Here is a 144,179-nt window from a genome sequence, read left to right as displayed (position 1 = left end):
TATGCTTCTGTGGCATTCTCAAATGCCCCTGTGTACCATTAATTGCAATTGTGTGTCTTGAAGGACATCAAGAGAGATTCCCAAAAGGGAAGGGGGGAAGGCCGGGAGTTTGGCCTAGTGGTAGAGTGCTTGCCTAGCATGCACGAAGACCCGGGTTCGATTCCTCAGTACCACATACATAGAAAAAAGCCGGAAGTGGTGCTGAGGCTCAAGTAGTAGAACTCTAGCCTTGAGAAAGTCCAAGAACAGTGCTCAGGCCCTGAGCTTAAGCCCAAGACTGGCAAAAAAAAAAAAAAAAAAAAAAAAAAAAAAAGGAAGGAGGAAAACAAGATGATTGGGAGGTGGGTGGGAGGAGAGAAAGGGGGACAAAAACATGAGAAGGGGTATCAATGTGTGAGAAATAATGCACCTACTACCTGGCAAATGTAACTGTAACCCCTCTATATATTACCCCTACAATAAAAAATAAAACTAAAAAAGAGATTCCCAAAGGTATAAAGAATTATACAGGAAATTAAAGGATGCTTTCACTTATTCAGATTATTAAGAATTTGTTATATTTTATGAAACCCTCGGGACAAAGTTATTTTTAATTAATTTGACTGAGATGAAGGGGAATTTGAGGGAAGTATTGGTCTTGGACTGGAAGAAACAGTCAAAACACTGTGGATAGGATTATCTTTCTGAGAAAAAATCAGGGCTCATGTGACCCCGCTGCTGGATGGGTAAAGGTCCTGAGGTGCCTAGGTGGCTGAGGGCCGAAATCCAGGCCTGCTTCGGCTGGAGGAAAGGGTTAGACTCATGAAAAAGCAAACTGGGGAGGCAATTCATTTCCTATAACACTCGTTTTTAGTGTGTGTTATCTATAGCATCATAGACACTATATATCTATAGATATTGATAGATATCAATAGTGCTATATCGTATTATCTATAGTACTACAATGGTTAAATGTAACTAACTATAATCTGTTCCTAAATTACAAAGATTTTTATGAAGATGATGTCTATCAAATACACTCAACAGTATCTCCGGCACTGAGAGCAAATAAACGAGCTAGGATCCCCATCAGACTTACTGTGATCTTTCCATCTCATCCTAAGGTCCCTTTCCTCCACTTCCTTCCCATTTCCCCTGTCATCTTCCAATAGATCAGCCACATATTGTTTAATATGTTTCTTTCAGTCCTGCTAGTGCATAAGCTTCAGGAAAGCAGGCATTTCTGTTACTACGATATCCCCAACATCTAGGAGAGCATTTGGCATGTCATTAAACTTCAGTCAATAGGTGTTGGATGGAGTTGCACGGAAAGTCAATGTATGCTCTCAGCAAGGATATGCACTTACCCCATTTCTATTGGGGAGATGAGTAAAACCAACAGCAATGACTCCCCCTTTTCACATTGCTGTATATCAACTACAGAAACTAAGACTTGATATCTCTCCACCCCTTCCCTTTCCTTCCTTCTTTTTTTCATTTTTCTTTTTCTTTTAGATCACCCAAGAAGAGGGAAAGAAACAAGATGAGTATGTATTTTGGAGGCTTTAGGGACATGGATGAGAGTCACTGAATAAAGCTAAATGCCCTGTCAAGTCAAGTCCTGCCACGGCCACATGGAGCATACCCTACCAACCAAACCCACAATGACTGGGGTCAATGAATGGCAAGCTACAAAAGCTGTGTTTGTGTCTTAAGTCTCTTTGCTGAGGCTTGCTACTGCCTTGGGGAAGTAACTATTTACTTTTCATATCAGGCTTTTTTTTTTTTTAAGTTTTCAGGTTTCACTCAAAAGCAAAGCAATTTGTACTAGTTAATTCTTTTTGAAGCAGTCTGTTGAAAGAAATTGCCTGGGGATAGGGTGCTCATATTCCATTAAGAAGGGGTTTATTGGTTACGACAGTCTCAGAAAGCCTACTCTAGGCTGATTCATTCATTCAACAAATATTTATGGAACTTTTTTTCCCCAATGTATGCGGCCTCACTGGGGAGTTAAAGGTGTAGTCCTTTCAGTGGCATCTTATAAAGCTTAACTTCTAGTTGAGGAAATGACATAGATGCCCAAGAAGTTAAAGAGTCAACAATGCAAAATGTGCCTCCAAGGCTCTTGTGCTTAAGTCCTCAACAGGTGTTGCAGTGTCAGCTCCCAAATGCCCAGGTGCCAGTCTGAAGAGTTTCATTAGCTCAGACAGTCATCATAATGGGACCAGAGTGTACCTTCTAAAGCGAAGTGAATTGCATTGATAGCACTGACTATTAGGTTTCTATTGTTATGGTAAAGGTGATATACAAAGAGATTTCAGTAGCATGTCAGGTAAGGAGAATATTTCTTTCGGAACAAGGTCACCTCTTCCCTCATTTTCTCCCAGTTTTTTTTTTCCCTCTCCGCTCCACCACCCATTGCATAGTTCAGTTTCACCACTGTGTCTAATGAGTATCACTGCTGCATTTATTCACCCTTATCCTTCCATTTCTGAGCTCTGCTTTACCCTTCCCAAACAGAGAAACTTACATACAAGACAAAAGGTACAGAAATCTAAAACAGCAGCAAGGAGAAGAAAAGCAAAATAACCCCCCAAACCCTCTTGTTTCCTTTGCTTGGAGTTCATTTCCAGAAGCATCATTTTATATGACCACAGCTTTGAGTCTTTGTGATCCTGTCGGAAGAATAGCCTCCTTTGGTTATACTGTGTGCCTGTCTCTTGACCATTCTTTTTGATTGTGGCTTTTATGCTGTTTATGGTAAAATGTGTTTCTTTAATAAAATACCTGGTGGCATGAGGGTACTTTCTTTGTTTACTTGTTTTGAAGACAGTACCTTGTTCTATAGCCCACGATGGCCTAGAACTCACAATGTAGCCCACAGTACTCACAAATTGGAGAACTTTCTGCCTCCACATCACACATGCTAGGATTACAGGTGGGAAGCGACATGCCTGGTCCACCTCAACCTTTTGTAAAGTCCTTATTTGTCAAAGTGCAAAAGTGAACCTCCTGTAGTAGACTTGAGCATTCATTTTAAATACTTACTGGTTTATTTAAAGTCCACCAAAGTAGAACCTGCTGCTGCTGCTGCTGCCAGTAGGATGACAAGCAGGAGGGCTTTGCTGCACAGGTGAGGTGGATGAGGTGGGATTTTTTTTCAAGATTAGACCATGGGCCACTATGTATCCAGCTTAGATCTCACCTGAGCCACACACCTTTGTGTGGTTGAATTTCCACACACGGTGGGTGGATGGGTATGAAGAAGGCAACAGACATGGCGAATAGGAATGGCCTGCTTAGGGGTCCGTGGTTAGGGTGTGGATACGTGGCTACCTTGGCAAACAAGGTTTGATAGTGAAACTGGACAAATCACAGAGAATATGATAGAATTTCCAGGCTAGGTGTAGGTGGGAGAAATAGGCAGCTCTTTAATGGGTAGGTTTAAAGCAGGAATTGGCACAACCCAGCAGTATTTTTTTCACAGGTTGCTCTTGGCGTAAGCTATGAGCTTTGGGAAGAACGCTTTCTCACTGCAGGGTGGTCAACTGTCACAAAGATTGGGGTGGGGGGGGGTCCGGGGAAGGGAGGCAGAAGGACAGAGGGACTCTATACTTTCTGCTCAGCTTTGCTATGAGCACAGGACCTCAAGCTTGCTAGGTAGACGCTCTACCTCTTAACCCATTCTCCTTGCAATGCTTGCTTTTGTTATTTTGGGGACAGGTTCTCACGTTTCCCCTTGGGCCAGCTTGGATTATGATCCTCCTGTTTACACTTCTTAGCCAGGGTAAGGGATGTGCACCAGCTGTTGCTTGAGATGGCCTCTCAACAACTTTGGTTTTACCTAGGGTTGTGTTGAATCTCACTTCTCCTGACTTCGGCCTCTCATAGCAGGGATTACTGCTGTGAGCTGCTCTGCTGACTATAAAAAAGAAAAAGAAAAAGAAAAACTGATTCATCTGGCAGCTGGGTACAAAATGGAGAGGGATGAGAGAAATAAGCTACAACTATAAGGTTAATTACACTTGGGAGGGTTCTGTCAATGAAGAAAAGGATCCTGGAGCTTGTGATTTTTTTCAGCTAAGGGACAAATCCATCTCTCAAAAAAGAGAGCAAGTCTAAAATCAAGGAACTCAGCCAAGAAGCAATTGCAAACTCTCAGACCCAAGATGAGAAGAACCTGGAACCAAGTATCAGCAAAGAAAATAGCCATCAGAAGACAACAAAGAAAATAGCCATCAGAAGATGAGTCTGGGCACTGAGAGGAAGGAAATCCCTTGGTATTTGATGATTAATGGGAGGGGAGGGGAGAGAGGGCAGGGACCGTGGAGATGACCCGAGTTTGGCCATCTGGGTGGTAATTACACTATTGCCAGAAATAGAGAACTCAAGACAACTAATTTCAGGGAAGGAGCAGTGGACAGGCTTGCCTTTGGGCCGCTGGCCACACCCCTTCAAGCGGGTGTCAGTCCTGTGGTCTGCATTTCCCCAGAGCCAGGCACAGTGCAGGTCTGCCCCTACATCCTGATGGGTGTGAGTGGGTTTTCAAACCAGAATACTGATTCCGAAGAGTGCAGCATCCTCCGTAGAGGATGTTTTCACTCCTGGGACATTGTCGATTCCATTTTCCTATTGGCCCTCAGACATCTGAGCCCCAAGAGCCTAGAATAAAGACAGGATGCAGCCGTGGCTGCTCACCTTTTCCGGGAGTGGCCCAGAGGATGTTTACAGGAAAGATTCCTTTCTGCTCTTTGACTTGTAGGTCATTCCGACTAGAAATAGGAACCCCAATGCAAAAGTTCTAGGAGGTCAACTCAGATACAAAGAGAAGATAAAAGTCGAGTGGAACTTCCCAAGAGACAACGGCACTAAACTGGAAGGCCATGAGGAGACTGCCTGACATAGAATCACACCTTTGCTCCTCTCTTTCTCTCCCTTTGCCTTCCCTCCTCCTTCCTAAACTGCCTTCTAACTACTAAGCAAAAAAAAACTAAATGGGGGTTGGGACCCCCAAAATAAAAAGGCTTTATAATAAATGTCTTCCTAGAATCATAGGTTATTTTCAAAGACCAGCCACTATCATCGTTTCTATTACAGTTACCTCCAGTGAAATGATAGTATTTACCAAGCCCATACCTAATTGGGCATGCCCTGGTGCTGGGTTGGGCTGGCCCCAGGGTTCAGAGAAGTTGAAGAGTGGGGCTCAAAGGCCCCGGTGCAAATCCTTGAGTTTCTTTCCTCCTAGGGTAGCCAAGGCCAATGACTGGGTTTCTTCATGACAGGCAAAGGTCAGGGCCACCACTGTGGGCTCAGGGACACAGCATGGGAAGGGACCTGCAGAGTATGTAGAAAGGCAGTAAGTACAAGGCAGATCCAAGTTTTGTGTGACCTGGAGGCTGTGCATTTTTATAAGTCCTCTTTAATTAAAAAACATAACCTTACTTTTGAGCCTGGATTAGGCTTAATAGTAGAGTGCTTGCCTAGCATGCGCAAAGACCCGGGTTTGGTTCCTCACTACCACATACAGAGAAAGATCTGGAAGTGGTGCTGGGACAACACTGTGGTAGAGCTCTAGCCTTGAGAAAGCTCAAGGGCAGTGGTCAGGCCCTGAGTTCAAGTCAGGACTGGCAAAATAATAATAATAATAATGATAATAATCTTATGTCAGTTGTTATCTTTGTGCCCAACATGGGGCTTGAACTTAGGCCCTGAGCTTTTCCACTTAAGGCTGGCTCTCTACCACTTGAACCATAGCTCTACTTGCAGTATTTTGTAGGCTAATTAGAGATAAGAGTCTATGAACTTTCCTGTCTTGGAGTAGGGGAGAGAGGGAGAGAAGGAGAGGGAAAGGGAGTTTCGAATTGCTATCTTCAGATCTCAGCCTCCTGAGTAGCTAGAATTACATTGCAAGCCACTGGCTCCCAGATTACATTTGTAAATTTTATGTGAACCCTGTAAACTCATTGCTAAGACCCTTCTTAGGCTCTGAGAAATTTGTTAAAGTGAAAGGTTTTAAACCTTAAAAGTTCATCAGTTCCAAGGTAAACCCATCTCTAAATGAATGATCAACATAAGATTACCTTTTGTTTTTATTTATTGGAAAATGTGTATGGTACCCTTACCATGTGCCAGGCAGTGAGTTCTCAGCTAGGTGTGAATATGGTTCACATCTGGAAATTCTGTGCCCTAGCTAAAGAAAAGGTCATTAACCACCAAAGCAAGCTAAACTCCTTATCTAAAGAATGTGGTTTGATTTGATTAAACATCCCAAAGAGAATAAGCAGAATTCTTTCATAGAAACACTGTGCTAGTTGGACCTATGAGCAATTAGTGGATATTCTTTTATTTGATTTTTAATTTTACAAAATTACACATAACATAAAATCCTCTATCTCAGCCATTTCAAGAGAGCAGTTCAGGGATATCAAATACGTTAGCATTGTTGTGCACACATCCTGGCCATCTTTGAAATTCTGACTTCCATCTCCCTCTCTCCAACTCCTAGCCACCACTCTTCTGCTTCCTGTCATTCTGGTTTTGACTGCTTATGAGTAATCACATATTCTAAGAGTACGTATAGCTTAGATTTGTAAGATAGATACAAAGCGAAATTTAGATGTCACTTATATATGTGAAGCATACAGTGTTTCCCCTATGCTTGGTTTATTCCACTAGTATATGATGTCTTCAAGGTTAATTCATGAAGTAGCATATACCGTAGTGTTCTTCCTGTCTAAAGCTGAATAGTATTCCGTTGCCTATTCCACATTTGCTTATCCATCCATACACACTGGCATAGAAAAAATGATATGAATCTGGGAAGCTTTGAACTAAGATTTTGGACACTGGGGTACTAAGCCCAGCACTTTGGTCAGTGTTCGCTAACTAGGTGGAACTGGGGCAAATTCTTTTACTTTGCTGTGTCCTGAATGGTTGGGAGAAGTATTTCTTTTCTAGAGTGGCTAGTTCAGCCCCAATGCAAAGTGATAGAAGTCCCCTGTCCCAGGACACCTTTTAACCACGGGCAAACTCATTTGGCTGGACCTCTACCCTTCAGGGATTCCACAGACTGAACATCCAGGTAAAAAAAAAAAAAAGCACTAAATTAAATGGAATAAAGCTGTTTATCTTCTTCTTCCTCCTCTTCCCCCAAAATATTAAAAGGGAGTTCAATAGCTGAGTCAGACTAGGACAAAATTCCAAGTGTGTAATTTTTAACAGGCTTTTGGGGAAAGGGTGGATTTCAGATTCAGTTAAAAAGGCACCACCTATAAATGATCTGCTTAGGGATGTTTTCATGTTAACCATTAGACAAGAGCTGTTAAAAAATCTCAGCTGAGGTACTTAAAATATTTCCTCCTTTCAATAAACTGGCTTGGCTTCTTATGGAAACTACCATAAACAGGTAGAATTATTTTTTTTTTCTCTTTCAAAGCGTATGTAGCTATGTCTGGGAAAGCAAATCCCAGAACAGTAGATACCAATAAAAAAAATTAAACTAAAGTAGTTCCTCATCTAACCTGCAGCCAAAAGGAACGCTCAGCCTATCATATGTTGAAACGTCCCCCTCTCTTGCCTATAAATATGCTGACATATCTGTTTGGACCCCTATCTGAGACTTCCTTTCTGTTCCAGCTACCATGAGCAAACAGTCAGGGCTGGTGTGAATGAAGTCGATGAAGATCTGAAGACCATTCTAAAATCGAAATGGAATATAAATGGAGCCCCCATTGATGGTTGACCCGGAAGCATTTCCACTCAATTCCACAGGTTATCAGCTTTTTAGATTCTTTGGAGATGGGAAGTTACCATGTATTTCTGGGGTGACTGGGTCTTGACAGGACCAGAAAAGCAAGAAACTGAGCAAGTACATAGAAATAAAAAGACAAGCAAACCCCCTTATTTATTATTCTTATTCTTTCCCATTACATAATGATTTAGTGGCATTTTTCTCATAATCTATATAGTCTCTATTTATAGATTAGGTAGTATTTTATAAAATCTTTGTACATTCATCATTTGAATTTGTATATTCAGATAACATAATAAATAGGGCCTTATTATCCCCATTTTCAAAATGCAGGAACCCAAGTCCAGAGAAGTTAAAAATCACATCTCTTGGCTGGGAATGTGGCTGAGTGGTAGAGTGCTTGCTTAGCATGCATGAGGCCTTGGGTTCAATTGCTCCGTACCCCATAATCAAAAATTAAATAAAAATTAGTGAAATCTTTAAAAAAAATCAAGTCTCTAGGTGAAAACCTGGTAAGAGGCTCAGACCAAGATCTTTTGAACCAAAAGCTAGACTCTTCACCAAATGCCAAAGAAAATGTGATTTGTGCTTTAAGAAGTCCTTCTAGCATTTTTTGATTAGTAAATCTTTCTCAGACTACTGATACCATCTAAGGATAATGATTAACAAGAGTTTTAGAGGGGGTGACAAGAGAGTAGGAGGACCAAACAGCATTGGGCAACACTTGGACTGTTTAAAAAACAAACATCAGCAAGAGGAAAAGAGACTGACCCAGAGTCCAAGTGGTGGTTAAAGGCCAAGGCAGAAGCCCCAGGCAGCTCTATGCTGAGCTCCTGAGCCAAGGTCAGTAAGAGAGGAAGCTGTACCTTTAGAGGCAATAATTGAGAATAATCCTGAGTTGGTGTTTATGGAGCTAATGAGGACCTCTGATGACCTCTAGGGATCAATGGTTTAGGTAATCCAAAAACTTATACAATAGCCTTGACACATCTTCCAGATGTTTACTGCCTATCTCCTTCCACAACACTGCAGAATGGGGCTCCATTCTTCACGGAGATAGGTGTAGCCATAGTCTGCGGCTGAAACCCTTGGAAAGGAAATGCTTCTGTGAGATCCAATGAAATGAGTGTTAAAGAACAGAAGCATGGCTGTGTGTGAACGTAAGACTGATCAATAATCGATAAGAAACAGAGGCTCCATGGTAATAATTAGTACATCTAGAATTCTCCTAGCAGAAAACCACAACAGCTCAAAAGCTATGTACATATGGCCATATAGGATGAGACCAAGAGAAATGAACTTCAGGATATGGAAACAAGAGGTTATCTTTGTGATTGTTGTTCTTAATGTATTATGTGAAGCTATTTCTTTTTTCTTTTTTCCCCTTATGGTTTAGCTCATGTTGCTACTGTATCTGACTTTAGTACTATATATATGTTTGTTTATTTGAAAAAGGGAAGGTAAAAGTAAAACAAGAGGAATGGGAGGGTTAGGGGAGAGACAGTGGGAGAAAAATATGGGAAGGGATATCAATGTTCAAGAAATAGTGTACCTACTACCTGATGGATGTAACTGTAACCCTTCTATACATCACCCTGACAATAATATAACTTAAAAAAAGATGACTTAAGGGTTTCAAAATAAAAGGTCAATAAAGTCACTACTTACAAATTAGGAAGATGGAACCAAGTAGTGTGGTTCATACCCATATTCCTAGCCTGAAATATGAGCATCACAGTTTGAAGCCAGTCTGGGTAGGACAGTCCATGAGACTTTTATCTCCCAATAACAGCCAAAAAGGTGGAAGTGGAGCTGTGGTTCAAATGGTAGAGAGCCAAATGTTAAGCAGAAAAAGTAAAGAAACAGTACCAAACAGCAAAATAGATGAAGAAAAGGAGGAGGAGGAGGAGGAGGAGGGGGAAGAGGAGGAGGAGAAGGGAAGAATCAGCCTGATACAATGATAGTAAGTCAATAAGTCAAGTAAGTGAAATTCAAAACTAGCCACTGGATTTCACAGTGGCCCATGGGAAGTCAGACTTGACTTGTGTTTTCTTTTGTGGGGCTGTAGATCAAATCCAAGGCCTTATATATACAAATGGACTTTGAAATTTTAAAGGGTTTGTACTGGAAGGAAAGATCACAGTCTTGAATATCTGGGGGAAAAAAAAAACCATTACAGTACTGGAGTCTTTTTATGGCTAATCCTAAAAAGATTAAATATCTTTAGTGATCCTACATGAAAAATGTTCAAGTGTATTTTATAAACAACTTGGTTGCTTTCCAGTGAGCATGCTCTGGCACATTGCTTGGAAAGGGTGGCACCTGGAGAACCACATGACTACATTTCACTGGTATAGGTGGGGATGGCCATAATCTGGTTGAGTTCACCATCCCTCCTTCTCCTGCTCTCTTCAGTGTTTCCCTCCTGCTACTCGTCTTGAGCTCTTTGTCAAAAGGCACCCTGTGTCTTTTTAAAAATAAATTATTTTTATGCTGGAGGGTTCTGAGGCTTGAACTCAGAATCTAAGGCACTATGCCTTAGCTTTTTCCACTCAAGGCTAGCACTCTACCACTTGAGTCATGACTACATTTTTGGATTTTTGCTGGCTCATTGTAGGTAAGACTCGCATAGACTTCTGCTGGAGCTGGCTTCAAACGTTAAGCCTTAGATCTCAGCCTCCTGAGCTGCTGGGATTACAGGCGTGAACCACCACTACACATCCCTGTGAACCACCAGTGCACAACCCTTGTGTAATTTTCCTGATAAAGGCTCTGTCATCCCTCCTCAGGTAGTTGTGTTTTGTACCTTTTGAGCTTCCTGTGTATATTTACCTAATTAAACTGCAAGGATGGGAAGGGTATTTATCTGTGGGGCTTTTTGTCTTTTACTAAATTCTCCTGTAGTTACTGCCCTATTCCTTTGTACTGATTCATTGCATCATCATCAACAACAACAAAATCACCTATGAATGGTGTGGGGGGACTGGAAAAAGCACAGATGTGTTTGGAACAGCTGTGTGCGTTATGGGAGAGCACTGATAAGCGAGGAAGAGCGTTTTCCAGCACACAAGCCTGGACATCAAAGCCCTTTGCAAATATTTGGATAAGAGGCAGCTGTGCTATAACAAAGCAGGCACTGGTCTCTCCTCACAGGACCTTTGTGGAGTCCTGATTCTCTTTTTCTCTAGCTTTTATGACCCTGGTCAAGTTACTTCTTGAGCCTCAGTTTCCTCACCTACCAATATTGTGACAATAAAATAGGGCTGCCTGGAAGGTAAAACAAAAGTTGGGATGTTTTGCAGAATACTCCTCTGAAAGAAAGTGCTTAACCCCACTTAACCCCCAAACTCAGACTCCCCCGCCTCCATTTGGGATTGTGGAGGAGAGAAACTGGCAAAGAAAGTAAGTTGCTGTGGGCAGGTGAAAACTTGATCCCACACAAGGGTGTTCTGAGGATCCTTAAATGAAATGTGTCAGAACTTCCCAGCCAGGGCCCAGTTTATCTGCAGGTTGCCCTTCCCAAAGATCAGGGGTGATTCACATGCAGTAATGTCTCCCTCTCTTCAGGGGTGAGAATATGAGTGTCAAGTGGACACAACAGTAGCCCCCCTGGAGAAGGGGGGGAGGTAGAGGGCGGTTGAGGCAATGCACATCATGTGACATGTGAGCTGGCTCAATATGGCTTCCCGCAGCAGGAGCTGCAGTGAGAAAGACTGGAAATGGTACACAGGAGTCATCCTCACCCAAAAACAAAGAAAAAGGATGCCATGCCTCAGCTTGGGTATTTATAGCCTATATGTTTTGTGTGAAGAGAGTAGACCTTAGATTAGTTTGTTCTTCATTTTTTTTTAAATTATTTTTTGAAGTAACTGTACAAAGCGACTTCACTTCCACAAGTGGGCATTAGTTTTTAATCCTATTTTTCTAGACACTATGTGTTTCTGTAGCATGAAGAAATGTAATCCCCAAAAGCCCTACCTGGCTTTTTTTTTTCTGTACCAAATTATAATTAGAGACAGTATGACTTAATTGCAAGAGATCTAGACTGAGCTATGCATAGATTTACCCTTATGACCATCTTCTTTAACTCTGCTTCCTGATTAAAGGAGAGCATAATAAGCTACCAGGCAATTTGAAACATCAATAGACTATTAGGTTTCATGGAAATTTCAGTTCTTCAATTTTCTCCTTGAGGAAGCTACTTAATGTCTACAGTGCAGCAGGGGTGGGGCAGTGGTAAATTGCTAGCATGACTATAGCTGTCTTGCTAATGCTATCTTTTCCTTCTCAACTTTCTAGTGTTGTTTGGGGTTGGGTGGGAAACTGTCCAAATAATATATATATATATATATATATATATATATATATATATATATATATATATATATGGGGGGGGTATTGGCTAGTCCTGGGACTTGAACTCAGGGCCTGAGCACTGTCCTTGGGCTTTCTCAAGACTAGGCCTCTACCAGCCACAGCACACTTTCCAGATTTTTTTTCTATGTATGTGGTTCCAAGGAATCAAACCCGGATCTTCATGCATGCTAGGCAGGCACTCTACCACTAGGCCAAACTCCTGGCCCACCATTTGGATATTAAGTATGGATGACTCACATCCATTTTCCCCGGGATTCTAATCATCAAACTTAATTTGAGTTGTCAAGTCAAATTAATAAACCTGGGGCACACATGGGTGCCAGGCCCTGTGTAATCCATTAAAGGTACAAAGATACCTGAAGAGGAATTACACCATGAGTCATATCAGGTCTTGAGTACCACTTAACAACTACAGCTATTATACGAAGTCGAAGCCTTGGTGTCAGTACTTGCCAGGAACTGACTAGAAAAAGAGTCATGGTTTAAGATTGCTTTGTAAGGCCTCCCCCACTACAAAAATCACAACCACTCCCTTGTATTTCCATTTAGTACTTTTATAATTTTGTTTTATTTTCAACATAGAACATTTATCTTCAACATAGAACTTTTTACTGTAATTTTCTGCATATGTAAGAAGCAGAACTATAAATTTAGTTCGTTCCAAATGGATAGTTGATTTTTTCCAATACTATGCATAAAATTTTCTCTTTCCCCACTGTTTTGTTGTTTGTTTGTTTGTTTGTTTGTTTGTTTGTTTGTTTGTTTTGCCAGTTCTGGGGCTTGAAGTCAGGGTCTGGGCACTGGTCCCTGAGCCTTTTTTATTCAAGGCTAGTGCTCTACCACTTGAGTCACAGTGCCACTTCCCACCTTTTCTTTAGAGTAGTGTCTCACTGACTTTCCTGCCTGCGCAGGCTTGAGACTGTGATCCTAAGATTTCAGCCTTCTGAGTAGCTAAGATTACAGGAGGGAACCATTGGTACCTGGTTTCCTTCCCAACTGTTTGACTGCAATCTTTATCATATTTTATTCTTTTTTTTTTTTTTTTTTGCCAGTCCTGGGCTTGAGCTCAGGGTCTGAGCACTGTCCTTGGACTTTCTCAAGGCTAGAGCTCTACCACTTGAGCCTCAGCACCACTTCCGGCTTTTTTCTATGTATGTGGTACCAAGGAATTGAACCCGGGTCTTCATGCATGCTAGGCAAGCACTTTAACCACTAGGCCAAACTCCCGGCCCCTCATATTTTATTCTTATAGCTAGTCTCTGATCTGTGCCATGATATAGTGCCCATCTTACATTTTTCCATATTAAGTAATGACACTAGCTTTATCATTTGTTTGATAATAAGAAAGTCAGTGCTTACCCTTGTTGTTCTTGTTTTATTCATGTGCTTGGATACTCTTATGTAGTCACCTTCCTAGATTATATTTATAACTTTATTTTCCATTATGACTTGCTTATGTCGACTGTGTGTGATATTACCCAAGCTCATGTATTTAGATTGAGATAAAGGGCAAGTGCTGGTGGCTCACGCCTGTAATCCTAACTACTCAGGAGGCTGAGATCTGAGGATTGAGGTTCAAAGCCAGTCCAGGAATGAAAGTCCGTGAGACCCTCATCTCCAGTTAACCCCCAGAAAACCGGAAGTGGCTCTGTGGTTCAAGTAGTAGAAGCGCTATCCTTGAGCTGAAGAGTTCAGGGAAAGTGCCCAGGCCCCGAGTTCAACTGCCACGACTGACCAAAAAAAAATGTTTTTAAATTTAAAAATATCTATGACATACAAACCCTCAGCCTAATTTTAATTAGGTTCTAAAATCTAAGTGCCCGTGATTGTATATAGAGATTCTCTTCTTGAATACTTGCTTGTTAAATACGTCATTTGAAATATGATATAACAAATCAACGTTAATAAATTCTTTAATAAAAAATTTTTAAAAATTAAAAAATAGAATGATATAAAGAAGAGATCAGATATTTGAAGAGAGTAAAAGTACACAGCTGTTGAGAGAGAAAAGCTAGATTATGAGGTTGTTCTGCAGCACGAAGGCTACAGCTAGTTTTTTATTTTGTTTGGGGTACTAAAGTTTGAATTCAGGGCCTCGTGATTGTTAGGCAGATGCACTTCTACTGAATTATTCCTCTAGTCTTTTTTTTGCACGGGTTTTTGTGAGATAGGGTTTCACCTTTTGCCTGAGCATGCAATAGGATGTTGATCTTCTTCTTCCTCTTCTTCTCCTCCTCCTCCTTCTTCTTCTTCTCCTTCTCCTTCTCCTTCTCCTTCTCCTTCTCATTCAGCAGTACTTGGGATGTCACATACCATCACATGATGCTTCTTCCATTGAGATGGAGTCTCAGAGACTTTTATACTTGAGCTGGCCTGGAACCATGATCCTCCTGATTTCAGCCTCTTGCTAAGTTAGGAAGACGGGCAATGGGTCACTGCACTTAGCGAGTAGTTAAGGGGTCCTCTAACTGTTTTGCCTGGGCTCATCTCAATCATGATCCTCCTGACTTCTGCCTTCAAAGTGGCTATGATTATGGGAGTGAGCTCTGTGCCTGGCTTGGGGTGATTCTCTTTTTCAGTGCTCAGATGTTCAGAAGTAGACCCAAAGAACGCTTTAGCTGAACTCATACTCTGACAGAGCTGGTAAAACAAGCTAACAAAGTAAGAGAGGTACAAACAAAATGAAGATACCTTTGTCTTCCTTTTACTTTAGTCAGAATATTTTACTTTAGTCAGAATAATTACCACTCTTATCAAATAAGATGTGAGGAATGAAACTTTGTATTTTATTGTTCTTTTTTTTTTTTTTTTTTTGCCAGTCCTGGGCTTGAGCTCAGGGCCTGAGCACTGTCCTTGGGCTTTCTCAAGGCTAGAGCTCTACCACTTGAGCCTCAGCACCACTTCCAGCTTTTTTCTATGTATGTGGTACCAAGGAATCGAACCCGGGTCTTCATGCATGCTAGGCAAGCACTCCACTAGGCCAAACTCCCAGCCCTCTTGTTCTTTTAAACATCTTCAAGTGAAGTAGTAACTTGTAGGCAAGAAAACTTAATTACAACTGCCCTTTCTATTGTGTAAGTTTATCATACACATAATACTCATAACAGATACTTTTCTTGTGACAGAAGTGCTCTATTTGGTGCAAAGCCCTGGTTTTCTTTTGCAGGTTCCCCCCCTGGATTCTCTTTCTTTGGACCTCAGCCTTCTCCATCGCATTCTCAGGAGATTTAGGAAATGTTGGGGCATTTCCATTTGGCAGTTGAGATATTTGTTGGAGCATGGGAAAATTCAAAGATTATTTTTAGGTTATGACCTCTAAATATTTCTTGGCAGGTCCAATGCACAGTTTATTTCTCAACTTGTAAAGACACCGTAACATCAGCCTTCGTAGAGAGGAGGAAATAGCTGCCGTCTTTAATGAAACGTAATCTGAAATCAAATTATGAGTTAGGAAATTGAAGAACTATAATCCAGGTGAAACCTAACAGCCTATTAATGTTTCACATTGCTTGCTGGTTTGCTATGCTTTCTTCTGCTTAGGCAAGTATGATTAAAGAAGTAGGAAAAAGATGTTCTAGAGGGAGAATCCCCGGGTCATTTAAGCCAAACTCTTTTTGTTCCTACTCCGGGTATCCAGGCTGCAACAGCACAGATCTCTGTCAATCCTGTGTAATAATCGAAGGTTTGCTTTTCTCTGGAGCTTTCCAGACTCCTCCTGCTGCCTGGTTCCCTCATGATTCCCTGATTGCAGGGAAAAGACGCAGAGAATCTGAGCAATCCCCTTGATAGTCAGGGAAAGGTAAAACACAGGATGCCCTGCACATGGGGTGTGAACTGATCTGGCCCAGCGGTTGTGCGCTTTGTTCCCATCAACATTCAGAGCATGCTCAGTACTCCCTTCAGCCCTGAGAAGCTGGACCCATCTTGTTCTAAATAAGTCATTTTTTCCTATCTAGATTCACTGATCCAGTGTGTGATTAGGTGGGCTATCTGTTTTCTGAGAGATTCCAGCAACTATACATTCAGGCTCTGAGTTCAAGCCCCCAAACCAACACACACACACACACACACACACACACACACACACTCACACACACACACCATCTATGTATTTTTGGCACATACCATCAATGAAAACAGTCATCTGGTATAATGGTATATTCCTATAGTCTCAGTTCTCTAAAGGTAGAGTCAGGAATATCAAGCGTTCCAATCTAGTAATCTTGTCTCACAAAATCAAAGACAAGGGATGTATTCTGAGATAGTAAAAATACTGACCTAGCATGTACCAGGTCCTGGGTTTGAATGCCAGCACCACAAAGATGAAGACAATTCATATCTCAGATTCTGACTCTTCATGATTCCATACACTCTCTTGTTCTTCATCAAACCATGAATCCCATCAATTTTATCTAAAAAAAAAAAATCCTCTCCTTTTTTTCATCCACCTAACCATTGGCTTGCCAAGTTCTTAGCTCAAATCTTCTCATCTGATCCCTTTAAAAGTCTTTAGTAGGCTTAAAAAGCATGTTTAAACGTCTTTAAGAAATGTACATCTAGTTAGGTGCTAGAGGCTTTTGCCTGTATTCCTAGCTTTTCAGGAAGCTGAGAATTGCAGTTCAAAGCCAGCCAGGTCAGCCCAGCATTACGTATGTGGTTAAATATTAGCCTAGAGCATAAAAACCAAGTGAAAGTGGGAGGCCCTGAGTTCTAGACCCAATAATAGCACCATAGATGTGTGTGTGTGTGTGTGTGTGTGTGTGTGTGTGTGTGTGTGTGCGCACATGCGCACATCTGCTTACAGTGCCCCCCTGCATAAGGGTTTTTTGATGCTCATTATCCCAAATCATTCATCTGCATTCCTCTATCTTCTAGTCATTCCCTGTGCTTCCGCCTGGTTTTCTCTACTCTCCCATTGACACTTTGTGCTCCTACCACATAGACATCTGTACCTCTAATGTTTTCCTTCCACCTGGAGGTAAAATTCAAAGTATCTTCTATAGATCCTTTCCATGATCCACAGAAGGACAATGTCAATAGCATGGAGAATTGGGTCAGGCAAAGTAGCTCACAGTAACCCCAGCTACTCAGAGACCAGAAGGACCTCTGTGAAGGTCCAGCTTGGGAAAAAAATAAATCAAGACTCTCCTCTCAACAAAATAAGCCAGTGTGGTGATGCCTAGATGTCATTTCAACTACACAGAAGGCGTATAGAGGGGGATCACAGGGTAAGGTTAGCCTTGGTTAAAAAGATAAGGAAAACGAACATAAAGCAAAAAGGAGTGGTGGTGCAGCTCAAGTGGTAGAGTTCACTCCAGAACCACCAAACAGAAAAAAAAAGAGAGAGAGAAAATCTCTTATGGATGTGGTTACCACTGCTACCTAAGGAGAGAATGAAGTGTTTGTACAGGAGACACTGTTTGGAAAACCTGAAGTGACCCTTCATATTTTTAAAGATAGCCTTGAATATCTTCAACTCTGGTTGCTCCATAAATACTTTGTTTCTGTCTCTCAGAACCAATTCAGAAAGAGATATGCACCTTTCACACAGGCTCACCCACAGATCAAGTTTTTAGTCAACCTCAATCTTGCCATTTCCATGTTGACTAGAAAGTATTAGGTACTGAACCAACCTGAAAATATGAAGAAAAGTTCCAGTGTCTTCTCTAACAAGCAAGAAAAAGCACAGCACAATTACGTGAACTAGCCATAATCATATTTCCTACATTAGCATCATGAAGTACTTGCTGGCAAGTCACTGCTTAGTGCAAAACACTAAACTTGTCTTGAGGGAAACCTGAAGATGAATAAAAACAAGCCCTTCCTTCATGAACCTGAGTTAGATGTGCAGGGGGGTAAAACATGAACGGAGTGACACTTACCAAAGTGGCACCTATGTGTTGCTATCACATAATACATTCCATCACAATGAAGAGGAGGAAATGAGCTTGTGTCCCTACTGGTGGTGAGGCTGAATGGAAGAACTGAGACTCAATTGAGTTTCACCTTTGGTTCCTTAGGACAACCAGCATAACCCTGGACATAGAAAACACACAGCAAATGCATCACTCAGTGGCAGGACATTTGTGTAGATGAACAAAGCCTTGAATTTAATCTCCAGTACGGGAAGGAAGGAAGAAGAGAAAGGAAAGAAAGAAGGAAGGAAGGGAGGGAGGGAGAAGGAGGAAGGGAGGGAGAGAGGGAGGAAGGGAGGGAGGGAGGGAGGGAGGGAGGGAGGGAGGGAGAAAGGAAGGAAGGAAGGAAGGAAGGAAGGAAGGAAGGAAGGAAGGAAGGAAGGAAGGAAGGAAGGAAGGAAGGAAGGGAGGGAGGGAGAAGATAAAAAGAGAGACAGGGAGGGAGTAGGGGGAGGGAAATGGGGACAAAAACACTAGAAGGGGTATCAATGTGTGAGAAATAATGCACCTAGTACCTGATGAATATAACTGTAACCCCTTTATACCTTACCCTGGCAATAAAAGGGAGAGAGAGAGAGAGAGAGAGAGAGAGAGAGAGAGAGAGAGAGAGAGAGAGAGAGAGAGAGAGAGAGAGGGAGAGAGAGAGGTACGGAAGGAAGGAAGGAAGGAAGGAAGGAAGGAAGGAAGGAAGGAAGGAAGGAAGGAAGGAAGGAAGGAAGGAAGGAAGGAAGAAAGAAAGGGAAAAAAGATAAAAGGTAGGAAAAGGGAGAGGAGGGGAGGGGGAAGGAGGGAAGAAAGGTGAAAGGAAGAGCATAGACAAAAACTGGGGGGTAGCCCAGTGGTAGACTACTTATGGAGCATGGTAAGAGGCCCTGGGTTTTATTCCAGTATAATACAATAAATAAACAGATAAAACAAATAAATAATAAAAGGAAGAAAACAAAAATCAGGCTACAGCAGGGCCTTGACAATGAGATGAAGCTGGAAGTACAGTTGATGTCAGCCTGCCACAAAGAACAGCAGAATCTGGGTGAAGTAGCACATGGCTATTATTCTTGCACTTGAGATGTAGAAATAAGAGAACCTTGAGTCTGAGGCCAGCCTTCACTCATGGTGAGTTCTAGGCCACTTTGGGCTTCACAATAAGACCTTGTCTCTAAAACCAAAACAAGAAAAAAAGCAAGTAAAGAAAAGAAGTCTAGCAGGAAGAAGCATCTTAGAGAAGACACAGATCTTCTCAAGTTTTTGCTAAGCAGAAACTTAACATTAAACAGCATTTAAAAATCTTAGACAGTAGTCCAGCGGTGGAGCACGTTACAAGTCTGAAGCCCCTCATCCAAATCCCAGTACCGACGATAATATTAGGCAGTGCTAGCAAGCATCAGACGGGGAAGTACTTTGATACAATAGAAAATAATAGTGCCTTGGGGACCCAGTACTGACTGAGTCTGACTCTGCCACTTTTTAGTTGAGCTGGTTACTTAATGTCCAAGTTTGCATTTCATCAGCTGTAAACCCAGAGATATTAAAGTCTAATGCTTAGGGCCATTCTAAGATAATTCTTCATGTTTATGACCATTTACTATGTGTTCATAGACACTAAGTACTAGAAGCCTGGTGTCTCATTTAACCTCTGCATCAGTGTTTTACCTTTCTCTATTATCTTTATAAAGTGTTATAAAAAAGGGTTTCGACTCAACATGTCAATTTATGAATGCATTGTGTCTGGGTCAGTGTCATTCTTCTATCACTTTTTCTCCATCCCCTCAAGGTTCCTACTTGTAATTTCATTTATGTACATTGAGTATTAGGACTGTATTTGCCCACCAGTCTTCTCTCCATTTGACTTCACCTTAAGGTCCCCTGCTTCCTGATATTCATTTTGTTAAAGCTATCAGCTAATTGTTGAAGGGACTCATATCATGGGACTCCTTCCTGTGCATACCATGCTTTAGTCAGGTGGATTGTAGATATATGGATGTGGTCCTATAAATGTTTGCATGTGCGCTTCTATTTTAGAGATTTAACTTCCACACATGAGAGAAAACATGCAGCCTTTGTCTCTCTTTAATTTGACTTAATTCACTCCACATGAATTTTTTCCAGGTCTGTTCATTTCCCTACAAATGATATATTCTTCCTAATAGATGAATGAAACTCCATTGTATACATCTATACCACAGTCTCTTGATCCATCCGTGGTTAGAGTTCAGTTGGCCTATTTCTATAACTTGTCTATAGTGAATAGTGCAGCAGCAAACATGGTTGTGTAAGTGTCTTTACTGTCTCCTCTTTGGGATATGTAAAGAGCACATAACTGGATTACAGGATTTGTCTGTTTTTCGGGGGTTTTTTTGAGGTAAAGAATCTCCATGCTGCTATCCACAGTGGTTGCACTATTTGTGCATTCCCACCAGAAGTGTAATAGGGTTTCTCCCTCCCCTACACACCCTCATCCTCACCAGATCAACATCTCTAGCAATAAAGAAAACACAGATCAAAATGACATTGAGATTCTATCACATTCCAGTTAAAATGGCCATTAAGAATGCTGTAAAAAAAAGAAACCAGGTGCCAGTGGCCATGCCTGTAATCCTAGCTACACAAGAGCTGACATCTGAGAACTGAGATTTGAAACCCATTGACTCTTATCTCCAATTAATCACCAAAAAGCTGAGCTGCAACTGTGGCTCAAAGTGGTAGAGCATTGTCCTTGAGCAAAATGAGATCAGGGACAGTGACCAAGTCCTGAGTTCAAGCCTTACAACCAACAAAACCCAAACCAAAACAAAGAAAGAATGCTACAAAAATAAGTTAGGTGTTTTTTAAAAAAAAAAATTGTTTTAATCATTTGTAGGTCTTGAACTCAGGGCCTAATCACTGTCCCTGAACTCATTTGCTAAAGGATAGCACTCAGTCCCTTTCAGCCACAGCTCCACTTCCAGTTTTTTTAGGGTTAATTGTAGATTAGAGTCTCACAGACTTTCCTGCCTGGGCCGGATTTGAACCATGATCCTGGCTTTGAACCGTGATCCTCAGATCTCAGCCTCCTGAGTAGCTAGGATTGCAGGGGTGAGCCATTGGTGCCCATCTAGGAATTTTTGTTGTTGTTTTGTGGTAAAAATATACAGAGCATATTCTAGCAACTTTCAGTATATGTCAGAAGTTTCTAGTACTTTTTTTTTTTTTTTGCCAGTCTGGTGCTTGAACTCAGGGCCTAAACATTATCCTTGGACTTTCTCAAGGCTACAGCTCTACCGCTTGAGCCACAGCACCACTTCCAGCTTTTTCTATGTATGTGGTACCAAGGAATCGAGCGCGGGCCTTCATGCATGCTAGGCAAGCACTCTACCATAGGCCAAACTCCCGGCCCTGTCCACTACTTTCACACTGTAGTACAACTACCAGTGTCACCTATTTCCAGTATTTTTATTATCTTCCAAAATTGAAACTCAGTACCCTAGGACAGAAACTTCTATTCTTTCCATTCCTACCCAGCCAGCCACTATTTTACTCGGCCTCTGTGAATTTGACCACAGCAGGTACTTTACATAAATAGATTCATACTACTGTGCACACATCATATATATTTTTCTGTGACCGTGTTCTTTGATTTAGCCCGTCTTAAGGCTCAATATTGAATGTCTTCTATCACCGTTTTATCATGAGAAATCGGACTTACAAACGGTAACATGTCCAGAATAACATAGCTACTTAGAGACATGCTAGGATTTGGAAGTAATCTGATTCCAGAGCACATTCTCATCCCCCACCTGGGACAGGCTAAGGACCTCTGCACCTGGAACAGGGAGACTATTTCAGGAAGGCATTCCATTTGTTTTAGTTATTTAGCGCCATCATTTTCCATCTGATCTTGAAACAAAATTGCCCTTTCCTATCATCTCCTTATCCTCTCCCTCCTGCTCCTCCTCTTCCTTTCTGGAGCTTGGGGATTGAGCTTAGTGCACCTTGAACATACTCCCATGTGCTTCACCACTGAGCTACACTCCAGCCCCTCGTTCCTCCTTTTATTGAGGTACTCTTTCTGTAATGGGTACCACTCCTCACTTAAAGGTAACAAGGGTAAATGTGTTATTCCAGCCAGACCAATAAAAGCCTTGAGTCCCACCTACGCCTAACAGTGACTGGCTGGGAATGGGCACATGTGGGTGTGGCCAGATCCTCCCTGTGCCTTGAGGAAGGTGAAGTCCCTTCCAAAAACAGTGGGAGAAATGGAGTCCTGAGCAACATCTCAACAATCTCTGTAGCTAACTGACCCCCATCAACTTCCCAGAAATACGTATTTCTGGGAATAAATGTATTTCTGGCTTTTCCGCCTATGCTAATTGAAGCAGAGTGTCTGAAATTTGTAGTAGGATGAAACCTGACGAATGTACCCGATCATGTGGTCCTCCTGGGAATGAAAAGGAAGAAACGAGCAAGAAGTATTGTGAGATTAAACTATAGGGAGCAAGGAAGAGGGAAACATCAAGAGTTCTGAGCTTGGGGATTGCTGGAAATAACCATAATAGCAGTACTATTATGCTATGACGGAAAAGGCCATGGAAGTTGCTATTTTTGGATAGAGTTGGAAGAGAAGGTATCTGAGACTCACAGACACCCCAAGGGCTAGTTAGCTTTTATAGGTAAAATGGACAACGTGACATATCTACTAAGCACTTCCCCTCTTTCAGAATTTCAAATTTTTGAAATGTCCAAGGTCTGATTGGGATAAGGTATTTGGACTCTGGCCTGTATCCCCTAGTGCCACTCAGTATGAGTTCCTCCGAATGTAGTTTATTCATTAATCTGCTCACTGATTAACACACACCTGGTGAGTGCTTACCCAAAGTCATGCGACACGTCAGGAGACAGTGGTGGAAAGGCCAGCACAGTTTCCAGTCTTCAGGGAGCTTGTAATGGAGTGGAGAAAACAGAAAGAGGATGGACGGTCATCCAAGGAAACGCAATAAGACAAGGCTTTAAGGCTGATAAGGAACATGGAAAAAGTTCTCTGTAGGAGGTATACAAAGGGGTAGAGGTGAGGTGGGAGATGGAAGGATGAAGAATAGCTTTTGGTGGGAGGTAACGTTGAAATGAAGGTCAGGCCAAGTGAGAGGTCAGCTCTGAAATGAGACAAAAAGGTGGAAACCAGAGACGCTGGTCTTAGCCAACAAGTGATTCACCATCAGGAATGTGGGAACAGAGGCTTCAAACTGACTGCTTTCTTTGAAGTGGAACTTCAGAAGCCCCTTAGAGGAGGAAGTGGTAAATAACCTAAGAAGTCTAGTCTGTTCCCTAGTCACCTCCCAGTGACTGTGCAGTCATTCGTTCATTCAGTCATTCACTCACTCACCCACTGAAGAAATAGGTACAATGGAATACTCATAAGCGAGGGGAAGGGTCATTGGGCTAAAAGATGGGGATTAGGCTGAGACAAGTGACGTAGACCTATAATCCCAGTCCTGAGATTATACCAGTGCAGGAGGACCTGGCAAACTGAAGGTAGGCTGGGCTACATAGTGACATTCTGTTTCAAAAAAAAAATAAAGGGCCAGGTGCTAGCAGGTGCAAGTAGCTGTAATCCCAGCTACTTGGGGATGCTAAGATCAGAGGATTGCTAATCTGAAGCTAGGGCAGTCAGCAAAGTCTCTTATCTCCAATTAACCAATAAAAAGCCAGAAGTGGAGCTGTGACTCAAATAGTAGAGGATTAAGTTCAAGCAAAAAAGCTTAAGTACAGTGCCCACGCCCTGAGTTCAAGCCTCATGACCGATGCAATAAACAAACAAATAAATAAATGGTGGATCTAGGGGAAGGAAGACATACTCCAGCCTATCTCTTAGCAGGAAGCCAGACACACAAGTGGCCATTCCTTTACCAGCTTGAAGATTTACCTCAGGCTTTCCCTTGGGGACTGTCAGACACATACTTTTAATTTTAGCCCTTACCCTTAGCAAATTTCTACACTTAAGAAAACACACCCACACACACACACCCACACTGAGAGAGAGAGGGGGAGGAGGGAGGGAGGGAGGAAGGGAGGGAGGGAGAGAGAGAGAGAAAGAGAGAGAGAGAGAGAGAGAGAGAGAGAGAGAGAGAGAGAGAGAGAGAGAGAGAGAGAGAGAGAGCGCCAAATCTCCTTCACCAGCAGACGCAAAGGTCCCATCCCTACAGAAAGCCAGGCAGAATGGCAGCCTCACACCAACTGCCCAGTCCCTCCAGATAAACATAAGGAAAGGTCATCCAAACACAGGAAGCCAGCTGTCCCCTTTCCTTTTCCTTTACCCCCTCCCCTTCCTCCTCTGGCTGCCTTGTCCCCAGAGGGTGGACCCAGCCTTTCCCAAAGTTTATTCTGAGAACGCTAGCTCCCACAGTGGAACGTGCAGCAGACATGGGAATATAACAGCCTGGCCAGGGGGAAAACCAAAAATATAAACTGCCTTATTTAATAGATTTCTGCCCCTTTCTGTAAAATTGGGGCAGAAATATTCACCAGACTGCTTCTAAATTAGCTCCATTTAAGTTAGCTCTTACTGAAAGGGGGTCTTTGGAAGCTGATTGCATTCGAGTAGCAAGTAGTTTAAGCACAAGAAAGTTTATTAATTTTTTCCCATTAGGTGCCATTGGCTTGATGCATTAAACAAATGCAATCAATAATAGGATAACAGAGTCCAGGAAGCTTTGTATCCTAAAACACTGACATGGAGTTTGACAAGAATACAGATAACATTAAAATTATTAGAAAAAAATTAGAAGGCTAAATTTTCTTTAAATTCATTATCAGAACTTTGTGAATGACCAAGAATTGTGAATCCACACGTTAGCTCTTACTGAGCTAAGAAAATCTGCCCTCACCAAGTTGACTTTTACTGTGCACTTAGGATTGGGTGAAAGAAAGGCCCATTACAGGCTTGTTGTGTAGCTGAGCTATCAAAACCCAGCATTTGTGGTGAAATGTTCAGTGTTAACTTCAAAACACACTCTGTGTTTGGAAGCAAGGCATATGGTGACCTTTCTTATTAGCTGCTGCTACAACAGAGAAGTGTTCCAGCAATATCCGGGCTTCCTTCCTGCCTGGGACCTCCGCCCAACACAACTGAAAACACCACGTTAGCCTGTGGACTGACTGAGATGCAGCAACCTTGTGCTTATGGTTTACTGTTACTTTCTAAGGTTTTTAATGTTTTCTTTTCAAAAATGTGGCATTATGAGTTGGGTTTGCAAAACTAGCTATGTAAAACCATATGTGAGCAAACTTCTCATGTACATTTATTCTATTTCTCAGCTGTTTTATGACAAATAGTATTATATGTTTGGGTTTTTTTATTGTTGGGATAATGTATAGAGGGGTTACAGTTACAGTCCCCAGGTAATAGGCGCATTACTTTCCACACATTGATACCCCTTCTCATGTTTTTGTCCCTGTTTCCCTCCCCCAACCCCCTCCTAATCATCTTGTTTTCCCCCTTTCCTTCCCTATCTCAAACAAACAAATAAATGTATATCAAATATACCAGGTAACAAAGTCAGATACAGTAACCACATGAAATTAACCATTAGGGCAAAAAAGAGAAGAGAAATAACAGTCCATTAAGAACAACAGTAACACAAGATAAAACTCTTGTTCCATATCCTAGCATTCATTTCCTTTAGTCTCACCCTATATGACCTATCTACATAGGTTTTGAGCTATTGTAATCCTTTAATTTATTTTGTTAGTTTCTTTTTGGAAACAACCTTTCTAGGACTTGAACCTGCTATTCTCCTCCCTCCACCTTCTAAGTGCTGGAATTATATGCATCTGTCACTACACCAGGCCACTTCATAAGCTGCTGCCCATAAAGACAGAGATATTTGTCTCTGGATATTCTTTGGTAAATGTTACAATGAATATATTGGTAAAAACAGTCCAAAATAAAAACAATTTGTAAGAATTATGCCTAGCTTGTGTTGTCTGAAATACTATTAACACAAATCCAAAGAAATAATGTCTGCATGACAGAGAACTATTTTCGTAAAAATAATCCTTATGGGGGCCGGGAGTTTGGCCTAGTGGTAGAGTGCTTGTCTAGCATGCACAAAGACCCAGGTTCCATTCCTTGGTGCCAATACATAACAAAAAGCCAGAAATGGTGCTGTGGCTTAAGTGGTAGAGCTCTAGCCTTGAGAAAACCCAAGGACAGTGCTCAGGCCCTGAGCTTGAGCCCAGGACTGGCAAAAAAAATAATAATAATCTTTATGTTTATCATATTATAAATTAGGTAATATAAGTGAAAAATGACCATGCTGATTTTTCCATAGAACAATAAATAATGAGAATTTAGCCACTAACTAAACACAGGATGCTTTATAGAAACATCATAAACACTTAGTGCAGCTATAAATAATGTAAGACATTTATAATTTCTACAATGGGCATGATTTCATAATAAGAAAAATAAAAATGATTTTACTCTATACTTGTGCAGCATAAAGCTTCTTAAGGCCTGGGAGTATGCTACAGTGGCAGAATGTTTGTCTTGTATGAACAAGCCTTGCCTTTGAAAAGTAGCCTGAGTTAAAAAGAACAATTTTAAGCTGGGCACCTGTAATCCTAGCTACTCAGGAGGCTGAGATCTGAAGATCGCAGTTCAAAGCCAGCCCCGGCACTAAAGAACATGAGACTCTTATCTCCAGTTAACCACTAGAAAACCAGAAGTGGCGCTGTGGCTCAAGGAGTAGGGCTTGAGCTGAAGAGCTCAAGGACATACCCAGGCTGAGAGTTCAAGCCCTCATGACCCACAAAAACAATAATAATAATAAAGTATCATTTGCCTTTCTTAACTTTTTTCTTTCTTTTTGGTACCCATCCTGGGCCTAGGTGCTTTTTTGCTCAAGGCTGGTGCTCTGCTCTGAGCCACAGTTCCATTTCTGTCTTTATTTATTTATTTATTTTGTAGTTAAGTGGAAATGAGTCTCACAGACTTTCCTGCCCTGTCTGATTTCAGATCTCAGCTTCCTGAGTATCTAGGATTACAGGTGTGAGCCACCAGAACTTTTGCCACCATCAGAAATAAATTCTTAATTTCTAAATACAATTAAATTTTCAGTGTTTGTTTTGGTCTATCAAAAAAATATCACTGTTGTTCATTTCCTTGTTAAAACTTTGGCCTTGCCTTCCAGGGTAAAAGTATGTCCTGTCCTTAAATGTTGATATTTCTCTAGGGTTCTATCCTTTTTCCTCTTCTCATCATCCTCTTTCTTGCTTGTTGGGGTGCTGGAGATGAAACCAGGGTCAAACATGACAGATAAAGGACTTTGGCAAGGAGCAGCCTCCAGCCCTCCCTTCTACTTTAAACTCTTGTCATTTAGCTCCTAGTCAATTAATATGAGAGGCGCTGTGCACCAATGCGCCTAAGTCTTAGGAGCAAAGTTCTGAATCAGGACACCTCCTTACTGAGCCTTTTTTCACTTCTGAGGTACTGTTCCACCGCTAGCTCTTTGGTGGCTTATTTTTTTTTTAATCATCTTTTTTTTTTTTTTTTGGCCAGTCCTGGGCTTGAGCTCAGGGCCTGAGCACTGTCCTTGGACTTTCTCAAGGCTAGAGCTCTACCACTTGAGCCTCAGCACCATTTCTAGCTTTTTTCTATGTAAGTGGTACCGAGGAATCGAACCTGGGTCTTTGTGCATGCTAGGCAAGCACTCTACCACTAGGCCAGACTCCCGGCCCATCTTTGGTGGCTTACTTCAGATAAAAGTTGCATGTATTTTTCTACCCGGGCTGACTTCAAACCATGATTCTTAGATCTTAGTCTTCTGAGTAGCTAGGATTTTAGGCATGCCACCAGCATCCAGAAATTGCTGAGTCTTTTGATGGTAGGATGCCCAAAGTTCACCATTCAGGATATTCCAAATCAAATCTCACAACCTACTCCTTCACTGAACAGCTCCATCTTGCACTTTTCTAGCCACTGAAACTCAACTTTGAAAAAACATCTTTGACTTCTAATAAAATAATTCTTGCTCATTTATTTGATTACCAAACCCTTGATTCTATTTCTTTCTCAGTAATTCTGAAATGTATTTGCATGTTCTACTTTTCTTTTGACTTTATTGTTTCTTCCTGACTTCCTTTGCTTCCTTCATTTTCCCTCTCTCCTTCCTTCCCTACCTCCTTTCATTCCTTTCTTTTCCTCCTTCTTGACTTTCTCTCCTTTTCTTTTCTTCCTTCTTCCTTACCTATCTCCCTTTTTCTCTTCCTTCCTTTTCCTTCCTTCCTTCCTCCCTCCCTCCCTCTTTCTTTCTTTCTTTCTTGCTTGCTTGCTTGCTTGCTTTTTCTTTCTTTCTTTCTGACAGGATCTCACTTTGTAACCCAGGCTGGCTCCAAACTTATGATGCTCATATCTCAGCTTCCCTAGTGCTGAGACTGTAGGCTTGCATTACCGTGCCCAGCTCTGATTTCATGATTTCTTCCTTCAAAGAAGGCTGTTGTAACCCCCATCTAACCAATCTCTATGACTCCAATCTACCCATCTGCCATACCACTAGCAGAAAGAAAGAAACTTGATGCTACTTACCTTCTCTATAAGGCTCTGTAGTCTTGACAGTAGAATCCAGACACATCAGCAGCAGCATATAGAATATAATACAAAACAGTACAGTACAAATACTTCTAAATAGTATAAACTGATTTGGTTGCAAGAAACAAAACCCATCTCTGATAGATTTATTAGAATTTTTTTTTTTAGAGAAACTAATGGAACTGGAAGTATCCAAGTGCTAGTGTTGAATTGTGAAGTATGGGGAGAAGTGTGAACTCGGCTTCTCTGAAGGAGACCTCAGCAAGGTTGGCCTCCGGTGTTGCACCGCCCACTGTCAGTGATGGGGTTATCTCATGTGACTTAAACAGCCCCCAGGACCAGCGTGTCTCACTTCAAAATTTTGGTTGGTCCAGCTGGAACAAGTCACCTGATCTCTAGATTCATGGTGGGGGCACATGGCCCAGATATGACCATAAGAAGCTTCCTGTCCACCGCCCCCCTCCAGGAATGGGGCACTATCACAGCAGAGAGTTTCTGTGAACTCACAGTCTACTTCTGAAGTATCCTCTGCCAGGACCCAGTGGTCATACTTGTAATCCCAACTACTCAGGAGGTTCAGATCTGAGGATGACAAAGAGACAAAGAAAGTCCTGGCAGGAAAGTCCATGAGACACTTATCTCCAATTAACAGAAAAAGCCAAAAGTGGAGCTGTGACTCAAGTGGTAGAGGACTAGCCTTGCACAAGGCTCAGGATCTGCCAAAAAAAAAAAAAAAAAGTATACCCCATGCTCCTCTATACTCTGTCCTTCCTACTTTTCCAGTCATTTCTCAAACTGTTTATTTTTAGCCACTCTGTGTGTGTGTGTGTGTGTGTGTGTGTGTGTGTGTGTGTGTGTGTGTGTGTTACGGACTAAATATCTGTGTCCTCTCCAAATTCACGTTGAAGACCTCACTTCAGTGTGACTGAACACTCAGATGAAGCTTTCAGGAGGTAATTACAGATAAAGGGGGTCATAAAGTGGTGGACTGTAGTCCACGTTGGTAGTCAACGTAAGTGGAGAATATTCTCTTTCTTTCTCCCTTTCCTTCTCCCTCTGCTTCTCCCACCCCTTTCCCATCTCTTGGGGAAGCTCTCTCCCTCCCACCTTCCCGCCCCTCTTCCCCTCTCAGTCTCTCTCTGTATCTCTCTGACTCTCTCTCTGGAAACCACCAGAACCCTGACATCCCAATATGGGACTCCCAGTCTTCAAAACTGGGAAGAAGAAACACATCTCTGATTTTGGTTACCCACCTCTGTGGTTTTCTGTTCTGGCCAGCATGCTACTTGCTGCTCTCCTTCCCCGGAACAAGTCTGGCTTTCATACTCTCTTTGAGATCTCGCCTCTTCACCAGCTGCTTATTGAAGTTGAATATTTTCTCCTCTCCACCAGCATCTACCAATGTTTATTCATCTATCAGGCACTACCTTCCTCCAGGAAGGCTTTCTTGACTCTCCTAGGCTAATCCCAACTTCTTCATCTCCGTATTCACAGCTTCCTGAACTTTAAGTTTATCACAGAGGTTATTATGCTATGTAACATATCTGACTCTCTTCCTAGTTTATGAGATCTCTAATGTTAAGGGCAATATATCTATAACTTATGTCTGTAAAGGAGATTATAGCAGGCGGCTCATTACTGATATTCAACGTTTATGTGTGGAATGAATGACTGAAACTCAAGGTTGCCCCGTTCCACACTGAGTCCACTGCAATAAAACACTCTCCCAGCCCTATGTTCATTGTCTCATGACAGCTGACTATGAAAGATTGGCCCTTACTCATGAAATTAGAAACAGCTGCAAGACAATTATTTCATGTTTTATTTTGTGTCACCCCTGACACTTCCCTCTATATGTTGTCTTAGGAAGACAATAGTTTTGTTGTTGTTGCTGCTGTGAAAGAAATAAGTATGGTTGGCATAAAGCTAATATACTCTAAGCCTTCATTAACAGATGTACAGTGTAAAAAAAAGAGTGTTTGTATTTCCCAAAAACTCTTATGTGGATCAAGTGACATCTGAAATATTATGTTCACTTCTGGGCAACGGTCATGCATTCCTTGCTTCAACTCATGTTTACATGGTGCCAAACTCTGTGCCAAGCACCTTTACTCCACGCCAAAGGCTTGGAAATGAAAAGCACAAGCGCGAGCCCTAGTTTCTACTTACTTCTGTGCATCAATCAGGATAGGCTAGGTTTTGTGCTGAAACAAATGATCTCAAAATGCACAAGATTTCCACATCCTAGTTTTGTTTCTCTTTCAGGCCACATGTTTATTGTGGATTGAATGTCGGCTCTTCTCCACACGGTCTAAACCCAGGGCCTCTCCATCTATAACACGGCTGGTTTCGTGGCTGAGAAAAGGCATAGCTAATCATCAAATAGCTTTCAAAGCTCTGGCTACAAACAGCACGCATGGTTTCTTCTCCCATTTCATATGATGATGTCTGAATTCACAGAAAGGAGGAACAAATAAGGGTGAACCGCAAATCGCCTACATGACCTAACCTGTTTAAGTCCCCATTTATCATCTCTCAAAAGACACTAGCAAGATTAAACATCAAAGGATGAGAGAAGTGTGTAAAGCAAGGTACATGATAATGCATATACACTATAGTGTTGGTGAGGAGGGGCACTGTTTCACTTCAATCCCAGTAAACCTGAGACATCTTGATGGCTAGCATAAGAAGTTACTTTCACTGGAGCTGCATGAGCACTGGAGTAAAGTGTCTTCGTTCGTTCTTCTTTTGGATTTTGCTTTGGAGACCCACTAACTGGAATATGTTTCTAGTACTGTCTTGCTGTGTTGTTGGTTTTTTGTTTTTGTTTTTTATTTTTCATGTTTGTCTTTCCCATACTTTGCCAGACTCTTAGAAATCTATGAAGAAATAGGTTGGATTCTTTTTTAAAGACCTCTTATTATTTTATATTCAAGATCTGTTTTCCAAACAAGATTGCAAGCAACTGATGAAAGACCATGTCTCATGCTTTTTCAGATGACAAGCAACAACCATGAATCCCCATCCCAATCATCTTTTCAGTGCTGATAAGAAAGTTCGGGAGAATCAGAGCTTTACATTATCATTTCACCATATTCAGAGTTCCTAAGCTCATGGTCAATATTTCAGAAATACTTATTTTTAAATTCATCTCACTTATCTATTAAGTTTACATACCTTTCTCCACTCCCCAAATGATATGAGAAAAAAAGAGCATGACTTTGTTAAGTCCAGAATTACACGAAATTTGGTAACATTACTTTTTGGTCAACCCACATAAAACTAAGTGGAGTAATAGTCTGCTATATTTTCATTACTTTTCTAGTATGACTAAAAGAAATTCTATCTACAGAGAGAGTTGAATGTTTTTTTCATGTTCTCACTTATTCTGGTTCTTTTAAATATTTAATAAAGATATGGATTATCCAATGACTTAAAAATACATATGCAATAGAAGCTATTACCACAGTAAGACTCTAAATACATTATGCATCTTCCAATTGAACCTCTAAAGAAACCCTTTGAAGTGAGAGGCAGGACTGACATTTGAGTCACATGGTAGCACTTTTCCAGACTTCCCTAAGCCACTCAGCCCTGTGGCCATTTGTGCAACCTGGTAATCTACTCTCAGCCCAGCAACTTGTGTATAGTATGTGATTATGTAGCATTTTAAAGATAGAAAGGATGATACCCAGGCTGCTATTCAAATTAATGGTCACTTACTAGTTGCAAAAACAAGAGAGCTTGCCATGTTTTCAACCTCATTAAGACATCCACAATAACAATTATACAGGAGTGACGACAGGTTTTATAATGTTTTTATGCATTTTTTTCTTAAGCTTAAAAAAAGATGCTGAGTGTAGGTCTGTGTCTTTGTTAAACATTTAAATTTGATTTTTTTAAAATAAAATTCTAAATACTAGGACTGAAACTATCAAGGGAGAGATTGGGTATTCCCATTCCTTCTTATTCACACAGGGAAAAACACTGATTTGAACTAGACTTGAGTGAATTAGACATACTGTGATTAACTAGCCAGATCTAATTTAATTTAGGTTTGCTCAAATCTAAATCTTAATTTGTGTGTGCGTGTGTGTGTGTGTGTGTGTGTGTGTGTGTGTGTGTGTGCCAGTCCTGGGGCTTGAACACAAGGCCTGGGCATTTTTTCTGAGCTCAAGGCTAGCACTCCATCGCTTCAGCCACAACACCATTTCCGGCTTTTTCTATTTATGTGATACTGAGGAATCAAACCCAGGACTTTAAGCATGCCAGGTAAGCACTCTACCACTAATCCACATTCCCAGCCCCATGTAGCCCTAACTTTTGCCCAGAGACAAGCCACACAGAAAGGGAAATCATGTCAATCAGTTTACATGTGGCCTTCACTGTGTTTGTTGTTGTTGTTGGCAGTCGTGGGTGGGGCTTAGGACCTTGGGGCTATTCCAGAGCTTTTTTGCTCAAGGCTATTTCACAGCTACATTTCCAGTTTTTTGGTGATTAATTGGAAATAAAGGTCTCACAGACTTTCCTGCCTGGGTTGGTTTTGAACCATGATCTTCAGATCTCAGCCTCCTAAGTAGCCAGGATTACAGGTCTGAGCCACCAGTGCCTGATTTACACTTGGCCATTTTTTAAGAGACTAAGTTCTGGTCTCAGCCTAGATCTCTGGATCAGACTTTTGGCATGGCTGGACCCTGGAATCTGTGTGTTGAAAACTCCCTAGCTGATTCTGATCATCTGCCAACTTCAGGAACTACTGAGAGGATTGCACGATTGTGGGAGACTTTGATCTCTGGCCCTGGCAAAAGGGCAGAACTTGGCTTGGCCTCTGGACAATTAGAGACATGTGGTCAGAACTTCTGCTCTCTCCCTACTGCCTGCAACTACCTCTCTACTCACACATACTCCAGACTATCATTGTCCCTGCAGATAGGACCCCATGCAAGTCCCCACATGGCTGCAGGTCACCCTAAAGACAGTCCTAAACACCACATCCCAGGGTGGAGAAACACGGCCCTCTTCCATAATGCTGCCAAAATCTTTGCACTTATCACTCAGAATTAACTTTCACCCGCTCCAGCTGTTTACACTATATAGGATCTGTCTAACTCTCTGTGTAGCCGGCCCCGAGTTGATTTTATCCAGAGCCCTTTTTACTTGAGTGCTTGTAAGCAGTACCTGTCGGAGGAGCTCCTTTCAAAGAAAAAGCCTTAGTGCACATTATTCAAATTCTACAGTCCCCAGTGATAATGCTATTATGTGTGATTGCAATTCTCAAAATTCTTTTACAGCTTCTCCTCCATCACTGGAGTGCTTTGATAATGTGCTTGTGTTTTGGTGATGTTCAACCACGAGGCCCTGTAACTCATCTCACTGACGGTGTTGATCTCAGGGTTAACTTTAAGTGCCGGGTTGTACCCAGAAAAAAGCAGCCTCCAGCACACCTCCTGCCTCAGGCCTGCCCAGTGAGATATGATAACACAAGGCCCTAATTCCTTCCCTATCATGCTGTCATGTTGTGTAATTTTCTCAAATTACACATTCTTGCTTCAAAAGAAGAGTTTCGGTGTACATACACATAAATCTATGAGAATGTTTTACAAATGCATTTGTGTGGATGCACGTTCAGCCATTATATCCTATTTGCTATATCCATTCTATATAATTACATTATATATTATATCCATTTCTACAGCTAATAATGCTCATAATAGAACATCTGTCACCTGTAGAGACATAATTAGCCTTTGTTTTATTAACTCTGTTTTATGAAATCTCTACTGAGATTTAAACTCAGGGCTTCATACTTACTAATCAGGTGCTCTACTACTTGACTCATACCCCAGCTTTTTACATTTTTTTTTTAGGATGTCACATTATCACTGAGCTGGTCTGGATCATGATCCTCCTATTTTTGTTTCCTGGGTACCTGGATGACAGTGTCATACCACTATGATTTCATTGGTTGAGATGGGATCTCAGTAACTTTTTGCCAAGGCCTGATTTTGACCTTGAACCCTCCTAACCTCCACCTCCTAAATAGCTAGGATTACAAGTGTTAAGTCACTTCCCGACTTATATCTGGCCCCTGAAAGAGTTAAAGTGGTTCTGTGTCACTGAAATTATGATTCATTTTTGAGAAGACTGATAGCAGGACTGGCATGGCAGAATGGAATGGAAGAGAGCAGTCTTTTCCCTCTGTCTTGCTCTTACTTCATCGCTAAGGTAATTGACAAATCTCATTCTACCATGTCAGTGGAGATAAGAGTCTCACAGGCTTTCCTGCCCAAGCTGGCTTCTAACTACATTCCTCAGATCTCAGCCGCCTGAGTAGCTAGGATTACAGGTGTGAGCACGGTACCCAGCGCAGCACTCCTTTTGTGCTTCCCTGTGTCATGTGGGATGGGAAGACACAGCACCACTCTTGATGATTAGTTGAAATGGAGTCTTGCAAATTCTCTTTGCCCCAGAAGGCCTCATACCATCAAAATATCCTGCCTTCCAATAGTTAGGATTATAGGTTTGAACTTCCATGCCCCATGACTCTAGGGCAAAATATTTCTGTGTTTTTTTCTCTTTTAGTGAATATGCATGTCATTTTAAAAAATCATATTTATGATTTGTAAGTGTATAACTATGTGGCATTACATTTCTGTACTTTTTTTTCTTTCTTTCTATTGAATGAATGAATGAATGAATGAGTTTCAGTCAAAGGCAAGGAACTGTGAAAGTTCCAGGGTAACTCAATGAATGGTGGGTATAGTCAGGGCTTTGGAACTCTATTAGGGAAAGTCAGGGCTCCTAAGAGCAATTCTCCCCCAATTCCATCAGAATGGCTATCAGGAAAGAGTCTGAGGGAAACTCTCCATCTTCCAAGAGGCCCTTCCAAGCTGTGCAGTGGGGATAGTGCAGCAGTGCAACCCAAGAATTAAGACAGACATTTAGAGCAAAGAAGAGAATCAGCAAATACACTTATTGAAGGGATCACAGAACAATGAAACAATGGTGTGTGCTCACTGGATGGATGAGGACTAAAGGCCTTCTCAAGTCAGTCTCTGTGGCCACAGACATGGAAAAGATGCAGGCACTGTTTTAGAGGAACTCAATGCTTTTGAAAGTTGGTGATCTGGAACTATCTGAAAGGTCCTGTAATAGAGGTTAAATGCAATGCAACACAGGGAAAGAAGACATTAGTACCACCTCCATGTGGGTTAAGGAAAATCTCACAGAGATGACATTTAATTGTAGGCTTTGAAGTCAAAGTCAATCAGAAAAGTCAGAGAAAAGGGCTTGGACATTCCAAGCTGAGGGTGCAACTCAGACAAAGGGCATGAAATAGCGCAGCCAGTTAAGCATTGCCTCATACTTGAAGCAGCTGCCCACTAATCTGTGCAGAAATACCCAAACGATTGGAGAAGCATCTGGAGCTGCCTTACAGCTGTTTGCTGGCAACCACTGAGAAAGACAAACCTGGCCAAAATAATCAGAGAAGCTAGAAAGTGGGATACTGTTGTCCTTTACTCATAACAAATATTAAAGGGATTAAATAGCAATTTATCAGTCACTTGTTGATCCCTCAAATTTAATATGATTGCTAACTTTTTCTTTTATGCATCAGAAGTTAGTATTTCTCCCAAAGGTTCCTGAACACATTTGTGCGTGTGTATCCAATAAACTTGAATACAGTTCTCTTCCCTTTACTTTCCCCATGGTCAAACCAAATAGACAAGTAGCCCTAATGCTTAGGGCCTTTGCTTATATCAACTGACAGCTGAGTTGGTACAAAATTCACCCTTTCAGACTGGCAAACTTACTTAGTAATTAAAGTTGGGGCTTTTATATGGCTTTAAATATTTTAATATGAATAGGCCCTGAGGGTCCTCAGTACAGTTTGGTTTCATAAATTTAATAACCAATTCAGATTTCTAGAAGGTTAATTTTTTAGTGGGTGTCAGAATGTCTCTCAGGACATTTCTTCCCTAATTATGGTGAGAAACATGCATGCATGCATATATACAAGGTATGGATTTTAATCTTTGATTTGTTGGGCATGGTCTTAGCTATGTAACTTTGGGGGAAAGTTAAATTGTCTCTGAGATGAATTTTTCTTCTCTGTAAAAGAAAAGGTTTGGACATTGTTTTCAAATATTCTTTGGGGATTCATCTTTAATTCATTCAATAGTTTAATGTCTCACCCTTTTAAGAGGCAGAGGTGCTGGGTGACATGTAATCCTCCCTTCTCAGGAGGCTGAGATCTGAGGCTCGAGGTTCAAAGCCTGCCCGGGAACCAAAGTCCTTCAGACTCTTATCGCCAATTAATTGTTAGAAAACAGGAAGTGGGCATGTGGCCCAATGGGTAGGGCAGTAACCTTGAACTCTTCAGCTCAGCGCCCAGGCCCAGAGTTCAAGCCCCACGACCGACAGAAAAAAAAAGGCAAAGATTTCTAACCTGTCCGTGTGTGTGTGTATGTGTGTGTGTGTGTGTGTGTGTGTGTGTACACATGCACATGTGTGAGCACACATTTGAGCGCACATATGCTTAAATGAATCTCACAACCTGGTGACTTTGTGCAAGCAGCAGAATTATGACTGGGAGTGTCTTCATCCCAATTTTATTGACTGGCTGATGTACAGATGGCTTGTAGAGATGGTGGAGTTACCAAGATGTATTTCTTACCCCATTGCAGAGAAGAATAAATCTCATCAATCTATCTCTCTGCAGTAAGGAATTTAGGGCAAAACAAATCAGTTATCTGTCCCTTTCTCTTACTTTCTCCTACCCATGCCAGACCAGTTCCATTAGGGGAAATTAACTAGGATAGGGTAGCAGGAAAATATTACAGAGAAAAGGAAAGGGGTGGGGGAAGGAAAGATCAACTGCTTTATTTGCTATTGAATGGTCTTTCTTTCTATACAGATTTGGGGGAATATAATCCCTTATTTTTGCCTATATTAATACCAGGACAAGTTTTTTTTTAAAATCATAATAAAATACTGAAGCTGACCCACCTACTGCATATAAAAATATTAGTATTTAAGATGTAACACATTGAAAATGTTAGTCAAGTGGACCTTTGCCCCCCCAACCTGTCTTTCTTCCTTTCTTTTTTTTTAGAGGAGCATGATCTGAGGAAGAAAGCAAAGTTGAAACTGTCTCATTCAATACAGCCAAATGTTGATTATCCGAATCCATGACAAATCTGCCTTTCAGTGTCTTTGTGACATCTTTCCCTCCCTCTGCATATTCAACTCATCTTTGAGAATGAGAAGTTGGCCCACCTTTCCCATTTCCTTGGAGCTAGATCTTTCCAGAATGGCAACATTATCTGAATTCTCACAATTTTAGTAACATCTGCATTCACATGCTAGAAGAAAAACACATTCCAAACTAAGAAGAAAAAGCACCCTGTCCTCCAAAGCCAGGGTACTAATGGGCAACATTCTTTCTGTGATTGAAAGCATGCCTGGTCTCATGTTCAGTATTTGTAAAAGCCTCAGCAACACATGGGGTCATAGCTATGGTAGTTAAACCCACTGGCCAGGTAATTCTAAGACATCAGTATTTATCATTGGTGATAGGTTAAGTTGATTGATCCTTCATAACACTTAGGAACTGGGTGACAAGTAATACCAAAAAGAAATGTAACAAAATATAGTATGAAAATAATTTTCCTTTCTTTCTGTCTCTTTTCTTTCTTCCCTTCTTCTTTGTCCCTTCTCTTTCTTTCTTCTTTCTTTTCTTTCTTTCCTCATACCATAGACAATAACTTCAGGACTTTGTGCATGCTAAGTTATCATTCCATCATTGAGCTTTACTCACCTCTATTTCCAACTAGAACTATAGTGACATTGGAAAATTGGATTTGGGGATTTCTAATAGCCCAATTCTTTTAAAGTCTAAAAATCAATTCTTATAAACAATTATAGCTTAATATGAACAGTTGATACCTTTATAAATATATTCCTAACAGATCATCTTATTCACACCTACACAATGTAAGATGGGGCCCTACCCTGAATTGTGAAAGGACAAACACAATAGCTCGAAATCCTAAGAGGGTTTCCAAAACTCTTTATTTTAGGCTTAAAATTCTCCTGCTGATCTTGTGGCTCTCCTACCCAAATGATCTGATTTGGGATGGGACAGAAGCTGAAAAATCTAGGTCTTTTTTTTTTTTTTCTGGTCCTGGGGCTTGAACTCAGGGCGTGAGCACTGTCCTTGGACTTTTCAAGGCTAGAGTTTTACCACTTAAGGCACAGCACCACTTCTGGCTTTTTCTATGTATGTGGTACTGAGGAATCGAACCCAAGGCTTTGCGCATGCTAGGCAAGCACTCTACCACTAGGCCAAACTCCTAGCCCAAATCCAGGTCTTTAGAATACTAAAGAACCCAAATCCTGCTGGATACCAGTGGCACACACCTATAATCCTGGCTGTTCAGGAGGCTGAGATCTTAGGCTAGAGGTTAGAAGCATGTCTGGACAGGGAGGTCTGGGAGAATCCTAGCTTCAATTAACTATCAGAAAACCAGCAGTGGCGCTGAAGTTCAAAGTGGTAGAACACTACCCTTGAGTGAAAAAGCTCAGGACAGCACTCAGGCCCTGAGTTAAAGCCCCATGACAATCACCAACAACAAAAGAATGCAGAATCCACTAACAGACTTAATTTTCAAAGTAGATTCAGGCACTAGGAGACTTTCTGTCACTTGACCATCTAATTTTTTTTTCCTTATTTCCCTCTAGAATTGCCTTTCTCATATATTCTTTCTCTGTTTTTCCTTTTCTCCCTTCCTTCCCTCCCCCCCTCCTTCCTTTCTTTCTTTCTTTCTTTCTTTCTTTCTTTCTTTCTTTCTTTCCTTCTTTCTTTCTTTCTTTCCTTCTTTCTTTTTTGCCAGTCCTGGGGCTTGAATTCAGGTCCTGGGCACAGTCCCTGAACTTCTTTTGTTCAAGACCAGTACTCTACCACTTGAGCCACAGTACCACTTATAGTTTTTTCTGTTTATATGGTACTGAGGAATCAAACACAGAGCTTCATGCATGCTAGGCAAGCACTCTAACAGTAAGCCACATTCCCAGCCCCCTCTGCCTTTTTCTTTTCTTGCTTATAAACATTTTTATATGGCACTTGGTGGCCTTACTGTTAAGCATTGTAAACACAAGCAAGGGATAAAAAATAAATACATAAAAATTTAAAAAGTCAAACTGTGCTTACTGTGAACTTGGCAGCGGGAAGAATCTTGTAATTTGCAAGGCTTCATTTTATATACAGGTACTAACCTTTTGCTCCATAAAATATGCCTGAAGTAAGCATGCAGAAGTGATGTATTCAAGATTCACATTTTTGTTCCGTTACTTAGAGAGGAGCTCTCAATGCTTCTTCTGCATATTAGGGCAACAATGTTAACTCCCACACAACAACATATCAAACAAACCAGTGACTTTATATGGCAGAGATGGAAAGGTAGGAACCATGGTAAACGTCCCTAAAACTGGTTAGATTTTTTTTTTTTTGCTCCTTGCTTCTTGGAAAGATGTTTGTAAATGTAGTCATGGAAATAAATACAGAATAGCTGGCTGGAAAAGTTAAAAGGAAATTTAGAAATCCTCTGACCAGCTGTTTCTAAACATGGTATGTGGAGATTCTCAGACAAATATTTTCTTTCCTTTTCTTTCTTTTTTTCTTTTTCTTGTCAGTTGTGTATCTTGAACTTGAGGTCAGGGCACTGTCCCTGAGCTTTTGTGCTCAAGGCTAATACTCTACCACTGAGCCACAGCTCCACTTCCGGTTTTCTGGTGGCTAATTGGAGATAAGAGTCTCAGGATCTTTCCTGCTTGAGCTGACTCTGAACTACAATCCTCAGATCTTAGCCTCCTGAGTAGCTAGGATTACAGGTATGAGCCACCAGCACCCAGCAAACAAATACTTTCAATCACTAGGAATGGGGTCATAGCATTGTAGCTACAATAAGTAGCTAACAGACTGCCAGGCTCCCAAACCACTCAAAGACCATGTCACACTTGTCCCCTTCTAGGACCAGCCATTCTTTGGATAAATAGAAAGCAACTAAAAATGAATTCCTTGGTTTCTTTTATTATTATTGCTATTTTATTATTGTGGTATATAGGTATTATAGGTGGTATATAGTATGGTTATAGTTCACCATGCCTTCTTATAGAAGGCCAGGATCAAGGCAAATTCAGAAGAACTAAAATCCTTAAAAATAAACCAGTACCGGGGGTGAGGGCTCACACCTGTAATTCTAGCTACTCAGGAAGCTGAGATCTGAGGATTGAGGTTCAAAGCCAGCCCAGGCATTAAAGTCCACGAGACTCTTATCTCCAGTTAACCACCAGAAAACCAGAAGTGGCACTGGGGTAGAAGCCTTGAGCTGAAGATCTCAGGGACAGCACCTAGGCCCAGAGTTCAAGCCCCATGGCCGACCAAAAAAAAAATCCAAAGTCATTACAGTGGTATGTGGTGACCACCTTCTTTCTGCATCACACACAGGACAGAGGGTACGGTACCCCATGAGGAGACAGCAGGGGTGACTGCTCAGGAAACCATAAATCCCATCATAAGAACCCTGCCATCATGATTTCATTCAGTCCTAATTACTTCCCAAAGACCTCTATTCCAAATGGCATTAACACTTTATTATTTATTTATTTATGTATTTATGTATGTATGTATGTATTTATTTATTTATGCCAGTTGTGGAGCCTGAATTTGGGTCCTGGGTGCTGTCCTTGAGCTCTTTCTGATCAAACCTAGCACTCTATCACATAGAGCCACAGCACCACTTTTGCTTTTCTGGTGGTTAAATGGAGATGAGTCTCATATGACTTTCCTGCCCAGGCTGGGTTTGAACCTAGATCCTCAGATCTCAGCCTCCTGAGTTAGCTAGGCTTACAGGAATGAGCCACCAGTGCCCAGCTTAACATATTGACTTTTGAGATGCAGATTCAAACCATAGCACCCCCTGATTGCCCCGGCCAGGTTAATTGTCCTTCGTCTACCTTCTCTTGGTTCCCAGTCACACACTCTTTCTACAGCACTGTCACAACGTATGAAAACAATAATTTTCTCTTTTTTTGTCTTTGCCAACAGAAAACTTCATTAGAGTTTCTGTTTCCATATTTTCAACATCCTAACAATCAATAACCATTCAGCGACTACTCAGTGAAATAAGTTTTATAGCTGAATTCATTTTTAGCCAGCTGAAATTTTCTCTGTACCATCCCAAATACATTTATTTTGAAAACTGACCTATCTGTTTCTTTATGAGAAATGATCATCACAGTGGTATTCACAGTGGCCAGTGGGCCAACTTTTGCCAAGTGGAACATGGGCAAGCCCATGTATTTGGATTGTCATTTATGGATGCTTTCTTAATACGAAAGAAGACTTAGTAGTTTCAATGAAAAGACATAGGCTGTATGGCCCACAAAACTGGAAGTTCTTAGACCTGGTCCTTTACAGAAGAGGTTGTCAACTCCTGCTCTATCATCCTATCATCCAGCCCTGATGGCCATAGAGCAATTACTTAGTCTGTCAACATCCATTTCCGCATCTCAACACTGGAATCATGACATCCTATCTTATAGAAAGGAAGTTCTTATTTGAAATACATGGGATAATCTTTGTACATCTGCATATTCTTTTTTGTACATCTGCATATTCTTGTTAGTATACCTCAGATGTTATTTTTATACCTTTTTTTTATGACAAAGGTCTTCTACCTCAACAAAGTAGCTGCAAACTCATCCATCTGCCTCAGTGCTGGGATTACAGGCATATGCTAAAATGCCTGGCCTATTTTTGTAACCTTAAAAAAAGTATCAATATCCTTAATGTCTTCATTATGCTAGTTCTCATTTGCTTTTTAACTAGCACAAATTCAGATCATTGCTTAGTACTATTGAATGCATTGACATTTGAAAGAACTTTGGGTTCAATCATTTTTTGATGCTCAAACTCACCAACTCAGAAGTAGGACTAAGAAATTCTTTAATTCTACTTAAAAATACAAGCATTGACTTTTCTGGATCCTTTATGGACACATTTTTTTGGATCCTTTTCTGGATCCTTTATGAACACGCTTATTTTTCATAAGCTTTAATTATAATAGACAGAGGTGGGGCTCAAATCCACATACCCTTATCCTCTAATTTGGAAACTATCTTGCACATTATTCTACTGCTTCTAAAATCAAACATTGATAGCAGTTCTATTAAATTCCTTTGAAAAAGTAGGAGAAGTCAACGGAAAAGAACATTTAAAATGTCAAGATCTTTTGTACCAAGAAAAGTTTAAATGATCAAATGAGACCAACCAAGAATCTACATGACATCTTATACTGAACTTGGAACTCTTGGCATTAGACAACACATTGATCACTGTCATTAAAATAAATTGCTCAAGTCCTTTCACGGGAAAGATATGTTGATTATAGTTCATACAAAGGAGGATAGCATTCTGACTCATCTAATTTTATTTATTAGCTTCTCTTTCTGATCTTGGAGCTTAAATGGAATTTCAGGTTTCCCGTTAGTTATTCAAGATTTCCAGTCTTGGCATGGACTTTCAGGCTTACGGGAACTTTCACTAATAGAAAACTCCTACTTTGATTCCTTTAAGTACTCATCTACTTATCTGAGGAGTTTACCCTACTAGGGAACCAGATGCAGCTGCCCACAGACACAGGAATTTAGAGTTTTGTCAGTGGATAAATCCATCTTCTAAAAGTTAGATGGCAGCCTGAAATTGTATATTTGGGATACTTGCATGTTGAATCTATCTGATTTAAGCAATTTATAGTAGAATTTTACTGTCACCTTTAAGGAATAAGCTCATTCGGATCCATGCCAATTCTGTCCCTACAAGCAGTAGCCAAGAAAGAATAAGACCTGTATGAATTTTATTGGGGATAGGACCAAGAAGAGTAGGGTTAAAGGGCAGAAAATGCCTGTTTTCCTATGCTCCAGACATATGAAGACCACTGTGCCATATGTGAAAGGATAGGAAGAATTTCAGAACCTCACTGTAACTCTGTAGAAATTTCAGCCAGCTCAAGGCAGAGAGAGCATCAGAGCTAAGGCTACCAGGGGAATTTCATGTTAGGCATAAATGGCACAGCTTTAGTACCACTGGAGAGTCTGTGGTTTTGGAGTGAACACTTGTATATAGCCCAAGATATAGGGTTGGCTAACTCCTTTGCCCCTTGGGGCTGGCTCTCTTTGTCCTTTCCTCTCTTCCCCTTTTCTTCCTCTCCCTTCCCCTCCCCCTCTTCCATTTCCTCCCCTCCTTCCTCCCCCTTATGCTGTTGTCCTCCTCTCCCCCTCCCCCTTCCCCTGCCCTTTTCCTCCCCCACCTCCCCTTCCTCCTCTTCCTCTTCTTTCTTCTGTCTCTGTCTCTCCTTTCTGTCTCTGCTAGGAATCAAACCTAAGATCCGGCGCATGTTAAGCAAATGCTCTATCACCACTGAACTATGCCTCCAACATCTAACTTGCTCTCTCAAAAGAAGATCTAAGCAATCCACCTCATCACATTCCATTTTCCCTCCATCCATTTTCCCACACAAGTTCAAGGAGCAGCCCCACCACACTTCCCAAAGAGAAACTTATAAAATAAAAATCTTAAAAGGAGGTTAGAAGGACAGACTATAGTCTCATCAGTGTAATTGTTCATAGAACCAAACTGGTACTCATTCTCTTGTTTATAGATCCTTTCTAAAACCCCGTCTGAATTGTGATGTTTGTGGCTCTCCTGGTGATTTCATCCAACTCCTCCTCCATGAAGGTTCTGAGCCATTGGCCTTCATCCACTTCCCATGTCAAGATTGACAGAGTAAGGGGCCTGGAAGAGGTGCCCAAGTGGCTCACCCACGTTTATCTTTGTTCTCATTGTGTAATAGCAACCTTATCTCTTGCTGAAAAGGATTAATTGCTACTGCAAGGATAACTGATTCTACTTCTGTCCTGCTGGTCTCTGTCCATAATAGGGTTAAAGTGTACAAATGGGAGCTGAACCTCCTAATGTAATGGGGCTTCTTCCTCTGTGCTTTGACAAAGGAAAACTTGTGGGCACCAAGACTTCCACCCCTACAGAGTCCAGTATTCTACAAATGGAAATAATGATAAGTGAGACTACTTCTGTCTCTTCTCTTTGTATTTTTTTCCCCAGAGAGGGTACAGTCTCATAAAGCGGTCTCTAAAAACATACCGTATCTCAAAAGATGGTACTCCATCTTATAGCATTTTGCTACCAAATACATACTTTAGTTGCATCTTCGATAGGCCACTCCCACAAGGCCCTCTATATGCCACAGATGTATGGATGTGAAATGAGAGAAAGATGCTAGTCTAACTGTGGAGATCTGAACTATGGTCCCATCTATTTAATGGCCTTCCAGTCCTACATGGGCTAAGTCAGGGATACATCATTTCCTAGACATATCATTAATCAATGGCTGCTAAATCTGCGTGGCTTCACCATATGGTATGTCCAAAATAACCCAACTCATAATGAGTAGTTCTGGGCATCTGGCATCCTATGTCACATACGCAGACTATTGGGGCTCAGCTACATATCTGGGACTATTTATCAAAAGGTGAATAATTTTTAACTGCAAACACTGTAACAATGCTACACAGCTCCACTGGCCTGCTTTATGATTCTTCTACTCTGACTTATCATAGATTCTACTTTCCTACCACCAACACCTCCACAAACATAAGTCTGGCGAATTTATGATTCAAGTACCTGGGCTTCTTGTAATGGACATGCTATAGAATTTTTCTGCCCCTGGTCCCATGCAAGGATGACAGGCAGTCTTCTCTGATTCTAGTTGCATTTCTCTCTGAAGAATGTGTTGCTTCTAGAACTGAAAAGGGTTCTTAGGCTACATGCCTCCCAATAAGAGAATGTGCCTTTTCTATCTTTTTGTCTGTCCTCTTGATTTTCTCCAACTTTCCCGAATGTTGCTCTTTGAGGGACTAAGAAAATAAATCCCATCTGGACTCTGTAGATTCCCATTAAATTTGGTCTCAGTCAGAGCTCTAATTATAAACTCACCTATCTAACGTTTACTTGTCTCACCAGTTCATTAGGGTATAGTCTTCGAGAACGATAACTTGGTCAGTTTTGGACCCTGCCTATATCCTTCACACTTCACACAGTACCCAGTACATAGTAGGTGCTCAATAATTAAATAAACCTCTATACGTTATGATTTTAATTTACCTTACTTTATGAGTAGGTTGTTCTATAAACTGAATCTTTCTTGCCACTATTGTTATTATAACAATGAGAGCAATGACAATAATAATATATTTTGCTCCCTCGGTCCCTGGTCACTAGCAATTGCTAACTCAGAGGAGATGAAAATCTTGGTCTAATCCTGAGAACCCGATTGTCCAGGAATGAACTTGGTAGTGGACTGGATTGCTTAGGCTCCCTGAATACGTGCTAACCTCTTGAATTCCTTTAGTATCCTGTTGCAAGCTATAACAGGCACTTATACTACATTATAATTGTTCTTTATTACATGTCCACTTCCCCTAGATTAGATTCCTTAAAGGAAGGAACTTTGTCCTTTCATTATATATAACCAGGACTTAGCACATCGCCTGACAAAGAATGGGAAATGAATAAGTTAATTTAGTGAGTTTACATTTGTGAGTAAATGAATCACGTCATACTGCCAGGGATAGACAGATCCTGAAGTTCACTCTAAAATGATGACCTGGTGCCAGAAGCATAGCCTAGTGGTAGCGCACTCATCTAGCATGCATGAAGCACTGGGTTCAATTCCTCAGTACCACATACACAGAAAAAGCCAGAGGTGATGCTGTGGCTCAAGTGGCAGAGCTCTAACCTTGAGCAAAATGTGTCCAATGACAGTGCCCAGGCCCCTGAATTCAAGCCCTAGGACTGGCAAAAAAGAAAATAAAATAATGTTCCACAGTCAAGTACCATGGCAAATGATTCTGTCATCTCTCTGGGTTTGAGCCAAGGCTGGACTCGACTCTGGTAGTTTTGAAAACAGAAAAATCTTTTTTTTTTTTCAACTTTCACCCTAGGACATTCATTGCTCTGTGGGATATGTGAGGAAATATTTATTCTTTAGAACCAAACTTTGCCTTAAAATAGTAAAAAGAAAAAGAAAGTTACTCTCTGTTGAGAGTGTAAAGGTTATTGTACCATAGAAAGATAGTATCTTCTTACTTATGCATATTCTATTTAGATGTGTGTGCATATATATCTATGCATATGTATAGTTACTAATTTGACTTAGCAGGAAAATATAAAAATAAAGAAAAGATAACCCAGTAGTTTGTCTATATTTATACCATAAATAACCATTTGATACTTTAAATAGAACTGTCTTAATATGTGAATGCAACCATTCAACTCAATATTTACTCTATTTCCTACATACCTACCGGGGCCCAGGCATTATTCTAGATCTTAGAAATTTTAGAAAGAAGGGCTGGAAGTTTGGCCTAGTGGTAGAATGCTTGCCTAGCATGCATGAAGACCCAGGTTCGATTCCTTGGTACCACATACATAGAAAAAAGCCAGAAATGGTGGTATGGCTATAGTGGTAGAGTTCTAGCCTTTGAGAATGTCCAAGGACAGTGCTCAGGCCCTGAGTTCAAGGCCCAGGACTGGCAAAAAAATTTTAGAAAGAAGACAGAGAGAAAAAGAGAGAGAGGGAGAGGGGAGGGAGGGGTGGGGGGGAGGGAGGAAGAAGGAAGTGACATCTTTGCCAGTGTGAAAACATGCAATAAATGTCAGGGAATTACGTTATATGTTAGATAGTAATTAATGACATGGGGAAATTAATCTGTTGTATATGTTCCAGATTTGTTTGGCATTTGATTCCATTAGCTGATTTATTTTTCTATACTGCCTCTCCACTGCCTTTTATTATTCCATACATGTCTGCAATGAGAGATAAAACACATCAGAATGGAATTTTCACAAGATCAGAAGAGAAATGTCATTAGAGCCAGGCGTGGTGGCTCACGCCTATAATCTTAGCTACTGAAGAGGCTGAGATCTGAGGATCAAGGTTCAAAGCCAGCCTGGGCACAAAAGGATTTGAGACTCTTATCTCCAATTTTCCTCTAGAAAACTGAAAGTGGGGCTTAGCTCAAGGGTAGGGTGGTGGCTTTGAGCTAAAGAGCTCAGGGACAACGCCCAGGCCGAGTTCAAACCTGTGACCCACAAAAAAAAAAAAAAAAGAAATGTCAATAGGATTTAATAATCACATTGTCTTTTACCTACAATTTAACATGGATCATTCAAGGGTTTATGATCATAATCCATATTTAAGGTTTATGACACTGTAGCATTTATAAACCAAAGATATAGCCCACATCTTTTGGGTTTTTTTTTGTTGTTGTTGTTTTGTTTTTTTATGAGGTTTGGGGAAGGTGGATGTTGTAAGGCTTCTTTTGCACCAAGCACTCTACTACTTGAGCCATAGCACCACTTTCAGCTTTTTCTGAATAGTTTATTGGAGATAAGAGTCTCATATATTTTCCTGTTTAGTCTGGCTTTGAACTGCTATCTGCAGATCTCAGCCTCCTGAGTAGTTAGGATTACAGCATGAGCCAGCTGTAAACCACATCTTAATGGAGACTTCACAGGACATTGAATTTGCTAACACACCTATTGGCGGCCTAATATGGTCTACAATGCCTTACTTGGCAAGTAACAGTATTTTTTTTGCCAGTCCTGGGCTTGAGCTCAGGGCCTGAGCACTGTCCTTGGACTTTCTCAAGGCCAGAGCTCTACCACCTGAGCCACAGCACCACTTCCAACTTTGTTCTATATATTTGATACCAAGGAATCAAACCCAGGTCTTCATGCATGCTACGCAAGCACTCTACCATTAGGCCAAACTCCCGGCCCGTAACAGTATTTTTTTGAAGGCTCCTTTGTAGAATTCCAAAAAAAATTGCTAATGTGACAGCTGATCTAATTCTAAATTATGGGAGTCATTATGACATAAGACAGTAGTTGCATAAGTCCAAGATGAACAAAACCTGAGGAAGGCATGATAGCATAGAAGAACGATTCCTGGACTGAAGACAGAAGAGCTGAGCTCTTTTTCTGGTTCTATTAACTCAGGTGACCTTGGCCAAATTACTTCACCTCTGAGTCTTGGGTTTCCTCTGATGCATGATAGCCAAAATTATGAAGCTTCTCAGATGCCAATGTACATTCTAATGACTGGTTGTCTGATGTCTGTGGACAATCAGAAGCTTTGATTTGGAAAGAGGGTTATCATGAAGGGACTGTGACAGTAGCCAAGGTCAGGTGGTGCCTGGATTTTGAGCCTAACTCCACTCCTGCCCTGGATATAATACCAATTCATCTTTCATTCCTGTAGAAGTTTCAGCCCTTTTTCTCATTCCAATTGCCTAAAATATTTCTGTCTCTTGTAATCAAAAGCCGCTTGAGTAGGAAGAACACCATTGGTTTTCCCATCTTCCTGGCTCCTAAAACAGATCAGAAACAAGATAAGTGTGTCTTCCAATTCTCCCTGCATCTGCATGCATGCTTTAATGCCAATCCATAACAGCTGCTAGAAGGAAAGACATCAGAGCCCCATAGACTTTTTGGACTTTGGCTTCCATTTACCAAGAGACATTGCCTCACCTGTTTGTTTTGATACTTCCTCCTATTTCCAATGGTGAAATAGACCTAGTCTTATAAAAACTCCCAAAGAGTAATCAGTCACTGTCACCACTGAAATGGGAGTGGGTAGGTGAGACAATCCAAAGAATATGGAAGGAAAAAGCTACTGACTTTTGGAAAATATTCTAGGCAAACATTGATGGTTTGTGTCATAGAGTTTCCTCAGACCAGAATGGCTGGCCTATTCTCCACATTCCTTCCTGGGACTGTCTCTGGAAGAGGGATGGGTCATAGCTTGGGCAGCCCATATTCAAATATTAGAATTTTCCTTCTCAGAAGAAGACTGAACATGCAGGGATTAAAAATATCCTATCCATTCAGCTTCTGGAGCAAGAGCAACACCAGTGAAGAGACAGAGCATGTAGGAGTGCCAGGTCATGCCTATAGGGCAACTGTGGGTAGAGCTCACAGGGAAGTGAGGCCAAGTCAGAATACCAAGGCAGGAGGAAAGGGCCAGGCTTTGGAACTGGGATATTACATGGTGGAGCAGAGGCAACAGGACAGGTCAATCAAGATGCTGAAGCCAGAGATGGAGCCTAAACAAATGGAAGGCAGAAAGTATCAAATGGAAGTCGGGCTGGGAAGACCTGTCTGTGGAAGAGAATAGGGTTTATTAAAATGAAACTGGCAAACAGCCACCATCCTTCTACTATGTGCACTTAGCACACTCCCTTAATATCCTGAAGCAAGACCTTGAAGTGCCAGTTTCTCATTGGCACATGAAGAGCATGCTGGGAACAGAGAAGAAACTGAGCCCAAGTAAGGAGTCATTGAAGCCAGGAGCAGCAGTTGTGCAGAAATGGCAATCAAAAGTAAAATGGCAATGAGAGAGAAAGACCAAGCAAAGGCATAGCAGCCAGAGCCCCATCTTAGAGACAATGTCAGTGACAACTAAGGTCAAGAAGAGGAGCAAAAGGAATAATGTTGGTGTTCTCTGGAAAGCACCATAGAAGGGGCAGAATGGAGGATTGTGAGACAAAAAGTTAATGATCTAGGGCAGTCTGTCTAATAAGGGGTAGCAAAGATTAAGAGATACCCTAGCACCCATAAATGAGGCAGGCAAAGGAGAGTCAGGGAAACAATACCAGCTCGATTGGATTCTCCGATCAATTGGTTGGATTCTCCAGTGTAAACTCAAAAGAGCAATGAAAACAAAGAGAAGGAGACCACTGACTCATCTGGGGCTATTGGAGGGAAAAAAATCACTTCTCAGGGACATTGAAGGACCTGGCCCTCAGGTTTCAACCTATGAGCCAATTAAATAGACAACAAACCCATCCCCAGATTTCCACTGGTTTAGCAGGGCAAGGTCATTAATATTCTTCCTGGAGAGGGTCTTCTTAGTTTTGGGATTGAAGATGCAGCTTTAGATGCCAGCTGTGAATAGGAAAATGAGATAGGGGTCAGTACAGAGCTTAACAAGACTGGAAGAGAAACCAGCAAGAATTCCTAAGGTTCAGTGGGACTTAGGTAGAGAAATCCAGGGATGCTATCATGAGATGGTATCCTAATGAGATACTGCCAAGATTGTGAATGCTGGCTTGTGATTCTGGAAAGTATTTTGGCATTATATAGGCAAAACCACCAAAATATACTCAGCCCAGACTTCTACTTAACTTCTTAGTTAGATCTAGGTATCTAAACTGAGGAAATAAGAATTGACATAAACTCAGATTTCATACACAAGGAAGCTCATGATTGTGTTATTCATGCCCAAGAAAACTGGAAATAAAGTAAACATTTAGTGGCAAAGGACTAATCTGGCATAGAGAAGAACCTTCCAGAATTACGTTGGCTACACTAAATCATGCTTTCGGAGATTGTTAAGTGTCATGGGAAATGCTTAGTTTGTACAAGGCTAAATGGAAAAATAAAAATGTTAGCTGCAGGATAACTTCAGTTTGGCAATACAATCACATAGATCCACATAGGAAAAAAGACTGAAAGCAAGATTATTGATATTAAAGTATTAATAATCACTGTTAATAATGTTATGATTTGCTTTGGAATTCCCAACAATTTTCTAAGATGAGTAAGCATAATTATAAACAAAAGGCATAGACATAGTGTGAAAAAAACCCAAGAGGAAAAAAGAAAGGAATTCTTTACACCAGAGGGTTCTTCCTCCTTCTGTAATATTTCCTAACTGTTCCTCAAAATTTGGCATGCATACATCATCTGCAAGGCTTTTAATATCTGTAAAGTAAGGTAGTTTCTGATTGTAGGAAAAAAATGAGGTTAAAGTCTTTTATTTCTCAATGATTGGATTCTTTTTTTTAAACTATTTTCTTTAATTCTGTTGAGATACAGCCACTTGTGTACTGTATACATAACACAGTAAAAACAAATGGGACCTGAGCTTGTCATAAGTAAGGGTGTATTACTTAATCATGTTCCATTTTGGAAATGATATTACAATAAGTGTAATCAGTGCTATCATAACCCAGGCATCTTGAATTGTAGCCACTCACCTGAGCTCCTGCAAGCAGGTGACTTGGGGAAGAAGAGGCAGAGAGTTGGAGAAAGCAGGAGTGACTAAGTGTCAGTGTCTAGGAGGTAAATATTCAGCATCACTGGGATGGTAGCCCAAAAGACTAATCTGGTGGAATTTGCCAGTAGCTGAAGATGGTTTCATGGTATTTTAATTAAGTTTCAAGAACAGAAACATGTTGGATGGGATGTAGCTCAGTGGCAGGACTCTTGCCTAGTCTACATGGATGACTTTAATCCCAAGAACCACAGGGGGTGGTGGAGGGGGAAAGAACAGAGCTATGTTTACCTTAGTTAATGAGGGTATAGGCTAAATAAATACCGTCTAGGGATCCTGAGAATGTGTGGAAGTCAGGAAACACTCAAGGCTCTATGCTAGGTTTCATAGAGACAAGCGTATCCTTTGAGATCTGGAAACTGGTCTGGAGCACAGAGCTTGTCCTGTGGGCCCCTTGCCACCAGCGTTGGCTGCCCTGGCTCCACTGCTTTGTAGTTTATGATACCACAGCTGTTCTTGATCTCTTCTTCTACTGTTTCTGCCACCATCAGCCAACTTCCTTTACTGTTTCTTGAGCATAGCCTTTGCTCAATAATCTTGTCTGTCACTTCATGGTTTCTGCTTTCTGTGTGTCATTCCAGCTTCTGTCATTCCTGTCAACTTCTGTCCCTCCTACTCACAGCAGCCACTATCCTCCCTTCCATTGATGCGGTCCACGACAAGAGGTGTTTTATTGGTGTCATTGACGACTCTTCACCTCATTAGCTAGGATTCCCTTGCTATATTATTTCAGTGAACACCGGCAGGCCTGTAGATCAGCTAGCTGCCTTTGAATCCGATATACAAATTTAGTTGAATCATTGGAGATCAGGATGCAGGAGGTCATGACCATCCTTTCTCAGGAGGGGCTGCGAGCATTCCAGGTACTGAAGGAATAAAACATTTTCCTGTCCAGTGCAGAAAATTCTCCTTTGCCTTTTCCTAGTGGCTGATAGCTGCTAACCACTCCAATGTTCATTGGCCTATACTTCATTACTCCAGTTTGTACCTTCATTTTTGCTTTTATGTTCTGCTTCTGGGGCTTAAATTCAGGGTCTGGGTACTGTCCCTGAACTTCTCTGGACTCCTAGGTTAGTGCTCTACCACTTGATCCACAGCGCCACTAGCTTTCTCTGAATGGTTTAAGAGTCTCTCAGACTCTTATTGAAGCCAGACTGGCTTTGAACTGTGATCCTCAGATCTCAGCATCCTGAGCAGCTGGGATTACAGGAGTGAGCTTTTAACATAGACATATTTCCTTTGTGTCTCCCTTTCTTTACTTAAGAAGTCATCAGTCATGTGACTGGGGCCCATGCTAATTCAGGATAATCTCACTTTAGCTAATTATGTCTGCAAAAAAATATAATAACTATTTCTAAATAAAGTCCCATCTTGGGGTTCTGAGTTGACCTCAATTTGGGGGAATGGAATTCAACTCACTACGACATGCTAAATGTTTTCTAGTATCTGGTCAAATTTAAAAATGGGAAAAGAATTTTAGGCCTTTCTTAGTTTCTGTTGAATGAGGTATATTCATTACTTTTCTCTAAGGGGTATAGAGGTCATAGGAAGATTATAAAACCTCAAGTCTTTAGCTGCCTGTCACCAGCACACAGGCCCAAAGATATGCAGGCACAAAGGACACTAAGAAAACGAGCACTACTTTTGACAAACTGAAATTTTGCTTCAAAACCTCCATTTCGACTCCTAAATCACTAGGTCTCAAGTCTAAAGCCCTGCATAAAAGCAAAAGAATATCTTCTTATAGATTATGCATTAAACAAGACTTTGTAATTTTTCTAAGGTGGCAAGAGTTCCAAAAAGGAGTCATTCAAATGAAAAATGCCACCAAGGACAATGGCAAATGATGTGTCTAATTTAGGAGGTAGCAGAAGAGAGGACAAAGATACAGGCTTTGAGTCAACTCTGACATGAGTTTACATTCTAGTTCTGCCATTTATTAGTGGGTGACCTTATTCAGATTAATTACTCTCCTTTAATTGTTTCCTCGTAGAAGAATGAAGCAGTAAAAATTCATGAGGTTATTATTGTCAAGATTAAATGAGATAATCTACATAAAGCCCTTAGTTCAAAGGAAGTACTACCTAGAAACATTACGAAGGCCTGAAAGACTGGCCCACACGACCCACAGCAGTTCTTGTATCTCTTGGACCCTTTTTCTGGGTATCCCTAGAACTTCACAAAGCAGAAGCCCTTTCCATTATGGGAGAACCCTCTCTCATCAGTGCATCAGCTACAAAGGAGCCAAGTTCTCCAAAAACAAAGCAAAACAGAAAAAAATACTCTAGTGGCAGCCAGTTTGTAACATTAAAGGTTAAAAATTGGCAGCGTTCAGCTCACACTCTATCACTTATCACTTCTACTCAGTCTTGACAACTTAAAATATTTGGGAGTCCAACACTGGTGGCTCATGCCTGCAATCCTAACTATTCAGGAGACTGACATCTAAGGTGCACAGTTCAAAGGCAGCCCAGGCAGCAAAATCTGTGAGACTCATACTCCAATAAACTACTCAGAAAAAAACCAAAACAAAACTGGAAGTGGTGCTGTGGCTAAAGTGATAGAGTACTAGCCTTGAGCACTAGATCAGAGACAGGTCCTGAGTTCAAACTTCAGAACTGGAAAGAAAAAAAAAAGCCGGGGGGGAGGGGTGTTATGTGGGGAAGGCGGAACCTGTTGCCTATATTTGAAAACCTGAGAATGTCCTATAAATAACTAAATAACTAAATCCCCAATTTCAGTCATAAAAATAAAAGGAAAACCTGATCATATTAAGCCTAGATTTTTCTAGAAACACAGTAACTGTTTATCCATATTGTACAAACATAGCTTTGAGAGAAAGAAATGCTCTCTCTTATAAACAAATGTTCTCTTGCGGTGCTAGAGCAAATTTGTGTGTGTGTGTGCGCGCGCGCGAGTGTGTGTGTGTGTGTGTGTGTGTGTGTGTGTGTGTGTGTTCAGTTGCCTCACCTGTGACCCCAATGCCCTGGAGCTATGCTTGCCCCATGTAGAGAATTTGACACCCTCAGGTCACCTTTATCTCTAGGGTTTTGAGTTTTCAATTTCTTATTTTATCACTTTTTTTCTTATTTAACCCGATCATACGATTTAACAATTCTTGTTTTTATTCCCAGAATCCAACGATCAAAAGTAAGTTATCAGATCAACACTGGGCTTCATGTGGGTACCAACAAAGGGTTCTGATGGAATTTCCAGTAGTGTAGTACTACCTATTCAATGTCGTCAACAATCTGTCTTCATCCAGTGGCTTATTAGCTAGGCCTTCTCTGCACCTCTAGGGCATGTATCACAACTCAGAGACATGGCAAGATTTTTGGAGGGCCCTCTGAATCATGAAAGGATTGATCTGAGAAGAAGAAAACTCCAGTCTGAAAATTCTTAATTTTTAAGGAATCTCCATCCAATGAATACATTGTGTTCCAAAGCTTTACTTGTGAATCCAGCATAAAGAATCCAAGACACATACCCTTCCCTATTCATGGTAAAAGTAAGATTAAAACAAAATAATAGAATATATAGAGATAAATGCTGTTAAATGTCCTATAGGGCATTAGTTAAATTGGAACTCTGTATTAATGGAGGAGAAACTACTTCTAAGTATTCACTGTAGGAATTCTTAGCAACTGAGGGGCGAATTGAAGAGATTCTGGGGGCATTTACCTCCTCTGTTTTATTGTACATGCAAAATGTTTATTCATGTAATATAGGGTAGATACAGATATATATGTATAATATATTAAATACACTTAGTGTGATATAATGATATAATACGTATTTAAGCTCTTTAGTACCTAAAATATTTGATAAATACAGAACATGTCATGCCTTGATTGAAATGGATTATTTGAACCATTTAGAACACAGTTATCTGATGACTTGGGGTATTATTGGAAAAGCCCTACTTGAGAAGACAAGTAAGCTTGCATTGTGTTTAATATCTGCTGTGAACTTGTGCAACTTTGAGGGAATGACTCATTGTCCTTAAGATATACTTTTTCTAATCAGAGTAAGGACAATAGCAATAATTCATATTTAAGATTGAGATAATGTATGTGGCAGTTCTGCACACCAAGAAGTGCTAAAGAATCAAAGAAAGAAAAAAACAGTAACTTAATTTTACTTAACCTAATATCATGAACTAAACTCTATGGAATTATTATTACTAACTAACTCTGGATACCAATCACACTGCCAGTTGTAGTAGCCTTAAAACTGCTGCACTAATTCTTTCTCATCTGTATCGAAATGAGGAAACCAAAGGAATACCAGCTATGAGCAGAAACTAATCAGCCTTCTCCCACTGAAAATACTTACAGAACACCAGGCTGGTAAACATCCTGCCTTCTGATTTTAATGACAATATTACAATGGATATGCTGCTGTATCCTGGGCCACGCCTCTAAGCAGGAGGTTGACTCACAGTCACTTGTGATCATAAGGAGGAAAAAATGCCCTACATAAAGAGTTGGATAATGGCCCCTTGGAACCATAATTGGTTTTAATATTTCTACAAGTAGCCTTGAATTCAACAAGAATGTAGGAATGTAGTTATAATCAATTCCTAGAATTTAAGATGGCATTGACTTGTATGTAGGGATATCCTAACAAAGTGGTTTTTCAAGGACGGAAACTTTTGAAGGCTTGTTAGTGTGATTGCTTTTTCTGATGCTTCTCCTCTCAAGTTTGTGATGGATAGATGGCTGTCTTATCTAGTTGTCTTCATGGTTAAAAGAAACTATCTCCAAAAACACTTTAGTCGTGCCCTCAGCTACTTAGGGGACAGGACTTCAACAAAGGGATTTTGAAGGGACATAATCTAGCCCATAGTTCTTTGTTAGAGACATCAGTCATGATTTTATCCTCAAGACACTTTCCCTAATCTCTTATTTCTATCTGCTTTACCTCTGCCTTCTTCCCATAGTCTGCCCCAAACTACTTAGTTACTTAAATCTTCATAGCACCTTAAATCCTGGCAAATACATCATTGGTCTTCCCCTTAGCAACTCCATTTTACAGGTGTGTTAGTGTTCAAAACAAGCCTGTGAAAATTCAAAGATGTGTCAAGACTTTGAAACATCTTCAAAGAGTCCTCCTTCTGAGATCCATAGTACCTAGACCTGCATCTTACATAGCTCCTTGTCTGAGTGTCTAATTTACTGAAAGGCATATCTGCCTACTCATTCCCTAGATTCTGGTTTCCTGGTAGGTTTATTTTGTCTTTTTAGACAGTTTTTTTCTGAATGGAGCTTTTCCCCATCTCCCTCTAGGTTCTTAGCCACCCCCCAAGAAGGAAGTTGGTAGACGTGAAGTTGGCCTCCTCTATTTCAGCCCAGTTCTGCTCACCCAGAGAGATGTAAAGCATGTGTCACCCTGCCACTCCATTCAGGCTAATTCCTAAGCATGGCAAGCCAACTTGCTGTTCCCTCCTTTCTCCACCCTAAATATACTAAGCAGATGGTTTCAGTGACATTACATAACTGCTATTTCATCACTTTTTTTTTTTGCATAGTTACATCTCTGACCTCATTTACTGGAGTACTATGTAGCTTCAAGACAAAATTTAATACAATGGTGAGTATCCTAAATGACATGTCAACAACTACTATACATGATTGTGATAACAATCATTATTGTCGTAGGAGTATCAGTGGTAACCAATCGAATTTGTTTTATTTTTGTTTTTGTTTTTGCAGTTTTTAATCCCTCCTCTCTCTCTCTCCCTCCCTCCCTCCCTCCCTCCCTCCCTCCCTCCCTCCCTCTCTCTCTCTCTCTCTCTCTCTCTCTCTCTCTCTCTCTCTCTCTCTCTTTTGCCAGCCCTGGGCTTGAGCTCAGGGCCTGAGCACTGTCCTTGGACTTTCTCAAGGCTAGAGTTCTTCCACTTGAGCTTCAGCACCTCTTCTGGCTTTTTTTTTCCATCTGAGGAATTAAACCCAGGTCTTCGTGCATGCTAGGCAAGCACTTTACCTCTAGGCCAAACTCCCAGCCCAATCCCATCTCTTTTTAAAAGTAATTTATGAGGAGTACATTAAACGGTTTATTCATTAATGTTTAAGACAACAAACTTAGTTTGAAGCAATGGAAGAACAAATGTTCCAGTTGTTTCGTTTCTAAAGCAGCAACTTTTAAACAAAGGCCTCAATACTTTTGAAGGTCTTTCAAGTGAAATATCTAGTGACATTTCTAGACAAAAATATTGTAAGATTATTCACTTCTAGTCCTGTTTTTAACTTGAATTTTCTTTTCTTCTAGTTCAAACCCTACTTTATCGCTATTGGAATAACTTCAGAATAAAATCATTCAAGCCCAGATATCCACATGGTATAATAATAGCTCTTCTGATGCTAGGAGATGTAATGTCATCCTGAATGAATTTAAAAATAGATTTGTAAACCAAATATTTTTCAGCTTTTACAAGCAGTTACTTCCCAATCCTCTGGCAAGAATGCCACAGGCAGCTATCCCAATATAAATCCGTAGTTTAAAAAGGTAAACACTCATTAAAGTCACTAGTGGTAGCATTGTTCTCAGAGGGTTCAGCAATATTTGTTCAGGGGGAAGATAAAGGAGGAAGTTAGTAATGTTTCCACTGAGCTCTTACTCCTTCCAATAGCCAGTCAGCCTTCTCTTAGGAGCAAGGGGTAGTGAGTGTGTGTGTGTGTGTGTGTGTGTGTGTGTGTGTGTGTGTGTGTGTTACACAATGCCCCAAGGTAGCCTTATGCTTCAAGAACAAATCACGCTTTTCATTCGTTACTTGTTAATTTGCACCCCTCCACACACCCTTTTTGTAGAATTTTTTTTCCTGACAACAATAAATCAGATATCTAAAATAATGGGAAGCAATTTGTAGGACAAATTTTATATGTAAACAATATAGCTTAAATATTTACTCATGAAACTAAAAAATGATTCAGATCCATGCTCTGAGCTAATTTCATGGACTTACAGGGATTTTAAAACCTTAATCTATCAGTGTAGAAAGAGTGTTGGTTTTAGTTCTAGTCTAGTTAAGCCAATTGCTAACAATCTATGTTCACTGGGAAAGAGTGGCTAAGTTTTCTTTCCAAAATAAAGGGGGAATGGAGTACCTAAATTCTAACATGCCTCTGATTCTGAAAATTACGAAATTCTTTTAGGACAAGCAGATCTCATTTGATCATCTTACAAGGGTTATGTGAATACGGTAGAATAAAATATACAGGTTAAGCCAGGCTTGGTGGTTCACACCTATAATTCTAGCTACTCAGGAGGCTAAGATCTGAGGATCAAGGTTCAAAGCCAGCCCAGGCACAAAAGAACCTGAGATTCTTATTTCCAATTAAACTCTAGAAAACGGTAAGTGGGGCTTGGCTTGAGGGTAGGGAGGTAGCCTTGAGCTGAAGAGCTTGGGGACAGTACCCAGGCCTAAGGGTAGGGCGGTAGCCTTGGACTGAAGAGCTCAGGGACAGTGCCTAGGCCAAGTTCAAGCACCATGGCCCACAAAAAAAAAAAAAAAAGAAAAAAGAAAGCAAAAAAAAATTTATACGTGTGTGTGTGTGTGTGTGTGTGTGTGTGTGTGTGTGTGTGTTAGGGGTAGTAGTATTTGCCAGTGAGCATTTGGTGGAATAGATGGAAAAGAAACCAACAACTAATCATCTTTACATTTAAAAAAAGAAAAATTAATTCAAGGTTCTGAAGTTAATTTATGTACCTTTTTTTTTTTTTTGTGGGTCATGCAGCCTGAACTCTGGGCCTAGGCGCTGTCCTTGAGCTCTTCAGCTCAAGACTACTGCCCTACCCCTGAGCCTCGGCTCCGTTTCCCATTTTCTAGTGACTAATTGGAGATAAGAGTCTCACGTTCTTTAGTGCCCAGGCCGGCTTTGAACCACAATCCTCAGATCTCAGCCTCCTGAGTAGCCAGGATTACAGGTGTGAACCACCACACCTGGCAATGTTAACAAGTGAATCTTTTTAAATGATACATCTAATAGATGGAAATTATTTAGTTTTAAGTACTTCCTCGATAAATTCGTGGTACTTAGATTGTGGGAACAAAATAGCAAATGAAACAGATTTCTTTTGTAAAATAAAGTTTGCATTCCCACACTTGTGAGGAAATAAACATATACTCAGAGACCTGAATATATAAATTATCTATGTATGTATCTGTATGTGTATTAAACACATAATATATAGATTATAAGTTATCATTTATATGCATAAACTGTATATACACATACATAGAGTAGTATATAAATGGGTATATATGATTACATATTGTATATAATCTAATAGTGACATTAACTCATCAAGGAGTAAAGTTACGTGACTAAAAATTAAAGCAAAGTAAGAAAGATATGGAGCAGATATGTTCCATGAGCTATTTTCTCTTTTATTACTTATGTACTTATTTATTTTCAGGGACCAAATCTAAGGCCTTGCATACACTGGGTATGGATTTTTTATAGTGTGAAAGACATTACTGATATGGACCTCAGACAGGCCAAAAAGGAAGAGGAGAGGAGCTCCTTCCAGAAAGAGGGAACAGCAAAGGCAAGAACTCTGAAGCAAGAAGGAAGTATAGAGCATAAGTAAAGACTGAAAAGTAGAGGTAAAATAAGAGGAGTAACTTCCATTACATACTTCTAAAAGTATAGTTAGGTCTCTCTGTATCTGTCTGTCTGTTTCTGTCTCTTTCTCTTTCTTTGTCTCTCTATCTGTCTCTAAGACCAGGACTCAAACTCAATACCTGACTCTTTCCCTCAACTGAGCCATACCTCCAACCCTAAGTAATACTTCCATATTAATGTCAATTTTTATAAGGTCAGGTGCTAGAGGAATTGCTCAATAAGGAGAGTTTTTGCTGAGCATGTTCAAGGCCCGGGGTTTCCCAGCATTCTCTCCCACCCCTCCCCCCAAACACATTAATTTTTTAAAAAAATTTCAAATTTGTTCTATGCCCTAATTTTATTATTAGGAAGATAAAGATGATACAAGAGCATTTACTGAATGCATAGTACGATGAAAGTGTCTAGCACAGCATAAACCGTGGATAGTTAGCTATCCATGGGCTAACATTATTCACAGCAGATTCAACAATTGCATCTTGAAAATCGCTGTCTATAGATTTTGTTGCACTGCCCATTGATTATTAGGAGATTGTCCTTACCCATGTCATTGGGCCCTTAGGTTACATCACAGTATGGTAGGGTTCAAGTACAGTGCTTCATGTCATACCGGGTATTAGAAGAAAGTTAAAAATAACATTGAAAGCAATACCTTAATCTACTCAAAAAGGTAATACCTTAATCTGCTCATAAAATGAGTATATCTTACCCATACACTCTACGGATTTTGTTCGCTTGATCTTTTGTTTTTGTTAGTTTTATGTCCTCTCTTCATGACAGCACCGACCTCTTGCATGCTTTCAATGTCTTCCACATTTATTTTCCGCATTTGGACTGAATTGATTCCTTGTTTTTCAACTATAACCATCATGGAATCAAGATTCATAACCTGCTTGGTGAGTTTTGTCCACTTTGGAATCTGGCACCTTTGTCCTCAGTGTGGCCTGTTGAGCTTCATGGATCTTTGTAAATGCCCTAGGAGTAAGGTCAAAGGCTTTCCTTTAGGCCTTCCCTGCCTGCCTCTATTATTTTTTCCCTTCTTTCAAGTCTTCAACCATGGTGGAGGAGAAACTGAGGGTTGACTTAAAGTTCCCTCAGTTTATTCGCTGGACTTAAAACAATGCCTGGAGGGCTGGGAGTTTGGCCTAGTGGTAGAGTGCTTGCCTAGCATGTGCGAAGACCCAGTTTTGATTCCTCAGTACCACACACATAGAAAAAAGCCAGAAGTGATGCTGAGGCTCAAATGGTAGAGCTCTAGCCTTGAGAACGTCCAAGGACAGTGCTCAGGCCCTGAGTTCAAGTCCAGGACTGGCAAAAACAAAAACAAAAACAATGCTTGGCCTATTGGAAGTCCTCAGTAAGTATTTGTGGAATGAATTAAGTTAGGATAGGGCCTGGTAGACTGTGTTATACTCTCCTAAACAGGTTGCCACTGAGAGTGTGGTCATGGAACATGTACCTTCATGATTAGCACCTCCACCTCAAAGCATATTATATATGGGACAGAATTTGCTTTAGGCATGAAGTTTTTGTAATCATGGTGTTCATTTCCACTACTTATAACCAAGTTTAGCACAGCTTAAGAAAGAAAACAAAATAAGCAAGCAAGAAAAATGGACCTGAAGGAATTTTTATTCTTCGATCCACTGATCATTCCCTCAACATTCCCCCCAGAAACTACTTAGTAGAGACTCAATCTGTATCAGGCACAAACCTAGGTAATATAATACTATACAACTTCAAATACACTCAATATAAACACTACCAAATAAATATGGCTCATAGACACAAGTGCCAAATGAATAGTATCCAAAATATACACTATCATGTCAAATAGAATGATTTCCAGGAGTGTTCTAGAGATGATTCTGTTTATTGCAGAAGGAATAAAGAACATATCAGAGGCAGATTGGTTATCTGTTAATGTATGGTGTAGTTAAAAATAGCAAAACTAGTTAGGCACTGGTGCCTCAGGCCTGTAATCCTAGCTACTTCATAGGTTGAGATTTGAGGATTGAGGTTTGAAGTCAGCCAGGGCAGAAAAGTCTGTGACAGTTTCAACTTCAATTAACCAGAAAAAGGTCAGACAGAAGTAGAGCTGTAGCTCAAGTGGTAGAGCACCAGTCTTGAGCATAAAAGCTAAGGGAGAGCACAAGATCCTGAGTTCAAGCCTCAGTACTAGCACACAGGCAAAATAACAATACATCAACTCTTAGACGTGTTTTATTACTAACCTCTGATTTCTTGCTTATTCCATATCTTCCAATCTGTGATACTGAACTGCTTTGACCAAGAAACACCTGTTAGTCTTTTTATTTTAAAAAGTTGCCCCATAATAATGACTCAGGAAATGTTCTGAGATACTTCTAGAAAATATGGTGGAGGTATTTTCATAGCTTCTTTGTAAACAGTTACCTCCTGCTAGCAGATTTGAACCTTCATTCTTTGTCACTTAATAATTATACTTATTTTAAAGTGAAAATTAACCCATTTTTCCTTGGGAATGTTTTCAAATACCATAGTCCATTTGCTTAGGGAAGGAGAAAGGAGAACATGACAATGTAGCTTGTATTTTGAAAAAGATTTAAAGAGATGATGCGGTTAAGGAACTTTTCCAAATACCCTGGCCATATATTCTTTTAACGTATTTATTAGCTAATATTCCTGGAATGCCCATTTGGTGTGCTCAAGTGTAACTAATCTGTGAGTGGTCTATTCAAAGCAAACATTGTGTCTTATACGATATGATGTCTATATGTGGATAAACCTTAATTCTGGGTGATCATTTTCCCTCCACCGTAATGATGAGTCCTACCAAGGAGGAACAATGAATGCTAAGAAGCAAGTGGCAAGGTTAGTTTGTGCAGTCATGCGGCCACGCACTGTGCATAATAACTCCGTTTTGAGTAATTTAACTTACTTGTAAAATGACAATTGAAGAAAGAAAGCAAAAGAGTGGGAAAGTTCAAAAGTTAGGCACAAAATGTATTTTCGTTTGGAAAAGTAAACAGGGAGGAGGAAGAAGGCCAATCTAACAATTTGAGAACCCTCTCTGGCAGGGACTCAGCGTCCACTTGAGAAATATACCATTACACAAGGTCAGAGCCCCTGCTAGTTTTCCCTTGGTCGTTCACCTGCTGGGCCGAAGCCACCAGACTAGCCAGGCGACCTTGGGGGGCAGGGTCTGGCTCGCAGCAGGCTACCACCCTGTCCCCGCCTCCCACCAGCTCAGGCCACGCCCCCTTGGATGTGGACCAATGGGCTGGACTCTGGGGGGCGTGGCGCGGCGCGCGGGAGGCGCGGGGCAGGCGGCGCGGGGCGGAGCGCCCGCGGCTGGCGCGGTCGTGGCGGTAGTGGCTGGAGTGGCGGCCGCGGCTCTGCCGGGCGTCCGCGGGTTGTGTGTGGGGGATGGGGGCGGCGAGCTCCGTCCCGCAGAGACGGCGGCGCCGGTGGCGGCTGTGAGAGTTCGGGCGGGCGTCCGCCTCTGGGCGCGGATGGAGCCCCGCGGTGAGTGAGAGGCTGGGGTCGCGGTCCGGGCCGGGATTGGGGGAATGGTCTCCCGAGACCGGGGGTCGCGGTCTGGGATCCCGATTGGAGGCCACTGCGGGGGCGACCTTGGGCTTTCCTGCCCGAGTCTTCGACTGGGGTCGAGCGCGGGACGAGGGGCGTGGACGAACCGGGACGCCCCCTAATTGGCCGGCGGGGACGTTACGGACCCCGGCGCCGACGTTGAGGGCCTCGCGGGGCGGCCCCGTCCGGCTGGGTGCCGGTCGCGTCCGGCCGGCGTCAGGGGCGCCTCGGACCCTTCCCTCCTCGCTTTTCCTGCCGGCCCGGGTCGCACCTCGTCGGCACTGGGATGGGTTATCATTGTCATTCTCACCCGGATTTTCTGACGCGGGGCGGGGAAGGGGAAGGGGAAGCCTTGGGAAGTTTCCAGCCGCGCCGGAGGCTCGAGTGAAGACCGCACACCTCGTAGCCCACGCTTACCTTTTCTTATCTCACCAGGTCCTCCCGGCTCGGGCTGGAGGTGTAAAACACACCCTGGGCCCCCTCCCCCCACTGCCCCCCCTCCCTTCCCGGGTGTCCCCTCTGTCACTCCCTGCGGCTCCTATTCACCTCACCTTCTGCTTCTCTTCCGCCCCCCACCCCCAGCCATCGCCCTAGGGAACGTTGTGTGCTTTGCAAAAAGAATTGATGGACGGGAGAGGTTGCATACTGGGAGAGCGGGGACCTCTTCTCCCTCCCCCCCCCCCCACGCCCTTGTTAAGGTAGTGGTCGCCAGACCCTATCCTGTGATCCAAATCTGGTGTCCTGGAAGAGGGGCTTGCTGGGACCCAAACCTGGCAGCCCACAGGGCTCAACTTGTCAGGACACACATGCCCCAATTGATCATTTTATCTCCAGGGATCTAGAATAGGGTTCTGAGGCACGATTTTTATTTTTATCTTATTTTATTTTATTTTTGTCAGTCCTGGGCTTTGGCTCAGGAACTGAGCACAGTCCCTGGGTTTTCTCAAGGCTAGAGCTCTGCCACTTGAGCCACAGCACCACTTCTGGCTTTTTTCTATGTATGCAGTACGGTGGAATCCAACCCGGCTCTTCGTGCATGCTAGGCAAGCACTCTACCACTAGGCCCAAATCCTGGCCCCTCTTTAACAGCTTTTAATGATGAGTCTTTTTGTTGTTGTTGTTTTTCGGGTTGGGGGGAGGGAGATGTTGGATGTTTTGTATAAGTTTCAGGACCAGTGATAGGGCCTAAGTAGGACCAGCTTTCTTTCCCAGGTGACTTTTTCTTCTTCTCTTATTTGGAGAATTCACGTCATTTATGTATTGAATTTGGGACTAGGGTGTTCCTTCTTTATGAAAAAGTATTTGGAATTGGATGTGAAAGTGACTATTTGAATGAATTTAATCTCAACACCATGGGGGTCTTGGAGAATTAGAATTAGGTCTTTCTCCTCAGTAATTTCTTTAGACAATTTGCCAGAAATGTCTACTTAGTCCTACTTTCTTATATTGTAAGTGCTGCAGGCAAAGAACTCTAGGCAGTTATGCTTCATTAGCTTGACAGTGTAGGTCTGGTCTTGGGGTGGGGTGGGGGAAAACAAAACAAAATAAACCTTAATTGATAAAAACAAGATAGGACCAGGTAAGAAGTGTTTCACTCTTTAAATTGGCAAGCAATAGAACTTGGATATGAAGATATCAATATCCAGTGAATGTTTTGGTGGCTGGTTATTCCCACTCCCCACTAAACTAGAACTCCCATTTAATTATCAGCACCTTCCCTTCCCGGTTGTAAAAGCCCCGAGACCTAAGAATTTGGGCTTTTACAATAACTGCTGTTTGGGACTACATTCAATAATGTTCCTACCCAAAAGTCACTCTCAAAGGATGTTCATTCTTGTGCAATTGGTAGCATTGGGTCAGAAAATTTACCAGGATCCTACTGTGTTACCCAGAGCCCTGCAGAATCTTTCCATCAGTTAGGTAGCAAAAGACAATACCAACTAAATAAGGCCCAAAGCATAATATCATGGGTTTCCTGAGAGAAGTGTGGTGAATACCTTATGGTGAGTACCCTAAGAAGGATGATTATCTTCCATGAAGGAAAGGGAAAGGTTTCTTGGAAGCAGCGTTCTATGTGCACTAGAAGGTAAAAGGATGATTTTAATAGCACAGAAGTTAGAAGGGTTCTGGAACGTAATTGCTATCATCTCATATGCATACCAGGATGTCACTGATCCAGCTGATCTGCAGTGAAGCTTTGAAGCCTATTTGGTTTGCTTGTTCATAATTTCTCACCCCCTGCATGGTGATGAGCCACATATACAGGCACATTCCAGCTACTTACATAAAGACTTACGTGTAAAGAAACAAGGGAACTAAAAAGGCAGATTAGGAGCCGGATCTGGTATGATAAAGACTTCTGTGGCATTTTCATTTTATTCTTTGTCTTTATTACTGTGATAAGCAAATAAGCCACTTGTGTTCAGGCAGCAAATATTGGGTGATACTGCCTCCTTAGATAACACCCGTTCTTCATACAGTGTTTAAGTGTTGTTGAAAAAGCTTTCAGACATCATAGTCTGTCTAAGGAGCGATTACAGCATATTATATATTTTTTTAAATACTAGAGAAAGAAAAAGTTTGAAGGACTATTCAAAAAGAACTTCCCACAATTTTGCTTATCATTTATCTGATTTTTTGAACAGAGTCTGATGTCAGATTTGTGGTTAGTTTGTCACATTTGTTTGTAGCTGGCAGTCTTCCAAAGGACTTTCAGTGTGTAATAGGATTGAGTCAGCCCTGAGCACACATTATATATGTGCTTTGTTGGGTTAAAAAAGAGAGGCTGGATGGAATGATGGGACTAGTAGGGAGAATCTTGTATAGTCCAAAGTAGATCCAACGTATAGACTTTTTTTTTTCCCCCCATCCTAGGGCTTGAACTCAGGGTCTGAGCACTGTTCTTGGGCTTTCTCAAGGTTAGCGCTTTACCACTTGAGCCACAGTACCACTTCCCAATTTTTCTGTATGTGTAGTACGGAGTTATCAAACCCAGGACTTTGTGCGTGCTAGGCAGGCACTCTACCATGAGGCCACACTCCCAGTCGAAGGTGTAGACTCTTGAAAAAACAAAACATTTCAAATACACAGAGTTTAAGCCTCAGTCTCAAAAGAAAGAATCATTTAAAGATTATAAACTCAGTCGTTTCTTTTAATCCTCTAATGGGGATTGAACTTAGGGTCTCTGGCATGCTGGACAAGCATTCCTTATCACTGAGCTACACTCTCAATTCTTTTAAAGTTTTGTTTTAGCTAGATGCCAGTGGCTCACGCCTGTAATCCTAGCTCAGGAGGCTGAAATGTGAAGATCTCAGTTCATACTCAGTCTGGCAGGAAAGTCCTCAAGAATCTTATCTCCCATTAACTACTAAAAAGTTGGAAGTGGAGCTGTGGCTTAAATGTCAAATGCAAAAAGCTCAAGCATAAAAGCTCAGGGACAGTACCCGGATTTGAGTTCAAGCTTCAGGACCAGCACCAAAAAAAAAAAAAGCAAATTTTATTTTGAGGCAGGGTCTTACTGAATTGCCCAAGGTATTCTCAAACTTTTGATCCTTTCAGCTTCCCAAGCTGCTGAGATTATAGTGTGTATCACCATACCCAGCCTGTCTTTCTTATATTCCCGCTCATTCGCCCTTCCATAATACTCTGAAGCACTTCCTAAATATATTCTTTTATCCACAAATACTTCAGGGCATATTATTCCCCAAAACATTGTTTATTAAATATAATACTGGGGCCAGGAGTTTGAGCTAGTAGAAGAGTGCTTGCCTAGAATGCACGAGGACCTGGGTTCAACTTATTGGTACCACATACATAGAAAAAAGCCGGAAGTGGTGCTGAGGCTCAAGTGGTAGAGCTCTAGCCTTGAGAAATCCCAAGGACAGTGTTCAGGCCCTGGGCTCAAGCCCAGGACTGGGGGGAAAAAGTAATATTGTGGGGGGAAGGAAATGGGGACAAAAATATGAGAAGGGGTATCAATGTGTGAGAAGTAATGCACCTACTATCTGGTGAATGTAACTGTAACCTCTCTACATTACCCCAACAATAAAAAATAAATAAAAATAAATAACTATAATAGTAACACCAGTATTTAATCATTGTTATATTGAATTGAGTTTAATATGAATTCATTGTTACATTAATTGAAGAGGTATAGATTAAGCCCATATTCTTCAATTGATATGCTATCCATGCACAGACATATACATGTTAATTTATTGATGTATAATTTATATATAATAAGACAGTTTCTTTTTTTTTTTTTTTTTTTTTTGCCAGTCCTGGGCTTGAGCTCAGGGCCTGAGCACTGTCCTTGGACTTTCTCAAGGCTAGAGCTCTACCACTTGAGCCTCAGCACCACTTCCGGCTTTTTTTTTTCTATGTATGTGGTATCAAGGAATCGAACCCGGGTCTTTGTGCATGCTAGGCAAGCACTTTAACCACTAGGCCAAACTCCCGGCCCCCAAGACAGTTTCTAAGTATTCACTTGGAGTGAGTCTTGATAAATGTATATACCCTTGTTATCAACACAGTCGTAAAACGCAGGATATTTCCATCATTCTAAAACATTCCTTTGTGTTCATCTGCAGTTCTCTCACACCTGTCCGTATCCAATGAGTGATACATTTTTTTATCACTAAAAATGAACTTCACATTCTCTAGAATTTCATAGAAATATTGTTAGAAGTGGGGCATGAAGTCAGGGCCTGAGCACTGGGGTTCTTGTGGTTCCCCCTCAACTCCCCCTCCCCCACCATCCTAGTGCTTAGAATCTTGAGCTTGAGCTCTGTCCCTGAGCTTCTTTTGTTCAAAGCTAGCACTCTCCCATTTGAGCTCAGCACCACTTCTAGCTTTTTTCTGAATACTTTATTGGAGATAAGTGTCTCATGGACTTTTCTGCTTAAGCTGATTTCAAACCACAATCCTTAGCTGTCAACCTCCTGAGTAGCTATGATTACAGGCATGCACCACTGGCACCTGGCTTGCTCAAGGAAGTACAGCTCTACTTGAAGCATTGTACATAAATATCTCATGGACTTTCCTACCCAAGTTCCCTTTGAAACATGATCTTCAGATCTCAGCCTCTTAAATAGCTAGGCTTATAGATGAGAGCCATCTGGCATCTCTCAGACTTTTCTTTTTTTTGAACTCAGGGCCTGAGCACTGTCCTTGGGTTTTCTCAAAGCTAGAGCTCTACCACTTGAGCCACAGCACCACTTCTGGCTTTTTCCTATATATATGGTACCAAGGAATTGAACCACTTAGGAATTCTACCACTAGGCCAAACTCCTGGCCCCTCAGACTTTTTTTTTCTTTAGTGGTTGGTGGTGGGGCTTGAATTCTGGGCCTGGGTACTGTCCCTGAGCTCTTCAGCTCAAGGTTACCACCACCATGTTGAGCCACAGTGCCACTTCTAGTTTTCTGGTGGTTATTTGGAGATAAGAGTCTCACAGACTTGTGGCTAGGCTCACTTTCAACCACAATCCTCAGATCTCAGCTTCATGAGTAGCTAGGATTACGGGCGTGAGACACTAGCACCCGGCTTAGACTTTGAATTAGGATAGTGCTTTTGATATTCATAAATGGTTTCTTTCTTTGTCATGAGTAAGTGATAATCCATGGTAAAATTATACCACTATTGGCTTATCCACTTATGTGTTGATGGATGTTGGATTGTTTCTAGCTTTTAACCATCATTAAAAAATTGTGTGAACAAATTTTGGACTGAATATATATTTTCAGTTCTTTTTGTTATATAAAAGAGCATAATTGCTGGGTTATATGCTAAATATATGTTTAACTGTGTTAGAAATTGCTGTATTGTTTTCCAATGATCTCATCCTTGTTTAGTAACATTACAGCTATAGTTCTATATCTGTGCCAGTCTTAACTGGAATTAAGCCTTGTTGTAATTATTTAGTATCTCATTGTAATTTGTATTTCTCTGATATTAGATAATAATGATGTTGAGCATTATCATTAAGCTAAGCTGTGTAGTTCTTTTTGCAAAGACTCTTATTACTCATTTTCTTGGTTTCTTTGTTTTCCCATTACTAATTTGGACATAAATCCTTTGTCATGTATTTTTTTCCAGTTTATGACTTGCATTTCATATTTTCGCAATGTTTGCTAAGATGTGAAGTTTGAAATTTTATTCAGTTTGCAAACTTTTTTTTTTATAGTTCTGTGTTTTGTATCTGTGTGAGAAATCACTATCTTTTCTTTCAGAAAGAGATACTTTGCTTGCAGGCCTTACTTTCTCAGCTACTAAACTCTTTTATTGTAATTCAAAAGCAGTTTATATAATTCATAATTGTGGCATGTTTCTAAAGTAAAAATTTTAAAAAGTAAACAAACCACCTGTATTTATAAATATATCAGTGGCTTCCTCTGACTTTTTTTTTTTTTTTTTTGCCAGTCCTGGGCTTGAGCCCAGGGACTGAGCACTAACCTTGGGTTTTCTCAAGGGTAGAACCCTACCACTTGAGCCACAGCACCGCTTCCAGGTTTTTTGTTTGTTTGTTTGTTTGTTTGTTTGTTTTATGTATGTGGTACTGAGGAATCGAACCCTGGTCTTTGTGAATGCTAGGCAAGCACTTTGGCACTAGGCCAAACTCCCAGGCCCCCTCCCCCCATAAACTTCTGAACTTTATTCTATTCATCTATGTGTTAATATACTGAGATAGTATATTGTCTGTCTACTCAGTTCTTCAATTTCTTAAAATTGTGTTTCATAGTTTTCAATTTAGGATGTTGCATACATTTTATTAAACTTATCCCCTTCAAATCTTGAGGGGTTTTTTTGGATGACACTAGAATTGATTTTGAAACTTGTTATTGCTTAATTTTTTAGCTTATAGAAATAACATTATAGTCTTACTCATTTAAATTATGTGTTCCTGACCTCTTTTGATCAGAGTTAGTGCTCTACCACTTTGAGGCAGAGCACCACTTCTGTTTTTCTGGTGGTTAATTGGAAAGAAGAGTTTCATAGACTTTTCTGCCTAGAAAGGCTTCAAACCGTGATCCTCAGATCTCAGCCTCCTGAGTAGCTAGGATTATAGGTGTGAGCCACCAATGTCTCATTTGAAGTATTTTATTAGATGGACTAGCTCAGGACTTGTTTTGTTTTGTTTTGGTCGGTCACGGGGCTTGAACTTTGGACCTGGGCCTTGTCCCTGAGTTCTTCAGCTCAAGGCTTGTGCTCTACCACTTTGAGCCACAACACAACTTCAGTTTTCTGGTGGTTAATAAGAGTCTCATGGACTTTTGTGCCCTAGCTGGCTTTCAACTGTAATCCTCAGATCTTACTCTCCTGAGTAGCTAGGATTATAGGCAGGTATGAGCCACCTGTGCCAGCTTAGCTCAGGACTTTTTAGGTACATAAACATGTTCTCTCTCAATAAAGTATTTTCTTATCTCTCAATCTTTTTTAAAAAATCTTAGTCTTTATTGTTAAATATAATGTTAGGGATGGGTTCGGTGGCTCGTGCCTGTAATCCTAGCTACTCAGGAGGCTGAGATCTGAGGATCTCCGTTCAAAGCCATCCTGGGCACAAAAGGACCTGAGACTCTTATTTCCAGTTAACCACTAGAAAACCAGAAGTGGCACCATAGCACCAGGAGTAGGGCTGTACCCTTGAGCTGAAGAGCTCAGGGACATTGCCCAGATCCAGAAGTAGGGCAGTAATCTTGAGCTAAAGAGCTCAGGGACAGCGCTTAAGGACCACCACCACATATATATGTGTGTGTGTGTGTGTGTGTGTGTGTGTGTGTGTGTGTGTGTACATATATATGTATATATATTTAGCTGTAGGCTTGTTATAAATGCCTTTTATACTGTTGAAGAAATTCCTTCTATTCTGACTTTGCTAACTTATGAATGAGAATGAATTGGAGGGGGGGGGTCATGGGGCTTGAACTTGGCCTGGGCGCTGTCCCTGAGCTCTTCAGCTCAAGGCCATCACCCTACCCTTGAGCCAAGCCCCACTTCCCTTTTTCTAGTGGTTAATCAGAGATAAGAGTCTCAGGTCCTTTCGTGCCCAGGCTGGCTTTGAACCTTGATCCTCAGATCTCAGCCTCCTGAGTAGGTAGGATTACAGGCATGAGCCACCACACCTGGCTGAGAATGAAATTTTGTTAAATGCTTTTTCTGCATCTTTTGAGATGGTCCTGTATTCTTTTTCTTCAGTGAATGTTAGCTAAGCTTGCATTCCTAAGACAAATCCTTTTAGCCATACTATTGCATTTGACTTGCTAATAGTATATTGAGGAATTTGTAGTTTTTTATATAGCATTGTTAGTTTTTATACCAGGGTGCTGCTGCCACAGAACAAATTTACAAATTCGTATTCCCTCTGTTTTCCAAGAATTTGTATAGGATTTTTCCCCCTGATTCAGTAGATCTAATTAGTGAAACTCATCTGTATTTACAGTTTTCCTTATGGGGAGTTTTAAATGATAAATTTGACCTTTTGATATGCATAACATTATTTAGATTTTCAGTTTCTTTTATCAAGGTTTTATCTCTTAGTAAATTTTTCCATTTCTTTTGAGTTGTTGAATTTATCAGTATGAAGTATTTCTGCATTCCCTAGAAGCCTTTTATGATTTGTGGAGTCTTTATTGATGTCCTTTCATTCATATCAGTGATTTTTTTGTTTATTTCTTAATCACTCTAGCATTTATCAGTTTTATCTTTTCAAACAACTGGCTTTTGGCCTCATTTATTCTTTTTCTTGCATATGTTCTACATCATTAATTTCTGTTCTTACCACTATTTCCTCTTTTCTACTTACTTCAGGTTAATACGTTCTTTTCTAGGTTCTTAAAGTAGATTCTTAAAGCATTAACTTTTAGCCTTCTTAAAAACAAATTCATCTAAAACAGTGCATCTCTCTTAGTATAATTTGTGCTCTGTACTCTCCACATTTTGAGGTGTGTTTTCATTTTTATTCAATTTAAAATGTTAAAATTTCCCTTATGAAAACTTGGCCCATAAGTTATTTAAAGTATGTTTTGCGATTTTCAAATATTTTGTAGTTCTACAAATATTTTTCTGTTACTGACTTTAAATTTAACTTTAAGTCAGAAAACATATACTATATGATTTCATTCCTCTTAAGTATATTGGGATTTGTTTTATGATCTCACATATGGTCTATTTTAGTGAACATCCTATGTACAGTTGAATGTTTATTTTGCTATTTTAGAGTAGAATTTTTTGTAAGTATATATATTATATAATAGGTCAAATTGGTTGATATCAGCTCTTCCATATTCTTAATTTTCACTTATTCTGTAAAGGCAAATAGAGTTAGTTACTGAAAATTTTAAGTTGTGGATTTGTCTGTTTCTACTAGTATTTCTCTTTTCTTTGTTTGGTTGTGGGGTTTGAACTCAGTCTCTGAGCTTCTCTGCTCAAGGATAGTGCTCTACCACTTTGAGTCACAGCACCACTTCTGCTTTTATGATGGAATTGTTATAGTGTTTTGTTTTGTTTTTGTTGGTTTCGGGGCTTGAACTCAGGGTCTGGATGCTGTCCCTGAGCTTTTTGCTTAAGGCTATTGCTCTTCTACTTTGAGCCACAGCACCAACTCTGGTTTTCTAGTAGTTAATTGGAGATAAGAATCTCAGGGATTTTCCTGCCTGGGTTGGCTATGAATCCTGATCATCAGATCTCATCCTCCTGAGTAGCTAGGTTTATGTACTTGAGCTACTAGCACCCAGTTTAATATATAATCTTTATCTTATTATAGTAAGGCCTCAAATAATAGCTATGGTATTTACATGCAGGGACATTCCTATATATTTTAATTTCATTCCTCATCCTTTAATACCATTATCATACATGTTACTTCTATATATAAGTACTACAACACATTGCTATTACCACAGTTCTTAAAGAAAAATAAAAAGTGTACTTGTTGTACCTCTCTTGAGGCAGATTTTCACTAGGACTAAATTAGATGTATTATAAAGTATGCTGTTCTTGCATCTTCCCCTGGGGGTTCAGAGTCATTCTTCTAGGCCAATAAAAATTCAAAGGTCACAGCCCTTTTGGACACATGGAATTGTTCAGCTACAGTTTTCTTGAAATTCTTTGCCTATAGTTTTGAGAATTTGCCCTACACTATGTACATGTTAGTATTCCCTGTGCAAATTTCTGGAGCTCTTCCTCTTCCTTATCTTTTTGTCTGATCTGTCCTATTATATGCAGCTCCCTCAATCTCCTGAAACTATGACGCCATATCCCCATCTCAGCAAAAGTGCCATACTCTCCTTGGCTTCTCCCTTCCTTTGACATATCTTTTTAAGGGTTTTTAGAGAGGATTTTCTTTTAACTTTTGCAATTTTTTTTTTTGAAGATTCAGGCTAACTGTCCTATAAAATGGCTAATAGTCCAGATTTTGCCTAGTGCATGTTGTGGACAGTTTATCATATCCATCTGCCTTATGACTTATAAAGTGGTAGAGGCTCTAATTATTCTCTGGTTATTGTAGGGTATCTTAACCTTGCACTGCTAGGTCATTTGAGGGTAGGTGCTCCTGTTCAGGTATACTGTTTAGCAGCATCCTTGTCCTCTCCCCACTAGATGTCAGTAGTATCTCCTTCCTCAATCAGGACCACCCAGAATGTCTCCAGAGGCCATCAAATTTTAGGCCCATGTTCTGCCAAGAAAAGGAGTCTGTCTAAGCAACAGAGCCAATTTCAAGACTATGAAGACATTTATCTAGCAAAATTAATGATACAGATAAAGATTATTTTACATCCAATCTGCTACCAGAGACATTTTGAAGAGAACACATGAAGAAAATTTGAAGAACGTGTTGGTTGAGGCTACGGAGTGGCTCACACAAAAGTGCCATGTAAAGAATATGAATTTTCCTTTGAGAAGGACAAAAATAGTAGAGACCACATATTATAAAATGGTTTTTTAAATACATGCAACTTCTTTCCAATTATAAGTTACTTCTGGAAACATTTTTCTGCAACTTGAACATTTTTAAATGTTGGACTTCTGTAAAGACACAAGAATGGTTTTATCTTGGGGAGGCAAACTTTATAGTTCTATTACAAACCAGTAATTTTTAATTTGCTGATAAGTATTTCAGTAATGTATTTTTTATACTTAAAATTTGTGTGGTACAAAATTATTTTAAATAAAATCAGGAGAGGTTAATAAAATAAGCCTTTTAACTTAAAGATGAGTTGCCATTTTGAAGGATGGCAGATAATACTTTTTTTCCCTTTTCTCAGAAGAGTCAAGAGCAGGGGCTGGGAGGTTGGCCTAGTGGTAGATTGCTTGCCTAGCATGCACAAACACCTGGGTTCGATTCCTTGGTATCACATACATAGAAAAAAGCTGGAAGTGGTGCTGAGGCTAAAGTAGTAGAGCTCTAGCCTTGAGAAAGTCTGAGGACAGTGCTCAGACCCTGAGCTCAAGCCCAGGACTGGCAAAAAAAAAAAAAAAAAAAGTCAAGAGCAAGAATGATATTAAGAGACTTAACAAAATTTCCCTTTATAACCCTAGCTATATTTTAATCATCTAATGATTCTTCAAGATCTGTTCTGTGTCAGATTGTATGCAAATCTCTTGTGGAAGGCATTTGAGAGTAGGACCAAACTTTGCTTCCTTCAGCACCTTAAAGGTTGCTCCGTCTTCTACCATTATGGGCCTTCAGAATCTTTTCTATTGGTACACTTTAGTTTTGAGTCATTATTGATTTCATAAGTGCATCATTCTTCAGTGGCACTTGAAGGAATGTTTTTAGGTTAGGTGTCTTTCATATTACTGGTGATTTCAATCTTGGTACAGTTATGATTAAGGCTTTAGTGGGTAAAATTTTAAAAGTTAAGTCTGAAATATAATTATGGAGTTAGGTAATCAGAGAGCTTTCAGTTTTGTCTTTCAAACAACTGGCGGTGGGGGGTGGCTAATTAACTTCATTTCCCTCAGAACTTTTTGCCTGTGTGAAGTGTCCCTTCTCCTTTCTCTAAGGAAGGTCTATCTTTCTCTCTTTTTCTTTATATACCCATATATATGTATAGATAGAGACAGATAGATTAAAGCTGAGAGAAAAACCAAGATGAAATAATATGTATCTAAGTTATTTTCTCCTTCACAGCCTCCCTTATTTCTGTATTCCCTGTCTTCTTTGCTCTACTTTTATTTTTCTCTTTTTACTCTTTCCACAGTTGTCTGTCTCTCTCTTACACCTCTTTCTTTGCTTTGTCCCTCCTCTCTCCTCTCCTCCCTATTCTTCATTTTCTCTCCCCTTGGCAGTGCAGGGATTTGAACTCATGGCCTTAGTTTTGCCAGGCTGGCACTCTACTCTTCAAGCTACTCCACTAATGCAATGGTTTTGGGGGTCCTTGGGTATTTGTGGCACAGATTTCGTGTTCTGTTTGAGGGCTGATAGGATAAATTTGTGAGCCTGAAAAATCGTGTTTGTCTTTTTATGAGCAGCACTTGAAGGGCTGTTTTTCCTGCAATGGTTTAAAATTAAAAGGTGTCCCATTCTCCTGTCTCACTACCCCCTTGTCGCTCTACCACATGTTCACCTCATTTCTAAGTAGTCTCCTCTTTATTTTTACCTGTTGCTTGGTTTGTACACCCCATATTCTTTCCAGTTCTCACACTCTCCTGGGTCGTTTGTCCTGTATGTGGTCCTTTTTCTCTCTGACCCCACACTATGCACCATCAGAATAGGCGTGTTTCCAGATTGTGGCAGCACTAAGATGGACCTCGCGAGTTGCAGTGGGGCACATATGCTTTCCGTCCTTTCTGCTTTCTTTAATTATCCCTACTTACTAGTTTTCTTTGAGGTGGTTTGTTAATGTGGTTGGAGAAAGTAGATAGGCCCAAGCTGTGATACTGCAGGCTCCAGCGGCCAGATAGCCTCCTGGGAGGGTGCTGCCAGAGTGGTGCCACCACCTGGGTGGCCACCTCTTGGGCCACCGAGCTTGAGGAGGACGGGTAAAGGTGTCCCAAAAAACTCTTACTAAAAATACTATTCATTCGGGAAAGCCCGGATTGAGTGTTGGATTGAGACTTCAGGTGACTTTTTCTCCTTCTGGCAGCAGCTAGGGACCACATCTGGCTTGAGTACAGACGACCGTGGATGAGCGGCCCCCACCTGCTTCAAGCCACGCCTCAACGGGCACGAGCCAATGGGATGGGGCGCCAGGGCGGGACTTTCTGGAGGGGCGGGGCACTCGCGGCTGGCGCGGTCGTGGCGGCGGCGGCGGCGGCTCGGCCGGGCGTCCGCCGGCTGTGCGTGGGGGATGGGGGCGGCGAGCTCCGGCCCGCAGAGACGGCGGCGGTGGTCGTAAGAGTTCAGCGGGGGTCCGCTTCTGGACGCAGAATGGAGTCCCGCGGTGAGTTAGGGGTTGAGGCTCGCGCCGGCCGCTGACCCAAACTAGGCTCGCCCGCGGTGGCTGGCGAGCTGCAGTGCAGTGTCGGGGCGGCTCCGGCGCGGGCCCCGAGTGGAGGCGGTCGCGGGCTGGACCGGGGATGAGAGGCTGGTGGGTCTCGGTGAGGGTCCCACCGGGCACAAGGGGCCAAGGGAGAACCCGAAGGGAGAACCCGAGCCGCGGCTGTGTCTCCGCGAAGTGATATCGGAGCACCCGGTCGCTTGCTCGCTAGTGCGGCTTGCAGTCCCCGAGACGTGTCCACAGTTCTTCAACTCATTTTTCACTCGGGGAAACTGAGGACAAGCCTGCCCAGCGCGCAGAGCAGTGCCTGGCCACTGCAGGACGCTGACCACTCCCTGGGCGCCACCCTACCATGGTCCTCACTCCCCCCGGGCGGCCCCGGGGTATTTTAGGGTTCCACCCAGAATTGTTCTCCTCTGGTCTTCAGGGTGTTCCGTTTCAACATTCCTCAGCCCCAGTAGATTGCCCCAGTTAGGCTTTGGACATTTTTGATGGTTTTAGTTTAAAGAAAAATTACGTTATTGGATAAAAACTCAAGGACACTTATTGATGGATGAAGAACCGCACGTCTATTGTATCTTTTTCTCCTTTAGAGAGAATTCCTTTTCTGAGCTAGGAAATTATTTTCAAAACGCGACCCTGGGCGCCCCTTTCCTTCCTCTGGGTGTGGCGGTCAGGGCTCCGTCCTTTTCCCTTGCCCGGTTTAAGCCCAGAATGGGGTAGGGGAGCGTGCTCTTTGGCACTGGAGAGCCCTGGCGGGTCAGAGGCAAGCCCTGCTTGCAGGAATGCTAGACATTTTGGAGCGTGGGAGGCTGGGCAGCTTCCTATTTTTTAAGCAGGCTGCGTCCAAAAGGCACAAGAATGAAGTGTATGTAGTGTATGCCTTGCTTTAAAAATTGTTTGCATATTATTGATAAACTTCTGTTATGTTTCTGTTCTGTTTTTATGGGGAGTGCTTATGAAAAACAGAGACCTTCAGAATTAACTACTGATTTTTTTTCAGTATCTTCAAATAGATTCTTACTGTCAGAAGTTGTGCTGAAATAGCAGATTTCTGAAATATCTAAAATATTTCCTCAAGTAGAAATAGTAAAATGGGAAATATTAAGTTCAGTTCTTTGCAGCAGTTTTATATGTCGAAGAGCTCTACCTAAAATGAAAATCACTCCTATTACAATGTACATCATGGGGTTTTTGTGTATGCAACAGTGGTCATTTAATTGACACGGGATACTCGAGTTTTGAGAAAACCACCTTTTGGGAAACTAGGATGTTTGTATTCACAAATATTTTGCTCAAAAAGCTGTTTGCACAGTTCAAACTTCAATTGGAAGCAGTCTCGTAGGTTTCCATGAAGTTAGTTAAGCTTCAGGGATTGTTTCCGTGTTGTATTTTGGCTGGCAATCCATAGATACAGTGTGAAACTACAGCTTGTTTATTACTTAAATATGTTCAAAAACAGCCTCCCACAATAAAGTAATGTTGGTAATAATGTCTTACAGTCTTCTTGCTAGGTATTGTGCTAAGTACTTTCCATGCACTAGCACTTAATTAAATTGCCAGTTGCAGTCTGTTATTAACTGCATTTCATGTTGCCACTAACTACAAAATGTTCATTTTAGTACATGGGAAAGTAGTATGTATGATCTTGAAAAGTGTGTTAGCATCTAAACTTCCTCATCATCATTAGGAACTTTTGGTTTACATTTGTTATTTAAACATTTTCAATTGTAATGTTTCATTTAAAAGTTTAAGTGTGAAAATAGTAAAAAAAAACTAACCAAATTAGCACATTAATCGTAATGCTTTCTAGAGGTAGAATATAATCCTTTTTAGTGGTATCTGCCCCTGTGTGTGTGTGTGTGTGTGTACGTGTATACCTTGTCTAAAAATGTTCAACCACTTTTTTAAAGTTTTTTTTCAATTTTGGATTACTAATTTGACACAGTTACTTAAGGTAACTGTGTTTTGCTGTCAAAATGATTCCAGTTTTCTGTTATTTTTCTTTAATTTTTATAACTGTCTATAACAATGACAGTCACCGATTGTCTAATTTACTAAATTTAAAAGCTCTCAGAAATAAACAAAAGCATAAATTGCAAAAGTGGTTGCTTGTTAGTCTCATTTTCTTGCCAGTGATTTGTAAAAGAACTGTGTGCACAAAAGCTGTTGAGTTTTGTTTTTGTCAGTGAAAAGCAAGATTTAGACATAAAAATGCTCAAATATTTTTCCCTGGACTCATTTTTAGAAAATACACATATAAGCTTAGAAATTAGTTTAAGTGTAGAAATTATATTCCCTGAGGTAATAACTTGAAATTAACAAAAAGATAATGAATAAAGAAACTTAAAAAGGTTTTATAAATGATTGAGATGTACCATATTTATTTGATCAGGAGTAGAGTAGTAATAAGTGCAACCTTGATTTCAGTTTTTTTAATCTTGTTTTCTTTCATTTAACGTCATATGCTTCTCAGTATTTTAGAGAATTAAAAAAAATTTCCTCTTTAAAATTTGTAGCCAGCTAGGATTATTTTATTTATTGTTTCTGTAAAAATCATTTGTATCTTCTAGGCTTCTAAGTCCACAATTCTGCAGATTCACTCATCCTGCAGAGTTTTGAGAAAGATATCCCTTATATGCTAAGCAATGTGCTATGGTCAAATAAACATGGTTAACAGACAGTCCTTGGCTTGAGTTCCTCCAGGACTAGATAGGAAGACATGAAGCATCTGTCTGAACTCTGCTACATGCAATGATAGAAAGTATAGGATTTATTGACTTTGTAGTATAGAGCAGCTATACTAAGAATCTGCTGTAGTTTGGTGATGGTGGTGAAGAAGGACTGGGAGTCCTATAAAAAAAAGAGATTTCTTTAATGAAATGACCTTTGCACTCAGGGCACAGTAGTAAGTAAACCAAAGAGGAAGAAAGAGTATTTCAAGCAGATAGAACCACATGTAGACAGGACCCTGACTCGGATAGTTTGTCTTTTTTTTTTTTTCCTCAAGCTACAGAGTCAAGTATAAAGTCAAGTTAATGAGTTGCAACTTGCATTTAAGACAGTTAATGAAATAAAAATTTAAAAATCCAAACACATCACAAAAATCCTTAGCCCAGAGTATATTTTAGGAAACATAAATACATTCTTACATACAACAGGAACAGTATTCACATATGTATTGGTGCTGTGGGTAACAGTGACTGTTATAAGAAGGAAAAAGAGGTGTGTGTGTGTGGTAGAAGTGTGGACAGGGAGGACTGTGGTTCCAGATAACAAAGAGGGAGATGGGAAGCAGATCTTATTGTGAGGTCTTTTCACTTATCCTCTGGGAGAGTTTTGAGCAGAACAATGACACGAGGCGATTGAAAAATTCACTCACAGTGTTTGTAATGGAACAAATATTGATGTAGAAAGATCATCTGAAAATTAGTGCAGTAGCTCAGACAAGAAATGGTTGTAATTCACTAATGTAATAGTGAGACAGATAGATATAGAGAACTAATCCGGAAGCGAAAAAAAATCCATGGAGTTGTGTTTGACAAAGATATTATAACTAACAAAATTTTCAAGACAAAATATTTGAAAAATTTGTTTTTGTTTTGTTTTGAGATAGATTCTCTTTTGCCTTATAGCTCAGATGGCTTAGAACTTTCTATGTAGCCTCAGGCTGGTCTTACTCTGAATCCTCCTGCTCTACCACCTAATGCTAGGAGTACAGGTGGTAAGACTGAGTTAGGTTTTTTTTCCTTTTTTATTTCAGGAAATATAAACCAAATTAGGGTTTTTAATTCTTGAAAAATAAGAGGAGGATGAAGAAGGAACAAATGTAAAACTTTCTTGGACCAGGATTAAAATTTTAACAACAAATTATGTTTATTTTGTAATCCCATGTGCTGAAACATAACTTTTTACTACATTATCTTAAAATCACCAAAATTTTTATTCTTAATAGTATATTTATTTGTTCATGCAGAGTATGTGAGAGTATTGGTCATGCTTAGAACTGCTTTCAGCAACCGTGTTTGATGAGCCTTGATAAACCAGACATGTGTTCTTTTTTCTCCTGTATTTGCATCTTTAAACCACTACCATAACTAAGCTGCTTTTATGGGCTGAATGGATGCTTCTGTCACATTCACTTCTTATAATTTTTGACCTAAGTGTTGACAGGATGTTTTTCTCACTTTGTAAGTGAGCATAGAAAAGCAAAGGGATGATTAACAGCATATTAAGTCATACAGTACAGTAGGTGTTAGAGGAGGATTCTGAAGCATTTCTTTCTTTCTTTTCTTTTCTTTTTTCTTTTTGCCAGTCCTGGGCGTTGGATACAGGGACTGAGCACTGTCCTTGGACTTTTTCCTCAAGGCTAGCGTTCTACCACTTGAGCCACAGCACCACTTCTGGCTTTTTCTATGTATGTGGTACTGAGGAATCGAACCTGGGTCTTCATGCACTCGAGGCAAGCACTCTACCACTAGGCCAAACTCCCAGCCCTGAAGCATTTTTTTTTTAAGCTCCTATTTCATTCTTATTTTTGAAGGTGGTATTCTGGTGGGAAAATAATGACCTTTTATTCAGTCACATGAAACATCTAAGCAATACTCAAAAATTGGAAAAAATCCTCTACCCCAGGAATTAAGAAGACAATATTTAAGAGTACAGAATTTGGTGTCAAGGTTCATTTAGGGTTAATTCCCACTTCATCATCTGAGATCACACACTAAATTTCAGCTCTAAACTCCAGTTCCCCATTTGAAAATTAAACCAGAATTTGTAAGATTACTGACACTTTGTAAATGGAACATTAACATTGCAGTGTTTTATTTATTGTTAAAGAACTAAAAATAGAATACTAAGATGGGCTGTGGGCTGTTGGTGAAAATTCAATTTGTTTGCCTGGCTGATAGAGTGTTTGTGTTTCTCTTTCTTGTTTTTGTTTCTTTCCCCCAAAGGATTTCAGTTTTTCTGACTGTTTAATGAGAGGATGATTGCTCACAAACAGAAAAAGGCAAAGAAAAAGCGTGTTTGGGCATCAGGCCAACTCTCTACTGATGTTACAACTTCTGAAATGGGGCTCAAGTCTGTAAGTTCCAACTCCATTTTTGATCCGGATTACATCAAGGAGTTGGTGAATGATATCAGGAAGTTCTCCCATATGTTACTATATTTGAAAGAAGCTATTCTTTCAGGTTTGTCAACTGTTTTTTCTTAGCATTCTTACTGGATAGTTTGTTGAGTTTTAAACGCCAGTTTTGCTGCAGATAAGTATTTATACTATGGTAGGAACAGGATATTCTGCTTTAGTTATTTCATGACTTTTTCCTCCCAAATGTTTGATGTTTACAATGTAAACCAATTTGTAATCAGATAATAGTACAATACACAGTAAAAAGCTTTGTTTAGTGCCAGTGTGAGGAAGCAAGACAGTGAAAAAGAATTAGTTTATTCTCTCGGTTCATTTTACTTGGACCAATGTGGGACCAAGGCTAATGGTAATACACTGATTGTCTTATTTATTTATTTATTTATTTATTTATTTTGGGGCAGTACTGGGGCTTGAACTTAGGGCCTTGGCACTGGCCCTGAGCTTCTTTTGCTCAAGGCTAGTACTGTATCACTTGAACCTCTATGCCTTTTCTGGCTTTCTCCACTTACTTGGTACCGAGGAATTGAATCCAGGGCTCCATACATGCTAGGCAAGCACTCTACCTCTAAGCCACATTTTCAGCCCACTGATTTTTAATAAGCAGACTCATGTTTATAATTGACATTATTGACACTTGCCTAAAATTCAGTTTTTCATATTATTTTCAAAATTTAAAATGATTATATCGCATGAAACTTTTCACAATAGTCAAATTTACTTCTGTTTTGCTGACCAGTAACTTTTTCCTAAGGTTAAAAGGTAACTATTGGATTTATTCTCTGACTAGTTAGAAATAGATAATGGGCCGGACGTTGTGGCTCATATCTGTAATCCTAGCTACTTACTCAGAGGCTGAGATCTGAGGATCACGGTTCAAAGCCAGGCAGGCACTAAAGACTATGAGACTCTTACTCCAATTAACCACAAAAAAACTGGAAGTGGCACTGTGGCTCAAGGGGTAAGGCCTGAGCCTTTAGCTGAAGAGCTCTGGGACAGTGCCCAGGCCCAGAGTTCAAACCCCACTACCGACCAAAAAAAAGAAATAGATGATAGAACATGAAACTTGAATCTTCTGAAGCAAAGGACAATATGAATCCCTAGATCTTTCAACTGTTAGACACTAGGTCTCTCAGCTTTCATTGTCTCTTTAATACTCAATTTGATATCAGTAGTAATAATTAGAAGTAGTTTCTATTCTTTTGTGGTAAATAGCAGTTCATAATTGTTTACCTAAATAGAGAAAATGAGACTCCCGGACATTCATAGGCATGCAGCAGATTTCAGTAACTGTTTCTGGTTGTGTATTAAGTGTTTGTGCTGATAAATGTTTTGTAAAATAGAATCTAAAGTCACATCTTGTGCTTGGGCTAAATTAAAATTTTATTTCTAAGTAAGTTGAAGTTTTAGTATTGAGTCTTGGGTGTTTGTGTTAGAAAACAAATTAAATTAGCTCAAATTTTGTTTTTGTTACTAAATAGTAATCATATATATATATATATATATATATTTTTTTTTTTTTGGTTGATGGTGGGGCTTGACCTCTGGGACTGGGTGTTATCCCTGAGCTTTTCAGCTCAAGGCTATTGCCTTACCTCTTGAACCACTTCTGGTTTCCTGGTGGTTATTTGGAGATAAGAGTCTCATGGACTTTATTGCCCAGGGTTGGCTTTGAACGGCAATCCTTGGATCTCAGCTTCCTGAATAGCTAGGATTGCAGGTGTGAGCCACCATGTCCAACTTCATGTGTTCTTTTGAACTTGTGTAAATATTCCTAGAAAAGAACTTGTTCACATTCTATTAATTTTAATAGTTTGATTTTGAAGTCCAATTGTGGATTTATTAAATGTCAGTAAACTTGTTATTGGTGACAGATATCCTAAAGACATTATATTGGTAGGTTAAATTTCTTGCCAAAATGACATATCTGCCATTTATTTAAAGAAGTATAATTTTGTAATAAAGTTTTGTTAACTGGGTTAACTTTTTAAAATTAAGTTTATGTATAGTAAAATTTATCCTTTTTGATGTCTTTTTCATTTCTGCTTAATTTTTTAAGATGGAATTAATATGATGCATTACTTGAAAAGTTATTTACTTCAATATAGGGTCAGACATTTTATTTAACATATCAATTCAAGTTTTAATATAAGTAGTAGACTTTCTGTTTATTGCTATTTATTTTCCTTAGGTTATTTATATTCTTTAAAAATTCTAGTGTTATATAGTTTATCTTTTGTTTCACACATTTAAAATGAGGTGAAACTCTTATCTTTGAAGGGTTTTTTTTGTTTAATTTATGATTAAGATAGTTCAACAATTAGAAAAGAAGAGGATTGAAATGGATCCTAATGAGGAATGAGGAAAAAAAAAAACAAATGTAAGATACAAAATGAGTTTACCTTTTAGGATAAAAGGGGATATATGTGTGTGTGTATGTATGAAATTTTAATTTAAAATTTTTTATGGGTAGATTACATCATTTTTAAACAAAAATCTGGTAAATTGGTATTTAAGCATGAAAAAACAGCAAGGCATTGGTGGCTCTTGCCAATAATCCCAGCTACTCAGGATGCTGGCATCTGCAAATTGTAGTTTGAAGCAAGTTTGTGGGATCTTATCTCCAATTAACTGCCAGAAAACCAGAAGAGCTGTGGCTCAAGTGGTAGAGGACTAGCTTTGTACAAAAAAAAAACCTAGAAGAGCACACAGGCCTGGAGTCTAAGTCCCAGGACCAATGCTTTAAAAAAAAATACTAATTTTATTAGTATTTTTAGCCACAGAATTTTCTTTTTTTGCCTCAAATTGATTTTGGTTCTTGATTTTATAAAGTAGAGTTGAATGGATATATGTATGCCCTAACAAAATTCTTTTGGAACTTTAACAAGAATTCATTTTCTTTGTGTTGGATTATTGTTATCAAAGTCTAGAAATACACTGTTTAGTTAATTTTAGTTGTATAACCTTTTGGTTTTGTTTTCTTTAAGGAAATATAAACAAATTTATGAAAGAAACCCATTGTAAAAGATAAGGAGAAAGTTTAGTAATGTGCATTATTTAATTTTGATCATGATTTTAGAACATCGGGCTGACTTATTAGAGTTACTACAAGGATCACTGAGGTTTATTCTTCAGAAAAACAGATAAAATATTTAATAGGCCACAACTATTTCAGGAGGCAAAATTACACATATTCCTGTGGACAGAGGTCATGAGTATTGAGAAGTAGCCTGAGACCTCTCTAATTACCACCACAGCAATGAGCAATAACTAGGTTTTTCTCTTGGAGTGCAAGAGTATTTTCTCAGTGCCTTTCCCAATATTTAGTCTTTTCATCTTTTTACTATGAAGGGTAGTAGTCTTTGGCATTGTTACATATTTATTTACATACATTAGCTGCTTTCCCTTAAGTATAAGAAATGTGGCTATAGAGTTGTCACCTTGTCTAATCAGAAACTGTTTTTATGTTTGTGTTAGTTGTAATGAGGTCATGATCTACAAATTCCTTTGACTATTGCCTGAAGTGTTTGATCATACCATTGAAGTTAGACTTAGAGTAATAGACTTGTGATTGGTTTATGGCTATGTTCTCCTCTGTCTCCATAATAGATAGTAGAAATGACTTGCAGGTTGAGCATCCCTCCTCCCAAACTCCAGAAGTCTTTGAGCCCTTTATCCATCAAAATGTTTTAGAAGTCAAAACATTCTGAATTTTTCAGATAAGAGATTTTTAACTGGTATAGTCTATGAAAATATTCCCACAGTAAAAACCCCTAAAATCTGAAGTACTTCTGGTCTCTTTTGGATAAAGGATACCATTTTTGATAAAGGACATTCAGCTTCTAAAATTATATGTAATACTTTTCATTTTAAAGAATACTTGCATGTAGAAGAATGTTTAATCATGAGTCTTCCACAAAGGCAGGTACCGTCACTCAATCTCATATATATGTATTATATATGTGTGCATATATCATATATAATATATACTATGCTATATATGTGTATATATGTATGTATAACCAAGATCATGCAATTTTGTCAGTCTTTTAGTGTTGATAATTAATGGCTTCCTTTGGAGCCCATGCAGAAATGGGTATTTTTTTCATTCTTTCTCAGCTCCTTCACATGGTAGACACTCTGTGCAAATATTGCTCGGTTTTCACTATTTCATTAGCTAATTCTGTATTCTGTGGGAATTAGCTAATTTTGTGTATGCTAGCCATGAAATTAATTAAAAGTAATAATTTAGCCCCTCAGTTGCAGTAGCTACTTTATACATGCTCAGTAGCCTATGTGGCATATAGCTTACCATTACAGATCAAAGATACAAATACATTCTGTTATTTCAGAAACTTCTGTTATACATTGTTGGTATAGACACTTGGCGTTTATTATTACTGAGATGAGTTTTTGAATTACAAATATGTTTATATCTGTGGTATTTGAAGAATCCAGAAAACATTATTCTTGAAGCAAATTTAAGAAAATTGTACCAAGAAGTGAAAATCTAGTCAGATGCCAGTGACTCACACCTGAAATCCTAGCTGCACAGGAGACTGAGATGAGGATCATGGTTCAAAGCTGTGGCTCAAGTAATAAAGCAGCACAGGCCTTGAGTAAAAAAGATGAAGGACAGTGCTCAGACCCTCAGTTCAAACACCAGGAATGGAACAAGAAAGGAAAGCAAAGGAACAAAAAGGGAAAAGAGACAGAAGGGGAAAAGGGGGAAGGGAAAAATAAGAATGAGAATGAAAATATGGCACTTATACCACATGCTGTCCTTTTATCATTTTGGAATTCAAAATTTATTTGCTGTTGGAAATGGTACATTATTCTGAATAATCTACAGTACTTAGCTAAAGACAGCTGAATATTTGTTTCAAATAGTATGGTGCATTTTACATCCCTTCTCTCTATCATGCTGTTCTGTGATTTTATGTGCATTTTATGATAGCTGTCTTATATGTGATATTTATGTAAATTACCCACATAGGAATATGAAACTTATATTGTAATAGTGATTCAGGAACTGATTAGAAAAAAGTTTTTGTCAAAGGGCTTTGGGGATCCAACAATTTTAATGTATGCATGAAATCTTTGTTCCATTTTCTTTTTTCTTCTGTGTGTGTGTGTGTGTGTGTGTGTGTGTGTGTGTGTGTGTGTGTGTATGCGTGTATGCGTGCACTTGCGCTAATTTTGGACCTCGAACTCAAGGCCTTGATGCTATTCCTGAGTGTTTTTGCTCAGTGATGGTAATTTATCACTTAAACCACATTCTGCTTTCAGCTTTTTGGTGGTTAATTGGAGATAAGAGTCTCACAGACTTTCCTGCCTGTGAGGACTTTAAACCATGATCCTCAGCTCTCAGCCCCCTGAAAATATAGGCAAAGATTTTAAAATAAGCATAAGCCAATGGTGCCTGGTTGAATTTTTTTAAACTTAAATAAAAATATGTGAGACCTTAATTTGAGAGATTCTGAAATTGTAAAAACACTCCATTCTTATTTTGGTAGGGTAAGTGATTTTGTGACAAGTAGTTCTTGAGTTTGGTTGGTCTTACACAAGTAGCAAATGCAGAATTCCCAGCTTTAGATCTCTAGCCAATGTCATTAGATACATTATGAGTAATTACAGAGGTAATTTGGCATCTGAAGTTAAAACGTTGAAGGTATTCACTTTTGCGTGTGTACTTGGTGTTTATTAATGATACTGTAGATTACCATGGAGTGTATTAATTCAGGTTTATAGTTGTTCCTTAAGAAATATTGTGTTCCCATTTTCAAATAATGGTCTCTTAAATGTTCTACAGTAATTTTAAAGTATATCTTTGTGACATATTTCCCATTCCTAAGTAGTACAATATTCAATTAGCAAATCTTTTCAATTTCGTTAGATGGACTAAAGGACAGTGTCTGCTTTTTCTACTCTTTGGTGCTTGGAAGTATTGACTGATGTTAGAAAATACATTTGAAGGAAAAACAATGGTCTAATAATTCCTGTAAGCTTTATCTGATATATATGTATATATATACTACATATACATATATATATATATCAAATGGAGTTTAATGGAAGTTACTATTATGACTATTTGCTGGTGTTTTCCCCCTATCTTCTTTCCTCTCCTTTTTTCTTTTTTTCTTTTCGGATGGGGGAGAGGTGGCGGGTGGTTTTTAAATAGGTTAGGAAGAAACATGTAGATTAATTACCCATTTCACATAAACTAGTTAGTTTTTTTAATGCTTTCAGATTTAAGAATATTTTTTAAATAATTTTTTTTGTGATTAATAGAAGGGTTACATTATATTCACCAGATAGAAGGTGCATAACTTCACAAACATTGATAGCCTTTCTCATGATATGGTCAGATTTAAGAATATTTTTATTTTCTAAAACATAACCTGGAAAAATTATGCTAAGTGGAATAAGTCAGACTCACATATCTGAAAATTAGATATAAATTATAAACATATATGAAAAGACTTGGAGCATATGCTTTCATACACAAATACATTGGCTATAGCATGATATACTCAAGGGAGGATTGCAATAGTGTTAACTCCTTTAAGTAACTCACTTAAAGGTTAACAAAATGAATATCAAAAAGCAGAAATGTGTTGTCAGGAGTCGGGACGTTCAAGCGGGGCAGGGCAGATAAATGGAGAAAGGATGGATGAATGTATTCAGTGTTCAGTGTACATAGGTGACAATGTGGTTGTATATATTAATATGTAATGTTAATATGTGTATAAATAGTATGTACATGGAAAGCTCTTAAAGTAGGTGTTTTAAATGCTAGGTATTATTTTTACAGTTCCCAGTAGCAGAATAAAGAAGACTGCTGCTCCTCAGTGTTCACGTTCATCCTGTGAATGCAAAAGTTAGAAAAGCAAAACACTCGGAGTTTCCTCGCAATGAGTTCAGAGGCTTTTTCCTTTGGTTGTTTCCATTGCTTTCCCTAGAGAACAAGCTGAATTAACAAGACTGACTTCAAAATTATTGTCAGTTTTTCTTTCTTTTTTTAAATCAAGAAAAACATGATTTTTTTCATTTATTTACTTAAGTGTTTCCACAAAGTGTTTGTAATATAAACACTAAAGTATTGTGTTAGTGCATGAGAACCAAAATGTGAAGCTGGCTGATCTGTTTTCGCTTGATAAGCTGAATGAAGCAGAAAATAAATGGCACAAATGGGTAAAATAATAAATCTAAATTGAAGTGGGACCAGATAAACAAGCAAAGCTTAGGACTGTGTTTTACTATTCTAGATAGCCAATATTAAGACCGACCTAGTATATTCACATCTGTAATACCTCTTTAGTATAAGTTCAAGTTTATTACATTTTTAATGAGGTCATTATGACATTTAAAGATCATCTTGTACTTAAGTACAAGATTAAATATTCTAATTTATACTGCCATGTAAGCCAGGTGCTGGTGGCTTACACCTATAATCCTAGCTACTCAGGAGACTGAGATCTGAGGATTATGGTTTGAAACCAGTCTAGGCAAGAAAATCCATGAGACTCTTACTATCAGTTAACCACCAGAAAACTGGAAGTGACACTGTGGATCAAACTTGGTAAATCACTAGCCTGGAACAAAAATGCTCAAGGACAGTACCCAGGCCCTGAGTTCAAGCCCCAAGACCAACCAAGTAGTTAACTTTTTTTTTTTGCCAGTCCTGGGCTTGAGCTCAGGGCCTGAGCACTGTCCTTGGACTTTCTCAAGGCTAGAGCGATACCACTTGAGCCTCAGCACCACTTCCGGCTTTTTTCTATGTATGTGGTACCGAGGAATCGAACCCGGGTCTTCATGCATGCTAGGCAAGCACTTTAACCACTAGGCCAAACTCCCAGCCCGTAGTTAACTTTTTCGTAATTTATTTTTCAATGGTTGTAGTACTGAGTTGGTATGATTGCAAGGCAGGAACTCTACCATTTGAACTACGTTTCTAGCCTGTTTTTATTTTTTTGCCAGTCCTGGGGCTTGAACTCAGGGCCTGAGCACTGTCCTTGGGCTTTTTTGTCAGGGCTAGCACTCTGCCACTTGAGCCAAAGCACCATTTCCGGTTTTTTCTATGTATGTGGTACCAAGGAATTGAACCCCGGTCTTCGTGCATGCTAGGCAAGCACTCTACCACTAGGCCACACTCCCAGCCCCCTAGCCTTTTTTTTTTTTTAATTTTTTTTTAATTTTAACTTTTTTGGCCTTGGTTACTTTTGAGATAGTCTTACATAAAGGCTGAGGTAACCTAAGCTGAGTTGTAAAGTCTTGTTTAATGGCTGAGCCAGCATGGCCTGTAATCCTCCTGTGCTCACACTCTACACTCATTCCACTCTGCCCAGCCATGAAATGAGATGGAGTCTCAAGAGCTGTTAGGCCTGGATTAGCCTTCAACTTCTGCCTCCTGAGTAGCTATGATTACAGATTTGCAATACCACACCTAGCTATTCATTTAGATTTTACATGTGAAATGAAATTGAAATAAGCCAAAACTGTGGATTCTGGCAATAAGTATGTTGGTTACTGAATGTATGTATTTCTATATGAGGCACATCCGTTTTCAAGAGTATTTATTTTGAATGGCTTATGGATTTGCTAATGATCATTATTTGTATATTAAGGTAATAAATAATTTCATTTCTGTTAATATTACTAGCTACCTTAGAAGTTAGGTAGATTTTTTTTTTGCCAGTCCTGGGCTTGGGCTCAGGGTCTGAGCACTGTCCTTGCATTTTTTCTCTCAAAGCTAGGGCTCTACCACTTGAGCCACAGCACTACTTCTGGCTTTTCGCTATGTATGTGGTTCTGAGGAATCGAACCCGGGTCTTTGTGTATGCTAGGCAAGCACTCTACCCTTAGGCCAAACTCCCGACCCTAGAATTTTTTTTTTTTTTTTGTCAATTGTGGGGCTTGAACTCTGGGCCTGGGAGCTGTCCCTGAGATCTTCAGCTCAAGGCTACCCTCCCTACCCCTTGAGCCACAGTGCCACTTCCAGTTTTCTAATGGTTAATTGGCGATAAGAGTCTCATGGTCTTTAGTGCCCGGCTGGCTTTAAACCATTCAGATCTCAGCCTCCCAGGGTAGTAGGATTGCAGCGTGAGCTACCACGCCTGGCTGGTAGAATCAGTTTTACTGGTGATGAATTGGGATCAAGAAATGTTTCAGGACAGGAGCAGGTCAAGGATTGGAACCCACATTTCTTAATCAAAGCCTATATTTTTCTTCCATACAAAACAGCCATCTTTCTTTACTGCCTCTTAACTTTACTCATTGTGTTAGTTTGTGGCAGAGGAGGGGAATGTTTTGGTTAATGAAGGGAGTCCTTTTATTCTTAATTTACTTTATTTTACTTGTGGTGGTATTGGGATTTGAACTTAGGGCCTTGTGCTTATCTGCCTACCTTCTGTTTGAGTCTTACCTCCAGCCCTGCTTTTTGCTGGTTATTTTGAAGATAGACCAGTGAACATTTTTTGCTTGGGCTGGCCTTGAACCCAGATCTTCCAGATATTCAGAGCCTTTTGAGTAGCCAGGATTACAGTTATAAGCCACCATTATCTGATAGAAGGAGCTTTGTTCTTAAAAACTTTAAGAAGTTCTACAAATCCTTTTTGCTTCATAAAAAGAGTATACAGTAATTTTATTGTAAAGGAATGACATTTAATAAAAGTAACTTTTCTTAAGCATTTCTAGTTCACATAGTTGAGGGTTTGATAGCTTATGAAGATCCCATGGGAGTATTAACAGGATCTTCTGACAATAGTCTGATAATAGTCCTTGTTGTTGACTCTTATATAAGAGAGTACATGAATCTTCGGTTAGTTATATTCACTTTTGGGCTTCAGAAGTGTGTTTAATCATAGGAATTCTAATTATTGTGCAGTTTGAATATTATTAGATAATTTAGTTAGTATATTTCAGGATGTTAATTTGAAACAACTTCAGTGTGTTTCCTACATGGTCTCTACTTGTAGAAAAAAAAGGAATTTCAAGTTGGTAAATCTTTTGGGGGGGGGCACCATCCCTGAGCTCTTCAGCTCAAGGCTACTGCCCTACACCTGAGTCCCAGCCCCACTTCCCATTTTCTAGTTAATTGGAGATAAGAGTCTCACTTCCTTTCCTGCCTGGGCTGGTTTTGAACCTTGATCCTCAGATCTGTCTCCTGAGTAGCTAGGATTACAGGGGTGAGCCACCATGCCCAGCTGCAAGTTGGTAAATCTTTAAGAAAAACAATTTAACAGGTATTCACATAATATTTTTTATATTGTTAAAAGGATCCCAAAGAATTTTTGCTTACATGTGTTAGACCATGTGTTACCTACTATATTAGAAATCAAAACTGACAAAATTTTAAAATACTTGTCAGATGCTGAGGCCTCGTGACTATAACCCTAACTACTCAGGATGTTGAGATGTGAGGAGTAAGGTTCAGAGTCAGCCGGGCAGGAAAAGTTCCAGCCTTGAGTACAAAAGCTAAAGGATAGCACCCAGAACCTGAGTTCAAGCCCCAGTACCAGCACAAAAAGTTTTTAAAAATAATTTTGAAGTATTATTTTCCATATATATATTTGTCTTTACTCTGAGAAGAGCAGAATTGATCACTTTTTTTTAGGCATTAATGCCATTAAAATGTTGTAGTTATTGCTTATTTATCTCACACTAGACTTGAATATTGTTGGTTGTTGTTGATGCTCATTTAAAAATCAAGCTCTTCACCTGAGACTTCAAAATGAGACAAAGTACTATCACAGAATTCTGAGTATATATTAATATAGATTTAATCATTTATGCTAGAATAAAAAATGAGAAAATATCTATTTTTCTTTTAAAACTATTAGCTAGCTTTGGGTCATTATGCCAAAATACATGAGAGAATTTTCCTTTATTTAAAAGAGAAAATTTTTGTTGTTCACAATCCATGGTTTGGGGCCTGTGATTATGTATATGATGGAAAAAAGAAGAGAAGTAACTGGCTTGGTGTTTTTATGGAGTTGAAAATCAAATAGTCTAATTCCATAGGTTTTGTGTGTGTGTGTGTGTGTGTGTGTGTGTGTGTGCGCGCGTGTGTGTGTGTACCAGTCCTGGGGATTGAACTCAGAGCCTAGGCACTTTCCCTGAGCTTCTTTTACTCAAGGCTAGCACACTACCACTTGAGCTGTAGCTTCACTTTTGGCTTTTTGATAGTTAATTATAAGAGTCATTGGTTTTCCTGCCCAGGCCGACTTGGAACCAGAATCCTCATTTCTCAGCCTCTTGAGTTGCTTAGATTACAAGTATTAGTCACCAGTGCCTAGCCAGAGGCAATACTTTTTAATAACTATACAGTGTTGTCTTAACTAGGTAAAACTACCTAACTGACCAGTAAATTGCTGATTTTGTTTTCAGTAACTAATTATGGTACATTTGCTCTAAAACGAACAAAAAAAACCACACCTAATATCTACAATTATTAACCAAATGAGATATTTATTATTTAGTTAAAATAATTATTTAAAGTAGCTATTTATATTTTCCTTAGTGAAATTTTGAAAACCATATGTGTATTGGAAAAAGCCGACCATCTGTAAATTATTTACTCAGTTGTTCATTTCAAATACAGCATTGTCAGAATTATTAACCCAGACAGTACTTTTATCTACTAGAGAACAGTGCATTTCCTTTGCCTTTAGTTTACCAGACTACTCATTTCCATAGTTACTTAAATTAGCACCTATTCTGTGTCAGCAAAATTTATTGGATGAATGAGTCAGATATTTTTCATGAAAGGTACTGTGTTCTCTTGGCATCCAGCACTATTTGGACTGCTTTACATGCTTCACCCTAGAATATTCTTTGCACTGATATACCCAACTCCTTGCATTGCCCTTTCACCTTGAAACCCTACCACCCCGTTCCCATCCTACACATTTCTTTCTTCTTGACAGTGTAGTTAATGAGTAGATGATAGTAGAATATTTCACTTTTTCATTTCATAGATTTTCTTTTTGATGATGTTCTAAGTTTTCTGATCTAATTTATGTAATTAAAAATAGCACTTTGAAAAGTGTTTTGCTGGGCCAGGAGCATGGCCTAGTGGTAGAGTGCTTGCCTAGCATACATGAAGCTCTGGGTTCAATTCCTCAGTGCTGCATACACAGAAAATGCCGAAAGTAGTGCTGTGTCTCAAGTGGTGGAGCACTAGCCCTGGACAGTGCCCAGATCCAAAGTTCAAACCCCAGGACTGGCCAAAAAAAAAAAAAGGAAAGAAAGAAAGAAAAAGAGAAAGAAGGAAAAAGAAAAGAAAAAGTTTTGTTTTTTAAGTTAATTCAATAGGAAACCACCATTAAGAACATGAGCTCTGAATATTTATTTATTTATTTATTTAGTGAGTAATTGGGCTTGAACTCATCTTGGGCGCTGTACCTGAGCTCTTCAGCTCAAGGCTACCACCCAACCCTTGAGCCAAGCCCTGAGATAAGAGTCTCTGGTCCTTTTGTGCCCAGGCTGGCTTTGAACCTTGATCCTCAGATCTCAGCCTCCTCAGTAGCTAGTATTACAGGTGTGAGCCACCACCCAGCGAGCTCTGAAATTTTATACCCTATGTTTAAGTTGTTGCTCCAGTGTTAAATAACTTCTGAGATTTAAGCTGCTTTAATTTTCTCATTTGTACGATGGAAATTTTTGGATTATCTGAGAGACATTTTATCTCCAATTAACCACTAGAAAATTAGAAGTAGCACTGCGGCTCAAGGGGTAGGGCAGTAGCCTTGAGCTGAGGAGCTCATGGACAGCGTCCAGGCCCAGAGTCTAAGCCCCACTGCAGACAAAAAAAGAAAAAGAAAAATGATTGAGTGAGGCAGTATAAACCTTTTAAGTATTTTTTAATAGTATCTTACACATACTAACACTTAATCATTATTAAGCACCATTGCTGTGTGACATCACAGAAAAGGAAAATAATATTAGACTACCATATTTAGGATGGTTTACTTTACAGTTTTAAAGATAGGGTGATTATGTATGCTGGGTACGAGGAATCGAAATTTGGTCTACGTTCGTGCTAGGCAAGCACTCTGCCACTAGGCCAAATTCCCGGCTCCAGTATCATTCTCCTTTTGATGTATGAAAGTATTTTGGTTTGGATAAGTTATATGGTCACCATATTTAGAGGTTGTAAAACTCCTGTGCATCCTGTTGACCCAGATGGTATCTAAGAGCAGACAGGCTGGGGGATGGGGGAGAGAAGTAGTGTGGGGCCCTGGGGAAACATACCTACCAGGCAGCACAGCTTTGTCCTGGCTAAGGAAGGAGGCAGACTTAGGATGACCACATTTCAAGTTCTCAAACAAAGGCTGGAATCTGGAATTTTTAAATGGTCCCCAATTTTCATAGATGGCAACTAATTCATTTTTAAAACAAAACATCATTAAAGATAAACATGCATTTTATTATGTTAAATCACATTTTGAAAATGTTGAGGACAAATGATAGACCCCTGTGGTCTACAATAACTAATCATACATTAAAGCTCTAATATGGAAACTATATGTTTTGTTTAAGCTGTTGGATATATCTGACTTTAGGAGATCTTTGACTTGTTGCTACACACACACACACACACACACACACACACACACACGAGATAATAAGGTATAGCTCAGTGGTAGAGGGCTTGCCTTTCATGTACAGGGCCCTGTGTTTGATCTTCATTTCCTCATTGGAAAGAAAGAATGTGATAATAAGAAGGATAAGACAGGAAGCACCTTACCTTATGTAGTTGCCTCAAGGGAAATCCAGACAGCATATGTAGACTGAGAAATCCAAAAAAGGTAGTGCAAAACTGAGCATAACTGTAACTGCTTTTCAATTCTTAATGAATTCACTTAAGATTATCTGAAGGCGGGGCTGGAAATTTGGCCTAGTGGTAGAGTGCTTGCCTAGCATGCATGAAGACCTGGGTTCGATTCCTCTGTACCCCACATACATAGCAAAAAGCTAGAAGTGGCGCTGAGGCTCAAGTGGTAGAGTGCTAGCCTTGAGAAAGTCCAAGGACAGTGCTCAAGCCCTGAGCCCAAGCCCAGGACTGGCAAAAACACACACACACACACACACACACACACACACACACACACACACACACAAAAAGATTATCTGAAGGCTTAATAGATTGCATTTTATTCTAATAATTAAAATAGGAGTGTTTCTAGTAGATAAATTGTGTAATCCATACTATGTACTTCAAATGATCTTTTGTAGTTTTGATTTCTAGAACTTTGTCTTTGGGAAAAAATGTATTTTGTTTTCTTTTTAAGACTGTTTTAAAGAAGTCATTCACATACGTCTAGATGAGCTTCTTCGTGTTTTAAAGTCTGTAATGAATAAGCATCAGAACCTCAATTCTGTTGATCTCCAAAATGCTGCAGAAATGCTTACTGCAAAAGTGAAAGGTAAGGAAGATATATTAAAAGTGGGTAACTGTGGGCAAAAGGGATCCAGTGGTACAATGTAGGCTGTATGATTACAGAGCCATCTCTCAGCATTTGGTGATGTGCATCAAAGAGCTGGGTATATTCTGTTAAAATATTCCTACCATGTCATACCTAAAGCTTTCTTTGTCATAAAATTAAAACCTTAGTTGGCAACCTCAACTAGTAAAAGAAACAAAAAGGAGAAAAGGCTTATTTTACGACATGGAAATGAAATTAAAATTGTTCAGTGACTTGCCACTCACTTTGGTTAAAATTCGTTGGGGCTGCAATATATAAGGAGGGTTAACAGCAAAGGGAATATTGAGATCATTTAGAAGATTGTTAGAAATAATGGTTTACATAAAGGTTGAAGGTCTGATCGTATACAGGGCTGTCTGGATTGGATGGAAAAAATAGAAGACAGATAGAATGTTTAGAATTGTGGATAAGTGTGGCGTTAGTGATGTGAACTTGTGGATGGAAGAAATAGCACCCAGTCAGTGTGCAGAGTAGATAAACGATGGATGTGAGATCCAGGGATAGAAGATGGAACCACAGAAACGTCCAGAAGGCAGGGAGATGATCTGAAGAAAAGTATCCTGGGATGTAGGTGGTATACAGGATTGAGTGATCATTTGTGTATAATGGCACCGATGAGGCCGTAATCGTTCAAGCACTGGTGATATAAAAAGTGACTGTTGGACAGCTATGATATAGTGGTGTCATTGGCAGAGAAGATCACAGCAGTCTTGTCTATACGTAGGCAGGAGTAGGGCACAATACGCAATGCCCTAGGCTCACTAAGGAAGAGAAAGCTCTTAAAATAAAAATAAAAAAACCTTATTAGAGTGATGTATAGAGGGGTTCGAGTTACATTCATTAGGTGAATACATTACTTCTTGAACATTGTTACCCCTATAGGAAGAGGCCAAGCAAAATGAACCCCAGGATAGGGAAACAAGAGATTTATTCTGTGGTTTTTGTTTTCAATATGACATTATTTCTTTATTCCTTTTTCTTTTCTTTTTCCCTCTCTCTTTTTCTCCTTTTCCTTTTTCTTTCCCTTATGATTTATCCTCTGTTGTTGCTGTATCTGGCATTGGTATCTGGTGAATTGTATATACATTTATTTGTTTAATTGAATCAGGGAAGGGAAGGGGAAAAACAACATGATGAGACAAAGGACAAAGGATGAACCAGAGTAACAGTGATATTTGTAAGACATGGGAAAGCTCTTTATAGTTTCACAGATCAATCAAGTGCAGACATTGACTGGGCCGGAATATTCCCTGCATAAGAACTCTGGATATGAGATGTGTGGTAAAATTGGTGAACACATTCATATTAGCAAAGGGTAAAGGGCAGGGTCAAAGGATAAGACAAAAAGAGAAACTAAAAAGCCTATAAAATTTTTTAAAAAACTGTAAAATACATCCCAAGCATGTAAGGACCCTTCCCCCTAACACTGACACACACACACACACACACACACACACACACACACACACACTCCCACTTCCCTTTGACAGAGATCATAGATTTTTTTTTTCCTATTTGTGTCATTTCCTTTTTTTTCCTCTATTTCAAGTGTTGGGGGGAGAATAATGTTGAGGATTAATTTGAGTGAGAAACCCAGGTAGCTTTCATTGCAACTTAAAAAAAAAAAAAACCAAAACACGCTTAGTAACCAAATTTGTTTTTAAATAGAGTGTTTACAAGTGTTACGTCTACTTAGGTAGGGAAATTTGTGTCTATAGATAGTAAAATTTCCATGCTTGGAAATAGCAAGCTAGTTGAATTGTCAGCTATTGTGTGCAGTCAGGATGTCCTGGGGAAGGAGCCCCAAGCCTGTGCTGCTGAGCACAGTCTGTAAACAGACTTAAGGAGAGGAGTCTCTGCTGCTTGAAGATCTTTCTGTCTTTGAGGTAAAATAGTCTATTATTTCCGACAGTAACTGTCTTTATATACTTGGGGTTATTGTTACTTTTTACTTTTATGTTGGACAAAATCTGAAAGGGGATGATGACAGTTCTAAGGAAACTCACTGTGTTTCCATGAGACTAGAAAAGTTTGAAAATTGTATTTTCTTTGGATAGGCCATATGTTTCTAAATAAAAACTTCTCCCTATCTTTACTTATATCTCTAAATATATTGAGACTTGTAAAATGAAGTCAGGTCAGAACTTAGCCATTTAATAATAATTTCATTTTCAAAACCTTTTAGTCAAAGAATAGGTAGAAACCATTTTTGAATGTCTAGTCTGTGCCAAATGATCGAAATGTTTACATATTTCAATCTTTGCCAAAAAAATCCTAAACCTATAAATATATTTTTAATCTTTATTTTAGCCAGACACCAGTGGCTTACTCTTGTAGAAATATGGAATCATTTCATCTTTTTAAATATCAGTGGTCCTAATATACAGAACAGCATTGGAATCAGATATGAATTCCATATTACGACAAGTTTAAATACATACATAGCCACTTCCTATTCATAAGAAATGAGAAATTGGGAGCTGGGAGTTTGGCCTAGTGGTAGAGTGCTTGCCTAACATGCACGAAGACCCAGGTTTGATTCCTCGGTACCACATACATAGAAAAAAAGCCAGAAGTGGTGCTGTTGCTCAAGTGGTAGAGCACTAGCCTTGAGGAAAAGTCCAAGGACAGTGCTCAGGCCCTGAGTTCAAGGCCCAGGACTGGCAAAAAAAAAAAAGAAAGAGAGAGAAATTGGAATCTTTAATTTCTTATATTTTTATTGTAAATGTGGAATTTACCTTGTAATAACTTTAAAAGAAAGATCCATAGTTCTCTTTGTTCCTTCTAGTAGTGATTTGTATTTCCTCTGTCTTCTATCTGTAATCAGGAAGGTCAGTGTGACAAAATATTTGCAATGTGGTAAGAAAGATACAGTCTATTTTTGAAGCAGATAACAATATCTTAGAACTTAGTAATTTATGATGTGTACCTAGTATTTATATTTATAAAATAAGTAAAAAGAACTCTATTCAAGTTTTTCATGATCTATATTTTGCCCTGTACTTTTTAAATGGCCAAAAAACAAAGAAAAACATTAGTGACACATCCAAGCTTATCAAAGTCTCATATTTTCTTTCTGTTCTGCAAACATGTAGTTCATTCACACAGTTCAAAATACAGACGACTAGCCTGGTATTCAACAGTAAAGTTTCTTTCTTCAGATTCGTAACTCTCAATTCCATTCCTTTTTCTAGGTAAGCAACAACTATGACTGCTTTATGTCTTTCCAAAGATAAATTTCACCTATACAAGCAATACAAATAGCCTAGTTCTGCTTGTTTCTCTGCACAGATAGGGTTTCTCTGTTCTTTTGTTATTTCTGTTTGTTTTGTTTCTTAAAAGCTGCATGATAGTCCATTAAATTAATTCACTATTAATAAATATTTGAATTGTTCCTGTTTTTGTTTGAAGTGATGTTTCAGTAAATTGCCATGTAGATTCTTAGATGGGTAATTGTTGCATCAGAGAGCATTATATCTATACTTTTTAATACTGCCAGATGTTACTAGGGGTTCTATGTATTAGCAAATGTCTGTGTATATATGTAAATATGTGTATATGTGATTTGTTGATACAAGAATAGTCATAGTTGTTTTTAACATGCCAGAAAACAGTAAGCAAGAAAGAAAAAAATAAAAGTCCAGAACATTGTTAATAAAGTGATCTGATGTAATGTGGACTCTGTGACTCCAAGACTGATTGATTTCACATTGAGTCACTTTGCAGATATGTCGGATTGTGTAATGCTGAGAGTAGTCAGTTTGGAATGCCAGCTACTTTTATGCCAAGTGATTCTTTAGTATGATTTCATCAATGAAGAACTTTGACATCCTGTCCATTTTGTGTCTATTTTCTTTTAATGCTTCTTAAGTAATGGTAAATATTTAAAGATACCGATAATTTTGCATAAATATAGTTTCCGGTATTTTCTTCTGCACTTACTGTAACCAACCTTTCCTTATAGCTGTAAACTTTACAGACGTTAATGAAGAAAACAAGAACGATCTGTTCCAGGAAGTGTTTTCTTCCATTGAAACTTTGGCTTTTACCTTTGGGAATATGTAAGTAAAGGATTGTCACTTCAAGTAGCCAGTCTTAAGTATCTTAGAGAGAAGAAGGTACATAAACCAGTAAGATACACAGATTTTATTTACTAACATGACATTATTTCATGTTGTTTACTATAAAGTGTCATTGTAGCTGTTGAGAAGCAATATCTATTTACAAGCAACTGTATGTGGTTTATGTTTATAGATTCCTAGGTTTTTGTCAGGTTCTTATTTAAAATAACTTCTTCTAGATGATATATGGAATGTAATGATAAAGAAGTACAACCACTAACCTTTTTATATTAATTTCTTTTCTATGTTCCCTGGATAGACTTACAAATTTCCTTATGGGAGATGTAGGCAATGATTCATTACTCCGACTGCCTGTCTCTCGGGAAAGCAAGGTAAGCGAGGTTGTGTAAAGGCAAAGCCCTTAATATTTTTTAAATTTAGTGATTCATCTATTTCCCAACTTTAAATTTAGCATTACTCTTTGATAGTTTTAATATTTATAGTAGTAATATTTTCATTTGACTTTTTTTCTCATCACATGCAAAATATTTGAATAAATTGCATCAGGGACATTGGTTGATTATTTTCTATGAAGGATGAGCAGGTCCAGAAAAAAGATTTCAACAAATATTTGGAAGTGTGTTACATACTTGCATTTTATAAGAAGAGTATAAAAACTTCTAGCTAGGTGTTGTAATCCTAGCTACTCAGGCTGAACTCTGAGGATCAGAGCCAGCCCAGGCAGGAAAGTCCTGGAGATTCTAATCTCCAATTAATCACAGAAACAGCCGGAAGTGGTGCTATGGTGCAAGTGGTAGAAGCACTAGCCTTGAGCAAAAGGATATCAGAAACAGCACCCAGACCCAGACTCCAAGCCCCGGACTGACAAAAACTAAACTAAAATAAAAAATTAAAAAAAAATAGCTGCAGTTTATTTAACAATACCTATCATGTAGCTTGAACTGTACTAATCCTTAAAGCAATTTCATGAAAATAGTATTGTTATCCTTTGCTATAGAAGTTAGGTGGGCTTCAATGTGTGTGCCTATTGTCATCCAGCTGATAGAGTAGGAAGAAAGTCAGATCTGCTTGACAGTGTTGGTATTGAGTCCTTTCATACCCTGTATTGATCAAACTGGTTTAAAATCTAACAATTTTGATAGATGTTATTTTCAAGCCTTGTTTTAAATAGGGTAGGATTAGTCACCTATAGTTTTAAAATGTAAATTTTAAGTGTAAATAATTCTTTTCTGAATTATACTAACCACTTTTAAATGGCTATATAGCCACATGTAGCCAATAGCTACCACATAACATGATGTTAGGCAAAATAAGCCAGAATAAGAATGACAGACATTGCATGTTTTGTTTCATGTATAATCTCACCTTCAATAAGAAGATAAGACGTAAATGTAAAAGGGGGATATTTGTTGGGAAGACAAAAGGAAAGATGAGACTAAAAGGAAGAATATAATGAAGTTTTTTATGCATGTATGAAAATAGAATAAAGAAACCCATTAAAACTTCATGAGAAGGAGAGGGTGGGGGGAAGGAAATGGGAACAAAAACATGAGAAAGGGGTGTCAATGTGTGAGAAGTAATGTACTTACTACATGACGAATGTAACTGTATCCCCTCTATACATTATTCTGACAATTAAAAAGAAAACTTCTTGAGAAAGAGAGACTAGAGAGTAATAGAGGGTGAAATAAATCAAGGTACATTATATACATATACAGAAGTTAAAACAGCTTAGTTACTAGATTTGAGCAAGGAGTGAGTGCTTTATATATGAAATATATTCATCATAGAAGGTTTGGGGCTAAGTTGTCCAACAAATTTTGAAAGACTTGTTATAATAAAATGGTAAAGGACAGGCTGAACAAAACACATCTATATCTTCTATTTAGATCTGTTTTGGGATCTACAGCCTTTAAAGTTTTGTGTGGGTTCATTTTAACTAAGAAGATTATGTTAATAATGAAGTTGGACATTATTGAAGCTTGAGAACTCAAAATTTTCTTAGTAAATATCCTGGTTTAAACAGACTTTTCAGGCCCTTTTGATTTTTAATATTGGCAATTCTTTAGCAAGAAATGTCAGTAACATATTGAAAAGCAAAAGTTGTGAAGCACAGATTGGTTCTCTTTCCTTCTAACCTCCAGTTTGTTTTCTTCCATGTTATAAGTCTTTTGAAAACATTTCTGTGGACTCAGTGGACTTACCCAATGAAAAAGGTAATGTTGAATTTTTCTATCAAACATTTTATGGTTTCTCTCAATATTTTGAATTGCTTAAACTCTTCTTGCTAATCCAGTATATTCATTGTTAATGCAGAATTATACATAAAGTTTTAAATGTAAAAAACAAGGGATAGGGTCTGGAGGTTAGCCTAGTGGTAGAGTGCTTCCCTAGCATGCACAAGGACCCGGGTTCAATTCCTTGGTACCAAGTGGTATCAAGTGGTAGAACTCTAGCCTTGAGAAAGTCGAAGGACAGTGCTCAGGCCCTGAGTTCATGGCCCAGGACTGGCAAAAAAAAGGAAAAACCTTCTTGATGAGATAATGTGAAATAGACTAATAAAGAATTACATGATTTGTAATTTGATGGATAATAGACTTATATAAGATAAAAACAGTATAATTTGAAATAATTGTAAGTTTAAGCTATTTTATTTATGAATTTGCCAGTCCTGAGACTTGAACTCAGGGCCTGAGCACTGTCCTTGGGCTTTCTCAAATCTAGAGCTCTACCATTTGAGCCACACCACCACTTCCAGCTCTTGTCTATGTATGTGGTACTGAGGAACCGAACCTGGGTCTTTGTGCATGCTAGGCAAGCACTCTACCACTAGGCCAAACTCCCAGCTTGCCACTTTAATTTTTAAAACGAATTGTTACTTGAAGAATATCTAGGGATCCAAGTGTATGTTTAGAATTATTATGTAAAATCATAATTGCATATATTTACCTTGTTATTTTATTTTCAGGAAACTTTTCTCCTATAGAACTAGACAGTGTACTGTTAAAGAACACTGACTCTGTAGAATTGGCTTTGTCATATGCTAAAACATGGTCAAAATATACCAAGAACATAGTGTCATGGGTTGAAAAAAAGCTCAACTTGGGTGAGTTATTTTGGATCATCTGAATAACTTTGCAGTGAAGAATGAGATTGTGATTCGTTTTCTGTAGACTGTTAAGTATTAGTTGTCTTATTTGTAATAAAATCCAATTTTTCTTGAAATAAAGACTAGTAATTAGCATACAGAATTTTATTTCAACAACTATTCAGTGTAAGAACAGGATATTTGCTTAGTGTCATGTAACATAATTGGAATAAAATGGAATTTATGAAAGCCTATAGTCTTTCTGCTACATATAGCAGGGGTTGGGGCTTTGTTTTTGTTGTTGTTTGGTATTTACCCTGTGCTTGAAGTCAAGGCTTGGGTTCTACTTTTAAGCTTTTTTGCTTAAGGCTAGTGCTCTACCTTTTGAGTCATAGTTCCATTTTGAGCTTTTGGGTGCTGAATTGGGTATAAGAATCTCATAGACTTTCTTATGCTGGCTGGCTTCAGATCTCAACCTCCTAAGTGCTAGGATTGTAGGCATGAGCCACCAGCACCTAGTTTGCATTATTTGTTTTAACAGTCAATATTAATCGCAGTCAACTGTATATGTGATTGCTTTTTAATTTTAGGATTATGATTTTAGAGTATAGAAGGAAAAAATAAGTTAATTTTGTTTTCTGGTATCTTCAATCTTTTCAGAATTAGAGTCCACTAGAAATATTGTAAAATTGGCGGAGGCAACTAGAGCTAACATTGGACTACAGGTAAATGTTTTATGAACTTCTTAACTTCTCTAGTAAGAGATTACTCAATTGACAGTATTGATTTATAAAAGAAAATTTACTTGCTAATTTTTGTTTTGTTTTGTTTTGCTTTGCTTTTGGGAGGTCCTAGAGCTTAAACTGGGCCTGGGTGCTGTCCCTGAGCTCTTCAGTTCAAGGCTACCACCCTGTCCCTGAGCCTGGGTGTTGTCCCTGAGCTCTTTAGCTCAGTGCTACTGCCCTACCCTTGAGCCAAGCCCTACTTCCCGTTTTCTAGAAGTTAATTGGAGATAAAGAGTCTCAGGTCCTTTTGTGCCCAGGCTGGCTTTGAACCTTGATCCTCACATCTCAGCCTCCTGAGTAGCTAGGATTACAGGCATGGGCCACCAATGCTAGCCAAACTTGCTGATGTTTTTTGCTGACAAAGATCACTTAAAATTTTAATAGGATGGGGCAGGGAGTTTGACCTAGTGGTAGAGTATTTGCCTATCATGCACAAGGCCGTTGGTTCCATTCCTCAGGGCCACATACATAGAAAAAGGCAGAAGTGGTGCTTTGGCTCAAGTGGCAGAGCACTAGCCTTGAGCAAAAAGTGTCCAAGGACAGTGCTAGGCCCTGGGTTCAAGCCCCAGGACTGGCTTAAAAAAATTTTTTAATAGGTATTTATTGTGAGAAAACCAGAAAATACACAATTATTCAAGTACTGATTATCTTGCTAGATGATCATTAAAATACACAATTATTCAAGTACTGCTTATCTTGCTAGATGATCATTTTTTAATCAAATTTATGACCAGACATTATTCTGTGAAAAAATAATGACTCAAGTAATAAGAGTGCTGGCCTTGAGAAAGCCCAAGGCCAGTACCCAGGCCTTGAGTTCAAGCCCCAGGACTAACAAGAAAAGGAAAGGGGAAAGTGGAACGGATTGAAACTTTCTCTTTTTCAAGGAGAGTAAGGGTAAGAATAGAAGTCTAGTGCTGTTTTGTTTTTCCCCAGTACTAAGGACTGAACCCTAAGAGTCTCATGAATACTAGGCAAAAATATCCACCTACTATATCTACTATAAAAGTTTGCCTTTCAACTTCCAATTCTAGGAATTTATGCCACTACAGTCTCTGTTTACCAATGCACTTCTTAATGACATCGAGAGCAGTCACCTTCAACAACAAACAATTGCAGCCCTCCAAGCCAACAAATTTATACAGGTAATTTATAATTTATTAATTTATATGTATCGTTACATGTATTTTGTAACAGCATACCTTTAGAAACAGCTTTTTTCTTTCTTTCTTTTTTAAATACCCTTGGCAGCCTCTACTTGGAAGGAAAAATGAAATGGAAAAACAAAGAAAAGAAATAAAAGAACTTTGGAAACAGGAACAAAATAAAATGGTTAGTATTACACTAGAGTTTCATTTACCCACTATGAACATCTAAAATCACCTGTGGTATATAATTATCTTACCTTTTTCCGAAGTATTATCTTAACTACCTTTCTGAATATGCTACAACAACATGGATAATAGAGTTTCTTTCATTTTTGAACTTTCTGTTCTGTGTAGCTTGAAACAGAGACGGCTCTCAAAAAGGCAAAATTGTTATGTATACAACGTCAAGATGAATATGAAAAGGCAAAATCCTCCATGTTTCGAGCAGAAGAGGAGCATTCAAGTGGTGGATCAGTCAAAAATCTCAACAAACAATTAGAAAAAAAGCGGAGATTGGAAGAGGAGGCTCTTCAAAAAGTAATTTTTTATTTATTTTTTTGTATTCGGCCTATGGTTTGGGTGTTAAACTTTAGCATGCTAGACCACCCAGAAGGCTTATTCAGACAGAGTGTTGTGCCCGACTCCAGGATTTCTGATTGAGCAGGTCAAGAGTGGGCTCCAGACAACTTGGATTTCTAGTTTGTTCCCATGTGATGCTGAAGTTAGTAGGGATTCACACTTTGAGAACCACTATGCTAGAGACTTGGGAATTTGGGACCTAAATACCTTTGAGAAGTAGTTTAATGGTTTCTATTTGATTATTTAGAGAATGTACCTCTTAGGGGAAGCATGCATATTATATGTGTGCTGATTTTAGCAGATGCTAGTAAGGATAGGCTGGAGCTTTGTATGTGTGTGTGAAATATAATCGATTAATTCTGTAAGGATAAATGGTAAATAGAAATAGAAATGACATTTTAAAAAATGAAGTTATTTTATAGAATATAGTAGTCTAAATTAGTAAATTGTGTTTGACTAACCATCAAAGTCATATCCCCGTCAGTCACTGACCAAAAAACATTACTGCTTTTGTCTTTAGAACTGTTGTGGTTGAATTATAGAATATTGCATGAATAAAGGTGTATCCATTATTTAAATTCAGCTTTACTACAGAAAGTATTTATTTTATACAAACTTTAATGATAAAGATGGGTTTTTTCTGTGATATTTTTGTAGGTAGAAGAAGCAAATGAACTCTACAAAGTTTGTGTAACAAATGTTGAAGAAAGACGAAATGACCTAGAAAATACCAAAAGAGAAATTTTAACACAACTTCGGACCCTTGTTTTCCAGTGTGACCTCACTCTGAAAGCTGTAAGTGATTTCTTCAGTGTTTTGAAGACAAGAGGAGCAAAGTGTTACTAACTGCAGAAGGCAGACGATGCATGCTACTCAAAGATTTCAATTCTCAGACTAGTGGAACCACTTTGACTTTCAATTTTAAGTAGTGATACATAGGATATGTTTTTTTTTGTCATTGCTTTACACAAGAAGTCTTGCTTTGGGGCTGGGAGTGTGGCCTATTGGTAGAGTGCTTGCCTAGCTTGCACAAAGACCCTGGTTCGATTTCTCAGTTCCACATATACAGAAAAAGCCAGAAGTGGTGCTGTGGCTCAAGTGGTAGAGACCTATAGGGTCTTGAGAAAGCCCAAAGACAGTGCTCAGGCCCTGAGCACTGCCAGAACTGGCAAAAAAAAAAAAAAAAAAAAGTCGTGCTTTGCTTTGTAGCCCAAGATCCTCCTATCCCACTCTTCAGAGTGATGAGATTGTAGCATGCACCACTATACTAAGTTTTTTAAGTTTGATCTCTCTTCCCACCCATGCCCACTAAGTTGATGGCTTGTTAGAGTTAAAATGTAAGAGTTTGCACTGGCCCTCCACGCCATTATCTTTCTTATGTTGGTTAATAAAATTAATTTAGCCTCTGAAACGTCTGTCAGCCCTGAAAAACATATTCAGAATTTGAGTAAATATTAAACTTGAACCCAGTGATTTACCTGAAGACAAAGCTTCTACCTTCATGTTTCCCTTTATTTCTTTGAAGACATTTTTAATAAAAATTTCTTGTATAACAAGACTTTTTAGTGTGTTAACATGGATGCATTTTAACACATACATAAACGTGTGTGATGATGACTGTAATCAGGATTCAGAATAATCACTTCAAAACACTTTTTGTGTTGCCTGTTTGTTGTCAAACTCCACCTACCTCTGACTTCCTAGAAAATAATTCCATCTTCTTGGTCTTTTCCAGAATATCATATAAGTGGACTCATGTAATGTAACCTTATGAAATAGGCCTCTTGAGACAGACCACTTTATACTGACTGATGCTCTTGATTGTTAGGAGTGTTACACATTTCCCTCGTACCACTGTTTATCCATTGGCCATTCGGACATTTGGGTTATTTCCACTTTGGAGTAATTCTGAGTAGACTTACAAGAATATTTATTCGCAGCGTTTTGTTGAGCAGAAGTTTTCCTATTTTAGGGTAAACATCTAGTTGTTTTAACTTAGTAAGAAGCTGCCAGACAGTTTCTCAGGTAGCTACATTCAGCAATGTGTGAAATTCCATTTCTATATCCCTGACATTTGTCACTGTGTAAGGTTTAGCCACCATTCTGGTGTATATGTAGTTGTGTCTTTCTTCAACATTTGTTACACAAACTTTGTAGAGTTCATTTGGTTCTTCTGTCTACAAAAATATCATAGAAATAAAACATTTTTTTCACTTAAGTTTGTGTAAAATAAATACACACACTTTTAGCAAGGCCTTTTAGAAGGGAGCAAAAGATTTCAGTTGTCATGAAATCTACCTTATTAACTTCTTTATTGTGTGGATCATGCTTTTTTATGTTTTATGAGTGCTTTGTTTAAACCAAGGTCATGAAGTAGACCAAAAGTTTTACTTTTATATATAGGTACCTGATACATTTTGAGTTAATTTTAGTGAAAGTATAGATGGTGGTACATCTTTACAAGTAGCTCTTATACTAAAGTTATACCTATAAAAGTTTAATTTATAGAAGTTCCTCAGTATTAATAACATAAAGAGGTCAGTGCTGTTGAAAGCATTACTGCTTATATTTCAACAAAGAAGGGGAAGCATCGAGCCACACAAGGCCACAAAACATATCATATTCAGCAGGCAGAAGCAGAAGGGGCAGAAAACTGAGAATGAGAGTCTATTGGGGGTTTCCTCAGGAAAGGCCAGTATACAAGATAGTGGTTTAGGATCAGCCACCAAGAAAGGGAAAATCTCCCTGGCAAACATGCTTTTTAAGATACTAAAATATCATAAAATACAGAAAATAAAAAATATGGCCAGTCTAAATACCCACTCGTTCCAGTGTAATTAGTTAAAACCGTATTATTTCCAGTAAATTGCTTTTGCAGCTGGGCACTAGTGGCTCACACCTATGATCCTAGATATTGAGGAAGCTGAGATCTAAAGATTGAGATTCAAAGCCAGCCGTGTCAGGAAAGTCTGTGAAACTCTTTATTTTCAATTAACCGCCAGAAAATGGGAAGTGAAGCTGTGGCTCCAGGTGGTAGAGTGCAATCCTTAAGGAAAAGAGCTCAGGACAAAGCCCAGGCCCTGACCAAAAAAAATTTTTTTTTAAATTATTTTTATATCTTTTTTAAAAACCAAAGTTGATTTCTTGGATGAGAGAATTATCACTGTTACTTTGAGGAATGTTCTATATGATAATAAATTATAAAATTGTTCTTAATGTACTATGTTATTTCTCAACTCTTTTGTCATCCTTTGGTTATTCTCATATTATTACAGTATCTTCTTACCTTGTAATCTCCTATATTGTATATACATTTATTTATTTGAATTAGGAAAGGGAAAACAAGATGAGGGGAGGGGGTGAGGGAAGGGAAATGGGGACAAAAACATGAGAAGGGGTATCAATGTGTGTGAAGTAATGCTCATTCTGTCTGGTGAATATAACTGTTAACTGCAAAAAAAAAAAAAAAAATTGAGACCAGGAGGTTGGCCTAGTAGAGGAGTGCTTACCTAGCATGCACCAAGACAAGGGTTATATTTCTCTATACCACATAAATAGAAAAAAGCCAGATGTGGTGCTGTGGCTCAAGTGGTAGCGCTCTAGTCTTGAGAAAGCCCAATGACAGCTCTCAGGCCCTCAGTTCATGCTCCAGGATTGGTTTAAAAAAAAAAAAAGAAAGAAAAGAAACAAAAAGTTGTAGGACTAGGTTTCTGGGTTCTCTGCTTCAGTCTATGTTCAGTCTATGAATATTTTTTTTTGCCAGTCCTGGGCCTTGAACTCTGGGCCTGAGCACTGTCTTTGGGCTTTCTTGAGGCTAGAGCTCTATCACTTAAGCTACAGCACCACTTCCAGCTTTTTTCTACATATGAGGTACCAAGAAATCGAACCCAGGTTTTCATGCAAGCACTCTACCACTAGGCCAAACTCCCATCCCCTATGAATATTTCTTTATCCTTTGCCAGAACCCCACTGCCTTGATTTTATATTGCTTTATAGCAAGTCTTAAAAATCAGACAGTGTGCTAGGCACCAGTGGGTCATGTCTGTAATCCTAACTACTCAGGAAATTAAAATCTGAGGATCATGGTTCAAAGACAAGGCAGGCAGAAGAGTCCCCGTGAGACTTTTATCTCCAATTAACCACTCAAAAACCAGAAGTGGCATTGTGGCTCAGAATGGTAGAGCCCCTAGCCTTGAGCAAAAGAGCTCAGACACAGCACCAAGGCCCAGAGTCAAGCCCCAGAATCAACAACAACAACAAAAAAGGATTTCATGGACTTTTGTGCCCATCCTGGCCTCAAACCATGATCCTCAGATGTCAGCCTCCTGGGTAGCTAGGATTACAGGTGTGAGCCACCACCACCCGGCTTAAATTTAACTTTTAAAAAAAAAATTGAACTTTTAACTATTGTTGCTGAAAAAAAAAATACTGTACTTTCTTTGTCTTCCTTTGGCCCACTTCCACAAGCCTTAACCTTTTGTTACTCTCTCACAGGTCCTGATGGTCTATCCTCTCCTACCCCCCACTCCAAAACAGTGGGTTTATCATGGTATATAAATACATTGTCCTCTTAGGGCATGTTTATAGAAATGTAACCCCACCTAAATTGAGAAGGGCTATATTTTCCTAGACAGATCTTCAGTAAATGTTTTTGTTTAGGAAATTTTGTTACTAAGTGGTATAATTTCATCTGTCTGTTTGCTACAAGTAAACCAAAACCTAGGGGTTCATACGAACTTTACAGCTGCTACTGTAGTTATTACTCTGTGTGTGTGTGCACGTGTGCGTGTGTGTCCGTGCAAGCATGTGTATCCTTTTTCTCTCTTGACTGGTGCTCTACTACTTCAGTCACACCTCCCTTCTAACTTTTTGCTAGAGATAAGAGTCTGTAGGAATTTCATATCTAGGTTGGTTTTAAACTGGAATTCTCAATCTCAGCCTCCTGAGTAATTAGGATTATAGGAATAAGGCATCCATATCTGGCAAGTTGTTACTGTAAGTTATAGGTATAATGGTTTTTTTTAGGCATTTGTAGAAAATCAGTAGGAATAATGCATTTTATTCCATTCAAAATACTATTATTTAATATATTCTATAGTTTAAAAATTATATTCTTCAGTAAAATATATATTATACTAACATAATATAATATGTATTATATACTATAACAACTAGTAAAGGCTTTCTATTTTTATAGGATTGGAAGAGTGAAAAAAGTACCAGACATGATCAACACATATCTGTTGTAATCTCTGTTGCTTCATAAGCTGAGTCAGGTGGACCTTGAATTCAAGGCCAGCCTGGGCAAAATAGGCAGACAACCCCACCGCCAGTACCTAATATCGAAAGAGAGAAGGCAGGAAAAGAAAATGTAAAACTAATAATGCTTATTGAGTCTGCTTCAAGCATAGGAGCTTAAGTAATTGTGTTGACATCCACAGAGTACAGAGCTAGGATCCTCAAAAATACATTTGGAAATGGGATTGTAGAGTTATATTTTTTTTTTAAGAATTTATTAACATTGATTTTTACATTGTATTTCTTTTTTTTTTTTTTTTGCCAGTCGTGGGCTTGAGCTCAGGGCCTGAGCACTGTCCTTGGACTTTCTCAAGGCTAGAGCTCTACCACTTGAGCCTCAGCACCACTTCAGGCTTTTTGCTATGTATGTGGGCTACCAAGGAATCAAACCCGGATCTTTGTGCATGCTAGGCAAACACTCTACCACTCGGCCAAACTCCCGGCCCCCTTTACATTGTATTTCATATGATGTATTTAACAAGTATTCAAGAAGGGAATCTCTATATACAATCACAGGCACTTAGTTTTTAGAACATAATCAAAAGAGTTATATGTTTTAACTGTATAATTTAAACTGGTTTCTCTCAGATAATAGATTATGACACTTTTTTATCATTAAGATTGTTATTAGCATACATGAATCGTACAAGGAGGATTACATTGTGACAGTGCCATAGATGTGTTTGCTCTGTCAACCTCACCCTCTCTATCACTCGTCAGTCCTGGGACTTGAACTCAGGGCCTGGGCACTATCCCTGGGCTTTCTCAAGACTAGTGCTCTACCACTTGAGCCCCAGTACCACTTCTGGCTTTTTCTATGTTTGTGGTACCAAGGAATTGAACCCAGGGTTTTGTGGATTCGAGGCAAGCACTATACCACTGTGCCACATTCCCAGCCCTTCCTCCCCTTCCCTTTCTTGAAACAATTTTCAGACTTCATTCTTGTCTTTTCATATTTGCAAATGAAGTTCTTCAATGTAGTCACCTCATTTATGTTTTTTCTTTCCAAACTAGGTCTTGTACATCAGGCGGTATTGCATTCAGACAGTAGTGTTTTTGTTTAGTGTAGACATTGACATAAACGTGCATGCGCATAGCATTCCATACAGCATGAGTTATTTCTGTCTTATGTCTCTGTCTGTGACCACAGGTAACAGTTAACCTCTTCCACATGCAGCACCTACAGGCTGCCTCCCTTGCAAACAGTTTACGTTCCCTGTGTGACAGTGCCAAACTCTATGACCCAGGCCAAGAATATAGTGAATTTGTCAAGGGTACAAGTTCAGCTGAAGAGGAAAAAGTTGATGGGTGAGAATTAATGCATTTCAAGAGATAATTCATTTGCTAAGTCCCTCTTTGATATAGTAATCTTTTCTTACATCAGCAGAATTAAGTGTAGAATGTTTGGAATTTCTTGTTTTGTGGTTTCTTGGTACATGGTCATGAATAGATGTAAAAGCTTTCCACTATGACACAAACCTCAGTTTGTTTGTGGGGGAGGGCTGTCTTTTTTGTTTTGGGGGGTTTTTTTTTGGCTTGAACTTAGTGGCCTGGAGCTCACTAATTACTCACAGTTGAGCCACATGTTTAGCCACAGACCTCAGTTATTTGAACTAAAAAATGAGGAGCATGTGTATTTTAACTGTCAACAAAACTTAACCTACAGTTTTTACGTTTTCTAATATAATCTTGACAAGTTACTGAATATTCTGTTGCTACTCCTTTGCAGTTGTATTAAGTTCAGATAATTTTAAGTTTTTATTCGCAAAATCTGAAACTGAACCAATGTAATATATTTGTGCTTAATTCCTACTTAGCTTATATTAACAAAGTTTTCTGAATACGGAGTAAAATGGAATCATTAATAGTGCTGAGCTTTGTCCCCCCCCCCACAGGAATGTAAATAAACAATTAACAAATAGTCCCCAGACATCTCGATATGGGCCTGCTGACTCTTTGGAGGATGTTGTACGCCTTCCTGACAGCTGTAATAAAATTGAAGAGGACAGGTGCTCTAACAGTGCAGATGTAACAGGTAGGAAGAGAAAATAGCTCAAATGTGACTGCAGTGCTTATATTGAAGCCCATAAATTGGTCATTTGAATTGTCTTAATTTTATATGTCAGTATTTTACCTTATGGAGTCCATCTACAAGTCCAAGTCTGGACTTCAATTTTGACTTCAATTATTTTCTTTTTAAGGTCCTTCTTTCATAAGATCCTGGACATTTGGGATGTTTAGTGACTCTGAGAGTACTGGAGGGAGCAGCGAGTCTAGATCTCTGGATTCAGAATCTATAAGTCCAGGTACATAATACTTAAGCAGTGGAAATTCAGTGAAAATGTCAATAGTCCAAACATCAAAAAAGTAAATATACATATATATTATAATGAAACAAACTCAAAGATAGTCATCACTTAGCCTAAGAAGAACAGTATTAAGTACACTAGAAACCCCGTTTATACCTTCTGAGGTTTTTTTTTTTTTTTTTGCCAGTCCTGGGCTTGAGCTCAGGGCCTGAGCACTGTCCTTGGACTTTCTCAAGGCTAGAGCTCTACCACTTGAGCCTCAGCACCACTTCCAGCTTTTTTTTTTCTATGTATGTGGTACCAAGGAATCGAACCCGGGTCTTTGTGCATGCTAGGCAAGCACTTTAACCACTAGGTCAAACTTCCGGCCCCTACCTTCTGAGGTTTTATATTTTTATTAGCATCAATTAGTAACACAAGGAGGTTACATTTTGACATGTCCATATATGCGTACACTATACCTTAATTAGACATACCCCCTCCATCTTTTTCCCTGACATTCTAGCCCCTTTTCTCAACTAAATCTCAACAAGTGGTGTTTTCTTCCATCCATATTCATAAGTGTTTTGACTGCATTTGTCTTCCATCATCTTCTTCGTTTCCTCAATGACCAGACCTGCTTTATATTCCTGTCATTTGTTATCATGAGAAGGGCCTTCACCGTGGTATTTAACTTGCGCAGATGCCTACATTCACCATTACGTTACCATCTCCACTACCCACTGTTAGTCAATAAACTTTCAGTGAGGCTTATTTTGTTACCTTCATTCACAAGTGCATTATATTTTAGTATTAGCCAGCCTCTAATGTTCTCTTTTCCTCTTACTTCTAGAGTCCTCTTAATCCCACAATTTCAAAAATGTACTGCATATATATATGCATCCATATTCTCACATGTCCACAAAAACATACGATCCTTTATGTGTTTAGGTAGATTTATCTTGTAAGTCTAGCATCCACATATGAAAGGAAAATACATGCTGTCATTGTCTTTATTTTTTAAAAAAAGTATTGCCCTGTATTCTTCCACAATAAACTATCATGCTATATTTTGTAAATTCCTTCATAACTACTTTTAATTGCTATATGTAATGAGGTTTTTCTCTCATGTATTTAACACAAATGAAACCATATACTTTTTATGACTTCATTCATCCATTCAATTATCTCAAAACCCTAGGAGAAGCAGTGTTTTGAACTCTACCTTAGTGGTTTCAAAGAAAGTTAACTTGTCATAGCTTATGCAGCTAGCAAGAATAAGTAGTCCGTTGAGCCCATGAGTTTCTCAAGTCAACTCTCTTCTTTCCCCTATCAAAAACTGTTCCAGCCTTGTTCTTTCTAGCTCTGCTACTTCCTCCTAGAATCTTGAGAGGTGTGTTAGATTTAACCACTTCAAATTCCAAAGTGTTTTTGTAAGCATTTTACGTATTACAGAAATTTTATTCATGTGGACCAGTGTTTAAAGTTAGAAATTCTTCAGTGCAGTAAGCACTAAGGTTTATAGATAATTAGCAACTGTTGCTTTGCTGCCTCCTTTACCATGAGCACTTTTCAAGGAACATGTGGAGATAAGATCTGAAGTTTTCACTGACAAAAATGTAACTAGCTTTATAAAAACAAAATCATTGACTCTACTGCTAGTAATTAAGGCCCAAGCAAAAGCAGGCCCTAAATCATTTGGAATGCCATAGACATCAGAATTTCTTGTCATGTTATCCAGAAAAAAAGATTTTTTATGTTGAAGCTAATAAAAATAATATGACATGTAATTCCAAAGTTGTCTTCATTACTCATTTCTGATTCTGTCCTGTGAAAAGTCTTGTATCTGAAATTTTCTTTTAGGAGATTTTCACCGCAAACTTCCACGAACTCCATCCAGTGGAACCATGTCTTCTGCAGATGATCTAGATGAAAGAGAGCCACCCTCCCCTTCAGAAGCTGGTAGTGTATTCACCTAAATAAAGACCCACTAAACCTATGGAATAGCATTGTATGATGTCAGAAAAAAAATTACATAATTTTAAAGAATCAGTTCTTTGCTATATATTAAACAAAAGGCCTCACAATAGCCTATGTATATCTCATACCAATAATTATGAATAAATATGGGTTGATAAAGTATTAAAGAACAAATACAACAGTACTATATTGGAGTTATTATATTGGCATGGTGTTAATGTAGACTAACTGTGGTAGCCTTTCATAAACACTAGACAGCGTGAGAAGAATAGCAGTAAATGAGAAATCTGGAAAACCTCTTTCTAAAACAGTACAGGGCTAAGAGCATAATTCAGTGTACAGATAACTTTATCCTTCATTGCAAGTGATGCAGATACATTAGCTTCATTGTGTTCTTTTCCTTTGAAGCATTTTTAGGGTTTTTTCCCTAAGAAAGGAATACCATTTAAAACACATCTTAATAAAGGTATATATCTTCTGATTATAAAAACATCTAGTAGCATCTTACAGTCGTTTTACTGGTTTTATGTTGATTATTACCAAAATGCTTAATAACAGTGTATCATTTTGAAATCTGTAAACTGAAGGATTATTTTGGTATTCAAAACTCAAAATAATATCTTTCTGTAATATGTGGATGTTATAAGAATCAAAAGATTAATCAAAGCGCAATATCATGTATAATTTTTAATTATCTTGCCATTCTTATATACTGTCTTTCCTATTGTAAGGACCCAATTCCCTTGGAGTATTTAAGAAAACATTGATGTCAAAGGCAGCTCTTACTCACAAGTTCCGCAAATTGAGATCCCCTACAAAATGTAGAGATTGTGAAGGCATTGTAGTATTCCAGGGAGTCGAATGTGAAGAGGTATAATATTTTTTGAATTTTATTTGCCCTTATATTTTTTTTGCCATGTACTTTTTAGAATTGTATTTACTACAGTCTTTTGCAAATGTGTTTTAAAAAAAATTATACCAGACTGTATCTTCTATAATTCTATATTTTCTTTGCCATTATATATGTGTGTGTGTGTGTGTGTGTGTGTGTGTGTGTGTGTGTGTGTATAATTTTGTGGGGGGGTAGATCGTAGGACTTGAACTCTGGGCCTGGGCGCTGTCCCTGAACTCTTCAGCTCAAGGCTACCACCCAGCCTCTTGAACCACAGCACCACTTCCAGTTTTGTAGTGGTTAATTGGAGAGTCTCATGGTCTGTAGTGCCTGGGAGATAAGAGTCTCACAGACTTGAGTGCCTGGGCTGGCTTTGAATGGCGATCCTTAGATCTCAGCCTCCTGGGTTGCTAGGATTACAGGCGTAAACCACCATGCCCAGCTTCACATTTCATAATTTTTAAACACCACAAATAATAGTTTTTAAACTCACTTTTGTTGCTACTAGTGTATCTATAGTACCTATAGTTTTCCTGGTTGTTTTGAATAGTTTTAAGGTGATTTAATCAGTTTTAAGCTTTGTCATTTTTGCTTGTTTTTGGTAGTGTCTCCTTGTTTGTCATCGGAAGTGTTTGGAGAATTTAGTCATTATTTGTGGTCACCAGAAACTTCTGGGAAAAATGCACTTATTTGGAGCAGAATTTATACAAGTTGCAAAGAAAGAACCTGATGGCATTCCTTTCATACTCAAAATATGTGCTTCAGAAGTTGAAAACAGAGCCTTATGTCTACAGGTACATTGTGACTCTTATAATTACAAAAACAAATGTATATGTGATTTGTTCTAATGAACAGAAAATTTTAAAGGAAACTAGTAGTACTAGTTTAAAATAACAGATTTATTCAGATATATTTGGATTATTAACTCATTTGTCTCTGACTACATGTTTTCTGAAGTGCTAGCAAAGAATTGGAACAGACACATTAAATCATTTTAGATGTCCAGTTTTTTACTAAGCTGAGGGGATATTTTACAGAATTTTTTTGTTTCCTGTTCAAGGGGATTTATCGTGTTTGTGGGAACAAGATAAAAACTGAAAAACTGTGTCAGGCTTTGGAAAATGGAATGCACTTGGTAGACATTTCAGAGTTCAGTTCACATGACATCTGTGACGTCTTAAAGTTATACCTTCGACAGGTAACGTTTTTATTCTTGAAAATTATCATGAAGTTAATAACATGTGCTATGTATATATTTTCATTGACATAGACCATACTGGTATCTTCTATTAGTGTAGAGATCAAGGAATATATAAAGCATGCGTGCCTTTTAAAAAACAAACATGACGGGGCCGGGAGTTGGGCCTAGCAGTAGAGTGCTTGCCTAGCATGCACGAAGACCCAGGTTCGATTCCTTGGTACCCCACATACATAGCAAAAAGCCAGAAGTGGTGCTGAAGCTCAAGTGGTAGAAAGTCCAAGGATAGTGCTCAAGCCCTGAGCCCAAGCCTAGGACTGGCCAAAAAAAAAAAAAAAAATCAGGGGAAAAATAAATAAATAAATAAATAACAAACATGATAACAAACCAGGCACAAGTGGCTCATGCCAGGAGGCTGGTTCTGAGGGTTTGAAGCCATCTCAGGCAGACAAATCCAAGAGACTCTTATCTCTAGTTAAGTAGCAAAAAGCCTAAGTAGAGGTATGGCTCAAGTAGTAAAAAGCCTAAGTAGAGGGGCCGGGAGTTTGGCCTACTGGTAGAGTGCTTGCCTAGCATCCATGAAGACCCAGATTCAATTCCTCAGTACCACATGCATAGAAAAAAGCTGGAAGTGGTGCTGAGGCTCAAGTGGTAGAGCTCTAGCCTTGAGAAAGTCCAAGGACAGGGCTCAGGCCCTGAGCTCAAGCCCAGGACTGGCAAGAAAAAAAAAAAGGCCGAAGAGGTAGAGCTTAGAGCTCAAGTAGTAGATTTCCAGCCTTGAGCAGAAAAAGCTAAGCAAGAAATAAGACCCTTGTTCAAGCTCCAATACCAGCACTCAAAATAATAACAGCAGCAAACTTCTTGTCACCCACCTTAAACAAGGTCTTCCCTAACCAAATTAAAGAAATAAACAGTATTTTCCTAAACAGAAATAAATAACACTTAATTATCCTACGTTTCAGAAAATGACTTTACAAGCACAATTCTAGCTATGTAATGAAAATTGAGAGTTCATACTGTTATATGAAAATGTGCATATATGTGAAATTTGATTTATGTTTTAATTTTTGCAATACCATGTTTGAACTGAGGGCCTCATGCTTATGAAGTGGGCACTGTACCACTTGAACTATGCCCCCCACACTGAAAATTCAATGTATACAACAGCGTTTGGATCATAGGGCTTGTCTTCATTGACACCTCAGAATAGTTCTGTGGGAGGTCAGTGGGCAAGGCCTGGAAGTTCATTGTACTTGGTCCCATCAGACAGAACTGTAACCTGGGTCCTAGAAAGTGTAGAAGAATACAGTCAGAGAGATAATGGATTATCCTAGATTTTTTTTCCTGTGCTTATAGGAGTAGATCCAAAGAAAACATCTGTGGGGTGAAATAAGTGGCTTCCGGCAGTTATCTTATGTAGGAACTTAATCAGCACATTGTCATGAGCCAAGCACAAAAATGATCTGGGCCAAATCCAGCTGGCATTAGGTCCTAGGGTGAAAATGAAGACATAATAATAGCAGAGAAAAAGAAGTGCTAGTAGTCCTCAACAGTCAGCTTATGGAGCTCTTTTGTTCCAGCTGGATCTTTTTGAAAGCATGTATGTAGCTATTTCCTGGGGTCTCTTGCCATCCTCTTTTGTGAAGAAATGCCTCTCATACCTTCCTTATGCAGCCCACTTTCCCCTAAGCTAGAGAACCTAGCACTTCAAGTATCCTTAGGATTCTGTAAATTAGGTTAATATACAACTTAGCACTCACTTCTCTTTAGGTGGTAAGATGCTGTTTTTGTCTATTCTATTTTCCTCCCCCTCTCCCTCTCCTTCATTTGCATGAATTTGATGCTAAATTTACTCCTGTGCCTTAAGTTTTGGTTTCTTCTGGGATCTGTTTCTTCTGTGCAGCCTCCTCTTCTGATTAAGGAACAGTTTGTGGTGGGAGGAGCACGTGCTGAGTTGATCCCACTGTGAGCTCTGTAAGCTCCGCAGTGCATCTTACGTGCTCTGTTCACCTGGATATGTTCAGTGACCGGAGAGCACATCCAACCCTTGGAACTGAGCATTGCTCGCAGCATCCTTAAGCATGTGCAGCAGAAATTCAGCACTCTTTTTTGGGCTGACCTATGTCCAGCCACTATTTGGTCTGAGCACACCTCTGCCATCTCCTCCAGAGTACCATCTTTCCAATACTTGGTAGCTTTTCAGATATGCATACCCTTGATGACCTGGGTTGTTTCTCAGGTGTTAAACATGAACACAAAGATTTGAACCTCTTGACTTGCATGATTTTGTGGGGTTTCTGGGTCAAGAGAGATCACCTCAGGCTGCTTACAGGAGGAGAGTTTTTGGTTTGGTTTGGTTTTTGAGTTTTCTTTTTTTTGGGGGGGGGGTCTTTTTTGTCAGTCATGGGGCTTGGTCTCTGGCCTGGGCACACTGTCCCTGAGCTCTTCAGCTCAAGGCTTCCACCCTACCCCTTGTAGTACAGCACCACTTCCAGTTTTCTAGTGGTTAATTGGAGGTAAGGTTCTAATGGACTTTAGTGCCTGGGCTGGCTTTGAATCTTGATCCTCAGATCTCAGCCTCCCGAGTAGATAGGATTACAGGCATGAGCCACCACACCCAGCCAGGAGGAGAGCTTTTTAAAAAGAAAATTCTCCTAGTCATGCTAATCCAGAAAAGTATTACTTACTCTTTATAGTTACACTTTTTTGCAGAGCTCTACTTTGAGAAATGGAAGTTGAGTTGAGTACCTCTTAATGTGCTATCCTTTATTCTAGCCAGGCAGGGAGAAGAGAGGAATGGGGTCAACCCTCATTCTGCCTCAGGAATAGTACATAATCAAAACTTTCATGTGGGAAATCTAAAGTTTTAAGAGGTTAAATCATTCCCTCCATATCAGAGAGGTAGGAGAAGTTGATCTCAAGATGACACCTACCTTTCCACAGATGATATAGGACAGCGGGTAGCCAGAGCACACTGTGTTTTTCCATTTCAGAATGGTAAAAACATTGAAATTCATAGTGTGAGAGCACATTTGTTATTTTGGGAGAGAAATGTTTTCTTTTGACAAAGCAAGTTAAACTGTATTTTAAAATTAGATAAATTGTTGACTATCTTTTGTAGATATATTGTCTGGTGCTTCTTTGTAGTCTGGCCCAACCAAAACATGAAGGCTCTGTAGCATTTTGTTATTTCTATCTCCCCCTGCCAGTAAAATAAGATTATCTGCTTTTTCTATTTGGTTTATTTTGTCTATTATCCTAGGTTGCTTTCAATAAAAGTTGTTGTCATCTGATGTTAGAGCACTCACGAATATGATAGGCATATGGGTTTTAAGAAAAACCTCATCATGCAAGCTGGGCGCAGTAGCTCACACCTATAATCCTCACTACTCAGGAGGCTGAGATCTGAGGATTGGGGTTTAAAGCCAGCCCGGGGAACTAAAGTCCATGAGACTCTTACCTGCAATTAACCACTAGAAAACCAGAAGTAGTACTGTGGCTCAAGGGGTAGGGTGGTATCCTTGAGCTGAAGAGCCCAGGGACAGCACCCAGGCTCTGAGATCAAGCCTCAGACCGACCCTCCCCCCCCAAAAAAAATCTCATCATGCAGCTTGAGGTTTAAGTCTCACTGTCAGTTAACATGGTATTTGTTTGTTTGTTTGTTTACTTATTGCCAGTCCTGGGGCTTGAACTTAGGACCTGGGCCCTGTCCCTGAGCTTCTTTTGCTCAAGGCTAGCACTCTACCACTGAGCCACAGCACCATTTTCAACTTTTTCTGTTTATGTGGTACTGAGGAATTGAACCCAGAGCTTCATTCATGCTAGGCAAGCACTCTGCCACTAAACCTCATTCCCAACCTAACATGTTTTTTCAATATAGTTTATGTTGATGATTCACTCTATAGGTCACATCGGAAGCAAATATATTAAAGACTTAATTTAAATTTTCTTGCTCTAAAGAGACATGCAAAATCATTGAATAGCTGTAAATGCGGTTGAGTACTACCCAAAAGAAATCAGACAAAATATATTCCTAATGTTATTTTATTTTATTAGCTGCCAGAACCATTTATTTTATTTCGACTGTACAAGGAATTTATAGACCTTGCAAAAGAGATACAACATGTAAATGAAGAACAAGAGTCAAAAAAGGATAGCGCTGAGGACAAAAAATACCCAAACATGTGTATAGAAATAAACCGAATTCTTCTAAAAAGCAAGGACCTTCTAAGACAATTGCCAGCATCAAATTTTAACAGTCTTCATTACCTCATTGTGCACCTCAAACGGTAAGCATGTTTTATATAAGTAGAGCAGCCATTCATGGGTGGGTAGTTTTGTTAAATAAAATGTTCCCATCTTAATTATTTTTTTGTTGTTGTACACTTCAGTACTGTTAAGTACATCCATCTTGTTACAGTATAGTTTGTGAAATGTATTTCATTTTTATATATTAGGGAAAGGGAATGTTGACTGTAAGTTCATGCACAACCGAATTCCCTCAGTGCTGTCTGTGTGCCACATTCTGGCTGGGAAACCAGAAGAAAACAAAGGATTTCTGCTGTCTATGGGATCATCTCTGGAGACAGACCTGCATACTAGCCCAGTGCAGGAGCATTGTTCTTCCTCAGCTGACATTAGCATGCTGAGGAAGATTGGGATGTGGGGTTATTAGTCAGAGGAGACAAGCCCTTGAATGAGACCTAAAAAACTCAATAGTGATCTGATGGATAGAAAATAAGAAGATATACAGCAGAGTGTTCTGGGCAGAGGGTTACAGACATGATGATAAATGAGATTGTTTTGATTTGGGAAATAGAAGTGATTTGATTAGGTTATTGTAGAGTAGGCAGAAGCTAGTTCAGAATTGAACTAGGTTAGAGGCCTGATAAGAAAATCTTATATACCTAGCAAGTGAATTTACCCCCTAGCTCTGTACCCAATAAAGAACTGTACACTAGATGTTTAATATGCACAGATTCACCTATTAGATCTTTCCAACAGAAATATGTAAAATGAGTTGAAGACCTTCAGATCGTTCTCCTTGCATACAGAAGTAAAAAGGGGGTGAAAGCTTGAAGTAAAGCCAGAGGATGGGAGAGTGATAGAATAAAGTTATCTTCAGGAGAGAGGAGGGTGAAGGCAGCTCAGAACCTAGCCATGGCAGTCAAAGAGCCAGTGATGCTTTCTTCCAGCATATGAGATGTTATGTGCTGAGATGGAAGTTATTTTAAGGGAAATGTTTTCCTTTCTTCTAGCCAAGCTTCAGCAGTTTCTTGTACCTGGATTTTATCCTCATATAATACTGTAAATCCTTTTTGTAACAAATACTTCAATTGAATGTTTTCTTTTTTTATCCCCACCCACACACACACACTCAGATTTGACCCTTAACAAATTTTTCTTAGACTCATACAGCCTATTTTTCCTTCATCCTTCTCAACCCATAGTAAACCACAATTAAGGAACCTCTAGATCAATCTCATAGCTTTCTGTGCTCTACTTTGCAGGGTGGTAGATCACTCAGAAGAAAACAAAATGAACTCCAAAAACTTGGGGGTCATATTTGGACCAAGTCTCATTAGGCCAAGGCCCACCACTGCTCCTGTCACCATCTCTTCCCTTGCGGAATATTCACATCAGGCACGACTGGTAGAGTTCCTCATTACGTACTCACAGAAGATCTTTGATGGATCTCTACAGCCACAAGATGCCACATCTGGCACAGGTGCTGTTGCACACCAGGTTGATCAAGGCTATCTTTCAAAACTTCTGTTGTCACCAGAAGAAAGAGACCCAGAACATTCTATGAAGTCAATGTTTTTTTCTTCAAAGGAAGTGAGTTTTCACTTTTATAAAATTTCATTAGAACTTTGTGTTGTAGCCATCTTCAAGCTATTTATTCCAAAATGTGTTGTGCTTCAAGTGTGAAAATTCTCTTCCGTTGACAGGATATTCATACTGCAGCTAATGAAAGCAAAATTTTTGAACCAACTACATTTCAAGAATCAGAACACAAGCAAAATGCATTGGAAAAATGTGACTCGTGTCTCATTGGTGAGTGGCTATGTAAAAACTTTGTTTACTGCTTTGTGTACTGCTTTAAAACTTAGCAAATAAAAGGCAAAGTGAATAGACTTTGCACATATGAGGTCTTAATTTCAATCCCCTGGTACCACTAAAACGTTATGTATGTACAAAGGAAAAAAGCCAGGTGCTGGTAGTTCACATCTGCAATCCTAGCTACTTAGGAGGCTGGGATTTAAGGATGGAGTTTCAAAGCCAGTCTGGACGTGAAAGTCCGAGAGATTCTTATCTCCAATAAACTACTCAGAAAAGGCTGGAAATGGCGCTGTGGCTCAAATGGTAGAGTACTAGCCTTGAGCAAGTGAAGCTCAGGGACAGTGCCCAAGCCCTGAATTCAAGTCCCAGGACAGTCAAATAAACAAAGCCAAAAGCTAGGGTGAATAGAGTTGATGAGCTCCAGAATCAAAATGGTATTAACTCATCTGGCTAGCCATTGAGAAAGTTACTTCTTAATGCACCTTGTGTCATGATAACTTTTATTTTAAAAAAAGATACCCTTAATTTCACTAGTGTTTTTGTGTTCCTTCTGAAAAGTATCCTTGTTTTTATGTTTGCTTCTTGTCATGAGTTTTGTGTTGAGGCAGGAAAGAGCTGAGCCATCTCACAGCATTTTGGTGCTGTATTTCACAAAATGTTCCCACAGCTCCAGAGTCAGACTAGACTCCTGAAACTCAAGGACTTTAGGCTCCTAAAAGTGATAGCTGTGACCCACTTTAACACGCGAGGTACACATGTGTGTATGACTTTCATTTCCTTGACTGATCATTTAAGTCACTTTTTCTCAACAGTTGTACTGCAGTAAATGGTAGCTATCAAGCAGGTATAAAGGCTTGCATTTGTTGTTGCAGTCCTATATTCTTGCAGCACTATATTTAAACTATGATGGGATTTTCCCCATTCTTGGTAATGCTGTAGTGCAAAAGAATTCCTGACTCTTTGGGTTGTTGCACAGCTGATATGTGGTATTCAGTTGATGCTATGTAGAGCCAAGGAACATGAAAAAAATTTTCATTATTGAACCCAGTCTTTCAAAATATAGCCATATATGTTGAAGTTGATGTATGATCAGATATCAACGAGCAGAGCCTGAAAGGCTGAAAGATAAAGGAGCAAAGTACCTTCCTACTCTGTGAAAAGCATGGGTCCCATTAACTGATTCCATCTATCTGCTCTCATCTTCATAGTAGTTCTGTGCCATACAACAGAGTGTGTGTGCCTCTGTGTGAGCCCCCTACTCTAGGGCCAGAGACCTTAATAATGCCAGAGGCCACGCTTCTAATGCACTAGGAAGTCAGGACATGAGCCCAGTCCTCTCTGATTTGTCAGCCTTGCCGGGTTTTAACTGTCCCATGGTCTAGGACTCCCAATTAGAAAAAATAATAAATATGAATAAACGTAAAGTATCATTTTGAATGCCCACTATATATACACCAGAGAGTTGAGTAAGCACTTCTGTCACTAGAACATTCAGGCTGCAGGACAACGTAGATGCATGTAGGAGACTTTCCTGACAGGTGGTGGCAAATAGGCACCCAGCAAGGGCAGAAGGGGAGCAGGAATGGAGCCCAGGACCAGGTGGCAGCTGGCTGCAGAGCAGCTCTCACCTGTGCTTCACCTTCTTCCTGTAGTACTAGAAGAAAGCCCCAGGGCTGACGAGGCCCACAAAGCCAGGCAGCCCAGGGAAGGAAACTCAGCAGCCCCCACGGAGGAAGAAGGTCAGAGGACAGTGACCAGCATATGATGCTGGTAGGACCTCTGGACAGATCAGTGTCAGGGATGTGGGAAAGGACTATGGGCTGTACACAGGACCAGCTGCCATTCATTCAGAATGGTGTCCCGGCCTGGGGAAGTGTTAGTGGTGAGGAGGAGCAGGTAAGGGATGGAGAGGGACTGCTGGCTGTTTTAAGGAACCTCGTGCCTACCACAGCAGTCAAGGCTTCCAACCTGTTGCTCTTCTCACTGTGGACTGGTGGCTGGAAAGCACCATGTGAGCCATCACAGGCTCAGGGCTCAGGCATGCCAGCGCTTGGACAGTCTCTGAGGTTACTGTACCGATGTCTGCCTCCAGAAGCTCCGGCCAAGAAAACATGAGCAGCATAGGAAAACAAGTTGACTAGTGCTTTTATTTATTTATTTATTTATTTATTTATTTATTTATTTATTTATTTTTGCCAGTCCTGGGCTTGGGCTCAGGGCCTGAGCACTGTCCCTGGATTTTCTCAAGGCTAGGGCTCTACCACTTGAGCCACAGCACCACTTCTGGCTTTTTACTACGAATGTGGTACCGAGGAATGGAACCCGGGTCTTCGTACATGCTAGGCAAGCATTCTACCACTAGGCCAAACTCCCGGCCAGTGCTTTTATTTTTACTAACCTATAATCTATCTGGTGGCTATTTAGTCTATTTTAGTAAATTTTAAAATTTTTAATCGAAAGAATGCCTTTATTAACATTGAATATTTAGCTCCTCTGTCTACATATCCGAATATTACATATTTTTCCAATCTAGTATTCTCAGACTCCTGTTACTTCTAGAGAAGTTCATTTATATCATCTTCTGATTGTAGCCATATGCCATGAGGTTAAATAAATCTTGTTTCTTTTTTCAGAGAAGAAAAAGCGCTTGCTTCGAGACCAAGAGCTTGAATCAACATCTCAAAAGAGGGACGATGTTTGTAAAAGCCCGAAGTCACTGCTTCTGCATTCGGATAGGGTAGCAAGCCATGTGCCCAGGCATATGCCAAGGACCAAAATTCGGCCTGTGAGTTTGCCTGTGGAGAGACTGCTTTTGGCAAGCTCTCCTAACGAGAAGAGCGGCCGAAGTATGGGAAGTGGAAATTCAGACAAGCTTGGCAAGCATCCTATCTTTGAAGAACTTAACAGAAAAGATCCCCCTACTACTGTTTGTTCCAAATTTAATGGCTTCGACCAGCACACTACACAGAAAACATGGAGCAAACCATGTGAACCAAACAGTGTAACTGTCAAAATTGCGACAGCGACTGCGCCCTGTGTGCTTCAAGAGAAAGGAGCCACAACAAGCACCAGGTTGAGTGGGGACTGCAGCAGCGCCTGGCAGCCCAGCAAGCCGTGCACAGAGCCAGGCAGGGCTGCGAGAGAGGCTGCTGAGAGACGCGCCTCGGACTCCAGCCCTCTCCCTCCTGTCAGAGCTCCCAGGACACTGCAGCCCCAGCACTGGACCACGTTTTATAAGCCACGTACACCCACCAGCAGTGTGAGGGGGAGTGAGGAGAAGCCAGCTTCGCCCTCTGCAGCCACGCCACCTGGCACTGTCCTCACCGCCCAGGGCCAAGACTCAGACCCAACAGCCTGTCATGTGCAGCTGGGCAGTCAGCCTGTACTGCCCCCAGGGGAGCCTGGCTTGCCTGACGTCTCTCCAGCGTGCCAGAGACCAAGGCTAAAACGGATGCAGCAGTTTGAAGACCTTGAGGATGAAATCCCGCAATTTGTCTAGGATTGTCAAAATTCAGGTTTTCTCCTTTGTGTTGTTTTGTTCTGTGATAATTGTGTTTGTGTTGTGAAAGAACATTTTGACGAGACCCCTTTTGCACGCGTGGCTGTTAGTCATGTTGTATCTGCTGCCAGAGTGTTTGACGGGGCCTCACTGGAATTACCTTGGTATTCTGTGTTTTTCAAGTTTTGGATTCATATTTCTTGAAGTTACCTGGTTTTCCCTACAAAATGGTCCATTGAAATGCATCCCTAATATATATTAGAGTTCTCAACTAATAGATGCAATTGGGGAAAAGCAACTTTATTTTTTTGACGCGAAACTAAATGCTTATTTATAAAATGTTTCTAAATGCAAGTGCCTAAAAGACCTTAATGTGTTATGAAGGTGGTTTTTCCCACACTATTTTATAGTTGCATCTTTGCCCATTTGTGCTTGTAGAGTATGTATGTAAGCTTTTGTTTTTTTCAATTGGCAGTTCACTTTTTTGTATTTATATAATGGCCAGAAGGCTTACAAATCTATATTTAATTGCATTTTAATCGATTGCCAGTTTTTACATGTGGTAGTCAAATTGTACAGAGAAAGTGCACTTATTAAACCCATTTCTAAATTACATGGTTCAGTTTTTTCATATTTGGCTTTAAATGGTTTTAATACTTTTTTTTATCCCCTTTGTACACTGTTGTTTTTTCAACAGTTTGAACCTTTTGGTGTTTTATATAGTGGTCCAAAAAAAAAAATTCGCGTTTCAGAAGTTTTTAAATTAAGTACATTTCTCCTCTTGATATTGTCTGAGTTTCGTTAAAACCATTTCTCTTGTATGAAATATTTTAACTTAAGAACCATGACAAACTTTTTCTGCCTGGACTGCCAGTCATTGTAAATGTATATTTCATTCAAATCTAGCAAAGATTTATTTAAGTTGACTCTGAGAGTTCAATAAGTCTCATGTTTAGAATTTGAGAAGTGTAGATGATTGGGTCTGTTTCGTTTATAAAATACCCAGTTAATACCTGGTTTTTAGAACTTTATGTTTCCATTGTTTTCTCAGTTTCATTGTTTTGTCTAAAATAGGATATAAAAGGGACAAAAAATAAAATGGCCTTTTTTATATGTGTGAATTACAATTCTAGTAAATCCTTTTTATATGACCATATTACACTTGATAAACACATTAATAACTTGTTAAATTTTTTCTGTTCCTGTGCGTCTCTGGCATCACTGCCTCATAGGTGTGACACTTGGGTGTCATTAGTCACGAGTGAGATGGTCAACATCCCGTGGGCATGGTATGAAAGGGGCTTCATGGCAGATGGTCTCACAGTTGTCGGTGACATGACAGTCCAGCGATGAATGCGTGTGCTAGAGCTTATGGTCCTCATTGTATGCCATGTAAGACAGTTCTACTGCCGTGAGAATGCACAAGAATCAGAGCCAGCACTTACTTTGTAAAATGCCTCACCCCAAACTTTGGAAAATTCCGACATAAATTCATGACTAGCTAGAATAGACAAGTGAGCATTGTATTATTCCTGTGTCACTGATAAGAAAACTGAGGCTTAACAAAGTGATGTGATTCTAAATTTATAGATTTAGTTAATAAGCAGAACCCAATCTCTTGATGACTGTATGACTACTATAGTACCAGTAAGTGCTCAACAATGGAAAGCTACTTTTAAATCTTTATAATTGCAAAGTACACATAAAATTTACCATTTCTAGCATGTTCACAAGCTGGCTACACGATAGTAGTCTACCCATGTGATTCTGCAGCTGTGCCCATGTCTGACTTCAAAATTTTTTCATCATCCCAAACTAACACTTAGAAAATGGACGGTTAGATAGCCTATCATATATTAAAGCCATCACTCTGTTTCCTTCTATCTAATCCTTACAAATGAGTTCCACTTTTAGATCACTCGTCTCCATAAGGCTCCTTGACATCTCTTCCAGCCTGTATACTTTCTAGTTTCCTGGGGGCTACAGCAAGTCTTTCCTGAGAACCAGAAGCTATTTATAGACTAGCCCAGTTCATTATGCCCTGGTACTGATAAAGTAATGGATGCCACTCGCCGGAGAGCCGTCCAATGACAGTGGGATGAGATGTGAGCAAGAAGGAAGGATAGCCAGAAAGCTTTGCTGGAAAAGATTGACTGCGCTTCCTTAGATAGCCACACTGAGAACTTCCATGAAATTTACAAATCCTGAAAATCATTTTTTGTGTGAATTAAACAGTAAAAGAACATGCAATCCAATCAACAAATGTACACACAAACTGAATAGATGGTTCTTATAAGAAGAAATGACTAATAAATACATGAAGAAATGTTCATATCCTTCACCATAAACTAAATGCAAGTCAAAACTGCACTAAGATTCCATTGTACTTCAGTCAGAGTGACAGCCACCAAGAAAATAAACAACAAATGCTGGAGAGGATGTGGGAAAGAAGATCCTTCCTATACCACTCAGGGGGGAATGTAAACTAGTACAGCCTCTGGGCATCCACTGGGAGATTCCTCAAAAGACTGAAGGCGGATCTTCATTATGACCCCACCTTACACTACTGGACACACATCCAGAGAGCAAATGAGTACACATACATCCTTGGTCATTGCAGCACTGTTCATAATGGCCAAATGATGGAATCAACGGAGTACTAAACAGAGGAATGGATAAGATGTGAATAATAAATATGGAATGTTACACAGCAATAAAGAAAAAATGTCAGCCGGGAGCATGGCTGAATGTAGAGTGCTTGCTTAGCATGCATGAAGCCCTGGCTTTATTCATTTCCTCAGGACCACATACACCAAAAAAGCCAGAAGTGATGCTGTGGCCCAAGTGGTAGAGTGCTATCTCTGAGAAAGCCCAAGAACAGTGCCCAGGCCCTGAGTTCAAGCCCCGGGACTGGGGGGGGGAGAAGAAATGTCATTTTTAGGAACATGGAATACAACTAGAGGACATCATACTAAGCAAGACAAAAGAAGCTCAAACTAGACCTAAAAGATTCATATGCATGGATAGGTATATGTGTGTATATATCCACATATGTATTTATTTATATGCTTAAGCAGGACATGAGTCAAGGTAAGAAGCAACTGAGGAAGAGAGAAAGGGTAAATGACCTTGCAATGTGTATGAGACTAGAATAGAGAAAAGCCAGGTGCAGTGGCTCACACACCCTCAGCCTCTCAGAAGGCTGCGATCTGAGGATCTCGGTTCAAAGCCAGCTCCAGCACTAAAGTCTGAGATACTCTATCTCCAATTAACCACCAGAAAACCAAAAGTGGCACTGTGGCTCAAGGGTTAGAGTGGTAGCCTTAAGCTGGAGAGCTCAGGGACAGCACCCAGGCCCAGAGTTCAAGTCCCAAGACTGACCAAAAAAAAAAGAATAGCATAGAAAAAAATCAACAAGAAGTGATGATGGTCAGTGGGCAGATGGAGAGAAATAGGCTACAGGTGGAGATGAGCAGGACGAGCTGGCTGCTGGGGAGAGTAAAGAAGGTGGCATATTGTCCACACAACCTTTACAACTGGGAGAAAGGATGCTTTTGTTGGGGAGGGGTTCAAAATGGGAGAGAGGGGGTGAGATTGATTGGGATACAGGGTACAGGTGTGGAGCTGTAACAAATCGTATGTTTACTAAATATAGGCTAGTAAAATCAGAAGCACAAAAGAAAGAAATAGAAGAACAATGTGCATGGATTTTTTTTTCCCCCAGCCCTGGGGCTTGAACTCAAGGCTTGCACGCTGTCCCTGAGCTTCTTTTACTCAAGGTTAGCACTCTACCACTCCAGCCACATCACCACTTCCAGCTTTTTCTGTATATGGGGCACTAAGGAATGGAACCCAGGGCTTCATGCATGCAAGACAAGCACTCTACCACGAAGCCACATTCCCAGCTCATGCATGGCATTCTTGTGATAGACCAGAATTGAAGGATTTATAATAATGTTTAGGCTTCCCATGCATCAGGTATGAAAAGGGGGAAATCCTGAGAAGCTGAGGACTTCCAACTCTGGATTCCAACTCTGACATTTTTAAGTTCAAACCTGCACTGTTCCAGATCATTGTCAGTGAAGAGACTGGGCAAGAAAAGATGGAATGAGTGAGCAGCACAGATGGCAGAGAAACAGAAGGGGAATGTGTGCCAGTATCATGGGCATCATGGAGGAAGCATCTCAACATAGGATAATGTGGGATTCTTTCCAAGCACGAGGTCCTGGCGATGTCACCGGGAAATTGAACTGTAACATCACCTCCTTCAATGCTTTCATGCAAAGATCGTCCAAGGCCACTAAACTTCCAGTCATTGCTGTGCAGTATTTCTTTAACTAGAAGCATCTCTCTCAATGACAACTCTATATAGTCAATATAATTCTCTGGGGTTTTCTTACATAGAAACGGGAACTGATTTTTGGTGTGCTGATAGGTGGACAATTGCATTACCATCTGTAATTCAGCGAAGTCAGCACATGCACTTACGGGATACAGAAATCAGTTCTGTTCTGTGTATCCCAGGCTAAGAGAAATAAATGTATTTAGAAAGATCTTTTCAAAGATAGGATTTAAAAACTAAAGCACCTAAGAGCAAATCTAATAAAAGAAACACAAAGTCTTCCTGGAGAAAGTTTTGGATTATATCAAGAGTTTTCGGAGAAGCACTTTTCTGAATCCACCAATAAGCTAAACCATTACTGAAGGTAAGGTGCTTACGACCCAGTCCCCTCTGAACACATGCATTGGTCTTTAGCACATGATCTTTTAGGAACATTTTACACATTTATAGATTATAAGTTTCAGACAGGATGTCCCATCACCTCTTAACTATTTGAGTATCTATTCAAAACAGTGACACTTGTACAAACCCAGAGTACATCCAGCAAACACTACAGAAATCAACACAAGAGGTAGTTTTCCTTCCCTTCTCTCTCTCTTCCTTCCCTCCTTCCCTCCTTTTATTCACTTAAAGTAAGGAAAGAAATTTTCCTCCGAACATTGGGGTTTGTAGACATTATAAACAGCAATTTGGTTCAAGGTACAAAGGTGATCCCTTTGTGTATGTCTGTATCTGTATGTGTGTCTGTGTGAGAGACAGGCACACACAGAGACAGGATCTCACTATGTAACCCAGGTTGACCTTAATTTGAGTCTCCTGCCTCAATCTCCTTAACACGGAATACAGGTATACGCCCTGTGGTTGACCTGAGCCTAAACATTTAACTGGCTGTTAAAGGGCTCTAATGAAATTAAAGCTCAATCTAGAGAAAGCCCAAAACTGTTTCAGATTCTGTAAGACTTCATGTGACAAAGGAAAGCATTTTCTGTGATGTAGGAGTTGGCTGGGCTGGCTGGATTGCTACAAAATCTTTTGGCTATCCATTGACAGTAGCCTTTTCCTTTCTCATTGCCTTCCTCTCTTTTAAGTTCTGTTTGCTAGTAAAAATGGCCTGTTTTTTTTTTTTTTTTTTTTTTTTTTTTTTGCCAGTCCTGGGCTTGAGCTCAGGGCTTGAGCACTATCCTTGGACTTTCTCAAGGCTAGCACTCTACCACTTGAGCCTCAGCACCACTTCCAGCTTTTTGCTATGTATGTGGGGTACCAAGGAATTGAACCCAAGTCTTCGTGCATGCTAAGCAAGCACTCTACCACTAGGCCAAACTCCTGGCCCCAAAGATGGCCTATTCTTTTTAATTTTATGTATTTATTTGAAGTTCTGAGCCTTAAACCCATGCTAGGCAAACATTCCTCCCCTAAGGTATACTCCCATCTCAAAAGAAGATGTTTTTAAAATTCATAATCTTATTTAAGCAAAGCCATTGGCTGACAAAATGCCTCACAAAATAATGCATTTCATTCTGTTGAAGGTTTCCCCCAATGTTACCAGACATTCCCTTGGAATTACCTTGATGTTATCATTGACCAAAATTACATTTAAAGTATAATGTATAATAAGATTTTAATACTATATAATTTGAGAAGAATATAGACACACCTCTTGGTGAGGTGGCGGAACACTAAGGATTATTCAGGCGTTGTTGGACACTTCACTGATTGTTATGAATGTGGTATTGGAGAAGGTCAGAGAAGAATTAGACAAGATTGAAAGAGCCAGGATCTGGAAACCAGAATGTTAAATGAGTGACAACCTGTAGATGCCTTGTCTGAGAAAGAAGAAACTTGAGGAACATGACAATTGTCCACAGATATTGAAAGTGGAAATGAATTAGAATGCATGTTTGGTCCTTTGAGGAAAGTACAACCAGACTGGAATCCATCAGGAATCAGATTTCTGTTTCATAATGTAAAGAAGCCAACTTATTAAAATTGTTCTAAAACAGGACATGTGATCTTGTGATTTCTCAATTACTTGGGTACATATATGAATAAAAAACTGGATGAAGCCAGGCGCAGTGGTTCACACCTAGCTACTCAGGAGGCTGAGATCTGAGGATGGCGGTTCAAAGCCAGCACAGGCACTAAAGAACATGAGACTCTTACCTCCAATTAATCTCTAGAAAATGGAGAGTAGGGCTGTGGCTCAAGGGGTAGGGCGGTAACCTTGAGCTGAAGCACTCAGGACAGTGCCCAGGCCCAGAATTCAAGGCTCCCATGACCCCCCCCACACACACACACAAAAACAAAAAAAAACAAACAAAAAACTAGATAGTAGGACTTTTTATCCATTCCTGAATCTGTAATAAAATACCCTAGACTAGATAGTTCATAAACAAAAAAAATTTTTTTTCCTCATAGGAACTGAAAAGTCCGAGATTAAGAACCTTACAGATTCCATGTCTGGTAAAGGAGGCTATCTCTTTACTTCAAAGATGGCATCTGTGTCTGCATTCCCCTCAGGCGAAAGCAAAAGGGTGAAGAGGAATGACACAGGAAGCCATTCACAAGTGTGGAGGCCTTGTGGCCAGATCCCTCCCCAAACCTCCAATGCTCCCTTGATAGCACGAACTGATGATTTTCAACAAATGAATTTGGGGAAGCAATGGGACCATATAGCAACTACCTTTAAGCATATTGCAAAAAGAAATCCAGCCAGAGAACGTTGGGTAAGTTACTTGACTTGTAAAGACCTTTCAAACACTGAATCTTCGACTCTGAGATAAACCTTAACTCTAGGCAGGCCGCTTTCCAGACATGCTTTGTACAGCAATGTCCTTTGTTGGCATAGGTCGCTGGCAACACGAACTGATATCTTATTGCAGTTTAGGATTCAAGGATTATTATTTGTTAGAAAGCTTTAGGTTGTATTCTCTTGCTGAAATAATTCAATAAGCATTGAATGACAAATTACTATGTTCCATCATTGTGCTAGAAAATAGAGACAAACTATAAAAACAAAACAGCCAGATGGCTGAGATATGAGAATCACAGTTCAAAACCGGCCCAAATAGGAAAGCCCATGAGAATCCCATTTCCAGTTAACCATCAAAAAGCTAGAAGCGGAGCTGTGGTTAAGTGTAGTACACCAGCTTTGAACAAAAATAAAGCTAAGAGACAATACCCAGGCCCTGAATTCAAGGCACAGTATTGAAACACACACACGTACACACACACATGACTTAAACTTGAAATTTTACAGGAATTTGGACTACTACTCACAAGATCTCCTAATGAGAATAATGGTAAAAATAGGAGAGTTCTAAAATAATAAAACATTGGCAAAAGCCAGCACTCTTCCACAAAACCTGGAATATTGCCATTTTGCCACAAGGAACCTACCCAAGAAGATTGAGTCCTTTGGTTTGGTTCGGATGTGAGTCTTTGCTACACTGCTCTTTTTTTTTTGGTTGTGGGACTTGAACTCTGGGCCTGGGCTCTGTCCCTGAGCATTTCAGCTCAATGCTATTGCTCTACCCCCTGAGCCACAGCACCAGTTCCAGTTTTCTGGTGGTTAACTGGAGATAAGTCTCATGGACTTTAGTCCCTGGGCTGGCTTTGAACTGCCATCCTCAGAAATCAGACTTCTGAGTAGCTAGGATTACAGGGGTGAGCCACCACACCCAGCTGTTGCTACCCTGCTTTCTAAGCCTGGGGCTCTTCCATCCCATGGAATAGTATACACTAAAGAAACAGTGATCTCAGTAAAACATCTGCATAGACTAAGGAGTTACTGAGTGATGTACTGAACTAAGCATTTTTCTTCTCTCACCAAGCACTAGTGAGTGCTCTGTTAATTTACAACAGAGGGTTTACACAGCTATGAACTCAGTCACACTCAGCTATTAACTAAGTGACTTGTAGGAAAAATTAATTGATATACATTCTTTCCAGCACTCCCCCAAACATCAAGGTTTTGTCCCTAGTGAACCAAGATATTCCCAAGAAAAATAGGTCAGTAAATACCTAGATGTTGCTCAGCTCCAAATTCTTGAGCTGCTTACCGAGAACAGAGAGCTCAAGCCCGCAGGGGGTTCTGGGAGTCTTCTAGGTTCATTAGCCACGCCACAGTATTTTGGGTTTCAGAGCTGATAAATGCAATATGTTGATTTAAAATGTTAAATGCTTCATTGGTTTTTCTCTCCCATAAAGCCATATCTTTTAACCCATCTTCAATAAAGTGCAGTTGTCAAACTGATGGAAACAGCTAGACGCAATCCTACTTCCTAGACCAGAACTAAGTGCTTAAGTATAAAAAAACCAGCATTGCCAAGTATAATGTTGGGGTTTTTATAGTGTTCCAATATAAACGATATGATTTTTATGAGGTTTTTATAAAACACTTGTTCTCTATTAAACAGGAGTTTTTATTTCATAAATGGCCACTGGCAGTTTCATTTTCTAATATTTTTCTGTAATAGCTACTAGCTACCAACTAATATGCACATCTTCTAATACTTGGATTTTCAGTTGAGCCAGTTTTTAACCAGTGATCACCATCTGGATCGCACAGAGCTCACAGAAAATTCCTTCTGAACCATGGTGTTTAGTTGAATCTCATTATTGCGGTTTTAAAATACACTGAGAGTCTTTCAAGACAGACTTCAACAAGAGAATTCCACATTTCCAATGAGTTCCAAGGCTGGCAACCTAAGTGTTTTGCACAGTGGTGAAAGAAATCCAGGACTGGATTACAGATTCAAATATTAAATTGTACATATACCAGAATTATACAGTATTATTTTCAACCATATTCCAAACATGACCCCTTTGAACTTCACAACTCAAAGCACAGCTTAAGGGTTCTTTTCTTCATTGTAAAAGGACACGGTAGGCAACTGTCAACATCTGAAAATGAAAAGGAACTCAGTATAGCTTGAAGTTTTGGGTAATTATGTAAAAATGTTTAAGTGTGTTGATTTGTAATATACCAATTCACAAAGGCCAGTATCTTCGTTTGCACTGTCATACAATGGTTAAATAGCACAGAGATCAGATTTATTAAAGCTTGTTTGGGAAATCATACTGCTCAGAGTTTGACATCTTGTCTACAACAGGGGTTATGTTTTGTAAAAACAACTTTGCTGACTGGTGGGAAAGGGCCATCAGATGGGTTTCTTAGGAGCCCTAACAGAAGTCTTGAGCTAAGGATCATGGTTCAAAGCCAACCCAACCATGAAAGTCCATGAGACTCTTATCTGTAATTAACCAACAAAAAGCCAGAAAGAGAGGTGTGGCTCAAGTGGCAAAGTGCCAAACGAGCAAAAAAAAAAAAACCCCAAAGGAATATGGCGAGGCTCTGAGTTCAAGTTCCAGTACTTGAGTTATACTTAATTATATATATTATTAATTGTATAATATATAACATTTATATGTTTTATTAATTAAACTTAATTATATTATGTAATATATATTACATATATATATATATAAAATAAAGCAATTCTCATTGAAATTCCTGACCTTTCTCTCATCTAAGGGCCACCATCTCTGTACTCAGTTTACCTCCTCCCTTAAAATAAAGATAGTTGTGACTTTTCAGCCATGTGAATCAGCACTTAGTTTCTAGGAGAAGGCTCTCTCAATAATTTCTGTGCACTAGTCTCCTGTAATAACGTTTGAAATCACATGGCATTGACCCAATTAGAAGCAAGGATTACAGAAATCTGCTTAGAACTGAATTGGGTCCAGCGAAGCATCTGCCAAGCCAAATGCATTCCCCACAATTCCCTCTAAGACCTTCTCATTAGCCAGGGTGTAAACATTTGGTTTCTGCTCACTTCAGATTTCACCACTGCAGTTCATTTAGACTCACACATAGTTTAAGCTTATTTAAAAGTGTAAGCTTTTATTTAACTTTTGAAAAAGTTACAGCATTTACCTGGGTTTTTTGATTTGGGGGTTTTTTAGTAGAGGTGGGGGAGGCTGGTATTGAGGTTTACACTAATGCCTAGCTTTTTCGCTCAAGGCTTTCACTCTTCCACTTGAGCCACAGCTCCACTTCCAACTTGTTGCTGGTTAATCGGATATAAAAGTCTTCGGTTTTCTGGCAGATAATTGGAGATAAGAGTCTCACAGTCTTTAGTGCCCAGGCTGTCTTTGAATTATGATCCTCAGATCTCAGCTTCCTGAGTAGCTGGGATTACAAGTGTGAACCACTGAACCTGGCTGTGAGTAGCAGATTTTAATTTTCCCTTCAACCAGACGTGATAGATAGGGCTGGAGTTTAGTGGTAGAGTGCTTGCCTAGCATGCACAAAGACCCGGGTTCAATTCTTTGGTACCACATACATAAAAAAGCTGGAAGTGGTCCTGTTGCTCAAGTGGTAGAGCTCTAGCCTTGAGGAAAGCCCAAGGACAGTCAGTGCAGTCAGTGCTCAGGCCCTGAGTTCAGTCCCCAGGACTGGCCAAAAAAAAAGAAAAATCTGCCCAGATAAAAGCTCATATAAAAATGTGATTTGGCCTACTGGTAGAGTGCTTGCCTAGCATGCATGAAGCCCTGGATTCAATTCCTCAGTACCTTGTACACACACAGAAAAAGCCAGAAGTAGTGCTGTGGCTCAAGTGGCAGAGCGAGCACTAGGCTTAAGAAAGCTCAAGTCCTGAATTCAAGCCCCAGGACTGACAAAAACAAAATTAGAAAATAAAAATCTGGTTTTGAGTTAATTTTGACTACATTGTCCCTCTATATTTTTGTTTCTTGGATCATACTTTGTTATTGGTCGCAATTGTGTTTTGCCCGAAGTGTATTCTTCTTACAAGTCCTATTGCAAATATGTTCATATCAATATTATCTATCCAAGACCAACATTCTCCTAAGTGGGATTGAACACGGGCTTTGCTTTTCCTCTTGGTCCTCATAAGTGCACCGGCAAAGGTTTGATCCGTGCAGCCTAGACACTGCCCTTGGAGGCCTCGACTCAGTGGGGATGGGGTAAAAGCTGTGCTGCAATGTTTCTAAAACGCTGAACAGATCATTTGGGCATCAAGTTCAATGTTGAGAATCACTTAATTGTTTCCATAGTGCCCTCGGTAATAGCCCAGCATATAGACAATCCTCAAAAGCAGTTTAAATAGACAGGCACTCACGGTTCACACCTGTAACCTGAGGCTGAAATCTGAGGATCACAGTTCAAAGCCAACCTGATTAAGAATGTCTATGAGGGGCCGGGAGTTTGGCCTAGTGGTTAAAGTGCTTGCCTAGCATGCATGAAGACCCGGGTTCGATTCCTCGGTACCACATATAGAAAAAAAAGCTGGAAGTGGTGCTGAGGCTCAAGTGGTAGAGCTCTAGCCTTGAAAAGTCCAAGGACAGTGCTCAGGCCCTGAGCTCAAGCCCAGGACTGGCAAAAAAGAGAATGTCTATGAGTCTTTTTATCTCCAATTAAGTGCACGCGCACACACACACACACACACACACACACACACACACACACACACACACGGAGTTTATATAATTGGTAATCTAGTTAGGGATTTAGTCCTTCTTTGAGTTGACCATTGGCAGATAGCACATCAAGTCAGACCAGTGGTTCTGAGTAAATAAAATGCTGGCAAAGCCACTTTACATGTGCTTAAACTGTGTCAATTTAAACCCAACAAATTATTGATTTAACCTGGACAGGCCCAACCTCTTTTGCACTTACGGATTTTTTTGTGGGGGGGGAAGAGGGTAAAGCATTTTTTTTTAATTTTTAAAAATTAAGTAGTTGTACAGAGAGGAGTTTTATTTCAATATGCCAGTTAATTAATACAATGCATCTCGATTACTATCATCCCTTTTAATTATTCCCCCCCCCCCATTTCTTCCAATCACATTCAGGAGATTCTTGTCACTCTGTAGGAAATACATGTGCCTTTGTTATTGAGGAGCATTCTTTATGTTTATAATGTCTTTCCTCAACTTAAAAAAAATGGATAAATACCAGTGCTGTGCAGTCCAAATGAGTTTCACAGAAAAGATTCCAATGCTGAGTTAGGTGGTTCAGATGAGGAAACTTCTCCAAGGTTTGCATATTTGGTTTGGGTGGGGTATGCCTGACCATGTAATAGGAGTCAGATACATTTTCTTAGTGTAAACTGAAGTAGCATACTTTCTGATGGGTTTGTGGCAGTCCTAGAGCTGAGCAAACTTAGCTGAGTATGGAGCTTAGAGCCTGGAGGCTAGGCTAGCACTCCAGCCTATCTTTCCTATCTCCTCTGAGCTGTTTCTTATCATCAGGGGCCCTCAAGTCACCTGAAATCTTGTTAACTGCCTCAGAGTTTTCCATGAAATTGCATGACCATCAAGCCTAGGAATCTGCTTCATTGCTGATTGATTCTGATACGGGAACTATCTGATATCAGAATCAGCTCCAGGCTCCCCATCACTTGAAGGGCTGATATTCAGGACAGAACAATTGGTAAGAAGTGTAAGAAAAGCAAGTTTGCTTCCTCTTGGTTAAATCTTAAGGATATGGATTTTCTGAGGAGTTCCTGCTTTGGCCAGGTGTCTTGGCCCTTTATTAATTATATTTTAGTAATTACATCCTTTTTCTGACAAGTGTTAGGGACTTCCAGAATTTTGGTTGCATCTTGTTAATTAAGCCACATCCTTTTGCAAATTGTGAATCTGAGCTCAGCCAATCTGAGCAGAGGGGCGGGGCCTGCTGGGTTAGGAATTAAACCAGGAATAGTCTGGCAGCTGTGTATGCTGGCTTGCAGATTGTTTTGGTTGATGGCACACCTTTCTGCAGAGGTAAACTTAGCATTGCTAAGTTCTCTCAAGTTGATGTTGATATTCCTACATGACACCTCATCATCCTGAGCTATTCTTAACAGAAGGAATCTGATTTATTTGAGAACTGTCCCCAGAGAAGATGGAGAGGTTACATTCTCAAAGTTCCATCTTGAGAAATTCAAAGACACAAAGTACTTTGTATAGGAAGGAAAGGAGACTACAACAGAACCACCAGATCTCAGGACCCCAGTTCAAAACCAGTCCAGGTAAACAAATATGAGAGATTCTTGTTTCCAATGTACTAGCAAAAAGCTAGAAGTGGAAGTATAGCTCAAGTACTAGAGCACCAACTTTGAAGAATAACAAGCCAAGCAAGAGTATGAAGCCTTGAGTTCAAGCCCCAATACTGGCAATAAATATATAAACAAACAAATGGAGATACAGTAAAACTAGGTACAGGAAGCTGTGAGCCAGAATCTCACAGTAGAGTTAAGCCTCCTAGGGTGAATTCCTCTATTTCCTTTTTCTTTTCTTTCTCCTCTTTCAGGAGTGTTGGTGAAATCCAGGATTTGGAATCCTTCCTTTGAAATTGGTGATTTGACCATCTATCAAGATGGTGGAAGACATTTACTGCCAACCGTTTTCCCAAAGCAGCCCAATCTTTTCCTCCTTTCCAAGCCTCACAGCGGTAACTGAAGTCCGTCGTCATCCTCTCTGAAATGGGGAGGAAATAGGAAACTGAACTGGAACCCAAGACCAGCTGCCAATAATGTGCATGAGTCACCCATGGCTCTGGAAGCCATTTGCCATCTATCAGCACAGATGGAGGTCCGAATGGAAATCAGGAGGGAAAAACAAGTGACTCAGTTTTCCTTTTTAGTAACTGCTCCATTCCAACTGCCTGCTTTCCTGTTTGGACACAAAGATCTGAACAGGACTGGCAGTCTTGCTCCTAGGATGGAGAACTCACAGTTGCTTTTCTGGGCTGGTAGCTGTAGAGGCTTAGAGGAACTTTCTGCCGAAGCTTCTGGCATTGGCTTCCAGGAAGGGGAGAGATAAGTCAAAGGCCAATTCAATTATGTGTTTATTTCCTGCTTTGGTCAGAGACACATGTGGTGGGAAAGAATGAGAAGGCTTGACTTTCCACACCAACTTTTTTTTTTTTCTGCTTTTAGGCTATGTGAGTTAGTTGCTCACCCAACATTTCTGAATGTGTTTCTTCATCCATGCAACGAAAAGAATACCTTTCTCAGAGGGCAGTTGTAAAGGACAGATTAATCAGTACACCTGAGTTCATGCACATTCTAAGCCTATTTTTTTTAAAAAACGTTCTCACGCCTGCAATCCTATCTATTCAGAGGCGGAGAGATCTGAGGATCATGGTTCCAAGCCAACCTGGGCAGATCATTAGCCAGCAAAAAGACAGAAGTGGACATGTGGCTCAAGTGATAAAAATGCCAGACTTGAGGAAAAAAAAGCCAAGCAAGAGTTTGAGGCCCTGAGTTCAAGCCCCAGTACTGGAAAAAATAAACACCAATAAGACTCTTATCTGCTGTGAAAGTATTCAGAAGAGCAGCAGTGGTCTCTGGCTCCCGGGAATGAGGTGAGAGGTGAAAATGAATCTGCTTGCCTTTGGATGAGAAATGTTTAAATGATTTAAATTACAGTCCTCCCAGGTTTCTTTTATGTACATGAAGATAAAGCTCCATTCTCTCCGTTTATTGTATTATCTTTAAGCAGCATACGAAGGGGCTGTAATTCAACATCTTCATCCATGTCACCTTTCCATCATTCTCCATGACTCCATTCTTCACGCTCAATCATGTCATTGGTTTTTTTGCTTGGTTTTGTTTTGGTGAGACTTTATGGACTCAGACTTCCCTTGCACTTGCTGATTTCTCTTGGTTTCGCCTTTGAGTTTGGGGTTCCAGATATATTCCATGACTGAATCGCACTCAGAGTTTTTTTTTTTTTTTTTGCCAGTCCTAAACTCAGGGCCTGAACCCTGTCTTTGGACTTTCTCAAGACTACAGCTCTGCCACTTGAGTCACAGCACCATTTCCAGCTTTTTCTATGTATGTGGCACTGAGGAATTGAACCCAGGTCTTTGTGTATGCTAGGCAAGCGCTCTACCACTAGGCCACACTCCGGCTCTCATCACTGGTTTAAAATCATCAAATCCCAAAGGTGTCAATAGTAAACATTCCTTATCAAAATCACACTACCAGCACTATCATTGAGCCCTTTTTTAGACTAAGCCTGGCACAATGTTTCTTTTTCTATCATGTATAATCCCAGCCCTGAAATGTAGGAGTTCGCCCTAAGCACTAGCAAGTTCAACTCCAAGCCAGGTGCTCTTGTCCCTGTCCCCATTTTACACATGGAAGAATTGATCAAAATGGAATTCTTAGGAACTTTCTCAAGGTCACGCATCTAACAAGCAGAGCAGATGAGTTTCAAATCCAGCTAGGTCTCACTTTAAAGTGTGTAGTTTTAAAATTGTTTTCCTTTTTATCTCTTTTAGCACTAGTGGAGTTTAAATTCAGAATCCTTAGCACTGGCAAGGCAACCACTCTACCACCTGAGTCGAACATCCAGCCCTTTTATCTTTGGTTGGTTTCATTTTTTGTGTAGACATTCATCTTCCCTTTGAGGCTTCCAGCAAAGCTGGGATGACCCATGCCCAGCTTGGTGCCCACTTTTTTATTGGTTGAGATGGGGCTTCCCAAATGTTTTGTGCAGGGGTTGGCCTCAAACTAATCTTCCCTCTCTCAGTCTTCTCGGTAGCTAGAACTATATAAGCATGGTCATCACATCTAGTTTAACAAGCTTATATTTTTAGCTCCTAGCATCTTATCTTTTCTTTTTCCCTATGTCCCAGATCAGGACTCCAATTTCATACCTGTAGCTGCTTTTGCTCACTGGCTAGTGCTCTTCCAACCAACCACAACCCCTAGCATCTTAAAGAGAATGAAAGCTATATTCTATTTCATTGGAAATGAACTCTAGACTCTTACAAGTTGACCTTGACTTAAGATCCTGTCTGGAAATTGGTA

At 39.7% G+C, this 144,179-nt stretch overlaps 1 protein-coding gene, 2 long non-coding RNA genes and 1 other non-coding gene across 7 annotated transcripts; all 4 read left to right on the top strand.

The window, feature by feature from the left end:
* The first annotated feature begins 3,080 nt into the window (after positions 1-3,080).
* LOC150061346 (uncharacterized) lies at positions 3,081-4,953 on the top strand. 2 transcript variants are annotated; one of them, XR_016535810.1, is made up of 4 exons: positions 3,081-3,112; positions 3,703-3,766; positions 3,874-4,259; positions 4,742-4,953. It is a non-coding gene; the product is annotated as an uncharacterized LOC150061346 (long non-coding RNA). The 2 variants fall into 2 exon arrangements; XR_016535809.1 differs by having other exon boundaries at positions 3,871-4,259.
* A 58,858-nt stretch (positions 4,954-63,811) lies between these two features.
* Positions 63,812-129,199, top strand: Arhgap29 (Rho GTPase activating protein 29). 3 transcript variants are annotated; one of them, XM_090334228.1, is made up of 23 exons: positions 63,812-63,971; positions 82,427-82,663; positions 96,915-97,049; positions 101,074-101,170; positions 101,490-101,562; positions 103,359-103,407; positions 104,160-104,297; positions 104,940-105,004; positions 106,099-106,209; positions 106,316-106,396; positions 106,567-106,749; positions 107,449-107,586; positions 113,240-113,397; positions 113,985-114,124; positions 114,291-114,395; positions 116,241-116,339; positions 117,089-117,228; positions 117,855-118,043; positions 118,310-118,447; positions 122,504-122,736; positions 123,958-124,285; positions 124,399-124,504; positions 127,144-129,199. In XM_090334228.1, the coding sequence occupies exons 2-23, from the start codon at positions 82,459-82,461 to the stop codon at positions 128,007-128,009; spliced, it is 3,777 nt and encodes a 1,258-aa protein (XP_090190354.1). In that variant the 5' UTR covers positions 63,812-63,971; positions 82,427-82,458; the 3' UTR covers positions 128,010-129,199. The 3 variants fall into 3 exon arrangements, with proteins under 3 accessions (XP_090190354.1, XP_090190355.1, XP_090190353.1); XM_090334227.1 differs by lacking the exon at positions 63,812-63,971 and adding an exon at positions 77,308-77,414; XM_090334229.1 differs by lacking the exon at positions 82,427-82,663 and having other exon boundaries at positions 63,813-63,971.
* Positions 125,397-125,533, top strand: LOC150061345 (small nucleolar RNA SNORA46). Its single transcript, XR_016536054.1, has one exon. It is a non-coding gene; the product is annotated as a small nucleolar RNA SNORA46 (small nucleolar RNA).
* Positions 129,200-131,582: 2,383 nt separating the features above from the next.
* LOC150061343 (uncharacterized) lies at positions 131,583-142,761 on the top strand. Its single transcript, XR_016535905.1, has 3 exons — positions 131,583-132,715; positions 134,767-135,074; positions 141,671-142,761. It is a non-coding gene; the product is annotated as an uncharacterized LOC150061343 (long non-coding RNA).
* The last annotated feature ends 1,418 nt before the right edge of the window (positions 142,762-144,179 follow it).

The sequence above is a fragment of the Megascapheus bottae genome, chromosome 6, assembly GCF_031878675.1.
Source record: "Megascapheus bottae isolate mThoBot1 chromosome 6, mThoBot2.hap1, whole genome shotgun sequence".
NCBI classification, from domain to species: domain Eukaryota; kingdom Metazoa; phylum Chordata; class Mammalia; order Rodentia; family Geomyidae; genus Megascapheus; species Megascapheus bottae.
Note: the sequence above shows the minus strand (reverse complement) of the source record. Positions and strands in the feature narration are given on the sequence as shown.

Bases quoted from the DNA above. Each gene is read 5' to 3' on its own strand.
- Arhgap29 (XM_090334228.1), top strand. From the start codon at position 82,459: ATGATTGCTCACAAACAGAAAAAGGCAAAGAAAAAGCGTGTTTGGGCA. The intron at 118,044-118,309 runs GTACATTGTGAC...TTCCTGTTCAAG, and splicing joins ACAGAGCCTTATGTCTACAG to GGGATTTATCGTGTTTGTGG. The intron at 122,737-123,957 runs GTAAGCATGTTT...TCTACTTTGCAG, and splicing joins CTCATTGTGCACCTCAAACG to GGTGGTAGATCACTCAGAAG.